Raw genomic sequence first — 137437 nt, 5'->3', positions numbered from 1 at the left:
GCAAAAGTGCTCTTTGTTCATCTATAGGCTTTGGGTCAAATCTTCATCATGATTCCTAAACACAATTTAAAAATTGAGCTCATCCTAAAAAGAAGCTTGTTGGACTGGTGTTTTAGAAGCAGCACTGACTGGTTTTGTGCCTCATTGCCCTTTAGGGTGAATTACAGTCCATGCTCTCTGAGTTTTACTGCTGGGTTTCTTCAAATATTTAGAAAAATGTGGGGAGGAGGGGTGGGGCTCATGTTCTGCATCCATCCTAAAGTGAAAATGATGAGGAGGGAAAGGTGCAACTAAAAATATAATTAAAGGAGAGGGGAAAATGGGCATCAGCAGGCATAAGAGAAAATCATAGCCCTTTCTCAACTGGAATTACAGCCACCAGCACGAACTTCTGCCTGTGAACACGTTCACCCAAGCTGTGCTGGCTCACAGCTGAGCTCTGGGGGCAAACAAAGCACAGACACACCTGCAGAGTCTGCCAAAAGCCACTCCAGACACTGGCTATGGCCCAGAGACAGCACCACAAGGTGATAGGAATAATTGTGCCTGGTAATAGCACTTGATGCCACAGCCTGCAGCAAATCCTCAGCCCCTAAAACCCCCAGGTACCTGGTGCTCTGAGAGGAGAGAAACTGTTTGCTGTTTCCTTGTTTGATTGTTTTTTTCAGGAGTTTTTCCCTGGCTTTTAACTGTTTGAAAGCTCCTGTAGCTGCAGAGAGCTGTGAGGAGTTTCCTTATATCATCCCCATGCTTCAGAATAAGCTGTGGATGTCTCACAGGGGTTTCAGCGGGCATTGACCAGGGGAAAACACAATCCAGAGCCCTCCCAAACGCAAACTGCTCTGGATGGAGGAGAAGGGGGATGGAGCCGTGTCTCTCGCTGCTGGTTGCACTGGGAGCCAGCAGGTTGTGCTCATGAACAAGAAATCCACGGCTCTGCCTCCGGGATGCTCCGCAGTAAAAGCAAAGCTAATGGGAAATAATAATTCCTCTTTCTGCAGGGTTTTTCTCCAGCTCTTTATTGCAGCCTGCCTACATGTTTTAACAGCCCATAAAGCCACAAGGGTCTGGCACTTATTAAACTCTGTTATTAAAAAATAGAATTGTTGGTGATTTCTTATTAGAAAGCCAATATTTCTTCAGTATTTCTTCAGCTGACTTTGATGCACTCAGAGAAGTTTTCTGCTTTTTGCTGTCTTACTCTTTGGTTTTTTAAAGGTCTGCTGGCTCCCAGGGGACAACACCTTTCAGTATCTCTCATTTGTACCTGCACAAAATAGAGATATAGAGCTCCAGAAGGAAATTCCTTCTTCAGCTGAATTTTGTGTGTAGGACCTACTGTGGCCAGAACTGCTGCTCCCCTAATGTAGGAGTTCTGCTATTTAAACTTATTTAAAAATACAAAGGTTAAGTTCTCTTCCAATCTGTACCTACATAAGCCAGCACCAAACTCATTTAAATTAGAAAATAGAAACAAGTTTCTGCTATCATCTCACATGCAGTGTTGCCTTAATCCATTCTTCCAATTTTAGTAGTATTTCTAACAAAATGTGGACATTTCTTACATCTGAGTTACCACTATGTTTGTGACAGCAGAAAGACTGACAGTTTTTTCCAAAATCTGATAGGGAATCCCTCCAGCATCCATCCTTCTTGGAGCTGGAATTGAGCATTAAGCCTCTTTCTTGTTCCCCTTTCTAGGCACAAAGCCTTTCCTTGTTAAAGACAGCACTTCAGTCATAACCTGAATTCCATAAGTGCAGTAGATTGTTTCTTGCTAGTCTTCTTGCAGCAGTGACTCAGAAATCTCTGTGTTATAACAGCTTAAACCAAGGACTTTGGTGCTCCCAGAGGCACAAGAACCAGGTGAAGGCTCAGGAGCCAAGTGCAGCTCTCCAAAACCAGCATAAACCTATTCCTGGTGTTCAGGTCTCCAGTGAAACCTGGGATGCTCTGTCAGTAGGAAGGGACTCCTCTGGGGCTGGGCTGAAAGGCAGGGGTGATACAGAATTATGGGGGTAGCACATCCAATTTAAATTGGGTATTCACAGTAAAAAAGCTGAGCTGGCCCAGATAAAGAAGTTCAAATGTTTCTTGAAAAAAGGAATAAATCAGACATAAAATATAAGCATGCTGTAACTGAATTAGTGAAGATCAGAAAAATCAAACGAGTCCATCAAGAGCTCTGTGTGCCAGTGCCACTGCTCTGTCTGTGCACTGCCCTGTGCTTCCCACAGCCCTGAGCTGCCAGGACCTGGCGCCACCCCACCCACGGGCACCCCCTGAGTGTGACGTGCTCAGCCTGAACCACAGCCTGCATCTTGTTCAGGCACAGGGCTGTGGTTCAGAAACATATTGTTATCTAAGTCAATCCTCCCAGCCAACCAATTCCAGCAACCCTCTTTGAAAACACCACCCACGTTCTGTAAAAATTCAGATTTGAGATGCAGCCCACAGAGATTAATGAGGGTTTGAATTTATGCCTCAAGAGCTTCCAATGGTTTGGTTTTTCTGCTATACCATTATAATCTTCCTATACCTGAATGTTGCTGACATACTTCCAGAAAGGGCTTGATTTCACAGCTGATAAAAATTGCATTCAGGAAAATTAAATAAATAAAGCAGTTGCTATTAGTCAGGTTGTGTTTCAGCACAAGGTCTGGTGATGCAAATTAGTGTGCAGTGGCCAAACTGAGTTTCAGGTGTTTTTTTTCTCAGTTGAAGCTCTGCCATGTGCAGGTGGGCCCATGAAAGGGCCCCTCCACTGCCCTGGCACTGGGGGCACTTTCCAGCAGCCCCCAGAACGTGATGGGGGTGTTCCCTGGGGAGAGCTTTTCACTCGAGGTTTGAGGAACAGCAGAAGCCAAAAAGACCCTACAGAGTTCCTCACTCAGTGACAATTCCAGCAGAGCCAGTGACAATTCCTCCCCACTTAGGCAGAGATGCTGCTGGAAGCCATCCTGCTGGGTGCACACATCAAAAGCAATCGAGCACAGCTCTGCACCTACAGGCACTGCAGCACAAACACTAAACAAGGTGTTAGCCTGGGCACACAGCTGGAAAATGCCTCTGTGAATGTGGAGTTCACTCTGTTGTGCTACAGCAGACACAGGCAGCCCTAGCAGAGCACCAGAGTTCTGCCCTTCTGTGTGAGTGTTGCTTTTCAGATTTCATTTTTATCAAGTTTGAATTGGACACCCTGGGGAAAAGGAGGGGCAAGAATCCCAGTGCTGGCTGAAAAGCCAAATAACATTGTTCACACAGACTATCAGAAAATGTCTCTATCCTGTCCACCTCACCCAGAAAAGACAAAGAGAACATTTACTTTTTCTTAGCACTCATACATATTTCTGAGTGATCCAGGAACCTATAAAGCTGTAGGAAAGAAAAAACATTCTTCCTCTCTACACATTACATGTGAGACACTCTGAAGCAGCTCTCAGGACTGTCCCACAGGCCAAGCCCAGAATGACAGTGGGGACCACCACTCTGTCACTGTGACATTCCTGCTCCTGCATCCGTTTGAGCCTCACTGTGCACAATCCAGCACAACTGTACACATTTCATGGTTAATGTACTCAAAATAAGCATTACTCAGACTGATGACTAGGTCTTCCCTTACAGCCATCTGGATGGTTTATTTTAGAAAGTGATTTGGAAAACAGTGCTTTATTCATAATTATTCCGAGGGCTCCGTTAGAACACAGGGGCGGTGGGGATCCAGCTCCTGCCTGTGTCTTGCTTTTCTCTCCCTGGCCTCCAGCTTCACATCCCCCTCAGTATTTCCCACAGTTCTGAAGGAGGAAGATCACATTTATCACTAACCACAACACCCTCTTATCATCAGACTTTGAACTGCAACCCCATGCAGGTCCCAGAGGTGACCCACCATAAACTCACTGACCCAGAGCCACCACACACCTCTAGCACTGGTCCCCTTGCACTGGGCTGCAGCCACGTGACAGAGCTGCACTTCACAGAAATGCAAATTAAAGTGCAAACTGCTCACTCAGGCCCTTGCTGGCATTGCTGCCTTTCAGTGTGTGTCACTTGCTGCACTGGAGCCATGATGGGCTGTGGCAGGTCCAGGATGCCACCAACACAGGTCACAGGGGCTGATGCCACCCTGCCATGCAGAAAGGGAGAGGCACTTCAAATCTAGGAGGGGTCCTTGTGTATCTCATCCAAGCCTCGTGGTGCCTGAATTATTTATTGTGCATTTGTTGCATTATTTATGGAGTCCCTTCTGCCCATACATGCAAGGAACATGAGCCAGTGGCTCTGCCACAGATTTCATACCCAGTCCTAACTCCAGCAGTTCCTCCCCATTCTCCTCCAAAGGACAGATTACCATGCTGTTTTCAAGGTAAATATGTTTTCCCTTGGGTGCAGAGTTCTCCTTGGGTGAAAAGATCCCAACCAGCCTCTGGAGAGGCAGGATCTTGCTCAGCAGCTGTGCCAGAATGAGCTGAAATTATCCCAAAAGATCACAGAAAGAGCCTTTCTATAAATGTGGTTCTGGTCACTGTGAATAAGGAACCATCTTTCTACCCCCAGGTATTCCATGCCCTGGAGAGCACTGCTGACTCTCCTGCTGAGGTTTCCTCTTCCAGGATCCATCACAGCCACGGAGCATTTCCCATGTTTGAACCTCTGGAGGTGTCAGGGACTGGCATGGAGCTCTGTCAGGGGAGGTTTAGGCTGGGTATCCTCACCCAGGGGGTGGCTGGGCCCTGGAACAGGCTGGGCAGGGGCCACAGCACCAAGCCTGGCAGAGCTCTGAGTGCCTGCACAGCCCTCCTGGGGACAGGTGAGGTCTTTGGGGTTGTCCTGTGCAGGGCAGGACTGGACTCAGTGATCCTTGTGGCTCCCTCCCAGCTGAGGATATTCTGTCATTCCATGACTGGCTTTGCTTTCCCACATCAGGGCAAAGCTTCTGTCTGCTATTTCACCAGAGAATTGCCTTTTCAGAGAACGTTTCCATCTGTAATTACTGCACAATGGGACAAAGTGAGGGTGCTTTGATCACGTATTCATGATATCTCCCCTGCTTTGAAGATAACTCTGCAGAGTGACAGCAGCTGCTTTAATCTCCCAGGTGGTGCCAATAAATGCAGGAACCAGTAGTTAAACACAAAGCTAGCCGTGTTCTCATATTCCTCCAATAGCTAATAATAGAACAAAACTGAAATATAGCAATGATCCCACAGCTGCAAGCACCTATCAAACCAAGACAAGACATGTAAAGGATGGCTGTTAGCACCCTCCAAGCCAGTGAATCTTCAAATGCTGTCCCATCTGCAGAAAGGATGGCAGATTTCATTTGTTTCTCCAATACCTCTCAGAGCAGAAAAAAAGGAAGGATATTTTCAAAGGGTATCAAAAATCATCACTGTCTGGACCAGGATGGAACCTCTTAAACTGTCAGGTTTCACAGCAGAGTCTGCATGACACTTGTGCAGGTCTTTCATAATCCTGCCCTGTCAGAAGGTTATAGAGCTGCTTGTGGTTTGATCTCGAAAGTAATTGCTAGTTGGGAGAAATAAGCAAGACCAATCATTATATTTCACAAAGAACAGAACAGAGAAATAACAAGACAGAGGATAGATTTGGCTTGTTGAAACAGATGGATATTCCCTCAACTGCATTTCAAGAGCAGGAGGATGCACCAGTCTCTTTCCCACTATGGATTTTTAATAAAAGAAGCAGAAGCAAACAAGGGGAGTTGATACCATGAGGCTGCAAAGGCAGCTGCAGTCCCAGGAGAGGCAATTTTGCCTACAGTCCGTGCTGTGTGGTCTCCAGGGATGTATTATTTGCTGGCATTAATTGGCACAGAAAATCAATACAGCCATGTGCATAAACTGCAGTCATTGCCTGAGTCTTTCTTCCCTTCCCCTGCACTCCCAGAGATGTGCTGTGTATTGACAAATTGCTCCTTGGGATGCTGTGTGCTAGCTCCACAGTTCCTCCAGTAAACTCATTTCTCTCTGGTCCCCTCTGGTGCAGAGGCTCATGAAAGCAGTTGTGATTGCTGGATCTCTGCCTTTGGCTACACCTGTGATTAATGGCATTCCCCAAGTCTTACAGATCTGGGATTTTGAGAATATGGTGGGAGAAAATTTGAATTTGTCAGGCCCCAGGAGTCTAAAGTGTTTTGTGTCAAATCTTTCCTGTGTGGCATTAGATTATCCCCATTTACACATTATTTTATCCAGACTTTGCATTTCAAATAGCAATTCTTCAGGGGTGCCTTGAATCCATTTTTTGTTAAAGATGAAGAAACACACTCTGGTTTTTTTGCTGCTCTTTCCCTTGAGACTCCATCCATTTTTGGCTGTACTCTCTTGCATACTCTTCTCTTATTCAAACATGAATAGTTTACTCTGTACTCTTTTATTTCTACTCAACTTTTCACTCTCTTATTATTGGTTTTTGCATTTCTTTGGTGCTGGTGTGACATCCCAGAGAGGACAGGATGGATGCCACGTCATCCCAACAGAGTTGTCCACTCTTGCTGAACCTCTGGGACCGAGAATCATTCCTTGCCCTTTACTGGAGATCTGCTAAAGGCTGAAATGGCAACAAATAAATAAATCAATCCAAACTGAGATTATACTGTACATGTTTAAGGGGGAGTGAAGCTGGCTGCTGGTTTTCCCTTTCAGTGGCTTTATCTCCAGACCAGTATCAAAGAGATTTCCTTGACAGCAGCCCAGCAAATAGGAACCTATAGTTCAGATAAATTATATAAACAGGGAAAGAATACAATAATTCCATGGATTGCATTTACACAGGAATGAGAGCAGTAACAGGGGTGTAGCCAGAATGGAGCAACTCAACAAGCAAGAGTTTGTAAGTGTCCTGAGGAAAGGATTTTCTATTCAAAACCTGTTTTTCCAGAATTATCAGCTGGTCTAGCAAAAGGCTCTGCCTCTCCCTAAGGTTTGTTGTCAGTAGTAGATGACATTTGATGCCAGGTTGAGTGTTAGTGCTCAACTCTCCCTGTGTAGAAGGATGCCCCTGTTGGTGTCTCCACAGAGATGGGCCAGAGGAGGAACACGTAAGGCTGAGAGAATTGGGATTGTTCAGTGTGAAGAAGGACTCTGGGGTGGCCTTTTTGTGGCCTTTGAGTCTCTGAAAGTGCTACAAGAAATCTGGAGAGAGGCTGCTCACAAGGGTTTGTAGTGCTAGGACAAGGGGGAATGGCTTCAAACTGAAGGAGAGCAGGTTTAGATTGGATATCACGAGGAAATTCTTCCCTGTGAGGGTGGGGAGGCCTTGGCACAACCTGCCCAGAGGAGCTGTGGCTGCCCCATCCCTGGAAGTGTTCATGGCCAGGTTGGATGGGGCTTAGATCAAACTGAGATAGTGGAAGGTGTCCCTGCCCATGGCAGAGGGCTGGAATGAGACATCTTTAAAGTCCCTTCCAACCCAAACCACTCTGATTCCATGTCCAGTCCTGATTCTTTGACACTACAAAACAAGGACAAAATTAATCCATCTTTGTGGTGCTTTCCAAACAGGAATTGCTCATATGTCTGAGGGTTTAAATTATTCTGTCAGACATTGCTGCTGGCATGAACTGTTGGCATGGAGACTGATGTGAAATTTAATACAACATAAATAAAATATTAATGACATGGGAGAAATCAGTAGTGATTTAAAGAGATACTGAGCTGCCAACCAAGCTATGGTTTGGAGTTCATCATATGAACAACAGGGACAACAGTGATTAAAGCTACAAAGTGCAGTGAGGAGCAGCCTCATTCTGCCAAAGTCTTCTGACCATAAAAGCATTCAGAAAGGTCTAATTTGGCAGAGGGATGAAATGAAGAACTTCCTTTAAATTATTTTTTTTCTTTTTCCCCAACAGAAATCAATGGAAGGTCCCTGCATCAGAAGCAACAAGGCCAGGCAGGGCTGAGTGCACCAAGCACATCACAGCACTCACTGAGGACAGAAAACTCTTGCCTCAGTCTTGGGTTGCCTTTGCAAGAAGACAAATACCCAGAGGAGAGGAGAAAGGATATTGCTAGAGTGCAGTGCCCAGAGCAAAGAAGCATTGCTGATTATATTAGCACGGGTATAGTCTGAGAGATTAAGGCTAAAATCCCTGGTTTAATAATAAAATTGTTCCAATAGGTTCAGCTGATTCTGATACCAACCCAGAGGTGCAAAGGTTGAGTTAGTGTTTACTGGAGACAGTTTGAAAAATGTATCCTGCTCTCCAGTACCCTGAGCATCCCTTTCCCAGTACAATTGGTGGATTTAGTGCTGCATTGACAGCTTGAGAACTCTTTTTCTTCTGCAAAGCTACTTCATTGAAAAACTCCCAACAATCCCCCATTCTGAATACTCACACTAAGTCATATTTGTAGTCACATGCTTCCAAAACATGCAAAGGTAATGAGCACTGAGTATAACCTAGAGCATGATGGAAAACACTAAATGAAATCAGATACTTAGATGAGATTTTACAGGCTCAGGTAACTGAAAAGCTCTTGGTAAACTTCAGACAGAGCCAGCAGAGAGGCAGGAATGATCAGAACAGGTCCTGAGCTGGTGCAACCAACACAGAGCTCAGAGTCAGACCAACTTTATAGAAATAGCTGGTCTCTGTGGACATGGAGGCAGAATTTCATCCCAAAAAAGCCCCATATTTATTATTTATTAATGTCTAAATGAATGGGAAGTAAGTCCTCTCTGCTCATGTCTTTTCTTTTTATGAGGCTCTGGTATCCACATCCCTCAGTCTAGATCCTTTTACTGGTTGTATATAAACAATATTAAAAAATAAACAATTTTTCTGAAGCCTGATAATTTTCCATTTATATAAATCATAAAATTTTCTCTGTGTGCTTTGGAAGAGAAAGGCTGAGTGGTTTGGGAGTAATATAAGTATATCTGGGCTAAATATCTGAGAGAGAGCTGGAGATGAAAGGCTCCCAGATACCATGTATTAGTCATAATTTAAAAGCCCTGTCTCCAGGAGATAAAATTGTCCCAAGTAACTACTATAAATGCTCATTTTCTAATACAGAACTTACAGCACTTCTTACTGAATGCTCTGTACATCACAGAGCACCATCACAAAGAGCTACAGGAGGACATTTTGTTGGGTGACAATGGAGACCAGAGCATAATCACTGGGGATTTGTGCTCTGTCATTAACTTACTATTCAACATGAACCAGAGAAAACAAGAGACACACATCCTCCAGAGCCACAGGGCAACAAATTCAAGGGTCCTTTTCTGTTTGCAGGTGCAGATCAGTCAACTGGGCATTTGCACATGTGCAAAAATTGCCACAGTGCCTCTTGTACAAATGGGTATAATTGCATCTGAAATATTTTAGGCATGATCTCGTTTTAGGAAGCTTACACAGGCACAAGGATTAGTGGGAATAGTCACTGAGACAATACACACGGCACAAAATCAGTTCACATCTCCATCAATTATTCAGCGAATGAGAGCTGATGTTAGGGCTGGTCCGTGGCTGCATCAGTTTATTGCACACTATCTAGAGAGCTGCATGAGGTGCTTATTGACTCATGGGGATGTGGGGAAATGCAGGAGAATGGTGTGGAAGTGCTCATTAAAGTGTTTAGCACATGCACCTATTGTGCTTGTTTTCCTTCTATTGTCTCTTGGGCAAGCCAGGAGGATGGGCCGTCTCCCAGAGAGGATGTCTGAAGTCAACATCAAAAATATTTTCCTGGGAAGTGGATACTGACTTATAAACAAAAGTACTCCTGGGCAGAGGCCAAGTGTCCTCACTGCCTGGTTAAAGTCACCTCTGCACCTTCCATGGTCCCTCTGAATTGTCCCACAGAGGATAAACCTCCAGTCTTACCTGGGAGAGGCATCTGCAGAGGCTGTGCCTCCCCCAGTGACCCTGAATATCTGTACCTGCTGCACAGAACTCCCCTCTATGGGCTCTGTGTTCTGTTGGAATCCCTGCCTCTTTCCTGCTCCAAGGTCAGGGTGAATAAAACTCAGGAGATGTTGTTTTTGAAGTCTCACTCTGAAATTTATTATCCTTATCTATTACAAACTCACGAGATGTCAGCTCTGTCTAAAAAGTCAAGAAAGTGAGCTAAAATTGTGTCTACTCAAGGTTATTTGAAACTGTCTTTATTCACTTAGTTAGACTTAGACTGAAACTGTCTTTATTCAGCAATAACTACCCTGCAACTCTCATGTCATTTTAGGAGAAAAAGGGAAAACCAGGAAGCCTTATTCAGTCACTTACAGAAAAATGTTTTCTTTCTGTGGGTGCCCATGACTCCTATAGCCTGACAGTGCTTCTAAAAACAGGCCCTGGTCTCCTGGTGTCCTGCATTCTCCTCTTTTCTACATCCCCACCATCTCCCTTCTCCCCATGCCCCTCCCTTGTCCACACTTTCGAGCAGTTCCTTGCACTGAGAGCTCCTACCTGCACACCCACAACTGGGATCTCAATGTTTATCCCTCTCAGCTCAGTCCTTTTGGTGGTGTTATCATATTACCATGTGGCATTACATTTTCATTGCTGTGACCTCAGATGTTCCTTTAGCCCCAGTGAAGTGCTAACAAAATCATTTACGAAAGTACTTGCAATCAGGTAAATAATTATAAACACATTTATAGTAGCTCACCTAGAAGCAGAGCATTAGGCTGCTCAGGAAAAGCTCATTTCCAGGCAAATAGGTTTCAGCATTAGTTCCTTCTCAGTGTGGAAGGTGAGGGTGATTAGAGATGGATACCTGGGAGGAACCATCCTAGCTGTGCTCCCAGCCTGGGTGAAGGTGTGGGCAGCCAGCAGGGAGGGCAGCACCTCCACTGCTGACCTTGGGAGCTCCTACAGCCACGGGATGTGTTTTTCTGGATCGGGGGCTCACAGGAGTGTGTATTCCTGGCTGCCATCTGCTGTACTGGGCAGATCATCAACAGCATCCATCAGAGGGGCTGTTGATAAAAATCAGCAATAAGGCACAGGATTGGCACTGGAAGAGAAAACCAGCAAATATTCAGTTTTAAACAGCAGCAAGGCCAGAGTACATGAGAGGTGCAATTTTTCTTATTTTTTTAACATCATGCAAAAGCAAGATCTTTCAGCAACCCTACCAGAAAGTATTCCCTAAGCTGCCTGCTGAGCAAACCTCAGAGACCCAGGAAACCCACAGGAGTCAGCTGCCACTGCTTCCCAAACAGCAGAGGTGCTGCTCTCTTCAGGCATTCACCACAGTGCTGTTTAAAAGACGACTAAAACACCTTAAAAGCTTCCATGTTATGCCAGATTTCTCTAGAGGAGACTTGCCAGGAGGAATTTAAGAAGTTATGTGAGTGCCCTCCTTCCACCCAACCCCAGGGCTGTTTGCTGTTAGCTGGAGCTGCAGACACTGCCTGCACACCTTCCCCCATCCCACCCCTTCCATCCTAGCTCAGCTCGCAGGGTTTGGTCACTAATTGTACCAATGAAGGTTGTTAAAATAAGCCAGCTGATTTTGTGCAGAAATCGTAGCCTTTATGTAATTTTTGTCAACTTTGGCTGTGACAGTGGCTGTTATCAGCTGAGGAGTTGTGAGCATCAAGTGGAGACGTTTTCTGCAGCTGCTTCAGCAAGATCACAGGCGACCTCCTGGTGCCATTTAAATGCTTCTTTCATTGAACATTCAAAAGCTGAAGGGCTCAGACACATTCTTTGCCCCTCATTTCATCACAGCTGACCCAATAACACACAAAGGGAGCTGATTTGCCTTTGGAATGCCAGATTTTGCAACCATGGCAATAGTAAATGTGTTTCCCTTCCCCCTTCTCAGGGAAGCCAGCTGAAGTACAAAAGCCCCAGAAGAAGGGGAAAGTTTGCCTGCTCAGTGAATCTGGAGTGAGCAGGCAGTGCCAGCCGGGAGGGACTCGTCCAAAGTGCCCGATACAAATCCTCTGCAAGGGACTGACAGCTTGCAACACTCATACATGTTAATCTACTTAGCTGAATTTGCTATAAGCTTGGCCCAGGTTTTCAGGTTTGCTATAAGCCACCAAACAACCCTGTGATTAGTTTTAGTCATCCCAGTACAGCTTTCTGAGTCAGAAGAATTTAGTGTTTCTATGGCAGAAAATGATAATTTCCAATTGGACAAAGCTTGTGTACAAGGAAGTTCAGAACCTCAATGTAATTTTCACCTTGTGCATTCTCTAATTTCATGGGTTTGTTTTCTTCAATGAGAAAATACTGATACTTCAACAAATGCTGTAGCACAGCAGAACAAAATATTCACAGCTTTAATGAAACATGCTCATGTACCCTGTGGCTCACTTTGGATGCTCATCTCACTGGTGATTCCTGCCCTAATCTTGTCACACGCTGTTTCTCCGGGTGATTGCAGCCTATTTTCCAAAGGAAATGAAAAAGCCTCCTTGAGACGTGCAACAAAATCCCTGCAGTGAAATAGGAAAAAAACTTCCCCGGCTGCTTTGTGGCTGCTCTCCAGCCTTTCCTGTAGCTGGGCTGGTCGCTCTGTGAACGAGAGCTGCCCTTTGCTGAAGCTGCTCCTGCTGTGCAGTGTCCCAGCCTCTCTGTCCTGGGTTACACTGTAAGATGTTTTCCCCAAGTTTTTATTCTATCCACATCTTCAGGAGCTGTGGGAACCAGGTGGGGCAGTGTTTCCCTCGCCCCCTCCATCTGGAATATCTCCTGTTAATGAGTCATCAAGGCCTTGCCCTGACTCACAGGTAACTCCCTCTGGGAGCTCTCTCTGTTTAATGGCAATCCAGGACCCCCTGCAGGACTCATGGAATGAGATCAGTCCATTGTGGGATGCTCTGCCCAGGGGTAGGAGCCAGGCATTCCCACCTGGATATAATCTGGGATTTGGGGCAGCACAGGGGCCCTTACCCACTGGATTCCCAGAGGACAAGAGCTACCAGACCTTTCTACAGGATCACTGCTTCAACAAGACTGCTTCATCTGGACCGCTACCACCACCCTGACTAAAAGGGTGTCAGGCTGTGTTCTGACTCTGTCAGTGGCCTTTTGTACTATTGCTTTTACTTTATTTTATTTTAATTTTTTCCTCTCCCATTAAATTGTATTTCTGACTTGGAGACCCTCTCTGGTTTTGCTTTCAACCAGCACGCTCCACCCCAGCCCCTCTGTGGTGTTTCCTCTCCTGATGGATGCAGGAGGCAGAGGGGCAGATCTGGGGAGGCAGAGCAGGGCTGGGCTCCCTCCCCAGCTCACTGAGTGAAGGAGCAGCCCAGCTCCAGCCCCATCCCAGCCTGTCCGTGCTGAGCCAGCACCTGGGACAGGGGGAGGTGAAGGCTGTGGCTCCTCCCATGCTGTGCTAGTCACCGTGGCAGAGAGCATTTCCATCCCCCTGTGCCTGCCGGGGACAGCTGCAGGGACACGCTGGCAGCATCCTGGTGTGCTGAACGAGAACTGCCCCACGAGTGCTTCCCCACGTGGCCTCTCCCCTTTGCTGTCCATGGTGTCAGTCTGTCCTGGCTGCCTGGGAGGATCAAGACAAAGGGCAGGGCACAGGGATCGGCCATGCTCGGCTCTGCTCCATCCCTGGCTGACAGAATGCTCTGTTTCACAACAGGTTTTATTGCAGGCTTGCAGAGGATGCCTGGCTCTTTCCCAGGTGAATGTAGGAATTGTGCTCTCCCATCTCTCCCACTGATGGTAACCTTCTCTCCTGTGCCAGCCCCTTCCTCTCCATACAGACCCCAAACTTCCCAAACCCACAAACTCAATTTAATAATGAGGTGTTTAAATGCACCAACACAGTCTTACATGTAGAAGCAGCTGTTGCTAATAGAAACAGATGCTCCATTTCTATAGAGGCAGTTTACTCAGAAATTGATGCAAACATGGGGCCTCATCCTGCACGGTGCTGCTGCTCAAGGAGAGCAGAGAACCACGGAGGAGGTGCTGAGCATCTTTTCATAAACACCTTCTTGAAAGCAGGCAGTGTCTGCAGCAGTTTGGAAAGCAGATATTGATTTCCCTATGGTGTGAAATAGTGAACAGGAGGAAGGAAAACATTCCCCCATCAACAGGACATCTGAGCAAATGCTCTGAAAGTAGTCTCTCATTTAGAACACATAAGCAATGCCACATCTCTGATCTCACATTTGATATTGTGGTGACTCTTTGCTACTGTTGCCCATCAGCTTCAACACCAAAAACTAGAAACCCCATGGAAGTTAAATACTTTTAAGGAATTTATCTATCAAATGACACGAGAGCCACACGGCTCAGGCTGTGTCTATACTCACCTGGGAATCTCAAGGCATCCATCCCTGAGGGCTTTTGTGTAGCAGTGCAAAATGATGGAAACTTGCTCAGTTGTGACATGGATGCACACACAGCAGGGGATTCCCTGGGCTCAAATGTCCCAGGGGGTTGAGGAATGAGAGTGAGCAGGTGGAAGCTGAAAGCCATGAAATATCCTGTCATTCTGGGGTTGTGGGTCCTTGAAATCTGCACCTGGCTACAGCATCTCCAATCTTGCATCCACCTGAGCATCCCAAGCCCTTCACTCTCTCAGGACACCTTGTGCCCAGCTCCAGGCATAGGCAGCTATCCAGACTGTGCCTGAGTCATGCAATGCACCATCCCACACCCATCCCATCAAATAGAGCATCCTCCTCTGGGTTACCTCAACTGTCCAGAGGTGGCCAAGGCCAAGCCTGAACTTCCCATTGCCCTCCTTGCCTGTCTCTCCCAGCCAACAGGCACAAAGTTTCCAGGAGCCTGAGACACCTTCAGAAAAACCCCCAAGACATGGAATCCTTGATGAGGAGATGTTGTTCTCACTGCTCTCCAGTACTATACCTGCTTCTTTCCCTCCCATCATGGTCTAAGACACACATCCAGGTAAGCTCTCAACAGCTGTTCTCTATTCCTATTTAATTTTGAAGGCTTCTGTTCCTACTTACAAGCACTTAGATGGTGAAAAGTCCTCACAATTTTCTGGTCATACCAGATCAACTGAAAAAACAATTGTTCTTTGCCTACAGACCTTGCACTCTCTACATATGGTCTACTCTTGATTATTGATATAATAAAATATATTATAAAGTATTATAGTATAAAATCCAAAATTACAATAACAGCATTTAACATGGTTTCAGTGGTAGATTCACCTCTGATTTCTATAGGTGTAGCATCAAGCCATAAGAAAAAGTCTGATTTTAGAGTTGGGTTTTGTTTGTTTGTTTGTTTGTTTGTTGGGTTGGGTTTTGGTTTTTTGTCTACAGAGATGATGTGAAGCTCTATTAAATTTTCCCCATTCTGCCCTCAAATCTGCCTTATGCCTCTCATAAAAGAGCAGCTCTTTATTCTGCTGGGAGCTAAACAGAGAGCAGAAACTATGGCTGAGTGCAGGCTTGTCTCTCCTGTAGCCACAGGAGAGGACACAAGGTCCCTGCAGGACCACAGCAGCCACCACAAAAGCTCATTTGCTCAGTGAAGGAAGCCTCTGAGGGATGAGGGTTTGGAGCACTCCCCTGACAGGCCCTGCACACACAGATGCTTTATGAATATGTTTTATGAAGGTGCCAGGGATTTCTACTCCACTCCCAGCAGAAATGTGCTTACCTGTTACCTGCTGCCAGACAACCACAGCAGAACACTGGCACCACATGCTGCAGCTGGCCCTGGGCTCTCTGTGTGCTCAGGATGGAGATGGTGTTGGTCAGGCAGGAGTCTCCAAGCTCTTCCTGCATCTGGCTGCCTCCTGTGTGAGCTGGCAGGAGACCCAGGAGAAGATCTGACCTGTAAAATCTCCACCTGCTGTCCCTCTGGGTGAGGGGACATGTCCACCCACCCCAGGCAGGCACAGGGGGCCATGGGATGCCTGAGCACAACCAGAGGACCTCCAGGGTCCTCTCATCCACCTGCACCTCAGAGAGCAGCAACCACACCAACATCATGCCTGGAAAATGCTTCCCCAGCCCGTCCCTAGAGACCCCAGGGACAATGTCTCCAAACCCACCTCCCCAGCCTCACATCTGTGCTGTCACCCCCACCAGTCACTCAGCCATCTTCTGCCACCCTCCCTCCCAATCAATCACATTTTGTCTGTCTTCTTTGGTTTTGTTCTGCTTCTTTTTCTGTTCCCTCCCTGCCTGTTCTTTCTCTAATTTCTGACATTGATTTCAACACCTTTTGTTCCTCCTCATCCTTGTCTGCCTTTCCCAGATCCTCTTCATGCCTGTCTCAAGCACAGTCCGGGCTGTGCAAGGTAATCAGCTTTGAAAACCTTTCCAAACTGTATTTTCCCTTCTTGGAAAGAATCTTAAAACCAAATAATAGATGTTTATTTTAATTAATAATAGGCCACAGCCTAGTATTAAAATCACCTTCTGCTGACAGAATGCACTTAACTGACTCTTGATTTGCTCAGTCAATGGGGCTGCTGGATTCTTTCATTAATTCCAGCCGAGAAAAGTGTCCCACAGCAGACTTGGCTCTGCACATAAACAGCACTGTAATTACTGAGCACATCTGTAGTTAAGGTTAAGAAATTCTGCTGCTGCAACCTGTGATTTTCCAGGCTTCTAACTAAGCAATGATGGGACCTGCTGAACCAAAATTTGTGCACGTTGCTCCTCCGTGAGTGTCTCATTGCAGCAGTGCTCCAGAGAGGCAGGAGTGCACTTTTAACCTAAATAAACTGATAATTGAGAACCCTTCCTGACATTCACGTTAGTCTTCCCATTAGATAACTGCAGTGAATCAGGGAGCCCAAGCCCTCAGTCCTGTGAGTCCTGTGCAGTCACATCTCTGAGACTGAAAGATGTCCTTCCCTGATGTCTGGGTGGACAGAATGTCTCTGTCAGGGTCTGTCTCAGACTTCTTCCATGGACAAAAATCAATTATGACCCAACTGAATTGGCTTTGACTCTCTAGGGCTGGACAACTCACTTGTTTAACCTCTGCAAGCATCTTCTCTTAGTACCAGTACTTCATAGAACTGCAGAAGCACAGAGTGGTTTGGGTAGGAAAGAACCTCAAAGATCATCTTGTTCCAATCCCTGCATGGGCAGGGACACCTTCCACATCCCAGGCTGCTCCAAGTCCCATCCAACCTGGCCTTGGACACTTCCAGGGATGGGGCAGCCACAGCTTCTCTGGGCACCCTGTGCCAGGCTGTCACCATCTTCACAAGCAAGAATTTCTTCCTAATACTATTCCCTTTCTGTTTGAAGTCACTCCCCCCTGTCCTATGGCTACATGACCTTAAAATAGCCTTGGTTTCCCTATGAAGGTTTTTTGACTGTTTGGAAGGGGACATTTTGAGGTAAATATAAAAATAATATTCTACACTGAGAATTGAGTAAATACTGTTAATGCCAGCATACTGTTTCTCCCTCTGCCTGGATAAACACACTAATGTAAGTTCCCAGTGGTGGGCAGGTATCTGGAGTGCCTCACTTTTCCCATCCCCTGTCACATTCCCACTGGTGACCTTTGTCATGCCACGTGCATCTCCACATCCTCTGAGCAGTGGGCAGGCTTCTGGTTGAGGTGCTGAGCAATTGCTGCTGCCCATTCCTGTGTTCCTGTGGAAATCTCCATCCAGCCCTTCGTGCTTGTCTCTGAGGGGAACCAGGATTCATTGCCTGAGTCTGATCTGAGAGGAGACACAGCCCTGAGCTGGGAAACGCAGACAGACTTGCTTCACTGCAAGGCACCGTGGGCTGCAGCTGCCAAAATCCCCCGGGGGAGATGGGGGAGATGGGGGAGATGGGGGAGATGGGGAGATGGGGGAGATGGGGGAGATGACTGCCCAGATTTACCCTCAAGCCTGGCAGAGCTGGGGCCTGGGGAGGTGCTGTGTGAGCCCCTGTGATGGGGCCAAGCCCTGGGGCAGCCAGAGCTGGGACCAGCCCAGGAAATGAGCAGGGTTCTGCCACCAAACCTGCCCTGTGCCACCAAACCTGCCCCGTGTCACCAAACCTGTCCCGTGTCACCAAATCTGCCCCGTGCCACCCCAGGTGTCACCCTGGCTGAAACCCCTCCAGTGACCCCCCTCCAAACTGTTTTTCTAGACGGTGTTTGTAATACATCCACTTGTAAAACAGGCAGTGCTGCTTTGGGCAGGAATTGCTGCAAGCTCACATCACGCTGCAGCAGACCTGCTCCCAGGCAGAAAAGTTTCTAACCTGTCTAGAAAGTGTTGAAGACAGACTTAAACAAATATCCTTCCCCCATGCCAAGTTTGTTTAAATTACACACTTTTTACATCCCGATTTAATGGTAATATTTCTCCTTTTTTAAGACAAAAAGCCTGGATCTGAGACATCATTGCTGACACATCCCTAGTGAAGCTACAAAAGAACAAATCTCTGTAATAGAAAAATTATTTTAAAATTTAGGCAGGTTTTTCACAATGAGTTGCTCTCAAAATCAAGTACCAAATTTCTATTAAAAAATAAACCTTAAACCAAACGCCAGTCAGGTCCCAGCCACTTGCTGGGGAAACCATCACTCTCAAGAATCAACAGAGAAAAGCCTGCAGCCACTCTGCCACACTGCCCCAAAGAAGGAGGAGGGTTTCCAAGGCTGTGTTTGCAGCTTGCCTTTCCCCAGCCAGGCACCAGGTAACGTTTGGGAGCCAGGAACTGTCAGGCTGAAGCCCCTGCTGCTGACAGGCTCTGGGAAAAGGTCAGAGCCTTGTTCATGAAGCCACAGCCAGCACCAGCACCCACAGAACTCGAGTGACAGTGCTGGGAAGCAGCAGCCACTGCTGCCCATGCCACTGGAGCTGTCAGCAGCAGCCCTGGAGTTTAACTCCCCCATGCCCCAGTGAAGAGAAGCAGAATAAATCAGGGAGTCAGGGTGGGAAGTCATCTGTCCATGTTTCTTCTGTTCCACATCAAACCAAACCACATGTGAGGCTCTCTAGGAAAAGGTTCAGACAGGGATCACAGCCTGAAGCCACTGAGCTTTCACCCTGCCCTGGAAACTGGGACACACACAGGGCTCTGCCTTCCCCTCCCCACACTGCTGTCTCTGGTGTCTGATTTCAGTCCCTTCTTGCCCATGGCTTGTCAGGAAGAAAGCACCTCCTCCTTCCTTGTGAGCCCGAGGAAATCCTCTTAGAAGCAAACGCTGTGATGACACATTCCTGAGGATGGCACACACTGTCCCACAGGGACAGTGCCACATGTCACCTTGCAGCAGGTACAGCTGTGGTGGCTGTCCCTGTCTCTGAGGGACCTGTGCAGATCTTGGCTGGATCAAGCCTCCCTCCATGAATTATCTTTCTCCTGATAAACATATCTATATACACAGATATATACGTGTATATATATAAATACATATATACATAGATTCATACATTATACAAAAATACAGACATACTGTATTAAATAACTGATAGCATTGGACATGAGGATGGGTTACTGAATACCTGGAATAATAAAGAAGGCAACAACTATTTTTTTTTCCCTACGGGAGAAGGGTATTTAACAAAATTACAATTGAAACATTATTTATAGGGTAACCTTATCACCAAAGCCTCTTGCAGTGGAAATAAATTAGGGCTCATCCATCAAGAGCAAATGCTGCTGTTCCAGTCTGCTCTGGTGCAGTTTCAAAGCAGACTAAGTAATGCCCCAGCATTTCACCCAGCACCTGGAGCTGATCCCATCTCGGCTCCCTGGTTAATCACCCTTCCTGCACCAGCACTCCAGATGAAGTCAGCACCACATTAAGGTAATCTGGAGCTGCCTGATTCAGATAATCAAAGTCACATCCCCAGGGCTTGTCTCCACTGAGAAATCTATATGAAACAGCCAGGATGTGAATTAACAGGATGTGAATTATCAGTGTCACAAGTGTTTGCCTTAAGTCCTCCTTCTCCTCACCAAAATTAACATCTCCCTGTTCAGCCTAACCCAGCTACCACAGAGAACTGGGCTCAGTGACCTGAAGGTAATTTCAGAGTGGAGGGAATGTGTGGTGATGGAAATTATTGTAAAAAAATTGCAGCTCTGCAGCATCAGCTCTGCTGCTCCTTCAGACGTTCCAGGTGGGTCTTTGGACATCTTTCACTTTGGAGGTGGCAGAGTTATCTTCTTCACTTCCTACCCTTCTCTTATTTTAATAAGGAGTCATGTTTTACTTTTCCCTATTTTCAAGTCCTTCAAAGTTCCAGACTTCTCCAATATTTGCAGCAAATAACCTCTGCTGCTATGAAATGTTATTTCATCGTTGTTAAGTGTCATTTGTCATAGAGGAATGACACTTCTGATTTCTTAAAATGTTCCCCGTGTGAGAGACCTTGATCTCCCCCTAATTAGCAATTTCCTTTCTGATATTCAGAAATAAAGGACATATTACACTCTGAAATTTCAGGATTAACTGGAGGTCACACCCAGCATGGCTCTAAACCTCTTGAATCATGGAAGAGGTGAGAAGACCGTAGACATTTTTGAATCATTTTTGTCAGAGAAAGATGATTTTATAGACTTTTAAAATAGAGCACAAGACCTTGGAAATTATTTCTGTTTGAGAAAATGACAGGGAAAAGCAAAGCAGCAAACCCAAGTGCCCCAGAGCTGATGGCTCATCCCCAGAGCAGCGTGCACGGTGTCCTTCAGCTGACAGCACTTTCATTAGCAGCCAGGCACGCTGCACTGGCTCCAAGGTGCCCAAAATACACCAGACTGACAGCCCTGCACTCGCTCTATTGGGCCTGTTAGGGAAAGGAGCAGCGAATCAATTAGCAGACAGGCTAATTAAGTTGTGTGCAACTGTGTGGACAAACATCCCAAAGCGACCCTCAGCCAGCATCCCATCACCCTGAGGCTGCAGGAGCTTTAAGGGAGAAGTCAGAGACAAACAAGGACAAATTTGGACAAATTGTGTGAGATGCTGCTCCATTGTGCAGATAGATCCATTAAATCCAGTCTATCCCACAGAGGAGGGATTGCTGTGGGGCAGCTCTACCCATGGCCTGCTGCCAGGACACAAATTCCCTCCCCACCCCATCTTCACTTTTTTTGCAAAGTTCCTCTCATCCTCACATTTTTCAAGGGTCTTCCCTGGTGTGAAAAACCTATTTAGACTTGGGGGAAAGAGTTTTCTAGTTGAATCCTATCAATAAATCTCCTTTTACAGGCAGCAAATTACTGTCCAGCATAAAAAATATGAAAACCCAGGAGGAAACAGAAGGTAGGAAATCCAGGAAAATAACCACCCACTTGGCCAGACTGAAAACAGCAGATTGCTTTGCAAGCTTATCCAGACCATGTGCAAGTACCAAGATTTTTCCCTTTTAACTGTAAAGTAATCAATACCTACCCACTTGTGAACTTCAGTGAAAATAATGAACTGGCACATATTTATAGCAAAAGTCACGGCACATTAGGTATTCCTAAGGACTTATGTAAGCGTCACTTTCTTTAATACAGCTTTAGAGAAAATGCTTTAAGAAGCTTTATCAGCATAAAACATATTTTGAATTTAATGGAAATTAGTAATTGGCATGGCAAAGTCAAAGCCATCTGAGTGGGATGACTTAACCTTGTTGGACAGTATTTTTCATTAACTATAATGGTTAATCTGCCAGTTGAGAGAGGAAAATTCTCTTCTATTGTCAAATGCTGTGGAACAAAGAAGGAAATTTCTGCAGCTGAGGGGGGACTTCTGGAAATAAATGGAATATGGTAAGTTCTATGGAATAAAGGTGCATTCTTCAAAATAAATCCAATTAATCCTAAATTGAGGAAACTGAGTCACAGCAATATCCCTGTGACTAAGGGAAGCACTGGGGTTTAGTCTGGCCTCAGCCTGGGCAGGTATTTTCCTCTGACCAGGCAGAGGGTGCTCTGTGAATTTCCCATTGAAGTCCTCTGCTCTGAAATATTTGCACCTTTTTCACACCCATTCAGAGGTCGATTCCAAAATACATTTGATATGCAAATGGAAGAGCCTAAGGCTTGGATTTCCTTTCAGCAGTTGGTAGCAGAGTCCAGGAGAGCCTAGTCCTGTGTTGTTACACATTCCTGAATTTGTTCATTTAAATATATGAATTAAACATACATTTACATGTGGAGAAACCTGACAAAGCTTTGTGGAGTTTAATTCATGCCCTGAAATTTGTTGAACTTTGTCTCTTTCCCTGCCATTCTTGCAAAGAACACTCAACCCCATTTATCCCAGCAGATGAATTTAGAAGAAAGCCCCTCTCCCTTGGGTCTCAGGATAATTTTGTCATTTGGGGTAGTTAAGGACACCTCAGGCTTGGGATGCATCCTTCTGTAGCTACAAACCATCTGCTGCCAATCATTCCTCCACAAATTCACTTCCCTGCTATCATCAAATATATCCCCATTAACTGGAAATGATGCTCCTTGCAAAACAACAATAGAAACAAACAAATTTTCCTTAAAACAAACATCATACCCTCAAACTCCCTCCTACCAAAGACAAGACAAGTCTTATTTATCCTAAATTCAGCCAGCCTGTGGGTACTGCTGGGCTGGGCTTGGCTGACTTCAGCCTCCTCCTGGCCCATCCCTCTCGCTGACTCCTGTAGCTCCCTTGGACTGCAGTGGTGTTGTAAACCCCCCCTGGAACTGTTTAAAAAGAGATCGTGTTGGATGACAAGACTTTGCCTGAAGTCTTCTCTTCTCTGGCACTTATCACTTGCTGATATTTTAGATTCTTCATTTAGAAGCAGCAAGCATATCAAAGCAAGGGTGGTTACCAAGGATTGTCGGGTTCCAAATGAAAGCCCAAATCCCACAGGAGTTAGAACAGTGGAGATTTGTAGCCTACTAAAATCTAAGATCTAATGAAATCTCCAGCATCCCTATGCCACTAAAATGAATCACTTTCCTTCAACAAAATGAAACTTCCATACCTCCAAGGTTTTCTTGCAGTGCACTCAGCTAACTTGAAGTTCTACTTTACATATATATAATTTGCTTTTATTATAAAACTCTGAGAAACATATTGCCCACCTTTCACTGTCTTCCAGAACCTCCAGCACTGAACTGATAGTGCAACCTTTCACTGAAATAGTCTTTACACTCCACCATGAACTCCTTGGGGCAAGAAATGATTTTTTGCCCTCTTTTTGTGTGTTATGCCTGACACAGCAGGGGCCAGATTCACATTAAGCAGCACATAATAGGATCTAAAGCATAATGAGTGCTAACAAGCAGAGTGGTAAATGATGTCATTTAGTGGATACTATCCCCGTGGTTCCCTGTTGGCAGGTTTTTTATTGAACAGGCTTTTCTTCACAGTTTCTTACTGATCTAAAAGTCTGTCTCTATCACTATGCCTGTCTGGGTCTCTAATGTTTTCCTGCTGCAGCTCCTCTTTTCCTGTCCCTCTTTCTCAGCCTGCTTCAGGGAGCTGGAGACTCTTTTCCTGTGTATCCTTTTCTCTTTCTTTTCCTTTCTTTTAATTTCTTTTCCTTTCTTTTCCAGTTTCACCTTCCAGCTTGGTAAGCAATATGGACAGTGAAGTGCTTCTGCAGGCCACAGTGGGACTGCCACCACAGAGAGGCAGATTTGCCCCTAAAGCAGAGATGGTCCTCACAATCACACACTCCAGAACACGCAGCAAGAGCTAGTACAAGGCTGCTTGGAAGATTTCTATTAATCACCTTGCCCTCATCCCATCTGCCACCCCTTTGCTTTGGTCTGGCTCACCCAGCTCCCAGTTTTGTAGCACTCAGTGCAGAAGAGCAAATTGAATCCAATCTCTCAGCACAACCTGCAGCATCTGCTCTTCCACACTGGGCTCCCAGCACAGGCTGCTCCGCCCCAGCCTCACCTCTCTTGTTTGTACCACAGCTCCCATTAGACTAAATGAAGAATACATTAATTAATTTGTTCCTAACTTGGAAGTTTCACACCCATTGTTAGAAATAACCAAAATATTATTTTGTATCTGTTCTGTGTGGAAACACCTTTTGACTATGTCTTCTCATTGCTTGCAGGGCAGCAAAGGAAGGAGCCCCAGCTCACCCTGGGAGCTCATCTCTGCAGGTCAGAAGCAAGAGAGAGATGCAGGTGAATAAATGGAGGGATGGGAAAGCAAAACAGGAGAAGATAGAAAATTCCATGGCTTATACCAAGTGTTCCTTTGAATAGCACTTATATGAGTGTGGTTTTCACGAGTAACATTTTTTAAAAGCTAGTGAAATTTAAACAGAAGTAAATAATCAGAGCAGTGTTTTTACCTCCATCAGTCTTAGCTGGTTTTTATAACGGAATTTCTCAACAGTTCATTAGTTTTAAAGAAGATGCTTTTAAAATCATAACCATGATGTTTGATTTATCACAGATACTGAGGCCAGGGTGTTTTCTGGCACAAGAGTCAGTGCAGGAGGAGGCAGCACTGGAGCCAGGCAGTTCCAAGCAGTGTCTGATGGAGAGGGTGAAGCCCCACCAGCCCCAAGCTGCCCTTTGGTACCACAGCCAGCTCTTTCCTGAGTCTGTTCTTGTGTTTCCCCTGAGGAACACCTTGTCCTGCATGGCCTCTCTCTGCATTGGCCATTCATGGATTTCAGCAGGCAGTGGTGCACAGCAGATCTCTAAACGAGACATGATTGTGCTTTTTGTACCAAAATCAGCCCAGTGAAATGATGAGCCTGGGTAAACTAATGGAAAACCTATTATCCACCAGCCCAGTTCCACTTCTGCTCTCTTTTGGAGGATGGTACCTCAGGCATTCACTCATTTGACATTCATTACATTTTCTGGAGCTCAGCTGCATTGGCCCTAGCCTTCATTTCTTTTCTTCACAGTGCAAATCATTTTGATGCCTGCATAGGTCTGATACAAAGCAGCCATTTCTTCCTGCCCTGCTCAGCCTGGTCCTTCTGCTGGAGATAATTCTTGTGCCTACTGTTCTCATCCACCCCTGGAAAGGGGGAGGGCTGGGCTGTGTTTAATAAAAAATGTCTTACTCTGTTTACTGACCAAAGAGTTGTTCGACAGATGCTCCATTCTTTGCCATGCTTAAATTATTCCCCAAGCAAACAATACAAACTGCACACTTCATCTTAGCCAGCACAAAAGTAAACAGAACACACAAAATATATGGTTCTGGTTTAAGTTCCCATATAAAGAACACTGATTTCTACTTCGCTTAAATATTTTCTGCGTAATGTTTGCTCGGTAATTTTTTCTTTTACTGGCTACAACAAATTAAATGTCAAAACCTGTTTATTTTATGAATTTTTAAGACTAATAGTGAGCCTGTTATTTCAGCTTAAATAATGTTGTTGATGAGATACCTCTTGATGGATTGTATAAATAAAGCCAGACGCAGAGATTACAAAAAAACAAGAGCTAGTTTTTTCCCCATATTTCTTTTTCCCCATATTCCCCATAGTTTACCAAAGAGGCAAGTGAATACAGAGAACAGTTCTATTTTCCCTAAAACTTCTCAGGTGTTTGGGTCTCTTGTAGAGGTGAGAAAAGGCACTACCTGCAAGGTCACTGCAGATCTGCTTTGCTGCTCTGGGGTCCTCCCTACCACATCCCACCGTGGCCCTTTATCCTGGGCTCACTCTGGGCTCCCCAGGGCTGCCACATAGCTTGGAATAAGATCCTGGCTGAAGTTTCCAGATGCACTTAGCATAAATATTTCCCACTAATTAAACAATTTGCTCACGAGCTGTAAATGGATTAAGCCTGGCAAAGACCTTTTGTATCTCTAAAGCCACCTTGTGTTAATTCACAAGCAAATTATACCAATTTATTTCACACAAGAAGGCAGAGGGAGCAAGAATCAATTTAGAAACACCCTGGCACTGCCAGCAGCTTACTATAATTTTCACTGCAAAAGCAGATGTTGGGCTGTTGCTTCCTTGAAGCTAAAACCCCAAGCATGTGTAACACAGGTTTCCAAAGCCCCAGAGCTGCCAGCAGCTCCTGCCAATTGCCATGTGCTTGGAGCCCACCTGGGATGAATTTTTGTATTAAGACTTCTGTAACAGGGTCAGGGACAAGCTCCTGCCTTGCTTTCACCACTGACAGACATAAAATTGTCAGCAGCAAGGAGTGGAGGGGTTGACAGGGCCCAGTGTGTGTTGAGTCACATGCTGCAGCAGGGCTTCCCCCGGGGACATGTCAATACTGGCTTTTGGATCTGTCTCACCATGTCACTTCCCACCAAATATATATATAAAGGAAGTCAAACAAAAGAATAAAACATCAGGGAAATAATGGCTCTGATTCATGGGGGTGTTTCTCCAGATTTAGGCAATTCCACCCAAAACTCTGCTGCAGAAATGCAGAAAAACTGAATGCAGAGCAATTTCTGTGAGAAGTGATGCAGGAGCAGTGCTGAAGCCCTTGAGGGACACAAAGGATGCAGGTGGAAAGACAAGGAAGGAGATAGCCTCAGTTTATCAGTCAGTAATGCAATTGAGATTAACAAAATGGGGAAGGCCTGGGGGTAAAGAAATAATGTTCAGGCTGTGTCTGAGCTCTGCTGTTCCCTCTGGGATCAAGGGGCAGCCACAGAGGTCGTGGAGGGGTGCTGGGTTCTCAGCAAGGTGGTGATGGGGAGGGATGGTTGAACAGGAGAAGAGATGGAAGGATCAAAAATGCAGCTCCTCAGATAACTGGGGTGTTTCTCTGGCTCTTGGTGAGGGTGGACCAGTGACAGACCCCTTGTTTTATGCTTTTGGTCAGGATGAAAGGGCATTTTTGGACACTGAAGGGGCAGGAGGGGTGGCACTGACACCTCCCAAGGAAGACAGACACAACACAGAACAACTGTTTCTCACACCAAAGAATTGTTAGACTCCATCACATTATTGTACCAGTGGGTATTCCCAAAGCAAGGGGAGAAATCTTGGTGTGATTTCTCTCCACAGCCAGGGCAGTGCTGGTCCTGACTTGGCAGCAGGGGTGAGAGCTGGGCACAGAGGTGTTTCTTCTGCTTGCCCAAGGCTCCTTGGCAAATCCCACCTCTGCAAAGCTTGGAGGGCTGGATCCTGACACTCCCAGGGACAATCTGCCCAAGGGGCCACTCTCCAAATGAGGGGTAGGCCAGAGAAGTGATAAAGAACACAATCATAGAATGGTTTGGGCTGGAAGGGATCTTACAGATCATCCTGTTCCAACCCCCTGCTCAGGCAGGGACACCTCCCACCAGACCAATTTCACCAGAAATGGTAACAAAACTGATGGGACCAATGCAAAATAACTCCATTTAAACAACTCTTTTACCAACGTTTATTCCTTATGCAGCAGCAATGCTGAGAGGGAGGGAACAGCTCTTGGAGCTTCCTCTCACTAAGAAATTCCCAACTCAAGAGAAAAGACCTGTAACTGAGACAAAGAGGTTTTACTTCAGCTCTTTTTGTATCCATGTAGGTTGCTGAGTCTTTTCTCAGTGAGTTACAATAGATCACTCAGCTCAGGAACTCTTTACAGTCTTCTGGAATTAGTTCCAATAACAAGTGATGGAAATATTCCATTCAGGCAAAGGATTAGAAGATACACACACTTGGTATGAAAATTACCAGCTTATAAGAACGAAATTATTATTTCCTCTCCACCCTGCCTCCAAATCTGCAGCCAGTAGTGGGCTCAACCAGCTGAAATTAAGGGCTGTTTCACATTTTATGGGAGCTGAAGGAGTCACCCACTCTGCCCCATCATCTCTTGGGGATCAGATGCTGAGAAGATCTCACAGCACCTGTAGAGGCTGGGATCCCTGCAGGGGATGGGTCCAGCCCTTGGGAAGGAGCTGAGATCCAACATCCCCTGTGAGAGCAGAGCTCTGCTGTGCCTGCCCCAACCCCACACACAGCTCATGGCCTGAGGAAACAGCAATGGCTCTGTTGTGTTTCTCTGCTGCTGTGAGGGGAAGAGAGGAATGAGAGCTGAGCCCCCTCTCGTTCTGTGCATTGCTCATGTCAAAAGCACTGCCATGAACCTGCTCTCCTCTGAGGGGCTGGGCTGGGTGGGTGCAGTGCCAAACACTGCCTCAGGGTTATCATCCAGGGAAGCTGCACATTCAGGGCTGGTTCACTGGCACTCAGAGCTGGAAAACATTTTAAAAATGCACTGAATAGAAATATAGATCAGCAGAAGAAAGACATCATAAAATTACTCTTCAAATATCCCTGTCAACAGACCCAGTATCACAAATGCTTTTACAGCGTGTTTGCTTGAGAAAGAGACTGTGAAAGGCATTATTCTGTGAATATTGATATATTTTCTTCTGCAGGATGATACATCACAGACCCATCAATGCAGGCCCTACAGTTAGAGCAACCCAGATTATCTTGAGTATCAAAATGTACAATCATGCATGGCCTGCAAAGGCAAAAAGATCATTTGGCATTGAGTAACTACAACCTCATTATCATTTTAACTTAATTATTATTTTTACTGCAAAGCTTTTCCCAGTGTCAGACCCACAATCATCTCTGTGTAAGAGGTTTATAGTCCTCTTCCTGTAAATCAAACTTGGAACAAACAAAATCTTGTGAAATTTTGCTGACCCCCTGCTGTTGCCTTGGCATTAGCCTGCCCCAGCCAAATCCCTGTGTGTCCTCTTGGACGAACTGTTCAAATCCTTCCACCAAAATCACACACCAAACTTGCAGACCCCTTGTTTTTCACTATTCCATTAGAGAGTAGGAACAGTTAAGACTTATATAAAGAGTGACCCCAAAACATGAGAAACTTGTAACCTCTGCACAGATCATCCTTGAACTTGAAAAAGGGCTCAGTTAGTTGGCTAACAGAAATATTTACCCAGCTAGAGGGAAAATACTCAGCCACAGATTTTTATCTAACAGTGTCTCTAGTGACAGCTTAACATGGAATTTGTACTCAAAGGGGTAATTTAACTTCAACAAGCTTTTCCTACAAAGAACACTGAAAATTGCACTTTCTCTGGTCGATAGATGCTTCCATTGTTTCTGGTATAATGTTCTCTCAGCATATAAAAGATTACTCATATTTTGTTACTCATATTATTTACAGACATAGGTCTCAATACACACACAGGTATTGTGTGTACCACTGAGGTGTTGGAAAGAAAAACTGCTGAGATTTCCACCTCTCCAAGAGAGAGAGGTTTGAACCAGTTCCCAGATGTCACATGACAGTTAAAATAGAACTATACTCATGTTTTTATTCAAATAACTACTCTAAAATTACAAAAGATAAGTACTACCTTTCAGCATGAATAAACTTGAATACATGCTAAAAATAATCCCACATTAACTCCTGCAGTCACTGCTTTCTGGAAGGTGTAAATGGATAGAATTTGCTATTAGATTTTTTTATATAACCATATGTCAAAAAATCCAATAAAATGAAAATTGCACATCTGAAAAGTGAATCTGCAGCATTTTGAGAGGTAGTGTCAATTACTTTTTTTAAACAGCAACTAAAATCTTTTATCTAAGGTGAAGATTTTTGATGCAAATAATTTTTTTACTTTTGTGGCATAAAAATTTTAGACAATGGACAAAGAGGTTTGAAACAGCCTAGAGATTAAGGTACAATTCTCTCTTCCTCAATTATAACTGTTTGTATTTAAGAATGTGAGTAGCCCTGATGAAATCAATGAACTCCACTGCAGAGAAAGGGACATCTCAAAATGAGGAGGGCAATCAGTGTCTGAGCCACTCCAGTGGCAGACTGTGGTTCCAGCTATAAACCAGAATCCTCTACTTTTTTTAATTTTTGCACATCACAGCAGATTTTTACCTCAGCCAACTGGTAAGAACAGCACAGAACATCAAGTTTTGGCTCTGCTGCCATGGAAGATCCTGAGGCTCCTGCAAGTTCAGAGTAGTTGTTTAGTGTTTGTCACTTATTTCTTACAAAGTTCTCTCAGCAGCTGTCTGGGAGTTTCTTGGGGAAGGGCAGTGCTGGGCAGTGTGTGTTGCTCATAACTCAGAGGACAATTTTCATCCTTGATTCAGGCATTGCTTGCAGAAAGCACAGCTGCTGATCTCCACCAGGAGAATGTCTGGAACTGTGGATAATAAAAGATGTATTAACCCAAGTACACAGATTACAAGATACAGCACAAAGAGCTTCTTCTATATGCAAGGGAGCAAATCCAAGTAAAGCAATACCATAAGTAAGCAAAATACAATATGAAATAAATTTGTAAGTACTAAGCAAAGAGTTTGAGAACTACTGCAAATGGCAACTTCTGAGCATTTAAAATTTGGAAGATTATGCCTTACTGGAAATTTTCAAGACTCATCATTTGGGCTGTAGTGTCAAACACAGGATCTCTAAATACCTTGGCCTTCACTCTGCCTCTTCTGTACACATCTTAATTACAAAGACACATGTTTTCAAAAATTATGGTATATATTATTATAAAACAGTTCTTCTTCCCAACAGTATAGTGATATCCAAATTTCAAGCTGATAAATGTGCAGTGAGACTCCTTAATGTTACTCAGAGTTCCAGTGTCAGGGAGGAAATTACAGACTGGACCAGTTCCCAGAGAGTTTGTAAATTCATTTGGGGTCCCTAAACACTGTGCATGTGAGCTGCTTTTCCAATATGTTACCAGGCTTGACAACACTGAATCATTTTGGGGAAAGAAATTCCTTGAAGAAATCCCAGGACTGGATAGCCTTTCCAACACAGAGTCTTTCCCTCAAGTGTCCAACCCAACATCCATAATTGGCAGGACAGACTGAATTTTTCATTACTGAGATCTATTCAGCACTTCACAGTTCCCCCTGCTCTAAGTTGGTTCTGCTCTGATGATTTCACCCTCTGGAAGTATAAATGCCTGCCTCATTTGGACATCAAATACCACGCTCTGGGGGTGGGAGGGTTTGAAAAGTCCACAGCTTACCCCTCTGTCTTCTGACACACATCAGAAATTTTCCCTGCTCCAACTGGAGCAGAGAAATCCCAGCACAGGCTTTATTTCACAACCAGTTGCTGCAGTCATACATTTGTAAATCGTTCTCAGCTGTGGATATTTGTGATTCATGATCTCTTCTTTTATCAATAAACATTCTTCAAAAGCTCTGTAACAAACTTGAATTCAACAAGCAAATTTTAGGGTTTTTTTAAGATCCAAACAATATGAATGTACAGTTAAGAATCTTTGTCTTTGCAATCAGTCATTTGCCATCATTTTCCTTCTCTCTACTTTCAAGTTTTAGCAGAACTGTGAGATATTATGTCTTACATAATACAGACTGGATAATTACCAAATGTCCCATATGTTGTGGGTCATTCCCACAGCTGTTAAAGCTTACACTCTTGCCTCCTGTTTCTCCATGAGCAGGCATCCTACCAAGTTTTGATGCACACAATAGACTGGGTAGAGAAAAAAATATCCTTTCCATTAACAGAAAAGGAAAAGGAAAATAAAAATTTGAACTACCAGAGCAAAACATTTTAATTAGGCTGATAAATAAATCAGTCCAAAAAAGTATCAGAATCTTTCATGAGATGGCAAAATTTATCCAGCTGTGAATTTGAGAGGTGGATGCTGAGGGGAACCTGGAATCTGGAGCAGAGACAGGAAATGATACAAACAGCTGGACGAGAAGAGGGGTTATTTTATTTACAAGAGACAAGATAAGCAGCATGGCCCTGATACAGGGATTCCCAAGGAAATCCACAGTGCAGGGCTGTCAGTGACTGACACTTGGGACCTGGAGGTGCAGAATTCCTGAGGCTCCTGCAGCCTGGTGTTGGGGGGAAGGCAATGAGAGCATTCTGTGAGCAAAGTAGGTCATGGCTCAGCGGGAGAGGCGCGTTGTCACGTCAGGCTATGGAGATGCACAGCTTCCACAAGGGTTTCATTTTTCCAGCAGTTGTTTTGTTTAACCAAGTGTAATCTGTATTTTAAGGCAAACAAGATGGTGGCAACTTTTGGGTCACCTCATTCTCTCACAAGGGCTTTGTGAAAGGGGAAAGTGATTGCTCTGCCTCACCAGAAATGATGGTGATTTGAGTAAGTCAGCTCAATTGTCAGAACAATATTCTGCAAATGAGTGGAAAAAAAATTGTATCAGAGAACAAAGGATGAGTCACACAGAATTACTCAATAAGAAACAGCAAGTCAACTTTCCTAAGATTTGGGTGATGTGGGTATCTGCTGAAATTGTGCTTCACTGCAGCATCAGTCAGGATGGAAACAAGACACACAGCAGTGAAAATACAGCATCATTCTGTAAGTGGAAAATTTCAGGTGACAAAAGCCAAAGCAAAACTCAGCCACACTGTATTTCGGACATAAACTTTGCAAAGTGAGACCAGAAATCTCCCAAAGAATCTGAGGAGCAGTGATGTTTTCCCCTCTATCCCATCAGGAACAAGAGACTGATGACAGGAATGACTGAGGCTGGATTTTGACACTTGAGCATACATAGAGTAGGTGTAGAGAAGATTACAGTTATGCACACAGATGGAAGAAGTAGATCACTGGAGAACAGAAGTGTGACAGTATTAAGACAGATAAAGTAATTTATTTTATAGGAAACGATTATACAGTTGAGAATCGTGGGGTGCTTTCTTTTCCATCAGAGTGAAAAGGAAAGAATACCTGATTTTATTCCACATGATCCACAAGAGGTGTCATGTGCCTCTGATGGAGTCAGAGACATCAAATGGTTTAGAGAGTGGGTGAACATTTGGATTTCTACCTGATTGACAATGTGCAAGTCAGGGAATTGGCCCAGCATCAATGAATATCTCATTAATTTTGGCATTAAATACTGTCAACACTGAGGGAAGAAAGTCATGTAACAGGTTCAGAATCAAGACGTTGCCCTATATTTGAAGAATCAGCATTGAAATTAATATAATTTTACTAATTTCCTGTCCCAGGCTTTGCCCTGTGGAAGCTGGAACAATTCTCATGTTTAAGAATGGGGCATTTTTTAAACCAGTGTTTCTCAGTGTCCATTTAATCTTGTGACCAAACATAAAAAAATCCCCAATTTCTGGTGGCAGTCACCCACTGGGAGTTACCTTGATGTCAGCAAGAACTTCCACCCAAATCTGGCAAAATATGGTCTTCTGCTCAGAATTACAGGATTTTGTGTTGCTTTGCAGCAGTGACACCATGCACAGATCAGAAAATAATCTGCATTCAGGTGCTAATACTCCTGTCTTCTGCCCAGGTAAGGTGTGCACAAAGCAGGGCTGATTCCGAGCAGCAGAATGGTTTGTATTTTGTGTTCTGGCACGCTGAGGCCAAATTCTCTCTCATAGACAACCCAGGAGCTCTACAGAAGTTAAAATATGAAATCTGAAATTCTGCTTGAACAGGATGGAAGAAAATGAGCCTTTAAGGAGGAGAAGCAATTCGAGGCAGCTCAAAGTCATTTCAGAAATTAATTGACTTCGAAATAATTGGCAATGCTATCTAGGTACCAGGTAGGCAATGATTTATTTTATAAAGTAAGAGTTCTAAGGGATGTTGAAATTGGAGAGCAGAATACTTGTATAAAATATATGGGGTTTCCTGCTAGTTTTCCATAATATCTGTAAAACACATACAGACAGTACAAAGGCATCAGAGCCTTTCAAAGCCTTTTGTGGATTCTTCCTCTGCACATTAGAGAGGGAGATACAAAGAGTTGAGCAAATCATCAAAAGAAATATATGTGCCTAAATTCTCTTTGTTTGAGTAGACTACATATTTTCTGAGGCTCTGAGTCCAGAGACACCAGATGGTTGTTTTTTCTCAGATATTTAGGCACCTACACATGCAAATAGATGCCCAGCAGTATTTTCAACATGTCCAAACACTTCATTCTCCAAATAACCATTAAAAATATTGATGCAACATTTTCATTCTATGATTTTTTTTCTAAATTATCAAAGGAAAAAAATACTTCTGTAGAAATTTGTAACCGAAGAGATGAGCACGCCCAGGCTACAGAGTGGGGACCACACAGATCTGGGATATTTCTGTCAAATGCAAATCTGGACAGTGGGAAGTGATGGCAGCAGCTCTAGGAACAACCTGGCACTGAAGGAGTTAAAAACTGCAGTCAAAGAGAGATTAAAAACCACAGCCAAATTTAGTTGTGTTGTGACCATGCAGTCAAACATCTCTGTCCTTTCCTACCTTCCAGGATTACCCAAAACTCAATGGTGACACAAAAATACACTTGGGAGGGGTGATTTAAAGAAGTCCAGATGATATTGACCCTACAAAAACTCAGCAAAGAGTCCTGAACCCCAAAAAGAGAAGATGGAAGCAGCTCACAGAGGAGAAGATGAGAAGTATAAACACTAAACAAAAATACCAAATTTACTGCTCCTTTTCTAGGAACACGGATCTTGTGCAGCTGAATGCCAGCAGAGCTCTCTGCAAACCAAACAGCCTGTGCTGGGTTCTGCTGAAGAGGAATAGGGCATTACTTCTGCTCTTAAGAAGAATATATATTAAGAATATATGATGTTTTGTGCTAGAGATACTTTTTTTAGATTCCTGATACTTCAGCAAATTAGTTTATAGCAAAATACAAAGGAAAATGGTCTTGGGGAACAATTAGGGAGTTTTAAAAATGCAACAAAAAGTTACAGGGAAAAATCTTTTTGCTATACTTGATAGTTTTGTCTCAAAGGGAATGAACAAAGCTTTATGACTTTGATCTTCTAAAGAATGAGGTTCTTAACTTCATTAGTCATTTTGCTTCGGTTTCAGTATGGATGACACAAGAGAGAAACCCCCAGCCTTTTAAAAGGGGCAATCCTCCTACATTTGTCACAGCTGCCCTACTGAAGTTCTGTTCAAGAGATCAGTTAAAGAGATTTTGTGGCAGAAAATCTATTATAATTAATGAGCATTAATAATTAATGACTGGCCTGATGTAGCCTTTGAGAAGGATCACAGCTTTTTTCCTTATGATCTCAATGCAACAATTTCACTTCATGATCACAACCTTTCTCTCTACTGAAAAACTTAGCAGTAAGTTAAATGATAGCAGGAGTTAGGTAATTCCACTATTAACCAAAGTTAAAAGCTCTTTAGTTTGCTCAGAGTCTGTACTAACTGTTCTGATTATAAAGCATGAATTTTAATAACAATACTGTACTCAACTCCTCACCTGCACAGGATTAGAACTAATTAAAACACAACAGGAATGTATCTGCTTCTACCTAGACAAGGAACATGACTGAGCAACAACATCTTCCATCACCTCAAAAGAACCATCTCTCGTTAACACTGCTTTCCTCTGCAAAATGAAAAATTGGGGGAAGTTTTTCATTTACTGATGGGGGAAATTGGTTGCAAATATTTCTATTTGCTTTATATTTCATGCAGCTTTATGAGCACCATTACAGGTGAGAAAAAGAAAATATTGTTTCCTAACTGATAGCAGAGCCTGAGTTTTTCAAATTTATTTCCATGAAATGAGGGCAATGAAATTAAAACCAATTTTCTTGCACCGTGAAGGAGCAGATGCTCTAGAAGCAATAAGATTTTAGGTTATTAAAGCAACCCCTGTCACACTGATAGATTTTATTTCTAGATTTTTTTTTTTTTAATTTTATTTTATTTATTGGACAAGCACAAGCTGCAGACCAGCTTGGCCAAGGGCATTTCCCAGCTCGGGAAATGATGACTTCTGAGGCTGGTGGATGAGCGTGGCCCTGGCATGGAGCATCTCTCAAGGCTTCCCAAAGCTCAGGCTGCTCCAGCACGCTCGCTGCCATCCCCTCTGACAGCGTGGGCAGGCACCTTGCCTTGATTACTGCTAATTACAGGCTCAGGAGGGAGAGCCAGAGGCACGGAGCTGTCACAGCCGGGGAGAGGGCGCAGAGGGCTCACAGGGATGAGCTGTGCCAAGAAGAAGGGTGGGTTCCCTCCTGCAGGCATTGCTGGCAGTGCTTCCCTCTCACAGAGCTCCTTTTCCTCCTCTCCTGCCTGCTGGGCTTCCCTCTCTTCTGGCTCTCACAGAAGAAGGAGAGGCTGCTCCAAGGTTTGTGGAGAGACTCAGAAATCTGCATCACCGGGAAAATTTCATCTGATTCAAGGCTGGGTCTGCTCAGGCAGGGGCAATGCCTTGTCACTTCTATAATAAAATGTATCTGAAATAGGAAGTGCTGACAATATGTATCAAATCCTTCCCTGGGATTCAGACTCCACCACAGAACAAGGAATAAACAGACAGAAACCCGATGTACAGCTCCAAGAGCCTTTTGTCTCCTTTTTGGAGAATATCTTCAGTGAACAGCACAAATCTTTCAGATCAGCCCTTCTGTAGGAATGGAAATGGTGAATTTACCTATTCCCTGTACATCTGCAGGTGTTTTTAGAGAGGAGAAAAAGAGGGAAGGGGTTGCTTTTCTCAATCAAGAATTTAATAAAAAGAAATTGAAACAAAGTTTTTGTTCTGCCATCCTACAGACAATTTACTTTGGTTTGGGACACAAACAAGATTTCAGCACATGGAAAGACTGCTTGTCTCTGCTGACCATCCCCTGCCATGGGCAGGCTCTGTTTTCACAGGTGCTCTCTCTGTTTTAGAGGAAGTTTCTATCATAACACCAAAGAGACCTCGGAGTTAAAAACAAGCAGTGTGATTTCTTCAGTCAGACTCTTCTGAATGACAAATTAGAAATCACCAAACTGTTTTTCTTTATCAAGCAGCACACAACCAATTAAACTCCCCAATCCCTGGCCTGCTGGGGAACGATGTGTTCAATTTTCCTTTAATTTTTTCACAGTCATAGATAGAAATATGTCTGAAAGCAGTAGGCAGCCACACTGAGAGACTGATACTCCAGTGGGATGATGGTTTAACTTTCCAGAGAATGTCAATACCTTGTTTCAGCTTCATCACCCCCAGGGTTCAGCTTCATCTTCCACCCTCTTTTAGATGTTCTTTAGTCTTTTTTTTTTTTTTTTTTTTTTTTTTTTAATGTTTTAACCACATCAGAGCACCTTGCCACCTTTATTGATTAATCCCTGGATCCCTGCAGAGTAAGGAAGTATTACTAAGTCTGTTTTTCAAACTAAGAAGGAGTTTGAAAACTAAAATATTGCAAAATAGGCATCTTGTTGCACAGAAGATGACCAGAGATATCCAGGCTTGGCATGCATGCAGGGAGGCAGGAACACCCCTGGTCTGTAAAAAATCCTTCCATCTGTATGTCTAGGATCACCCCAGTTTAATAACTCACCTTATTACTTGGTGTTGACTCCCCTCAGAATTTACAATTAATATCAACCCTAAGAAAAACAGAGCAAAAATCAATACCCAGAGAGGAAGAGGGACCCCATCCCCTCAGGCTGATCCCTGCTGCCTGACAGACACAGCCACAGCTGCCCACCACTGACAGAGCCTGCCCAGGGCTTGGGAAGAGAGGAGGAAACGTTCCTGACCCCAGACTGGTGAGTTGTACCATCAAGAGGCCATAAATAAAGAGAGATTCTGGTAATTACAACCCTGTGATGATCTGTGAAGCTTCACAAACAATCCTTGGCTCATCCCAAATACCTGATACTGGCAAAATTAGTGTAGGGAGGAGGGTGATACCAGAGGATTTCTACCTGAGAGTTCAGCACTTTTTCAAGAGATGCTGAGACCCCCAGCCACTCCTGATCTGAATTCCCTACAGTGAAGTTAACATTACAGTTAAATAGGAAGTTTTGCAGCATTCCAGTGGAACAGGCAGGAGCAGGGTCACACACACAGGTGGGATGTGTTTTGTACAGCAGCCTGCTTCTAATCCTTTTGAGAAGAGACATGAATAGGAGAGAGATGAGAAGCACAATTTTCCACAGCTTGCTCAAATCTCCTTCTGATCCCCAGAGTATCTGTTCAGGCTGGGACTGACACTGCCTTTTATCCATGTTGCAAGTTGGTGAGAGACTGCTAACACCAGAAGCAAACCGTGTTCAAAAGTGAAACCTTGTAGTGAGTTGTAACCCTTCATCCCTTCTTTTCTTGGCTAAAATTCAGCCCCCAGTGAGTGGGGTTAAACGCTGGGAATACAGCCCCAGTGAACAGCACACAGCCTTGTTACTGCACCCCCTGTGCTTGGATGTGCCTCCCTGTCCAGGAGAGCCCCAGGCTGGGGCAGGAGCAGCCCCGGGAGTGTCCTTGTGCTGTCGTGGTCCTGAGGCAGCACATGCAGGCAGCCAGAGCAGCACTGCTGTGTCCATCTGAGCACGGAGCTGCCACCCTGACCCTGGTGAAGCTTTTCTGCTGCCAGAGCTGTTCTCTGCAGGGCCCAGCACAGCATCCATGGCCCCCTTTGTTCCAGCTCAGCTGACAAACCAGCGCTGTTCCACTCGAGATCAGTTCAAGTGTAAAGGAGACACCAAAGACAACCTTCCTCTACAATTAAACCTTTTGCTTTTCCTTCCAGAGCACCCTTCTGCTCGTGTTCTACGTGTGTGGAAGCTGCATCCCCAGGAGTGTCACTGGATGCCCACCCACATCTCCTGGCTGTATGAAACTCTCAAGCTCTGCTTTGCCTCTGAACGCACCGAGAAGGTGACTGCACAGAGGAGATTACAATTTTTGTCAGGACCCAGGGAATCCATGCATGACCACACACAACCTTTCACCAAGGGTGAAGCTTTTCACCCTGCAGAGCCCCCTGGAAGCTGCGTGGAGCTCCTGCAGTGCTGGACCAGTGAAGGCAGGGCAGGGGGCTGGGATGCTCCCACCACTCCAGCGACAGCCAGAGTCCTTTCCCTACCTCCACTGGAGCAGGGGCAAAGCTTACAGGGATGGCAGGGGGTGTGTGGTGCTCACTGCCCACCCAGGGCCTGGATGAACCACAAGGCTCCTCCCAGCCTGGAGAAGAACAAAGGATCTGTATGCAGCACTGACCAAATGCACACAGGCTCCCTTTTATAGAATCACAGAATGGTTTGGGTTAGAAGCCACCTTAAGATCACCCAGTTCCAGCCCCACTGCCTCAGACTTCTCTGGAAACTTCCTAAATGCTCCTCCTTTAGCTGGTGCAAACGTGTCCTGAGAAACCTAAAGGAAGAAGTTAATTTGAAATAACACACACAAGCTCTTCTGAAACAAAACATTTTCAAGGCTTCTCTGCACTTAAGCCAATTTCTTTAGGCATCCTGCCCCATATTTAAGAACCAAAGGCAAGATGTCCTCATTAGGTGTTTAGTGCTATGTTTTATGACCCTGCACTTGAAAATATGTTCCTAAATATCTGAATCTCAGGCACCTGGAAATAAGTATTTGCCTTTAGAGTGAACAGAAAAGGAAATAATCCTTGTATATTATTTTTATTTTCTGTCCTTTATGTGGTTTTAAGTTGCTTTTATGCAGCACTGGAAAGTTACAGCCTGTGATTTGTTGCATTCTGGTCTGCTAATAGAAACATCCCCCTGACTGCTGCTCACTCTGCAGAGCAGAAGGATCATAACACAGATTGTAAATGGTTGCATTACAGAGAAAGATAATGTTTCTTTCCACTTTCATTTCCCTGGGTTGGTATTTATCGTGGCAGGGGTTGCGTAAGCACATGAGAGAGAGATCATGCATTATTTACCAGGCTGGAGCTGGGGAGAGGCTCCAGCCTCCCAGAGTGTGGATGAACGCCCAGCAAATCCCACCTGCTAAGATCTGTGCTGTGCTTGGTGGGAGCTCCCCTGGAGGGTTGTTAAAGCAAAAGGGATTTTGTCCTGCCAGCCTGGAGAGCAGCAGTGGATGGGACTGAGGGTCACAGGCTCTGTTCTCCCTCCTGCCAGCTCTGGACAGTTTATGCCATTATTTATTTCACACCTTGGACCAGAACTGCCACACAGTCACCACAACCATCAACCAATTCCTTAAGTTCTGCTGGGTCTCCAACACATCTGAACAAAATTTCTTGCTCTTGGATGTAGCTGAGGCAGACAAACCCAGAGATGGGGGGGCACAGGAGGAGGCAGAAGCATTTCCAGCCCCAGGATTGTCCCCACCAGGGCCAGTGATGCTGACCCAGTTTCTAAATGGGACAGGAAGTTGCAACATTCCAAGGTTTATTATCATTAAACTCTAGCCAGTGTCAGAGGCTCTGTGTTTGTCCTTGCAGTGCTACTGCCAGTGCACATAAAAACTAACAAAATAAGCCATTAAATGCTGGCAGCCTCGGGAAAGAATTAAAAAAATCTGAAAAACCAAGAAACAGATCCAGTGAAACTACTAAATAAGGAATCAGTTAATGAGGAAAAATTACAAGGAGCTGAGGACTTTAAATGCTCTTCCAAATTAAGGAGAACAAAGGGAAAGGATCAACTCTTATTTTTGCAATTAAGGTGTTATTTATGGTAATTTAGCTGTTTTAAGATTAAGCCTGGATACAGTGTCACAGAAAATATATCTGATGTATTGCAAGGCTTCTCATCATCTTCTGTATGAGCACCAGCCAAAAAGCAGGAGGAGTTCTGAACTCCCTGTGTGCTCACAAAGCGCCTGTAAAACACCCCAAGGATTTATCCCCACAGCTGCACTGTGACCACTGGGAACAATCCTCAGCCCCAGCCCTGGAGCTGGACCACAGCACCCCCGAGGCAGGGATCTCCCAAAAATGGGAGAGAGCATCTTGGAGGAGCAAAAGGGAAGAAATGAAGATTCTGGTTGTGCATGCATGCCTGTGAAGAGGGGCGCAAAGAGGATGCTCAGAGGGGCTCCCTGTGTGTGCAGAGCCCCTGGCAGAGCCCTTTCCTCTGCACCACACCTCTGTGCAGGGAGGAAATGCATCAGTGACCATAACATCCCTATGCACCTTTGGAGTATCTCCCCCTATTACAGAGCTGGTAACACTGGCAGAGAACCTGTGTGTAAAACATTAAGGCTGTGCACACTATTAGTAGGATTCAGCCCCAGAAGCCTTCTTGTTTTTCCTATATGTTAACAAAAACAATAAAGGAAGTAAATAAAAAAGGATATAAAGCTTTGTTAAACTCAAAAACGGTTCAGAGAGGAGAGAGCTGGAGATGGGATGGTGCTGGGAAGATTCAGCCTCGCCGTGCTGCTGCTCACAGACTGCCCTCTTTGAAGCAGACATGAAAGGAGACATTGCAACACGACTCTTGCAAACTCAGTGGCTCTGGTGATTTTCCCAGCCCCGTCTCTCGGTGTCTTTGAACCCGCAGAGCAAACAGGTGTGACTCCAGTGGCTCCACGGGCTCCAGGAGGAGCTGGGGGCAGCAGGAAAAGTCCCCACCACCACCCTGGAGGGCAGCACGAGGCAGTCAGAGCACTTGGGCTGAAAAAGGGGGGAAAGAGAGAGAGAGAGGAACAAAAATCAAGAAAACCTTCCACAGAGGAAGATCTCCTCCTGGATGAAAGGGTCCCCAGGGCTCGTAAGTAAACACACAAGTAATGGCTTTTCTGAGGATGGGTGCAGGAGGATGTGAACAAGAATGTGGCAGAGTTGTGTCAGCTTTCTACCACCCCAGCAAAGCTGCTGGAGGCACAAGAGGTTTAACTGGAGCACCTGGAGCTTGGCAGGACATAAGGGACATGCTGACCAGGGCCTCAGAGGGTGTTGATTTGATTTTATTCAAATCCAGCTGACCAGAAGATTTCTCTTCTCTTCATTCACTCTGTCTCAGCAGAAACATTTATTATGCTAAGTGAAATGTTTAACCACTGGCACTGTTGGCTGCAACAGCTCATCATAAGCAGCTTTGGCATTTGCTGGGATCAGCACCCTGGGGCTGGAGATGGTGCTCTCCTCTGCCCAGTTACTCTTCCTGGCTCCTCTTGCCTCCAGCTCTGTCCCCTGCCCGTTTTTCAAGTTGCAAGGCGTTAAAATAAAAGTATTAACAGCGCTTATCTGATGCATGGGAGATTGTGAAAGCAAGCTGGCAAGCAGCCAGGAGCTAATAGCAGCATAAAGCAATTTGCTGAAAAAATAAAAAAGAATTAACATGCTAATTGTCAGGCTGGAGAGGGTGCTGGGGATCACAGAGAAGTAAAAAGAAGAAAAAAAAAAAAAAGAAAAAAAGAAAAGATATTGATTGCTCTAGATTTAAACAATAAAGGACTGAGGAAGAAAGAAAGGTTTTGAGGCAATTTTCTTCTTTTTTGTCCCATTCTCTGCTACCCTCCCCCAGCTCAAAACCTCCAGCCGGAGCCTCAGGCACTCACGGGAATTTCTCCGAAGATCTCTCCCTGTTTTTCCTCTTTGGCGCGGTGTCAGTGCCAGGCGGGCGGCGGGGCTGTGGCAGCTCCGCGCAGCTCTGCCCTTCCCGCGGGGCCACAGAGCCCGCACAGCCCCGGCCCGGCTCAGCCCAGCGCAGGAGGAGGCTCCCAAAAACTGCCCCGAGCCCCTTCCAGGGAAGCTTTTTTGGTGTTTCTTTCTCGAACAAAGGGACATTGCTCTTTTTTAATTTTTTTTTTTTTAATTTATTTTTCTCAGACCGATGAAAGGAGTGCCAGGAAATCTCAAGCAGAAAGCTCAGCGTTTTAACACCGGCTCCAGAGAGCGCCGGTAAGTGGGATTAAAAAAGTCAACTAATGCTTCCCCGGGATTTCAGCAGCGCGGAGCCTCCCGAGGCAGAGAGCCGCGACGGCAAACCCGGCACGATCTCCAGGCAGCGCCTGCCTCTCCACGCGGATGCCTTTAACCCCGGCTTTGTGCGCATCCCACTTCTGAAAGCCAGCTGGAAACCCACGGTGCCCCTCCTTGACGGACACTGAGCGCTGCCAGCCCGAGCCGCGGCCGCTCCCTGCCCGGGGCCAGCGCTGGAGGAGCTTTTCCTCAGCCCGTGCAGGTGGAGCGGTGGCACGGGGCTACCGGCACATCCCCGGGGCTCCCGGCACTTCTCGGGGCTCCCGGAGCATCCCGAGAGCTCCCGGCGCATCCCCAGAGCTCCCGGCACATCCCCAGAGCTCCCGGCACATCCCGGAGCTCCCGGCACATCCCCAGAGCTCCCGGCACATCCCCGGAGCTCCCGGCACATCCCGGAGCTCCCGGCACATCCCCGGAGCTCCCGGCACATCCCCGGAGCTCCCGGCACATCCCAGAGCTCCCGGCACATCCCCGGAGCTCCCGGCGCATCCCCGGAGCTCCCGGCACATCCCCGGAGCTCCCGGCGCATCCCCAGAGCTCCCGGCACATCCCCGGAGCTCCCGGCACATCCCCGGAGCTCCCGGCACATCCCAGAGCTCCCGGCACATCCCCGGAGCTCCCGGCACATCCCCGGAGCTCCCGGCGCATCCCCGGAGCTCCCGGCGCATCCCGGCCGAGCAGCAGATGAGCCAGCGCATCTCCCCCAGCGAGGCGTGCTGGGGTAACAAGGGCCAGGACACGAGGTACCTGTATCACTTTTGACTAATATTTGTGGATAAATGCTGTAAATATGAGCCAAGAAGATTTAAAAGAAAGTCATTGAGCCATGCGAGTGAATTAATTTGTTTTAGACAACATGCGGCCGGGTTGCAGCCTTTTACAAGCAGGAACGTTATTTCTTTCCTATGCCAAAGACTGACTGCATTTGCCCTCCTGTTTTTACTTCTGCTGTGGGGGAAATTTAAGCAAGAACATGTATAGTGAATTGCTCAATTCAACCAGTGCCACTGAAGCTCACCTAATGATTCAGACCAACACGCCCTACCTGAGCAGCACCCCGAGACCCGTGAGCTCCTCCGCTCTCTACATGTCGACAGCCAGGGTGTTAAAAGAAGGGGAAATAAATAAGCCAGACCTGGTGACTTACATCATTCTGTTTTTCTTTCTGTTCTTGACTGTGACATTCATTGTGTTCTTCATAAACTGCCAGCTGAAAAACTCTTTTTTTGCTACTCTTCCTTACGACAGATCGCTCAGGGAGGCGAGGAACCCGTGGAGGACACAAGCTGTCTGACACTTCTCATTCCAGCAGGAGCAGGCACCACAAACCCCGTGCAATAAGGAGTTAGTGCCATGTGCCAGTGCATGGATGTGACCCCCTTTAGAGTCATGGGCAGGAGGAGATTGCTGAAAATTATGCTGTATGCCAACTTGAGTAGCTGTAAATAAAAAGCTCTGTTCTGAACTGAAGAGAATGCTTTAGCACATTTATACAGTTTCTGCAAAAAATTGCCCCATGATTCCAGATTAAGCTCTGTGTGTATGCAAATGTCATCATCCACTCATTGAGTGTCCAGGATAATTGTATTAACAACAATCTCTGATTCAGGCATCTGGTGGAGCTTGTTCCCCCATGCTTATAAAACCAAGCATCAAATGTAAAAAAACCCAGTGTATTTACCTAGCAGCTCCACACTGAGATGAGTTTACTTTCCAGACCTGTTCCTCCCAACTGCTGCGGGAACTGCATGGTGATGCCGTGGGAGGCCTGCCAGGCAGGAGGAGAAAATGAAAAATGTTTATTTAGGCTTTTGATTGTCATTCTCTTAAGGGTGTTTTTGATGTTTGAATGCGTCATCGATCAAGTCTTAAGTTACTACTTATGTGAAACACTTATTACCTACTGAATTTATTTTCAACTTTCATAGCTGCAAAGGAAATTATTTGCCACAGCATGAAACCAAAATAATCAGGATGGGGAGAAGTGGGGAAAGGAAATGAATATATTTAATATTATGCAAACTAGTGAAAAGGGTGAGCAGAGTGCTCCAAGTTTGCCACACAAAGTGGGTAAGTTCTGAAAGCCATAAAAAACAGCTTTATAGGAGCAGTTTCTTTACTGTACAGTATCCCCACTCTCTGCTCTTCATCTAAACCTAGCCCAATTAGAAGCATGAATTATCAATATGGCAACAGCTTGATTCAACACTGGTCACTGGTAACCCCCATCATTTCAAATTACTGACTATCTGATTTTGTTCTAAAATTAAAACAAAAAACCCTTCTGCTTAACACTGGTAGCTGACAAGCTATTTTGTAGATGCTGATTTCTTGTAAATTTGCAGTTACAGCACAATGCCAGATCAAGCTGCATGAAAGAGTGTCCATAATTCCCACAAAAAGTGGGCAAAAGGCTTTCTTTCTTTCTTTCTTTCTTAATCAACTAGCTCAACATACAGGAGAATTGCAGCTATCCAGAAACACAGTCCTAAATCCTATTTTTGCTGCAGTTTTGGGTATTGGATCATCTGAAATGGGGTTCAAAGTGGTGTCAGATGCTGCTCCTAACCTTGTTCTTGACCTGCAGAGTACACCAGAGCAGCTGTGTGTATATATGTGTACATAACTTATTCCATCCAAATGAGGAGATTTTACAATGCCATTACACACGCAGGCTTGCACTCGAGAACACAGACAAAATGTGTATATATGGAAGTCTGTTTGCAAGCTTTTTCTTTTTTTTACCCAAAAATTGCACAGTTCATAACACTTCCATGTCATTGTCTTTGTTACCATGTTTTATTTTGCTCAAATAAGCTGAACTACTACATAACAGATTTCAATATTTTATTCCTTGATATGTGGCCAATATTTCCTCTGAACCAAATTTAACTGGTGTAATTTCAAGTAGTTACTCTAATGCAGAAAGCAACAATAAATGCAAGTGTACTTCTCTCAGCCCTTTTTGAATAAATCAAGTTTTATCAAACCAGGCATCTTATTTATTTTTAAGTAATGACAGCTTGTTTTCAGCTACCAGCCATGAGTTTGGTCTAGAATTTCTGCTGGCAAAAGCCTCGGAACCTGACAGAGCACACGTTGTAGCTTTGCTCTCTTTATTTAAACACTTGAGCATAGCTCCAGAATAATCTTTTTCCTCCACAGCCTGGATGGAGTAATACTAGAGAAGAACCTGTCATGCTGAGAGTGTTAACTGATTTTCTGGGAATGCTTTTATCCATGCCCTCTGTTGCCCTCATCAATATCCGAGATTTCTATTGCAGAAGAAAGTTCTATTAGTGATATTCAGAATTGTAGAATCCCTGGACAGTTGGGGTTGGAAAGGACCTTAAAGATCATCCAGTACCAACACCCCTGCCATGGGCAGGGTCCTTTTCCAATGCCAGGCGCTCCAAGCCCCTTCCAATCTGGCTTTGAGCACTTTCAAAGGTGAGGCACCACCACAATTTTAGCTGAAGTACAAAACCTATGTGTAGAAAACATTGTTTCACCAGGCTCAGAATTCAAGCTGACCAAAAAATCCACTTCCCAACCACAAGCACACCAGGGAGGGATTGACAGGCATTGCTTCACTTGCTGGAACTGTTTTATTAAATGTATGACGTGTGTGGGGTCCCACCTGGATTCTCCAACCCTTTCCCTCACCCTCTGCCAGTCACAATCCTGCCCCTGACACAAACACCATTCCCTGCACCTTTAACCAAATCCCACTTTCTCAAAGTGCCTTTTAAAAGCCTCTGAACACAGCCCTGCAGCAGCCTCCCCCTCCTGATGGCTTTCCCTCCAGGCAGCCTGGAAGTCAATGCACTGCAGCACGAAGGATGAGTGGAACACCAGGAATCCGGGGCACGAGGCTGTGAGGAGCACAGTGATCCTCATTCAGAGAAATTCTTAATTATTGGCTTTGCTTTCTAAAGATGAGCAGCTCCTGTAACACTTCGAGGAGCATCTGTACTCTTCACATCCATGGCTAAGGGCTCTGCTGAATCAGGAGCAGCGAACTGTTGAAGAAGGTTCTAACTCTCCCCCTGGGTCAGAGCAACTTTTCACTTCCACCTGAAAGCAGTGAGATGCTCTGAAGCCAATGTCACCCTTTCAATGGATTATTATCATTGTGACATTTCATTCTGTTGGCTTCACCCTCTTAGTTGTGGATGGTTCTGAATGCAGCTGTGCCCATGCGGAGTTCGCAGGGAGAAGCCACCAGCTCCATCCTCCTCTGAGAGCATCCCACAACTGGGAGCTTGCCCATCCCGTTGCTCTGCCTGAACACTGCGTTTGTTGACATTTTGGGGACCCATCTTTCTTCTCACATTTCCTGAAATAATGAAATAATTTAAGTCTCTGCTTCTGAGAGCACAGCAGCTTTTACGTCACCAAAAAGCTACAGAAAAGTACTTAAAAAATGATAGGATCACCTTTGTGTGAGGAGGAATACGGACATGGAGAGACATCAGAAGCAAGTTACACGTGATAAATTAACCCTTGCAAACAAATACTCGAGACAGAGTTACAGATAAAGGAAATCAGAAGAATCTGTGGGGTTTTTGTTTTGTTTATTGAAATATGAGCAGCAGTATGCAAAAAATATCTTTAAAAACATAACATAGCAAAACCTAGTAATCTTAAAATTAACAAAATAAAAAGATGTTTAGAGTTAAATGAAAAAAACCTCATTGCTAGAACTGTGTTTCCTACAATGTAAACAAAAGCATAAAGGTTATGCTTGCAACAAACACAGAAGCAGGTTTATGGAGCAGCACAAGAAAGCAACATTATGTTGTAATCTGATGGTTTGGTCTATTGATTTGAATTCAGAATGGGAAACCCTCCTCAACAGAAACTTCACAACTACAGAAGAAACTTAGTGAGGTGTTTGTGATTTGAAGCAAAACATTTAGAAAATGGTTTGGTTTCATTTTTGGTTTTTGTTTGTTTGCTTGCTTTTCCAGAAACCATCACCAGCAACACTTGGAGTAAGAAAAACAATATCCTGAAAAAGTTATTATTTCAGACTAGTGAGGAAGCCTGACACATTTTAATGTCCTCTACAGTTATACTGCAAGAATCCAAGTCAATCTTACACCCAAGAATCAACTTTCACACTGTAACACTGTGGGGGAAAAAAAATCATAATTTCATGCAAAACTAAAAGAATTCCAACATTTTAAACAATTCCATCCTGAATGGTAACACCTGGGCTGTTTCATCACTCTTTAGCCTGCTGGGCTGTTCTGTCAGGTTTGTCTTTCACCAGTCAGTTGTGCTAGGTGGTTTTATTTTGGTCCTGTAGATTCTATAAGCGAGTGTCAGCCCTTTATGGACAACTACTTCATGCCTAATGCATTTATTGAGTGTGATACAAGGCACTGCCTGACTGCCAGCAAGGCCCAGGTGTCCAAGGAGCAGCAGCCAAGCTGCTGTGTGACCCCAGGGACTGTAAAAGCACTCCCAGGAAAGCCCAGGTCTGCTCCAGCTCTCTGCTGGTAGTGCCAAAGCTGCCAGTCAGGGCTGGGGTTGGTGCAAAGCAGAAAGAGGAAAACACACTACAAAAACCAAATCAGTTTTTACTGAGGAGTAACATTCAGTCTAAGCTGGGCTACACTGGAAAGGCTCCATCTGCCACTACCACACCACTGGCTGAGCCAATTTCCCCGTCCCTCTATCTAGACCAAGGCGTGATTTCTGCACAATGTGCTGTACCAGGAGCAGCACTCCCTGCTCTTGCTACACTTTGCACATCCTTGGCACCAAGCAACTTTCCATCCAATCCATTCACCCATATCTGAGTTTTGTATCAGCAGCAAAGACGAACAAAACAGGATTAGCAACACCATGAACCAGTAGCTCACAAAATCTGCTAACCAGAAAGCTTCTAAAAAGCCCTACTAGGAAGCAACAGAGAAGTAGAATGCAGACAAATCTGACGGGGTTTGCTCCTGCAAGCCTGCCCTGCCAAAACCAGCAGACACAAGGATATCCCAGCACTGCAGCTATTACAGTTCCAGAATATGTACACAAGCAGAAAAATGCCAGAACACTTCAGTACTTAATGACAGCATCAGAAGTGGGTTAACTGGGTATTATTGCAGAAATTATGGTTCAGTGCATGGGTAGCCAATGTAACCACAATACCAGCACTAAGCACCAGCTCTGGCTCACAACACCCACTGCAGCACCCGTCCTTGAGTCATCCAGATGGCCACATATAAGCATACAAGTGAACAGAGATGAAGCCAGGTGCAAAACATTTTGGATAAAGAAAAAATCTTGTACCTACAACTGCAATCTTTCCTTAATTCAATGTGCCATGTTCTTTATTACATAAGCTAGTCAAGAAATATAATATTCTGTAGTGTCAAATATACATATTCAGCAGCTTGACAAATGTCAGGCCTCAAGAAGAAAATAGAAGCTGGATCCTGTGGCCAACTGACTTGGCATCTTATTCAATCAAAAGAACTGTCTGTGGGTTGCAGCTCCAAGGAATGAAAGGGAAGAAACCAAAGCTAAGTGGTAAATGATGTTACTCCCCTTCTCCTGAAGATGCACTCATCTGTTTTCAAACATACTTGAGAAACTGTTTAAAAAAGCAAAACAAAACACAAAAAACTAAAACAGCAATACAGAAATTCCTGTACAAGAGAACATTAGGGTTCTGCAGAAGTGTTACAGTTTATTCCTTTAAGGCAATTTATAAAAAACATTTTAATGACACGTAAACAATTTTAATCCTTTAAGATCATTTGTTACTTAGGTACCATATGATGCATCATTTCCATATTTGAGGAGAAACTGTCATTCAACAGAAGACACAAGAACTTGTTTAAAAAATCATTTTCTCAGGATTGCAGTAATTAACCGCAACACATCTTTTAATACATATTTGCATATTAGTTTTCAGCCTCTCCCTCAAACACTGAACCCTTTTCTGATAAGGTGTTCAGGAAAGAGAAAAAAGCAAGGTGAGGTTAAAAAATACAATAGGGTCTTTCTGCATGCAAAATTTTGTATATAGTTCACTTCTAAATCTCTTAACATGTTTCTTTCCATTTCTTTTTTATGATATAAAGGAGGGAAATATGCATATGTTATGTAACTGATTTTAGTGTTTAGTATAGTGTTTAAATTCTCTAGCCAAGTTTGCCAAATGCAAACATCATGAAGCTCAACAGAGCCACGTCCTACACCTGGGTCCCAGCAATCCCAGGCACACCTACAGGCTGGGCAGAGAAGTGCCTGAGAGCAGCCCTGCAGAGAAAGACCTGGGGGGGACCAGCTCACCTGAGCTGGTGAAAAGCTCCCCATGAACTGGCACTGAGCACTCACAGCCCAGAAAGCCAACAGAGTCCTGGGCTGCATCCCCAGAACGGGGGCAGCAGGGCCAGGGAGGAATTGCCCCCTCTGCTCTGCTCTTGTTTGACCCCAGTGCTGAGCACAGCTCGGGGCTCTGCAGTGTCAGAAGGACATGGAACTTCAGGAGCAAGCCCAGAGGTTACAGTGCTGTAAGAGGACTGGAGCACATCCCCTGCAAAGAGAGGCTGAAAAGTTGGGGCTGTTCAGCCTGGAGAAGGAAGATTAAGTGGAGACCTCATGGGAACTTTCCAGTATCTGAAGGGGCTACAGGGAAGCTGGAGGACGACTCTTTGTCTGGAACTGTAGTGATAGGACAAGGAGTAACAGGTCCAAATTGAAGGAAGCCAAATTCAGCTTAGACACACAGAGGAAATTCCTTACCGTGAGGCTGGTAAAGCACTGGCACAGGTTGCCCAGAGAGGCTGTGGATGCCCCAACCCTGGCAGTGCTCAAAGCCAGGTTGGAGAAGGCCTGGAGCAACCTGGTCTGGTGGGAGGTGTCCCTGCCCATAGAAGGGGGGGATTGGGACTGGGAGATCTTTAAGGTCCCTTCCAACCCTTAACGTTCTGTGATTCTTTAGATGTGAGAGAGAAATTCCATCATCATATTAACACAGTCCTTCAATCCCATAAAGATGCCAACCACAGTTACAAGTCTTCTGATTGAACCCCTGCCATCAGGGACAGGATCAAGAGCACTGTTTCATGCAGGCTGCGAAGAAGTGATTACTTTTGGTCATTACCAACAGGTTTGAATTAAATTACATGATCTGGAAGTAAAAGCTTCTGCATTCACTTACTCATTTGCTAAGCCACTCACAGTCCTCAAAGAGACTCAAACTCATACTTGAAAGTGAATTAAATACAGTGTAATCACTAATACTGCATGATGTCTATTGCGAGACTAAAAAGGCCTAACACAGATCAATTCCAGACAGGTAAAATAAACAGCTAGAACACCAAAAAGAAAACAAAACACTTATTCCTTCCAAAAAGTAGTAAGCATTGCCATTTACAAATAGTAGTGTTTATGTTAAAATAGAGAAAGGTACCTAAAAAGAAATAGCCTTGGCAACCAAATCCAAACGGCATGAGTGTAAATCAAAGCAAAACAAGAATCACTACTCCAGAAACGTGTAGGATGTTTACCTTGGATCAATTACTATTTTAAATGGTGGTTAAAAGAGATATTACAAAACCAAAGTGGGAAAAGGCTAAGAACTGCTATTCTGCATTAATATACAATGTGTTTATGACAGCATTTTCCAATAGAAAATACAAGTGTTTTTACAGCACTCCAATATTTGTAAAAAGTATATTTCCTGTGTACACTTAAAAAAAAAATCACATTGTTCAATCTGAGGCAAATTAGCCATAATAAAGTCTAATTTTGCTTATGACAGATGTCAACCTTAAGATATTAAAACACTGTGCTAAAAATATAGCTTGCAAGCTGGAGCTGCACATGTTCAAACAGTTTCATAAACATTAAAAAATCCCAAATTATGGTATGTATTTATTTTCTGAAGTCAGTCTTCATTAATCCTTGTCCCTACAGGACAAAAAGGTTTTCCAGTTAAGACATTTGTCTGTTTAAGTTTTAAGGGGAAGAAGGGGAAAAGTGTTCTGAATTTTTCAATAGACTATTTTTTCCCTTAGGGCTCAACTGTCACTTAAGCATCAAAAGAACAATTTGAAATGTAAAACTGATTAGCTATACACAATGGAATTGGTCACAAAGGGATCTAAAAAAAAAAAAAAGTTAAATCATAAGATCCATTCTCCATACAGCTCACAGTATCCACTGGAAGTTTCTCTAGAGTTAGAGTAAGTTCTCTAAAAATAAGGCTGAAGATGGGATTTCAGCACTATGAAACAGATGAGATGGGATTAAGAGGAGAACCCATTTGTGTAAGTACTTTATCCAGCCACTGGAGGGGTCCATGAAGATGAATTTCTATCCAGCACGGGGTGCTCGTGACATCCTGCCGGTGATACTCAGCTCCCCAGCCCTAGAAAATGAACAAAGTGGTGCTGATCAATTTGAGGACATGCTTGTCTTTTAAAAGAACTACTAACAAGAGCAGGAAATCATTATCTCAAGATATGTATCTGAAGGTAATTCAGTCTAGTAACACTGATGTAAAGGAACAAACCCAAGGCTGGGAAGGAGCAGGAGGGAAGCTGCACCTGGAAGCTTGAATCAAGTCATGCGTGTACAGGCTGCTGTGGAGCCCCTGCTGACCTGAGGAGGATTGCTGGTCACGGCCACATCTCTCTGCTCTTTGAACCTCCTGCTCCCCTCTCCTCCACACTCTCAAACTGAGCAATATTTGTCATAACTGACACAACTAATGAGACATCTTTTGGACAAGATGCAAACAAAATGCCTGGAAAGCCCAAGTTTGGGCTCCACACTAAACCTGAGAAAGACAATATCCTGGTTAAACAACGCTCACAAAACACTCCTGGGAGAATAACAGCACAGCTTGACTTCAGAAACTCAAATCATGTCTTTTTTCCATCACCAGGGACTGTTTTAAACTAATAACCAGTTTGAAGAAGCTGAAAATTTTCTTCAATAATTATGCTCCTTTCTCTACTCACATTCTTTTAGTGGACTTGTTATTCACTTTACTCCTTCAAATTCAGAGCATGAACTTAAATCTCCTTTAACAAAATTACTGCAAACATAATGAATAAATTCCTGTCCTGAATACTGAAGTAACTGAATACACAGCCAACATTCAATACAGCAATCTGTGCTTTTCCTTCCTTGCACTGATTTCCTTCTCCCTAATTAATCACTTTAAATATACTTATCATTGAAAGGAACCACATCAGGCCAGAAAAGCTTTGCTACAGTGCTAATGGAATTACTACTAAATACCCAAACCCACAATGAACTTAAACAGCCTCAGGATAACTCACCTTTACAAAACTCATGCGAATGGTGCACATTTTGGTGAGCTCATATACTGCTTCAAATCCATGGTTGACAGACTGAGCTAAAAGCTGAGCAAACTCCTGATTGTTAAAAATTTTCAGACTGCATCCACTGGGAATCTTGCAAACAGTTGTTGGATGAAAGCCATGGTGGTAGTTGCAGTTCCTGCTCTGTACAAAGATGCTGCTATCGCTTAAACACTCAGCATAGACTTCTCCACCAACATAGTAGAGATGAACTCCTTAAAAACAAAGATAAGAACATTTCAAATTACTTTGTTGTCTCCGATTTCGGTAGTTATCGTAAATTCTACTTTAGTGGGAAAAAAAGTAAATTTCTGCCTGAGGAGGTTTTCAGAAAAGCTTTTGCTTGCACTATAATGCACTGTCTCATTTCAGCACAGCAGGCTCATGATACATCAGCCACTAGATGTCCTTCTCCAATCAATTACAGAAGAGAATGAGAAAATTACTGCCACATTTCAACTGCTATTTCAAGCTATTTTTCTAGAGAATTTATGTGGATTTTAAAACTCCAGTTTTGTACACCTGGCAACTTCTGCCTATGCCAAGTAGAATAGAAATAGGTGTGTCCTGGGAGAAGGGTTGGTGATGGACATGAATGACAAGGTATATCCACAGTCTGCTCTGATTTTCAGTACATTTTATCAAGCTAAGGACAGGTAAGTCCAACTAGTTGCTCCACTTAATTACCATCAGGCTTTACAAACCTTAACATCAACAAAGCCCTTGGATTTATCACAACTGTCTGCGTTCAGCTGTGCATGTTTTGAAGTCTATACAACATTATTACTGACTAAAAATTAATATACAAAAGCTGCCCATCCCTTCAGCACCCAAACTCAGGTGCTCACTGCTGCTTCACTGAGACACCTGCACCCCTTTCCCTATCCCAGTTTATACATGGTTGGGATATAGCTCTGTTTAAGTCTTCCCTGCAATACCCTGGGAATCCACTATGGACTGTCCTGTGGTGAGCCACAGGAGGCTGCAGCAAGTCAGCAGATGCAAGTTAATCTTTCAGACAGCAGCAACTGCTGTGAACATTGCTAGACCCACTTGGGACTAAGGTAGGATGGAGGTTACAGAGGAACTGTTGGCTTCAACAACTACAAGCAGCTGTCAGAGAATCTGGGGTGGGCAAGAAGGCATTTTCACAACACAACTCTGTTTATTTAAAAAGACAGTGACCACCACTTGCTAGCTACAGTAAAAAACCTTAGCATGTAGGATTGGGTCATTCTAAGGAGGCAAAACCTCAAAACCTTTCAAGCAAAAGGCATAAATAAACAGTATTTTATCCCTAAACAACCTTAATTGTAGGCAGAACAGTTACCATAAAGCAAAGTGTAAGTTCAATAATTACAATTAGAGATGCAGACTTTTAAAGCTCATTACTATTCTACAGCATGATGATGGGTTCTGATTGCACTTCTGACCTTAGGCAGATGCACAAGATTTCTCTGCCAATACCATCAAAAGGGGTGAGCCAAAACAAAAGAGCCTGACAAACCACCCACGCTCCACAAATCACTTGTTCCCCTTGGTAATATTACTTAGAAATTTTTTTGGACACCTGCATTGCAGAGCCAAGTTTCCAACAGATACATATAAAACCTCTGGTCAGCAAATTATCTGTAAAATTTTGTCATATTTATAGTAGTTTCTCATTGAAAGAATGTTATGGGACAGGGTGAATTTTCATCAATCAAAACTCAAGATCAACTTTACCAAATGCTCTTAGGTGGAAAAAAAGCTTCAAACATGTGCAAGAGAAACCGGGTTCTCTTCTCAGGACTGAGTTAATCACAAAAAAAAAATTCCAAAAAAGTGTTCTACAATTTAAGATAATCCAGGCACATTCCATCAAAGATGAAAACTGTGCATCTCTATGTACTATCAGCCAAAACAGCACAGGAAAACTAGAAGATCTTGCAAAACCTGCTGTCTCCAGGAATCCCTCCCACACACATCCACGCCCCATGGATTCACTCAGACAAATAAGCCCTTGCAGTTTTGCATTAGCACTTCAAAGTCCTGCTGCCAACTCACCGAGATATTTGAACGTACTGTAGACAGCAGGTAATACCTTACAACAACAAAACAAAACAAAAAAATCCCTGACATACTGTAAAGGTATATGGAGAATTTGATTTAAGAAGTAGATATAATGTAGAATGGCATATCCTGTAATGTTTCTTGCTGCTGAAACACAGACCACTACACATCATTTACCCTAACAAGCAAGCCCCAATGGCAATCTAGTTTGGTAAGGAAGGGGTAATATTTAGTCTTTTTAATTAGTGACAAAGAAAAATGCATGCAATTCCTGACTAATTAGAATCCAACCATGCCTAACTTAAGTTGTTTTCTGGTACTGCAGAGATAGATAATGTATCACATCTCAGATTACCTCCAGCATTCTCATCTGAGAAAAACCACCCCTGCAGTATAAAGAAGCTGAAATAAAACCAGGGACTTGGTTTCTTATTCATGAGTAAGACAACTCAGTTTTACCTTTGCCAATGTGCCGCCGAGTGTTCTCGATCGTTGAGTTGCGATTAACGTTGGAGAGCAAACCTAAGCAGAACCTGTTCTTGTTATTGGAGGGATCTGTAAACCCATCTACTAAGACACTTGTGGAAGATGCATGGAAAGCCTCCCCAACACGGTTATTTAACTCATAATACACAATGGAACACCAGTGTTTGGGCTCCTCATAGGCAACGGGCTGAACATCTGAAAAGCAAATGGAAGTCACAGTTTACGTAAGCTACAACTGTCAAGCAGACCTTCCAAAACACCAACAGCTACGTAAAATCTTAATGAACAATTATGATGGGCAAGAAGTGTCCTGATTATAATCTCATTGTTTTTGACCTTCATGCATTTTAGCTGGCCTGTTGATTTTAAGATTATTTTCCAATTTTAAGCTCGATATTGAACAAAAACAACCTTACACACACACACACACACACACAAGACTATGTGATAGCAGGTAAAACATAACTCTTCTGCCCACTTCTAAAAAATCTGTTATAACTAGGGACTCAATTTTCAGAGCCTTTGTGCAAATGTTATTCCAGCAACAGACAATGGTAGCAGAAAAGAAATGAAAGGAGTTCAACTCACTGTAAGCCACATTATGCACCTGAGGCTTTAAAAGGAAAAGATGAAAATAAAAATAAGCAAGGCAAGTTTTATGCTCTATTATGTCTCTTTCAGCCCCAGTTTGCCTAGGAGGACTGTTCCTACCTACCAGCAAGATTTACTGGTCCATTTGAAGTTATTCATTCAGTTTGGTCATGAGTTCCAAGAAGCCAAACTATGTAATTTTACACCAGACTATACAACTTACCTCTGGTAGATATATTTGGCATGATTTGAGGGATCATTGTATTGCTTGTGTCCATGGACTGTGAATTATCCTGCCCCATTTGCTCATCAGGGGGCATATATGCAGGAGGTGGAGTATCAGCTACAAACATGAAAAAAATAAGAATAAACTTCAACAATTTAGAGTATTTATACATTCTACAGCTGTAAACACACCAAAATATTCCTGAACAAGATGTTAAAAAATCTGGCCTCATTTTCAAAGAAATCTGAACACAGCCAGCTGTCCTTACAGTAAACTCCTTCAATAGCTGAAATTTTATCTATGGGACCAATAACAAGATTGGAAATTTGAAAACATTAAGAGATGCACTTTTTTCTTTCTGCATTTTTTTTTCTTTATTACCTGCACTCCTGCATTTGGGCAAGATGACTGCTTCTCCCTTTTTGTGAAACAAACATGAGCTTTCTTGCCTACCCTCCTCTCAGTGTTCAAAAATAAAGCACTATGTTATACTATTTGCTTAGTATAACAAAGGCCTAGAACAGTTTGGGGTTTTTTGGTGTTCCTGCAGGCTGAGTTCATTACAAAAGTGTGGATCTGTTTTCTTCCATCAGCACAGCACTGAGTGTGGAAACACCCACTATGGCCCACAGATGATCCCAGTACTCGGCCAACACAGACACCCCTGACTGGGACACTTCTGGGGACTGAGCAATCAGACAGAACAAAGATTAGGCCACTGAGCTAGCGGAAAAATAAACTCTTTACTCCATTAAATTCCTGGTTTTACAAACCACACCAATAATCAGACAGAATCACTAATACTTGACTTTCCTTTGTCCCTATCAATTGTTTCTTCTGTATTTCCCAATTCAGTTAAACAGAAACAGTTTAATTCAATCTGTTCCCCCCAAAAAATGTTACTTTTGTCCAGTTAAACACCATATTTTAAGTGTTTTTATTCAGTGAAAGACATCAGTAAACTTCCTGTTCAGCATCCTGCATTTGCTTTCTTTTCATTGCTAAATATTCTTCTAAAGTATAGATTAGTTATTCTATAGTGAAGCTGTGCAAAATAGCTTACCAATATTACATCCATGACAAAAAACAGTTGGAAAAATACAACTGTAACAATTAATCCTGACCAGTGACAAAACTAGGAAGAAAATCCCACAAATGCAAAAGAAAAAGCCATTTATGGCAAATATCAGGAATTCCTGAGGTCACAGTCCCAAGAAGGTGTGACATTTCAATGATTTTTGTTAGCCTGCCACTCAGGCTGTACTCACCCGGCAGCTGGAAGGGGCTGGAGGGCCCGGAGCTGGCTGGGGAGCTCGGGTAAGTGCTGCTGGCTGGAGAAGGGGGGTAGGGGCTGTTGGGTGAGATGGAGAAGGGAGTGCTGTTGGGCTGCTGGAAGGAGTCCGGGAAGGTGGCGTTGTGAGGCATGTGGGGCTCGTTGTGGCTCAGGTTCCTGAACTGAACCAGCAGACTGTGCTGCGGGTTGAATTCGCTATGTCTAGGCACTAACACTGGAGGTAGAACTGCAAGAAACAAACAAAACCCAGAGATGTTTAGATTAAAACCTGAGATGTAAGAGATACAAATAATGTGTTGTTCTGCTCATCGTGGTAATTTCAACTCGAGCTGGGGTGGAAAGAGGAGCAGGGGATGAATCTGGCATGACTTTACCCCATCCTCTTTCCTTTATTTTTTTACATCATGCTTGATGGAAGATTCAAACTTTACTCTTGCAAGAAAACACACATATTTCACACAACTCAAAGATAAATTTTTCTTTAAAAAAATAATAAACCAAACTAAGATTCACATCTGCATACATTAGCAAATCAGAGAAAATGGAAATACAGTCTCTGTTGCTACAGTCATACTATATAGTTACATATTGTCCTTTCCACTGAGGAGAAACAAAATCTGTACTGCCAGACATTTTAACTTCAGGACTGGTGGACTCTGGAATTCCAGTGCTGCAGCAGTGCACTTGACCACTACAGTCAAGTAGAGTTACAACCACTTTGGGGAGCAAGGGAAGCAACTTCTCACCACACTGTCCAGAGCAACATTCTTCATCTCTCCCACAGCAATCCCAATCCTCCTCACCTTTCCCACGGCAGCTCCTTACCTGACACACATCTGACACATACCTTCCTACATGATCACATTTCTTGGTTCTATTCATCTCTGCTGTCTCCTAACATGTGGGGAATTCCAAGTCATGTGGGGAACTCTACCACCCTAGAATTCTATTAATTTTATTTTTCCTCTCCTCAGTTCATGTCACACATCGGTTAAACAGCGAGCCTCTGAAAGGCAGCCACCAACTTCCTTGCAAGGACTGAGATTTTGAAACAAGTTTCTCAAAGAAACTGAACCTGAAAAAACACATCACTGCTTTCTATTTTACAACAAAGGAGAACTTTGCTACTAGCTTCAAGGGCAGCAGGCTTAAGAGGTCTGTGGGAAAACTGTCATTTATCCCAAAGAAAACAGCTAGGACAAAATGGACCACAAACCTCCCTAAAGCCCCACCAGTAACGTAAACTTTGAACATTCCTCTCCCAAACTGCCCCTTTTAATTTGCTGCACAGTACCAGAGGAGGAGGAAGATGGAGTGAATAATTAAATGGTTATTAAAGATTCCGTTCAGCTTTTACCTGGGCTCTCCACCCTCTTGTAGTGGTATGGATTGATGCAGACTTCCTTTTGTTTGGATCCAAAAGGAAATTCACAAATATCCAATGGCTTCAGCTCATGGTGGCTCTGCAGATCCGGCCAGCGCCACACACGACAGTAAATCACGTGGGGAAGGCCTTTCCTGTGAGAGACCTGCAGCCGTCCATCCAAGGAGCGGGGGATAGTAACGCACTTGCTGGGCTGCCCTGGACTGCTCAAGGCTTTCTCCAGCTCTTCCATAGCACCCTTTTTCTTTTTCAGCTTTTTTACCAAAGCATCAACAGCTTTTTCTGCCCATTTTTCCTCTTCATCTCCTTGTTTCCAGCCCAACAGACGCTTTACAGCTGGGCTAGTAAAGGAGAACAAACTGGCCATTGACGTCATTTGACACAAGTCTTCAAAAAGTTTGTTGGGTTTTGTCTGTTGGGGTTTTTTTTGTTTATTTAGTTGTTTTTTTCCAAATAAATGTCAGTGGATACCCAAAGCAGTTCTTGCAACTGATGAGCTGTATTATTTCCTGGAGGATGACAAATGAACATAGAGATGTCAGTGATGAAGTCTTCACACCAAAAACGATGACCGATTCCTCCAATTTAGTACTAGTAAAAAGATAATTTAACAAGGAATTAGTAAACAAGTAAGGGTTGCAGTAAAACAGAAAGGCAGATATAAAAAGAATTCCTGTTTCAACCCTAGCATTAACACCTGATTTTGTTTCAAAACAGAATCCCAGAAGTCCTATGATCACACTTCAAAAAAGTCATCTGTCCCCAAAGCTTGCACTACTGATTAGTGGGACAAGGGACCATCAAGGGATGACAGGGACAGCACAGTTTCTGTCAATATTCCTTAAATTGATTACTTTTTCTCAGCAGATAGGCTTGAGGGATATGGTTTAAAACTAACAATATAACCCTGTTACAGTGCTGCATTAGAAGACTAAAGTTGCTATGAAGAAAGAGGCAGGGTGGAAGCACCAGTCCCAAGGCCAATACTGCACGGAAATAACTCAACTTCTCAAATGGATCTTTATTTCCAAAAACAGAAAAAATCCTAAAGCATCTGCTTTTTCTTGAGCTCTAATTAGTTAACCCATGTTTCTGACAGCATTAAAAGAAATTAGGAAGAAACTGTAGACGAAAAAAGCAAAGCACAGTTAAAAGGAAAACCCAGTAAAAAACACAAATCAAACCTTCTCCAGCTACCCAGAGAGGTGGTCAACCTTTTTTTAGCTGTAGCTAATTTTATGCTGCACTTCCTTATATCTTTTAAGAAGAGTATTTGAAGAGCTGGATATTTTTAGCCTTGGCAATAAAAAATTGTTTTCTTCTCCCCAGAAAAAAGAAGGGGAGAAAAGACATGGAGGAGTAAGCACTAGAAATGTGACCTTTACTACAAAGTGCCTCCAAAGGAGAGAAGCAGAACAACTGGCTCATGAATGGTGTTTTACCACTCACCAGCCCTAATGCAAATCCTCCCCCCAGCAATTTAGGGAGTACCGATGACAAGAGGAAATGATGTGCTGTGGCAACGAACTGATAAGAACTTGTAAAATCCCTTGTGAATACTAAATAAGCAAGTATAGACAATGAGCAGCTGGCAAAAAGCAAGAGCAGAGCTAAGAGAAAGGATGTCAATAACAAAAGATGCTTCCTCTCCTGCTACAGAGACTGCCAAACAACATTGTCTCTCCACTTTTGATAAACCACGGTGAATTAGAACACCTACCTAGCCCGAAACCAAATCTGCACATAAGAGAAAAGGGGGGGAGCAAAATGTTAAATATCTCTGTGCTGGTTCTTTTAGATTGAAACCTTTAATCAAGAAGATCTTCTTTTCCTCCCATCTTTGATAAACTATGTCATCTGATAAGGCTTTTTAAGTGTCTGGGCACATTTACAGGCTCACTCAGGCACTTGGATAGATCCTTTCATAGAGCAGAACCCTGCACTAAGAACCATCAGCCAAAGCTACAGCAAACATCCCCAGGCAAGGCATTTATGTCCTGCGTGAAACCATCCTGTATTTTTGTTATGGACTTAGAGGGTGAGGAAAGCAGGGAACAAACCCAAGGACACTTGGTGTTCCTTTACTGGAAAAACTCCATTTATTTCATGCAGTAGCTTAATCCCATTGGTACTTCTTTGATTATTCACCTTTGTTTCAGTAATATGGCAAAAAAAATTGGGAAAGCAAAACAAACTGAAAAGCTGTTTGAAGGTCTTTCTTCCTAGAGCTCTCTTAAAAAAACAAAATGGAAAAAAGAAATTAAGAGAAGTCTCCCACTGCTTCAGTAACTTCCTAGAAGACGGTATTGAGAAAAAAAATAAAGGAAAAAACTTTATTTACCTATCACCTGTTTTGTTCAGAAATATCACCATGTCTGCACTTTCAGAGTAATTTAGTTCCCCCAGACTGTTACACATCAGAACCTTTGCACCCTTCAAAGTAACAGGAAATATATAAAGGGAGATGAACTTGGCCAGGAACTCAGACTGATTTTTTTCTTTTACTGAGGATAAAAGTTTACTGTTTGAAAAAGTAAAAGCTGTTTATAGTTGCAACTAACTTACTTTCAAGCCTTGCATACATTCAATAGCTGCAAGATGAGCAACTGCTCACACCCCTAGAAAAGGAAATGAACCCACCTAGAATCTCAGACCAGAAGACAATTAAAATGTTCTATTTTTGCTTTCAGCTATGCTTTCAAAGAACCTTAAGCATCATCAAGGCAGAAGATACACTAGAAATTCCTCTAGTTAAGTTGAGCTCAAAGGAGATCTTAACAAACATCCCCTGATCTATTCCATTACAGGATAATGGGAAAAAACATCTAGGATTCTATGCCATGACCACATAAAAATTTATTTTGTTTTTTAGTATTTTGAATATAATACATCAACTAGGAAAGACATTTTATTGGTTTTATATAATTTCAACATCACTTATCCACAAGTATGCTCATGGAATAAACAAGCTCACTAAAAGGAAAGGAAGTTGGAACAGTTCTCCTAAGATGATATTTTGCAGTAACTAGTATTTGTAGGGCAAGTGTCAAGGGAATTATGATAAATGACTGTCCTACAAACTATCATTTTAGAAACAATCTGCTTGCAGTAAGTAACACAATTAACTCTAAAAACTTCACATTTGTCTGAGGGCCCATCAACAAAAGCAAAGCCTGGTAAAACAAGCACTTCAGAAGCATCAGAACAGATTTTATCAAAACTGCTTCAACTTATTCAAAAAAAGTTTCCACATACATCTTTGTAAATCTGAAAAATGAGACTGCTGAAGTTTAAAACCTTAATACCATTCACTGTAACTCCATTCTGGCCACTTATGAGGCCTTCAAGACTTCAGCAGAAGTGTATTTGAACCTGTTCAAGAAAACCAAGGGAAAGAAAGAAAATGCAACAAAATACTAATAGGCTTTGAGAAGTACAAAATGACACCGAATTTATCCCATTGCACACCTTCCAAAAGTTCATTCTGGAAGGCAAAACACTGAAGGTTTACAGCTTTTGCCTTTTCTTAAGAAAACAAGGCAGAATTAAAAAGCTTCATGAATCATGAGCTGCTTCATGAGCTATTTAAGGCCACAAAGCAGCAGGTTCAGGTATTTATGTAGAAACCAAACATTTCCATGTAGAAACTGCAATTCATGTAGGGTTTTTAGATTTCTGAATGTGTGGCATAAACCACATTTAGAACATTTACTTCCATTTGCTGTAATTTCAGCATCTAATTTGTGAAAGGTTTTTAAGCAATTCTGACATCTGCCAGGAACAGCTTCTCCAGATCATCTGTACTTACAATCAATTTCTTCTGAGGCTTAAAAGCACAAGTTATGAGCTGCGATTGCAGTACCACAGAGCATCACTGAGCTCTGAATACAGAAACAAATGCTTTAAAGAGTCACATTTTCATTCAGTGGTGCACAAATTACTCGTATTGCTGCACCTCTAGACACAGCTGGCAACAACTTTCATGGGGAGAAAAGCTTACTTAAATTTCTTTAAGCAGCAGAAGGTCTATTATGCATTACCTTCTTTTATTAAATAACTTTTCAGCTGAGCTACGAGAGAACATCAACTGAAAACCACACTATTAAAAAAAACCCAGTTACAAACACTCTTTAAGGAGTGAGTGTAATGAATTACATGGAGTAGCATGAGGGGGCTTTTAAAGGGCAAGTATAAAAGGAAGTAATTGCTGTATCAAAATTAGACTTTGGGGCATGCATTATTTATACTTTTAAAGTTCTTGTTAATGACTACAGCAAATGGAAGAAAACTAGTTAGGTGAACAGGTCCATTGTTTGAACCCCCTCCTTAATACTTCAGCCAGCCAGCCAGATATAAACAAAGTTGGCCAACAGAACTTATATTTCATTTATGCAGATGGGAGAACACCACCTTCCATCTGCCATCAACATATACTGAGCAACTTGACTTCCTTTTAGCAGTTCTTGTGAAATTTTCTTAGCTTACTACATTGGCAAGTTCAGCAGGCTCATTTGATGCCATACCAAGGAATCTCTTTCTGGCTAAAAGGACCAGAGCAAGAGTCACTGCAGAACAGAAATCTAACATTACATATGGTGTACCTATTTTCATTAGATGCATTTTGTATGTAATGTGTTCTCTCACTGATTCCAAACTATTTCCCACCTGCAAAATCTAGGTTTGAAGTACCATTAACCAAGCAAACCATCATCCCAAGCAGCAGGGCAATGAATGATGCTTTCACAAGCACAAGAATAAAATGGGTAAAATCATTTGAAAATGGGTAAAACCAACAGCCTTCATCCCTTCCTACTGCCAGTACTAAGCCTGTGTTCAAATGTACAAGGACTATTCTCTTCCCACTAATTTACTTGTTTGCAAATTCAGGGAGCCTCCTGTAGCATCATACCCCATCTGAAACAAGGAACTTCACTGCTGATGATTAGAAGCTGTTTTGAGACTCCACTCCATACAATAAACAAAGCACCACTTATAACCAGCAGCACAACTGGGAGTTCATTAGAGCTGCTGCAGCTCTGCAGTTAAAGCTGTTCTGCAGTCAGCTCTTGTGCTTAACTTTATTGCCTTTCAAACTCAGAAATGCTCAGGTATTTTGACTCCATATACACATTAACATACATATTCACACAGAAAGCTCAGAAACTCTACTGCAGTATATTACAGTGTGCTATGCTATATATATAGATCAATACTTTCTTTAAAACTACAACCTCACACATCAATTTCACCAGGTTTTATTAAAATCCTTCTTTCCTTATAAATTTCCTGAAGGAACTGTGCAGGATTGTGCTTGGGTTTTATTATCATTTTCCCAAGTCTACAGCTTACATTGCAGCCCTGCACACAGTCCCATGCAATGGCACATATTAAAGCTTTTTCTTGAGAACAATCACAGGGGAAATGTTTCATAACTCCACAGTTTCTCCATACACATCAAGTATAGAACAAATCCTTGATCACTGTGGTTAAAAAAACTGTTCAATACACTTGAAGGGCCTGCATCCTTCAAACCACTGCCACAGCCTCTCCACCAAAGATTTTTCTTCAATTACCCTATGCAAAATCTCAGCCACAATGAATACCACCAATGAAAATGACTTCTTTTCCTCCTTCTCCTCTCAAATTTAAGTAAAAGATGAAGGAGATGTTATAAATTATATCAAAAAGGAACTCATGGTATTTTCATCAGAACTGGGCTTGCAGTACAAATGTAAATCCAGCTGACCAAAACATATGGTAAGTGCTTTTACCCTAGCACTGGATTTCTTGCTTCAAACATGCCTTGTAAGGCAATATAATCTAACTGATAATATATGTAAACAAGAACAGAAAAGAACTGTCTGGTGTCTTCAAAACTTTTACTAAGCACGACTGCCCTCCAAACAGAAAAATCTACTGACAATTGCTGACAGGGCTTTCTCACAGAATACTTTTGCTTTTAATTTCCACATCTGTACACCATCTAACAGCTTAAAAAACACTGAAGCATTTAGCTCTGTCAGCTGAGTATTTAACCAGCACTCTCTTACAGGAACCCTAACAAACTCTGAGGCCAAGCACAAGCAGCAAGTAATATCATGTACATGGGAGATATACCTCAGATAGCAAAGTGATGCTCTGCTTCTTTCTAAAGTTTTCTCAAAAACTACTGTCAAAAATAATACCAGTGATAATAATTTATACCACAAAAGAGGTCCAGGCAAAGAGATCACTACAAGAGCTCCACTGCACCTCTAAAGCATCCTCAATTTCATCTGATGTCAATAAAAGCTCAGAAAAATTATCATCAAAGAACAGTTTTGAATTTGTTATGCACCATGGCAAATCTTGAGTTTAACTCTCATACAGGGGAAGGGAGAGGGAGGGAGAAAATACCAAAACTTGCCATGCCTAAAAAGTACTATCTATTTCTTAAAGCATCCATATTTACAACAAAAAAAATCCAATGCTCCCATGGCCCTGGTCTCTGCAGCTGCTCTAATTACTGAGCAATTCGCTTTTGTAGAAATTCTCAAAACTATACATTCCATCTCAGAACCACGACCTGTCTCCCTTAACTGTTTTGTCAGAACTGTACATTTTCTCACACTCCTGTTTCAGCTAACTGGCACTTTCCAGCAGAAGCATTATGCTGGAAAATGCCACCATCAACAGTGGACAGCCCTGAAACTGCCTCCTATTTTTAAGGTTATTTAAGATCTACTCTAACCAAAGCTGATAACTACAACTTAGAACCCATTTCTTAATTAAAATTCCAGGGAAAAGCACTGCTACATTTCACTAAACATGAAAACAAAGGCCTGTGCCTCCATTGGTAGGTTGGTGGACATGGACAAGCAAGTGGGTGATTAGGAATGACCTCAGTACTACACTTGGAGACAAAAATGGGAAAATAAAGGGCATCTTGTACTTTTCACAAACCCTAAAGTATGCAAAAAAATTAACAAGCTGGACAAAGCCTTCTAAAAATTTAGATGTTCATGTGCAAGACCTTCATTAAAGACAAAGATTCTAAATACTTTTGAGTTGGCAACAAAAAGTATAACCTGGAAATTGAGATACACAAAAAGCTTTAAAAGAAGAAGAAAAATAAAGATGTATATGTGTGTGTGTATACACTTCCACTCCAACTGAATTGCATTAAGTCTGTGACAAGTTTACAAAAGCACCAGGATTGGAGGGAACACTGACAATAGTAATTCAGCAAGTTTTTTTTTTTTTCCCCTTGCACAGAATGAATGAATGGCGAAGTATTCTAAATTTGTCAGTTTGTGACATGCACTGACCCAGAATTCAGAGACACTACTTCATAGCTGGTGTATCAGTGGCAGGGCTGTGACAAAGATCCTCTGTCAGGGATGACAGTGCTGGCAGGCTCGGCCTTGGTGGGAGGTCAGCAGGGATACAGACTTGGCAGGCAGCGTCCTGCACCTTGCCAACCCACGCTGGTCAAGCGCGCTCCAGTGCCAGCCAAACTTTTCTACGTGGTCACAGGAGCACGGCTAAAAAGGCCTCCAGAAAACAGTGCAGGAGCTGGCACTGTGACTAATGATAACGGCAAAAGCGTTAAATTACTGCTCAACTTGCTTTTAATGAGCTGTTTATCGTTAGCCGGGAAGATATCTCAAGTGCGCTCAGCTCACACAAGAACAAATCTCGTTCTGAACACCAGCTTACCTGTTATTAAAAAAAAAATCAATAAGATCTTTAAAGAAACATTAACTGATTAAAATAAAATTCATTTCACCAAATTTAACAGAGACATTTGAAGAAACTTGTACCTTAATTAAAAAAAAAACAAACATGAATATAACCAACAAGGCCTTCACTGGAAGGAAGGGAAGACACGGACTTGCACAGAATTGCCACAGGAGTATTTCTGCAGGTATGTAATTCAGCCAAGAGCAATAGAGTTCCTAGCATTTTCCTTAAACTATAAACTATTTTCTTTTTCTATAAAGAAAATAGAGAGGACAGTTTTCTGCAATTAGAAGTGTCCTCCAAAGCATTAAAGATCACAACATAATTTGCAAAGAACATTCAAATAAATCCAAAAAGTTCCTTAATCGAGCATGAGCACTCCACCTTGGGAGACATTTTTTTCCAGCTCAAATAATATTCTGTGATCATTAAAACTCTGCACAGATCACCCACCCAGGTGCAAGATTAAAAATCTGAGTTCCTAACAAGTACAAAATAGTACAGGGTCAACAATTCCAGTTCCATCAGAGGTTAAAACTACAAACCTAAAAAAAAACCCCCCAAAACCCACCCACCACAGCTGAACACAGCAGCATACCATGTTGTATTCAAAGATCTTTAGTCATCAAGAGGAAGAAATGCAGAGGAAGCCTCTCTTCCTTCTCTTCCATTTCTCAGCCCCATCATGACTGTCCCCCTGGGCTTCCACTAGGAAAGCCCTCTTCAGAAAAAGAGAAAATTCCTATCTCAAGTGTACATCCTCCACATTTGAAAGGAAAAGAAAAGTTTGAAAAATATAGGTATCCCAGTAAGCACGTGGTTTCTTGGGATTTTATTTTACAGAAATAAATGGCATCAGGCACTTAGCAGCAATTTCAAGGCCAAGTGAACAAAATTTTAATATCAGAGGTAAGAGTAAACCACTATCAAACGGTAGGGATTAAGACATTAAATCCAACACAGACAGGGCACTCTCAAAAGTTACAACACGCTAATTATGAAACATCTTCAATTAAGTTATTTGCTGCTTCTATTAACTTCCACTACCACTAGCTGCCAACTTCATACAGCATTACAGGTTTTGATGAGCACAGGCACATGACTGCAAGTGTTTGCACTTTTTTCTTTACTCCAGTCAAACTGTGATTCCTCAGAACACCAGGGGGATATTCAGTGCAGAACTTCTGTAACAGACACACTCAATGAACTATGCTCATTTCAGTATTCAGCATTTTAAAGCCACCCATGGAAGGCTAATTATCTAAAATTAACGAAGGAATGAAAACCAGCAAGAGATTTCATCTAAAACCATCATATACTGACAATCTAATTTCCCATGACAGACAAAACTTTGCTGATGCAAATTCTGACAGTTATTCCTTGGAGGTTTTGCTAAAGCAGCGAGACCAAGTGATTCACTGCACGGAATTTTTAAATCCCTACCTATTCTACCAAAAGACTCAAGAACTATTACTGAACCTATTCAATAATACATTCAACACTACTGCTGAATCAGTTCCTCCCTATCATTTTCCTGCAAAATATCACTCAATTACCTTAAGGTCACACAAGAAACCCCACAACTGGAACAGAGCACAGATCACTTGATTTCCAGTCTTGTGCTTTTAACCGCAAGACCATATTTCCTCTATTAAATTTACAACCCGCAGAAGGCAAAAATTGCCATTCTAAATCACCGAAGCTGTGCATCTGTTGTCCGGCAGCTGTCAGGGCTGGGGGCACGCGAGAAAGGCCAAGGTGGACAAGCGTGAAGTGTGTGTTTGTGAGAGCAGAGTGTGTGTGTGTGTGTGTGTGTGTGTGTGTGTGTGTGAGCCCTCACATCGCCTCCCGCCTCTTCACGCTCGTCTGCAAATGTGTTTGTTACTCTCCCCTCGCTCGGTCAGGCCTGACTCCAGCTAAGAGAGTTCTCGTCTTAAAAAAAAAAACAAAAACAAAAAAGCCGAAAAAACCCAAACAACAAAAACTAAGAGACAAGCCCCTCGAGTCTCTGCTGAGCACTGCGATGTTCGCTCCTGTACCGGCACCACGCGTGTCCGAGCGGCCCCGCGGGCGGCCCCGCGCTCCCCTCTCCCTCCCGGGGCTGCTCCTTCCCCCACAGGCCGCTCCCCGACCCCTCCCGCCCCGCCGGGACCCCCACGTCACCGCGGGCCCGCTCCAGGCCTCGGGCCCGTCTCCCCCACCGCCGCCCGGAACCCGACCCGCAGCGCCGCGACCCCGCGGCCCGCAACCCCCGAGCCGCCATCCCGCCGCCCCGACCCGACCCACCCGGCGCGGAGCGGGCGGCCTCCCCGGGGCGGGTGTCCGTGAGGGGCCGGCTGGGCCGCGGCCGCCGCTGCTGCTGCAGCGAAACTTTGCCGGGGAGGCGGCGGGACGGGAGCGGCGGCGGCGGGGCCGGCGGGGCCAGCGCCGGGACCCGGATGTGCGCGAGGGGCGGGGCCGCGCGCGCGCCACGGCGGCGGCGGGAGGAAGCGGGAAAAGGGCCGGGCCCGGCCGTGTGGGCAAGGGGCCCTGTGGGGAATCGGCCCCGCGCCGTGAAAGGGAGCGAAATAAGCGCAAATAATAAATCAGTAAATGAGTGTGCGGGGTTCGGTGGCCGGAAAGTAACGTAGCACGTACCGGAGGAATAGAAAAGGCCGCGAAGGTGCCGCGGCGATGGCGGGCGCTGCTGGGGCCGAGGCCGGCGCGCTCCCTCAGTGCCGTGTGCTGCTGCCGTGCAGCGGCGGGCACCGGCCCGGGGCACCGCGGCTGTGCTCAGTCACAGCCCCACTTGGGTTAGAAAAGACCCGGAGATCACTGAGCCCAACCTACAACCAACCGTGTAAACCAGAGTATAGCACTGAGGAACACGCTCAGTCTTAAACACTTCTAGAACACTGGCTCTGCCGCCTCCCTGGGCAGCCCCTCCAAATGTCCGAGCACCGTTTCTGGGAAGAAATTCCTCCTGATGCCCAACCTGAACCTCTCCTGGTGCAGTTTAAGACCATGTCCTCTTGTTTTGTCACTTAGTGCCCAGGAGCAGAGCCCGATTCCTACCTGGCTACAACCTCCTTTCACAGTTGTGCAGAGTAGGATGGCCCCCCTGGGCCTCATCTCTGGGGGGTGTTAGCCACCATGTGTTGGGGCATTTGAAGTCCTTCAGGGGCTGCATCTCTGAGTAAGTTACTAAAATACCCAGTAAAGCTTCAAGAGAATGTGTCAGCGTTGTTAGGAATGACTCTAGAAAGGATTGCACAGATAAAGATTTTCCTACTGCGTATAAAGGCACTAAAGGACAAACTCTCCCTGTCCTCATTGTGTGATGTGGAAGTGAGCACTGTTGCCTCAAAGCTGCTTTTGGACTGCACAGAAGAAAACTTCCGAGATATTGGGTCAAAAACATGTCCAGCGTGCCACAGCAATGTCTGACCTTGGTTAAGCATACTGCAGGCACAAGTGTTTCTTGTCATTTTTAACTGAGTGAATTATTAGATATGAGGATATATTAAAGAAGAATTGGATTCCGTGCCATGATTGGATGAAAGTTTTCATTTTTAAAATTTCTCTCAATACAGAACTGACTTTTGGAACTCCAAGCACCTCGATTTCCACTAAAGCTAAAAAAAGTGCTTTCTTCCACTGAAATCAGTTATAAAAATCAGTTGTCCATGCAGGAGCCTCTCATGTCAGGGAAGGACTGGCCAGGTCTTGTTTGCCTTACAGGAGATGAGGTGCTGTAGACCAAGGCATGCAAGGCTGACCCACACTCCACACTGCTCCTCAGGACCAGGTGGAACCACTCACCACAAACTATTGTTGAAATCTGAATTCCAATGACTTTGAAAATTTTAACTTTATATGGGCAACAGGAACTTCCACAATTAGAGGAAAGTATTTCACACTTCAGCTCACAAAGTGATTTTAAGAGGAAACTTTTCCTACAGGACAATTACTTCATAACCCAAATGCTGCTTTCCTCTGAGGAGAGTGATCATGGCCAGCTTCAAGACACTTCTGAACTAAGCTAAACCCTAGTCTGATAACTACAGAAATTCCTACAGAAGGGTTTCTTCCTCTGGTCAAAAAAAAAAAAAATTGTGTAGGAACAGATATATGGGGCAAACCCATCATTTGTACATAAATTTTTGTCTCTGTTGTAGAACATATAAGTCCAGTTAGAAATCTGGCATGCCAATTTTATCTCGTATGCCAACTGAATCTTGCTATTGGATTCCTTCTGGAAAAAAAACCAGAAGCATGCAAATGTAGTGAAAAGTGATTCTATATATATATAAAAATACATATATAATTAAGCTAAAAAGAAGCCCCATGAAACTATATTTTATTTGTGTAACCTAAAGGTAAAACTTCTACCAAAAAGAAAAAAAAAAGTAAAATTGATAGACATAGGGAAAAATGCCAAATGAGCTAAGCTGAAATTTCAATTTCAAATATATTTAAGCTTTAAAGAAAATTTATTCTGATTCAAAACTACATGGCTCTTGATCATTTTGGACGTAAACAGAAGTTCTTAAGAAGTCAATTAATAGCCCCACAGGATATCTCTACTAAAGTTCATGGCAGCAGTGGAGGAGCAAGGCTTTGGTGTAATTTAGTCCCAGAACAGAGCTAACCTTTGGAGACTCCTCTGTATCTCTGCACCAGCAATTGTTCTGCATTGGCCAGGCAGTCCAAAATACGGGACAAAAAAAACACCCAACAATAACTGTTGGCCTTTTTCCAAATCTTTTGTGTAACTTAATTAATAAACCAAGTAACAAACAACAAATTGGCAGCAGGCATTTTAGGTGTTGTTCATGTGCCAACCATCATGTCTCTAGAAAACAAAATGTTCTCCTCTGTTGAGGAGTTACAAAACAGTTGTATGCTGCTGGGTGAATCTACATCACAGAGCTCCGAGGCACTTCCTGCTGCCGAGGTTTCAGAGTTCTGTGATGAGGAAAGCTGAAGGTGTGCATACAAGAGTATGGGAAGACAAGGAAAACTCTAAGATTTCCAAGATTAGGTTTTCCTAAAAATTTTTGATTTAAAACTACAGGCAATTGAGGCATGTCTGCCTGCGGCACACCCTCCTCAGAAAATAGTGATTTTTAATCACAATGCAGAGGCTATTTTGGAGTGTGCTAGCAGGGAATATGATAATCGGGCTGAAAAGTAGGTTTCCTTTTTTTTTTCCCATGCCATTTTGTCATAGACTAATGTTGAATGGGCAAACCTCAAATGTCTGAAGTCAAATTATCTCTTTGTAGTCAATGAGCCTGATAAAATACAAAATAAATGACATTGGCTATCTGATGATTCAGATGTATGCCCTTAAGGCCTCAGGAAAATTAACACCACTTTCACCATTGCCTATTCATACATGGTCTCCATCATTTGGATCTCTAGGGCCACATTCCAGTGGGTCCACCCTAATAGCATACCAAGTTCAACAGAAGGACAACACGGAGATTCAAAGCACCCTGAACACATTTTCCAGAAATCATGTGATTTCCCAAATTCCTGAATTTCACAACTCATGGAACCACCGATCCTTTTTTATCACTGTCAAACCCAGATTTTCCAGCACACATACATGCAGCTGTGTTAACCCAAGGAAAAACAATTAGCTAACCTCCCCCTTACCTGATTGTTTTAATTACTAAATTATGTTAGATTCTGCAGAGACAACTGCACATGTTTATAGTTTGGGGCCTGCCTTGTAAAGGCAGATGAAGTACAAGTACCTTTCTGACTCCTTTATGCACAGGCTAATGGCAATGAGGGTGGGAAAACACCTTCCCATAAAACTGAGTTACTGTAGGTGTTTATGTCAGAGTGAGAGATAACCTCAAAGTCTGATCAAAGTACAAAACAGCCAACAGAAAACCACCTACAGCTATCAGGCCTTCAATGGTTTAAAAGTGTGAAGTTTAAGAACTATCTTAAATTCCATTATTTTCATTTTACTCTCCAGATTTTGAATACAATTCCTATATTTCTTAATGAATTTTTTATTTGGTTAGAAGTGAATTAGTATGAAAATCATAGCTTGTTTGAATTATAAGGAAATAGTCTTGAAAAACAGCTGCTTTATTACAAAACTTTGGCCTTCCTGTAACTTCTTAAATGGCTGTATTGTTCAATTTCATTCTCTATCAACTTTCTAAATTGCTGGGGGAAGAAGGTGGAATGTTATATAAAAAAGAAAAATAAATTTATGTAAACAGTCGCCATGTCTCTACCCACATTAAGCATTTGCAAAGCCACTTTATGTTAAAAAAATCTTGTAGTGTGAAAGATGGCTTGAATATTTAAACCAAATCTAGCTTAAAAACAGAATTGAGGGAAATGGATAGGATAGCTCAAGAAAGTTCCATTCTCACAGCTGTCAGCTGAAAAGAAATGGGGGAAGGGGGAAGTGCTGAGAAAGGAATTTATTTTTTTTTTTTTTGGCAGTGAAGAGAGGAACATGCCATCCCTGTTTGAAAAGTTTCAGGGTGGGAAAGGCTAAGGAGGGGCTAGCATACTATACATACCTTTATGTATATTTTTGAGGCAGAAAAACAGTGTTGTGTTTAAGCAGAGTTCAGCCAGTGGAGAGGGAGGCGACATTCACTCTGGCCATTTGGTTCTCTTAAATAAGCCCACAATTGACAGCAGGCTGAGAACAGGCACAGGAGGTGCTAAGAGGCTGCCTCCCAAGAAGACAATACAAATGCTGTGTACCTTGTATCACATATGTAAGAAAATGGAAATAGCCTTTAGTGTCTGGAGGAAAGATACTAAAGTGTTTATCTCCAAGGCCCTCAGAGGTGTAGGCTCCTGCGAAGTTACACTCACTGGCTCACAGCCCTTGAATCCCCAGAGCTAATTCTCAAATTAAGTACCCTGTTATTGTTAGAGCCACGCTTCTGGGTACGTCTGTGTGATAACTCACACAGAGAAAGGGAGAGAAGAATTAGTCTTGTTTCCTGAAGCTACAGATAGAAGACATTAACATGAAATTGTAGACCAAGGGAGAGAGGGAAGGGAAGCCTGAAGTATTCTTCCCAGCAAGTTTAAAGCTGCAAACTTTTCTTCCTACACTGGAAGAAAAAATGGGCTGAGACATACAGCTAAACAATGCCATGGAACATCTATGGGGATGATAGAAACAAAGATACAATTATGTAAAAGTTTTGTAAGTTCAGCTTCACACCATAAAATAAAATTGTGAATATATTGGGAATAGTATATCCAGTTCAACAGACCTGAGAGTCACTTAGGATGCAAAATTGAACATATAATTCAAGAAAAAGAAGTCTGAGAAACATATTAAAAAGGCAAAATCCTAAGAAAGGAAAAAGGACACTGAAGGAAGAGTAAGATGTGTATGAAGGAATGAATAAGAGCATTTGCTTGAGAACTGTCACAAAGTCTACATCAGAGTGGGAACCATCCATTGACATCTGTGGACAGAGTTCAGTCAGGGCAGAGTATTCCTGAATCAAATCTTCTTCTTGGGATGGGGTGAAAACCTTCCCAGAGAAATGGAAAAAATGTCCCAGCTGATGAACACAATATAGTGCTTTTAGAGAAAAATGTTAAAGATAGTTTTAAACAGCTTGATTCCTTTGAATATTCCTCTGGTGTTATTTTTCTGGACCATTCCCAGCTTGCCCTCACCATCACATCAGCAGTACAGAAACATGCAGTGCTCTCACTCTTCTTAATCAGTGATTTTCAACTATTCCCAGAATATGACCTCGCATTACAAGAACACTTTCTGGAGTCTGACACCCACTACTAAGCTCAGAAAAGAGTTGGCCCTTGCCTGCTCAAAGCTGTCAGCAACAACCAAACCACTTTTCTTATTCACAACGGAGAAGCTGGACCATGGAATTGGGACAGAATATGTAGTACAGAAAAGAACGAATCTGACATCACAGTGAACTCCTTGCACGTACCATAACCCTGTGATCACTATGAGCTTTTGTCTTTGATGAAAACTGGGCTTCAAATTAGCCATGAATGAAATTGTGTCTTCCTTTCCTAAAGGTTTACACCCTTCCCTCCATTTGTTTTACATCCCATACCATTAGCCATACATGGAGATTTCTGGGTGCATTCTTCAATGTTATCTCCTGCATGGTTCCAGTTTTTCTTAGGGTTTTTCAGTGCCCAGCCCAAGCACTGCTTGCCAAGCATGGTCCCTCTTGGTGGTCCCTGGCATTTGGGTGGGACACGTGCTCACTCCAGGACAGTGAGGAGATCAGACATGCAGCCTCACACTCAATCATCTGCTGACACAGTCATGAGCTGTGTCATCTATTCCTTGCAGCAATAGAAGGAACCAGCATCCACAATAACTGAGCACTGAAAACTTGCATTTGTGGCTCCATGGCCAAAACCACAGGAGAACTATTTTTAGCACAACAGAGCTCTAAATAGTGGAAGCACTGAAAATTTAGCTCACATCATGGGCCAAATTCTTCTCCTGGTTACACCCACTCTATGGAGAGGCTGGAGTATAGTAAACAGAGACACTCTGAAACAGAAATTAATTTTTTTTAGAAGTGGAGTCTTGATTATGAGCAAAATAAGTATTTTAAACTTTAAATGAAGAAGGGTATGCATCCTCCAGCACTTCCTCTGAAAATAAATGAAAGGAGAAAGGAACAGTTTGAAACAGAAGCTCTCTGTTACAGTAACTCTGTCTGTTATGATAAAGGTAATTCTTCCCACTGTATATGTGTGAACCATACCCAGAGCTGACATCTATCTCTCCATTCATTACACAGCCACTCTGGCCTAGACCAGTGAAAAGAACACTGACTTTATCTGTATCTGGAGAGAAAGCGACACAGATGAATGTAACCTATGAGTAACAAATCAGGTTTTAATAGCTAGACCTACACTTAATTACTCACAAGCCAACTTTCTAACAGCCGTTTTATCACCTCAGGATTTCCCAACACAAACCAATTAGTGATGGCAGAGCAGAGCACTCAGGCTTTTTCCCAGGTACAAACTGACAGGACCTGACTTTCTCCTTCTGGGTGTAATTCCAACGGAGTCACCAAGTTACAGGGTGCTGAACCTCTGTAACTTGCATTTAAATTTTGTGGCACACTCAGGGACACAATTTCTTTTTGCCAGCCTCATGACCAAATAGTTGGGTTTAATAATTTCCTCTGCCATATCAAGATCTGCATATACAAACATAATAATGTCTATTGTAAATTAAAGTGCTTTTGGGCATGGTATAGTACAGGTTTTGGACAGAGTGTTGCAAGCTATTTGCTTTCTCTTACCAAAATTTACACTGGGTTTTTTTTGTTTGTGTTTATTTGTTTAGGAGAAGAGCGAACTGGACCATCTTCTAAACCCAAAAGATTTTGGAAAAGCCAGTAAGATGAGAAAATCATAAAACAGCAATATAGTAATGATAATGTTATTTCTCCCTCACTGTCTTATTGTTGATGAGTCTTCTTGAACTCTTTAAGCACTGCCCTATGACATATGTTTTAAAAGGAAGTACAGGAAGGAAAATCAAAAAGCAAACAACACATTTTCAGTTTGGTTACATTTTTTTCTAATCTGAAACAAATTAGTATTGTTGTTGTCTAAATACCTTCATGTGTAACACTGTAAAGGGCAAAAAATAAATTCATAAATGCTCCAGCTGCTTAGCTGGGCCCCATGTAAGGCACTGCCACTAAAATAGTTCACAACTGTAATTATGATTCGCCACATCTTGGGAATGATATTTAGGATTCTCGAGGTGCTTTTAGATAATTTTTAGACTGCCTAGAAGTTCAGCTGTCACAAAGTCAGTTTTATTTTGTAACAGATTTTATCCTTTGGAATGTTAAGTTTGGAGTGAGCAGAAGATATGGAAAAATACATGCAATATAGTTTGCTTACCCGACTGAAATTTAACTCCTAAAACAAAGCTGAAACATTTTTTCCCCTTAATGTTCATATTCCAGCCTGAGCTTGTCCACAGCTATTTAGATTTGGAAGTGGGGGCGATGGGGGAGGCAGGAGAAAAATCTCTCCCCTCCTGCACTATTCCGACTCCATTAGTGAAGTCAGCGAGAATTCCTGCTCTCTCTCCAGTAATTAAATAAGTATTTAACATCGCGGGATGTAATTGGAATCCCGAAAGTTAACAATAGCCTGTGCTATCGGTGTCGCTATCTCAGGGGTTCTGTTTTCACAGGGGTATATTTAGATCTCGGCCACATCGCCCACTTGCATTACGAAAAGTACAACCCCCTCTCTTAAAAAAAAAAAAAAAAAAAAAGAAAGGAAAAAAAAAAGAAAAGAAAAGGAAAAAAAAGGCCAACAAAAAACCCCCAAGAAAAACCAAGAAGCTCGGTAAAATCTGGAAACTTGTATGAAGTGACGCCATCTCCGCGGATCTCCTTCCCTGCTGCACCACGTACTTCAAAGCCTAACAAATGCAGTGGCCGGCAGGCTCGCGTGAAAAAAAACCAAACAAAAAACCCAACAAAAAAAAAAGCAGTAAGGAATGAACACGGCATTACCTTCCAGCACTTACTGCAGCTCCATTTTCTCACCCTGTACTTTGTCCCTCTCCCCTCCGAGGGATCGCGGTTCCCGTGTCCCGGGGGAGGAGCCCTGCCGGGGGTCCCGGCCGGGAGCGCGGACGGGGCGGTGACAGCCCCGAGCTGCCGGCGGGGAATCCGCATCCCCGCTCGGGAAACTTTCTGTAAAACTCGTGTGTCGGGTCTATTTGTGCTCCCTTCTTTCATGCTGTAATATCGCCCTTCGCTCCGATGCAACGCAGCCATCTTTTGTGCTGTGCCTCTCCTACAGTCCCTGGGTTTTGCCGGTGTAAATCCTGGCTTTGCCAGGGCACGCTGATCCCTTTCGGTGATTAATTTATCTAGTTTGCAAAACGGGAATTACAACCACGCTGTATTGATTCTTTGCATTAAGTTTCTCTGCACGAAAAGAATAGGCACAATCTGACTTTTTAATGGATATAAATGTGTATATGCATGTATAATACATATAAATACATATATATACATATTTAAGGTATTCACATGCTATGTCTACGCTCACATCAACACACATCTTAAAATTAGGAAGTTTAATTAGGATAATGGTGCTTTTCATGTAAAAATTACAAAGTATGAATGATCTTTATACCAAGCCTATGTTTGCATTTTACTGCTCTGTATGTATAACCAAGATGGTAGAAATGGAGAGTAACATTTATAAATGAGAATGCAGGTCTGCAAAAGATGGCTCTCTGTGTATCTACTGAGCTAAACACAATAAAAACTGATTGGTCTTGTTGACAACAGAGCTCACAGAGGTTCCAAAGTCCAGTTAACAGGAACAGTTTAACAGCTGCACCCCCTAGAAGAACCACATAAAACAGAAAATAAAATTCATGCAATTAGATGCTTGCAGAATCAAAATATTTATTATTAAAATAATGAAATTAAGATGATTATGGCTAATCATTAACCCTTGCTCTTCATGAATATGACTAGAGCTGTGCATGAATGACCAGCTCAACCCTCTCAGACCCCAGTTTGGGAGAAGCTTTGTGTCTCCCTCACACTGCAAGCCTGAGTTCCCATGCCAGAACATCAACGTTCTGACAGGATTTGAGCCAGCAGTGGAAAGAAAGGTTAAGACCCTCTGTGAGGTGTTGGCTTGTCAAAGGAAAGCCAGACTTTGCAGATTACTGTTGGTTTTCTTTGAAGGATTCAGCCAGAGTGTGAGGAAGATAATATTCTTCTTGATGTATTCAACCTGGATTTCTAAAAGGCTCTTGGAAACATCTCCCACTTGCCTTAGGGAAGATTGTCTACCAGGGAAGAGGAGGTAATGGTCTCCTAAAAGGTAGCTCGAAAGAAAGGCAGCAAAGAGTGGGCATTTCCTTTTCACAGCAAAGGAAAGTGCCCATTGCAGGGAAAGTGCCCACTGGTGCTGCTCAGTGTCACTGGGTGAGCTGGAAAAGGCACTTAGATGAGCTGTGGATAACAAAGTCATGTACGAAAGTGAAGCTGAGGACTTGGTGTGAAGGATGAGTTTCCCGTGCTGAGTGGGAAATAAAAGGTAGATGGAATCCAGTCTAGATATAAATGTAAAGTAGCACACATGGGGGTGAAGTAACATCCAAGATTGCATGATCTATCATATTATCACATATTAGCTATGTCTTCTAATAGTTCAGTGCAGGTGTTGGATGAATTTTTGATCACCAGGGAGTGCACTGAACATCAGGAATTGCTACAAAAACAATAGCAAACAAAGCAAAGATCGATTCCATGCTGGGAATTCCTGGAGCACCTGCATCACAGATTCCAGACAGAGGGCCAGTTCTCCATCTCAAGGAAGGAACATCTGATAGAGGTACAGACAAGGTCGAAAGGAGTGATGTGAAGATCAGATGGGTCCCATGCAGAGCATGACTATTTATTCTCTTCCATCTGGAAAAGAAACAGCTGAAAAGGGATATTAAAGACTTCTGCACAAAGACCAAATTGAAAAGGTGAAAGAAAAGCCTTTGCCTTCAAGTTCTGGAGGAAGAAAGCTTCGCTGCAGGCTTTTGAGTACAAAAAGGTAGTTCTTCACTCAAGGTACAATAACGAGTTCAAATTTCTGCCACCAAACATTGTGGATACTAGAAGTTTACATGAATTCAAAAATCAAAACTGGTGAAAGAGCTAATTCACAAAAGAAAAACCCATTAAAAGTCAATAAATACAAGACACTGGTCTCTGGCTCTGGAAATCCCGTGGGTGAGTATTCCATGCCATCACTGTTTTCCCAGCACTTGCATTCTTCCTCTGGGCATCCCTGTTGTGGCTGCTGGACAAGAGACTGAGCTAGACAGGCCTTTGATCCTGCCTGCAAGGGTCATCCTCATGTTCATGCTGGCAGAACTGTTTTTCACTCTGGAGCTCATCTCTCACTGCAATCATATTTTATTGTCTATAATATCACAAATTCTGGTCTGCATTTTTCTAATTGTATGATACCCCAATTCTCCACCGTTCTACAAATATTTTACATCTACATAAATTACACATATAAAGATATCTATTAATAGGAATAAAAGTCTTCTATTCAAAAATTGTTTTCCTTTATATATCACTCTGGCTTTCTCAATAGGCTCAGAAGCAAAGATTCCAAAACATTGGTAATGAGTTTACACTCTGAATTTTGAGTTTACAACTCAAAAATGCATCAATTATTCTAATCTACATTAAGAAACTATTATTAAGAATTCCACATTAAAGATAATTTAAATAGAAACCTCAAATTAGTGAAGCTTCAGCATGGTAGAGCATGACAATGTGAGCTCATGGCCCAGTGCAGATACTGAGTGAGCAAACCCTGTTGCATCTTTTTATCCTCGTTTTTGAATCACTGTTGTACAATAATGAAAGTTATGTTTTGAAACAGGCATCTGGTCTCTTCCAGTGATACCAAGGCTGTGTTATAATGGGAAACTTCCTTTCATGCCAAACAAGAAAAAAAAAAACAACTTTTTTGCATTTTCTGTGAAGAGAAAATGGTAGCAGGCAGAACAATCATTTGGCATTTGAAAAGTTTTGTTTGATGGGAAAAAAAAATCCTTTTGAAACAGTAGTGCCAGTGAGGAACATCTAATGGAAAAGCAGCTTCCAAAACTTGAGTTTGACATTGATGAAATGGGATTGCAGCTGAACTTCTCCTTTTGTCCATTCTCCTCCGCTAAATTAGCAGTAAAATAGAATGTATTTCATGAGGTACTTTAACAAATTTATGTAGACCAGTGGAAGAGATGTAGGCCAGAGATTCTTTGGTTCAGCTCAAAAGGATGACAACATACTTGAGGAATATTTGGTTATTACACTTTCTAAGAGGAAAGCCTTTGCATTGCTGTTAGAAATTTGAAGAAAATTAGGTTCAGCTACAAAATGCCACATGTCCAAAATCACTCAGATATATCCGTGGCAATTTCAGGGCTCAAGCTTTTAATTCAATCCCCACTTTTGATTCCAAAGGCTGCTTCTGTGCAGGGGATCTTGGGTGTATAAACACAGAGCAGTTGTAGTTGCTCTGCAGCTCCCACTACCCCTACTAACCCCGACAGTTTGGGGTTTTGTAGAGCAGGGAGGTTTTTCCATTCTAGATTGCCAAAGTGCTCTTTCTGAGAAAGCCACACAATTCAACTTGAAATAAGCTCTTTCCTGCCTTTCTTATACATAACTCATCACACCCAGATTTTAATATATGTGTTCTTGTTTCAAACCTACTCTTCTAATTTATTGTATGAATGATGTCTTAATTTCATGTTGTTGAACAGATTTCTTGGAAAAAATCAGGTTTTAGTGCCAGGTATTATTAGTAGGATAGTTGGAACTGCTGATAGAAGGCTATAAACTTCAGTTTTAGGAAAATACTGATTAGTGCTTACATTTAAGCATAAGAATAATCTCCCATTTATTCAGTGAAGTATTTATGGCTGTGCTTTACTTTAAGCACATGTTTAAATTCAATTAACTTCATTTTAATAATGGACTTAAGTGCTTTGCTCTCTCAGGATAATAAGACCATTGGCATTTCATTTAGCTGGCTGAGCTTGTTTTTAAGTAAATTTTGTACTCTCAAGCACAAACTGACAAACATGCAAATATGAGTTACCTTTTTGCCTGAAGACCGAAAATGATAAACCAAGTAGTTTTCCAGTCCATGAGGGGAAACACCTAGGCAAGGAATAGATTTTCATTTCCCTGATACTATCGTATTAATTGTCTGGAAGTGAAACACTGCCTTGCAAGGAGACTTTGTGCCATCTTTGATCTCCTTCTGTACTTGAGCAAGGAGAGACATAGGTGTTGTTTTCCATTGAAATGAAAAACATTTGTTTGCTTGTTTTCTAGACAAAAGCAAATGTCTTTGAGACATTGTGGGCCATAGCTCCACTTGATATAAATTGGCACGTCTCTTTCATTCCAGGGGAATTACACTAATTTTACACCTCAGAGTACATCTCGGAGATTTCCACGTCATGTTTGAACTTGAATAGAGAGATTCTGTATCATGAGGTGAGATCATAATATGCAAGTGTTTCACAGACATAAAACTTCGAGGTCTGGGAATGCTTGACAGTAGCTAGTAAATACAGTATGGTCTAGTCATTAAGTGGGACCAATTGTTTATAAGCAGAATAAACCAGTTGGTAGGCAGAGCCAAAAAGCAGTTTTCATTGCCATGGCACTCCTAATTAACAGCTTTTCCCCACTGAAGCAATAAAATGAAAAAATATGGTTTTATTAAATCTTATGTGGCTCAAAAGGAGGCCTTTCAAATGTTATTAACACTTGATCTGTTCACCAGAGAAGTAATCATTTTAAAAACAAGTAAAAGAATAATTGAAAAATTTGAGCATAAACCAGCTTACAGAACTGGCAAAGCTATTTTTGATGCAAATTGTGAACTGGCCTAAAACAATGCCAATTTTACCACCATTCAATGTTAAAGGAAATAAATTGTGTTATGTTGTCATAGTTACTTCAATTAATGTAAAACGAAAGACTTTCAGTATTTTCTAACTCAGTTAGTATTTATGGAACCAGGCCAAAAGCAAGCCCAGCAAAATTGGAATTTCTGGTTTTCGTACAATTACTTCTATGAATAATATCAGCAAAAAAGTTAGTATGAAAAAATACCTTGAAGTTCCATTTCTATATTGTGGACATTACTGCAATTACTTTCACACACAGGAAAACGTATTCCTGGCTGAAGAACAACAATACCGAACGGGTATTGGGAGAACATCAGACAGGAAACTTGGTGCCCTCAAAACCAAGAGTTTTGAGTGATTCACAGCCAGTTTAGAGCAGCTCACCTCTGCAAGAGCTGGCAGGTGGCTGTGGGCACAACCAGCAGCTGAGCTGCCACACACACTTGAGCATATCCATGATGTACCCCAGTGAGATGTCCCAGCCCAGAGAGGTGGCAGGAGAGTGGGCTTGCCCTCCTCCAGGCCAGTATTGGTGCAGGAGGTTCATATGCATGAGAATGGAGTGAGACTTCGAGAAGTTTGCATGAGCACTTAGGGGTTTTCTCTCAAATTACACATATTGGTGCTGCTGGTGGCTCAAAAATTTACAGACAGCGTAATGCTAAGTAGGATGGCTTCCTCACATCCTGCCCTTCATCTGACTGATAAACATATTTTTCTAAGTTGAAGAAGTACTGGGTTTGGTTTGAAGAGGTCCCTCAGGCTGACTGCTCCCCATTGCCTGCCTTTTGTCCTTTCCACTTACTTTCACAGCCTTTGCATAATCTGTGTATAAGCCCTGAAAATATTGTTTGGTCCTTTCTTCTAAAAGGTAGCAAAGTCTGAGGACGGAATGATTCCAGGCTGTTCAAATTCCTGACATGGAAAGCCCCGGGTTAATCAAAAGTAATCCTGTTATTTCCACCAGTTTTACAACACTGTAACCATCACTTCCCATTGGGTAGTTTTGAAGCTGCATCAATGCAAAGGGAGAACAAAGTTAAAGCATCCCATCTTCTGACTACAGAAAGGCTTTGGAATCTCCATAAAACTTCACTTCCTTGTTGTAAATGATAATAATTCAGGACAATTCTTCATAGGTTCTTTGCATTTAGACATCAAATGACACATAAGGTTTCAGAAGCTGTGCTGCGAATCAGAGGAAAAGAAAGCAGTAAAAGTTAATAACTTCTTTGCAGCAAATCATAATTTACAGCTGGTTCACCATTAATGTGTACCTGAGCAACCACTCTGAGTTCATAAAGTTCAGTGGATTCAGTAAATGTAAATGAACTGTTGTATATTAAAGACCAAGGCATATGTGTTTTTTATGCAGGGAAAAGCTTCACTGTTTCTTTCTGAATAGGGCCTGATTAACAACAGCAGAATTCAGCTCTATGTTAATGCACCATTTAGTGCCCCAATTTTACACACTGCACTGCTGCATCTGTGCCCATTTCATGTTCTTAGCTAAGTTAAAAGCCAGATAGAATAGATTGAAAAAGTGCATTACAAGTATCTCACACATAGTATTGCTCGTAAGCTGAATGGCTTTTTTTGAAATGAAGAAATGGCCTCCTTTCCTGACTGGAGGCCTTTTCTAAATCTGAATCTGGCTTTTAAAATTCTTTATGGCAGCAGAGAGCAAAACCCCATAATCTTTGTTGATGCTGTACTCACAGATTGTCCTCCTTGCACGGGGCACAAAGAGCTGCCTGGCCAATGCGTGGTTCTGCGGGAATCATCCATTTTTATCACTTTCAGTTATTGTTTCTTTCCCTTGCCACAAATATTTCCCACAGTGCCACTGTTTTCCCTTGGCCTCCTTACTCATCCAAACTAATAGTTAGGGGCACACTGGGCATTTTGTTATGCTTTTTTTCTTATGTTCTGGTAAGCATGAAAACACTCAGTGGGGATTCCATTATGTTTTAGCACTTGTGTTGAAGGGTGAAATAACTTCACAGCCTGTCAGAAGAGTGATGCATCATGAATAGTTTCTTCCTTTATTCTACATATTTTTATTTAGACATTCCTAGCCATGTTTTGTAACAAGCTGCTTTCACTGTACTAGACTGTCCAGAGGAGGAGGATCTATTTTAACTTTCAAATGACCATGAAAAATTGGAGAGAAGCAATAAACAAGAATATCTCTGTGTTAAGTTATCAAACTTTTTGCAGGGATCTGAGGCTGGAGATCCAAATGTTTGCAAAGAATTTTTTACCTATGTTCAAGGTTTTGCTACCCTTGTTTTCAAAAATTTTCATTGTTTTCACCTGGGTGTTGATTTCTTCTCAAACTGTGACAATTTTATGTCTTTTATAATTTCTTTGAAGGCTGAATGTGTCAGTTTAGATGGAGAGAACAATGGGCAAACCAGTGTCAAAACCCCATTGGGTACCATTTTACTGAAAATCTTCAATTTTTGTCACAAAATTCTGTTTCCAGCACAAGAAAATGTCAGCTTCAACATTTTTACTCCGTTGCAAGGATTCCATCTCATTACCACATCCAGCTAAATAACTTAACCAAGCCTTGTATTAATGGACATCTCTGATGAGTGAAATACCCAAACCTCCTTTGAGGATATCAAATGTGTGAAGGTCGTTTAGCCTCAGTGGGTGGCCCTGCCTGGAAGGGACTGTGACTGTGACTGTGACTGTGAGAATGGATCATCAGGGAGAAGAGGAAAGGGCATTTTCCTCCTCTCAGAGCTTTCCACAGTGCGGTTCAAGCCTGAAGTTACTGAGTGTTTCTGACTCTACCTCGCCTCTTTAAAACAAGTACATCAACAACAGAAGGGTTTTGTATAAGCACAAGCTGAAGTCAAGTCAGAAAAAGTTTGCAAGGTCTTCTCCATCTGATAGTTTCCTTCTGGCTTACCCAGCTCCATTTTGCTTTTGCTTTTGGAAATTCTCAGGGGTTGGCCAAAGCCACCAACACTGATGGTGCATCAAACCAGGATGGCACACAATCAGCACTGCAGCCTTCATTGTCTTGCCTTATGCACTGACCTGTGCTTGCTGTTAACATTGCTTAATTAAGCCACAACATTATGTGTTCCTCCAGGTGTTCACCTTTTAAAACAGTCTAGATATAAATTAATGAATGCTAAGTTGAAAACCTAAGAGCAATATCTTCACTATACTTGAGTCTGGAACATCTGCTGTCACTTTGCCCTAAACCCCACTGATGGTGAGCGTGACACATGCTGCCCAGAGGCAGGCCGAGGCTTAGGTCATGACTCAGAGTGCTGCTCATCTTCCTTCCTTTGGGTTTCCTTCCTCCCTGTGTCCAGGAAGTGGGTCCTGCTCCAGCTTTCTGCCTGGAACAAAGCGTGGCCCCACGGTGGCATCTCGAGCTAACCTCTGGCAAAGGAAAGGAGTTCACTGCACACACAACCCCATCAGTTCCTGTGACATCCAGGGGAGGGACAGGGCTGCCCTGCTGAGACTGCTCACTTTGGTGCTACCCCTGGTGTTAGTGTCAGGAGCATCAAGAGCATGGGGCTTGTACAGGGATGTGCTTAGCAAATCCAGACGTGGCCAGGTTTGAGCACTCTGTGTGAGTACATTCATTTCACTTGGCATCCACAGGCCCAGGATGCCGGTAGCCAGCAGCTGTGGAAAGCAGGGTGATGGCATGCAGAGACTGCAGACTGTGCTGGCTGTGCCTTGCCCAAAGTCACAGGGACATTGTGATGGACCTCCAGAAATCAGTGGCTTCATATCAACCCCCACGCTGAAACCAGAGCTCTGCTTCCCTGCAGATGCACAACAGTCTGGCTGGGGTAGTGGACCCCAAGGTACCTACATGCAATGACAAGCTTCCCATCTCATCTTCTGCTCCTGAAGTAAAAAACAAAGGAGGAGGAGTGGTTTTTAAATCATTCCATTACTCTTTGGAAAAGATGGCAGTGAACTGGACTTAGGCATCCTGCACAGAAACAGAAGACTGAGAATCCTCTTCCTAAATCTCTGTAGTTCTGTGCTGATTTACAAGTCCTAAAGACAAAGTTCATTAACAATATTCCCCTTATGACCTGAACTGGGAAAATTCTTTTGCACCCTTGGCTAGGAATTTAACCTAAGGATGGTAACACGATATTATCCCATTGATGCAGTAGGAAAAGATTCAGAACTGATTAAAATAGATGGCTGTGTGAATTCAGTGGCACAGATGTGCAAGCTAAAGGGTAGCACCAAAATAATACCAGAAAGCTTTAGAAAAGCAGTGAAACATTTTGGATCTGTCCTCAAGCTGCATTGCCATTGATTTACTATAATGGGAAGAGCTGAAAGGAAGCTTTACCCTCAAAACCCAAAGGAAGCAATAACGAGGTCCCTAAAATATAATGGCAAATTTGCATAAAATAAGGACAAATTTGGGGGAAGTTCTTCACCATGTAACCAAGCTGCTCTTTTAAGTAGTCCACTTAGTGGCTAAGGTTTGCAAAAGCTAGTCACTAAATTTAGCAGCAGGAAGGTAAGAGGAACTTGGAGATTTTTTCAGTTCCACAGTGTTGTAACAAATCCCTTTTCTTTTTTTTCAGTTTTGTGAGAATTTTGAGAAAAATCTGTTTTCCACTTTTTCAAAATAAAATCAGCTTTTCTTTTCTTATCCATTTGTTATGGATGTAACTGTGAACAGCAGGATAAATTTGCTGGCTGCATGCAGTGTGTGCTTAAAGGACACAGACCAGACTTCAGGCTCCCTCCTGCCTCACAGACGTTTTATCAGTTGGAAGAAAATGAATAAAAACCCAGAACTGATTTGCATTTGCAAGCTCAATAAAAGAGAGGTAACGCAGAAAAAGTAATCACACCGGAATGCACAGAACATTAAAACCAGCAGCAAAAGATAGTGTACAGTCAAAACACAGGTGCTTCATCACCATATTTTCACTCAAGTACTCCTATCCTCAAAAAACCTGCTCAAAAATCTCTGGAAGAGGTGGTGGGAGGACTCTGGAGGATGAAGGAAACAGTCTGAGGAGAGCGTGGAGCTGGCACTGAAGGATCACAGGCAGCAAAAACCTTTTTGGGTTAAACTTCTTCACATTAGTACAAAACTGCCCAGTCACGGGCTGGGCTCTCTGCTGGGTGACCTGCTTTTATCTTGCCAGAAGAACAGACAGGACCTAATAAAGTAAATGGACCTTTAAGGTTTTCTTGTTTGTAAATTTTACAGTTAAGTCAACATCAGGTTGAGAAGCAGACTCTTGCTGAAGAAAGGGAGAGGAGAGGGCAGGGCTGGACACCACAGAGCTCAGCAGTGGCAGCTGCCGTAGCGAGTGGCATTCTTCCTGCTGAGTGTGCTGAAACTAAATCACAATGCAGCAGATGCTGTAAGCCTGGAAGTGTCTGTGTCGTGTTACTCTGGTCACACACTCCTCTTGTCAGGGGAAGAAAGGTACTGGACAACCAGAGCCAGTAAAGAGATGTCTCGCACACACTTTTATCATCTCTGGTCAGAAGAAGCAAGGAGAAGAACCATGTATGCCCATGTAAAGTATAACAATTGTGAACCAGGGGCCTGATCCACCATATATTGAAGTCCACTGAAAGGTTTCCATTGACGTCAGCAAGTGCTGGATGAGCCCCTGGAGCTTCACTGCACGCTCAGACATCAGGACTGATGTCAGCTGGGGCTTCACTGGGTGAATTTCACTGGCTCAGATGCCCAGCTTCCTCTCATGTCATGACAGATAAAAGGGCAGCCTGCAAGGACAGGGCTGCAGGTTTTTAGGCTGGTTCTACACAAGGACCAAGCTTCTGCATATTGTGCCGCAGCCTTGGGCTGTGCTAAATTAATGCCATCTGCTCCTGGCCTTTCTCCCCTGGCCTCCTCCCACCTCCTCCCTCAGGGGGCTTCTGACAGTAGAGAATAGCTGGAGTACAGTCACAAGCATCACGCCTCTTCCTGTCCCTAACACACCCTTTACACCCTTTGTTTCTCTCTAAGTGTCATGGGTGGAGTAGGATCCCAGCACGCTGGCTCCAAACCAGCTGGCAGCATCTGGCCAAGCTCAGCCCCATTTCTCCCAGCCCTGGAGGACCTGAAGCAGGCAGAGCCTCAGCTCTACAATCTCCAGGGGTTAATGAGGGTTTTTTTTCACCCAGGAGAGGAGTTCTTTCCCAGCTGAAAGCTTATGAACTTTCCAAATTCAGAGGAGAATTGCAAATACAGTGTGAAACCTTTCCTCATCCGAGGTTGAAACCTTTGCCAAGAGCCCTCTCAGGGCAAGGATCCCACCGCTAGTGTGAAAGTTCAAAAGGTAGGAGCCATTTCTCACTATCAGTGTTTGTGAAACCCAACCGAAAGGAAAGATCCTAATTACATTTGGCATTTCTAATAGTCAGTCTCCCGCTAAACAAATGACATCATTTGTGGCATTGGCAGTAAAAGAGCCCACTGTAAGGGACTGTAAACAACAGTCCGTCCAGCCTCATTCTACTCCAACAAAGGAAAGGGAAAGAGGGGGAATCTCGCTAAATCACTGTGATGTCTACTTTTTCTTTTTTTTCAAGGATTAGACATGTCCTGATACCTCTGCAAAATGGTTTTGAAACGGTGGATGGAGCACACCCAGAGACTGGGACTTCTGGCAGCCCCAGGGAAATCCCTGCACTCTGCAAAGTGAAGCAGCTCAGGCTGGGGCTTTCTGGGTCTGAGTTTTGTGGGTCTTAAAGATCTGTGAGGTTTGTTTGAACCTACCTCTGATCATGGAATGCTGTATTTGATATTTCCACGGGATGCATTTTCTAAAACAGTATTTATGTTCTCAGTTCCTCTTGGAAAAATGTGTTCTCCTTCCTCTTCACCTGCGGGGGTCACAGCTCAGCTTCCCTCTCTCTTCAGGGAGGAAGGGGTGGTTGTATGTTTGCCTAGAAGGAGCTCCCTCCAGAGAGGAGCTAATCAGCTCTTTCAGGGATGGACTGAAAGGATTTTGGTGTAGAAATGAATCAGCCTGGCCTGACCAAGGAAATACCATGATGTAGGAGCTGTGCGCCAAATAATAATTTAGGGAACAGACAAAAATCTCTCTATATAATACGTAAAACTGCTGAATTTCAGTCTCAGGTTGTGTATTTTCTGCTTTTTCTGTGCAGCAGACTGTCACAGGGCTGTGCTGGGAATCAGGACAACAGAGCTCAGTGACCCATGCTGCCAACACAGGAGGATTCTTCAGAGCTCTTCTTTCCTTGTAATGATCCTGCTTGACTCTGCTTAGTTTGTGATATTTGAGGGCATTGCAGCATGAGGTGGTAGGAACACAGCCCATTAATTGTAACAGGATGCGGGTAGGGGAGGTTGGATATCTACATGCCCGTAACTGTAACCTGCATCCAGCTATTTTCAGCCCTTCATGCAAATAAAAGCAACATTTGCATTCAGTTTGCCCTTAGTGCATAGATGTGATGGATGATAAATTAAAAGTACAGTGCAAGGACAATACTCATTTGTTCCACAGCAAAGAGATAGTTTATTTTTTTCCTTGCCAGGTTCTGTAGATGGATGTCTTTTGTCAGATTTCTTTTTAGGCAATTGCACTCACAACTGAAAAACAACTGTTCATTTGGAGTATTACCTTAATACTTCCCCACTACTCAGTATTTGAAACCTTCCTAGCTGCACTTCACATGGCTTCCTTATCCTAAGGAAATGGCTTCACTTTGGTCTTTTTTTTTCATTTGCAAAAGTATGGGATACATTCTTGATCCAAGCCTATGGGAAAATCCCCTCGGTTATGAAAGGGGATGTGTTCATAATGTTCCTTTCTCTTATTAATTTAGTTACAAGGCGCTCTCTGAATCCTGTTCAGGATCACCATGCAAACCCTTTCACGCTCGTTAGGCTGCATTCACAGGAGCACTCGCCTTGCCGAGTGTGAAAGAGGCCATTTATGCTTAATAATGATAATAACCAGCAGTTGGAGACTGGGAAAAGAAAGGGAAATAAAACCCTGCAGGACTTTACAGGAAAGGACATTTAGTGTTGCCAGGAGGGTGAGGAGGTCAGACATCTGGTGCTTAGTCTCACCCTGGATTACAGGCAGGAAGGCTTGGCCGCAGAGGTGGGGCTGGGCTGGCCACCGTGGCAAAGGGGTTGGTGGTCAATGGGACACGGGGGTGCCCCCATGTGCCCCCCATTTGCACCAGACCTCTTTTGTTTGGGGGTGCAGAGCACACAGTGAGCTCATTCTGCATAGCCAAACTCCTAACCATCAGCAAGGAGAAGTTAATGCCCTGGAAAAATTTAGGCGATTAAGTTGGCGTAAAGACTACCAAGGAAATATTTAGGGAATTGTTAGCCTTGAAAATGCCCAGGACACAGGATCACAGAGACCTGTGTGCCCTCACTGGGTGGTCCCAAAACTTTCTGGGCACAGAAGCCAGTGACAAACCATCCTCCCACTTGTAGGTCTTTCCATAAGGAGCCCCAGGCACTGCTGCTTCATTCTACTCCTGTAAGGAAGAAACATTGTGAGAGTGCTGCACCCCTGCAGAGTGCTCCTGAGGGGCAGTGGGACGGAGAACTCCCAGGGTCAGCTCTCATTTAGCCAAGGTCACTAAAATGAGAGTAAAGCCTAGAATAATGCTGAGCCCACAAGTTGTATCTTACTATCAAAGTGATACTGAGACATACAGTGATACAAAGTAATACAAATATCTTATTATGTTTTTCCTTTGGTGCTGCAATTTCGACCCCCCCCAACATTTCATTGTAAGTTATCTCAGACATTCACTGTGTTCAGTTTATGTTCATCTCCATCTATTTTTAACAGGAAATAAACTCAAATGCACATTGGAGCAAGACAGTATTTCTCTGGAGTATCATGAGACTGCTTGATCACATCTTTTCCTGGCACTTAGTCCATCAGTTTATGAATTATTTTGTTACACTGAGCACATAGTTGATAGTTTAATGGCTGGGAGTGATTGTTCTCAAAATATGGATGGAGCTGTCATGAAAATACATAGCTAGGGTTGCTAAGGCATGGCTAAATTAAAGGCATGCATTGAATTCTCTGTTGTTTTAGCTGTTCTTTCCTTGCCATGTTTGGAGAACATCCTATCTGGTGCACTCTTCCAGGACATCTCGCTGGATTCCCCACCAGGCTGTGACTAACCCAAGGCTTTGAGTCACCAATTTGCCATCCCTGGGCTCTGGCCAGCCCCGTGCAGCAATGGAGGGGCAGTGACTGGCCTCCTGCACTGCCTCTTTTGCAAAACCAGGAATTCCTTCCAGCCCCTTTGAACTGAATTCTGATCAGACTTGCACTTCAACCGAGCATTTGGCTCCATGATACACAGGGAGATTTTCAAGAGCACAGAAAAGTTCAAACAGTAAGAGCTGGTTTTCTAGAGTTTGATTTTTAAGGGTTTTTAAAGCAAAAAATAGGGTCCAAGGAGACTTTCAGAAACACATACTGAAAGTGTGACCCTGGCTTTGCCTCCCACAGGCCCATGCAGCAATTTGTTCAGAGAAGGGCACCACAGCAATTCCAATTAGAAACTCAGATAAAGAAGATTTTCACTGAGTGTCTCTGTACTTCTGATAGACCACAGCATTTCTGGCTTCTCTTGAGAGCTCAGCTGACACCAGCTACATCTCTGGTCATGTGTGACCTGTCACTGGGAACATTTTTCATGCAGCTTTTTTGACAGACATCATGTGCATGGGTGGGATGTGGGAAGCATAGTTACCCTAAAAGCTGCTCCCCATAACCAGCCCACTTCAATATTCTCAGTAGGTTTAGTCTGTGCCTCCCCATCTATGCACAGTGAAAAAGAATATGTACCAAATCCTTATTTTTGAGCAAATATATATGGGAAAAGAGCATTATTGGCAATGCAAGGTCTCAAATCCATACAGGTATTTGAAACATGAGGAAAGGGAAACCTTCAGGCTGAAACTCAAGGAGAAAAAAAAAACAACAAAAGCAACCAACAACAACAACAAAACCACAACCCAAAAGAAAATAAAAGGCCAGTCTATGAACATGTGGAAATAAAATTTTCAGGCTTGCTAAGTGAAACAGATTCCCTATATTTATCTCAGGACATCCTATTGCTCTGGACAAAGGAAATTCACAGCAATAAGAGCTAGCCAAGAAAATAGTTTATCATCAAATCCAGTGACATAGACTAGCAACTACTCATTGCAACTGCAGTCAACACCTTTTTTGTAAATCCAGCACACAAATATTCACTGCCTTGTATGTGATCTTCAGCCTGCAGTGAGGATGACCCCTAGTACATCCCAAGCACATGGAAAAAGGATCAAAACAAAAAGCACGTGATGGTTCTTAACAGAAATGACATTATCCGTGGAAGGGACAAACACACATGGCCTTCAGATTCGTGTCAACAATACCAGGGCTGCAGCAGGGCTGGGACTGGGAAAAGCAGATGCTGCTCAAAGTGGGATCTGCTTGGGGAGTTTAACATGCACAGCACACATCAGGAAATCAGAGCCCTTTCATAAGAGCAGAAGAGCTCATGGAAAGTGCATTTCCAGCAGGCAAAAATGAACCAAATGACAGAGCCAAGAGGCAGAATTCAGCACAGGAGCCCTAAGTTCACCTGGTCTGGTTGAGTTTGCCTGTATGTTCAGCTTCTTGGTAAGAAAGGAGCCAACTACAGAGTCAAGGCCTGGCTTAAGGTCAGGAGCTACTGAAAAATGTGGGAACAATTCTGCAGCATTTCCTCTTAGGGATGCTGTTATCCACAGCAAGGAGCAGAACATTTCAGCTGGTGCTCCTTCATGTAAAATTAAAAACTCACACAAAGAACAAGGGTCCCTGAGACACATGGGGAGGGGGAAAATTCCCCCCAAGCCACATGTTTTTGACTCCTCCAAAGACAAATTCAGTTTAACCCTCAAATCCAGAGCTGTTTATGCAAATGTAAGAAAACCTCTAGATTATGTGCCAAATCCATTGCTTTGGCTAGAGACTCAGATTAGCTTTGAGCCAGTGTAACAGATTAAGTGATTTACTGAAGTCACCTTCACAGTGCCTGCCATGATTTTATAAACCAAATACAAGATGCAAAGAATTTTAGAAGCATCCAAAGGCAATATTGGCCTCCTCTTACAGTACAAAGCTGTGCAGACTGAATGGAAGTTACCAGCATTGTTTCTGACAACTAAAACATCTTAATTCTTTTAGCATTAAAAGGAGTTTGCAAAAACATCTTCCTTCTTCCTCATTCAGATTAACAGATGTGGAAAATTTAATGTTTACAACTGAGTTAGAGCTAAGACACAGCTCAACCAGGAAAAAAAGGCAGATAAATCTCACTAGATAAACAGGCAAATATTGATGGTGTTTATGTTCATGGTGTTCATGAGTATCTCTGGAGGAATTATCCCCATGAATGGTCCTGGTGGAAGGCATCGAACTTCCTTTGTGTGTGCAGTTGGGAATTCATGGTTTTCTGTGCATACAGCTTACAGATGGGAGAGAAAGAAACCTCCACCCTCAGCTACAGCTGCCTGCAGGAATAGGAAAGGTCAGGTCACCACATTTCAGGTCCTTCATTCTTCTCCCACAGTGAAATCTTTGGGCTCTAAGGAGGTGCAAAGACTAAAGCTTTTCCTCGTCTGTCATTACCAGGCACAAGGAGGAGGTGCAGGCATCTGCATCCTCAGTGCTCACCACTGCAGCACTCCGTGGATCTCCTGTGGGATCTTGTGGGGCCACTGCTGTGCCTTGTGAGCGGGGTCAGGTGAACAGCAAAGCTGAGGCCAGAAGTGACCTGGGAAACAGCTGGGTCCTGTGCAGGGAGGTGGCCACAGCACCGGTGTTGCTGTTGGCTGCCCGCCCTGCCCGGGGCATCTGGAGGGCTGGGGCATCCAAAGGGCATGCAGGGAGTGCAGGGGCTGCAGCTGCCCAAGGTTTAGGATGTGAACGAGCCAGTCATGACAAAAGAAAAGCAGCTTGTGCCCTAAAGCTGTTCTTCCCCTTCCTTTGAAACAAAAAACCAACTTATTCCAAGACTGAAAAGATTATTAAGAGCACAGGGGTGACACCTTCTCTAAAAGGATTTTTTAAAAAATCCTGTGATTTTTCAGAGTGTTATCTTAGGGAGTGTTATCCCATGAGCATCACATGAGGCTAAAACTCCCCTCTGCACCAGGAGCGAAAACCCTGGCTCCCAGTGAGCCCAGCCCTGGCACTGGCACACCAGCTGCCAGCCAGGGAAACATGCAAAGCAGCCACTTGAAAAACAAAATTCCCCACTTTCTCGTGCATGTGGAATGAGCATGATTTATCTGGGAAGGAATTTGCCCTCAGTGTTGATCTCCTTAAAAGAGACTGTAACTAAAATAGCTACAGGCTTCTCGAAAATTAACCAGTTGTCATATGCAGTGGCCCTCCTATTATTTCCCCTCATGTTAACCCAAACTCTCACCCCAGTGTCCATGTCAGTGTGTCCTTAGCCCCTCTCCCCAGCAGAGATGGGTGTCCCTGCAGGGTGATTGCTCATTCCACAGAGGAGCTGGGGCAGCTGCAGCAGAGGAGCTGTTCCCAGCCTGCCTGGGCAGAGGGCTTCCCAACACTGGGAGAGTTATTTGGGAGGCGGGGAAGAAGCCAACTGACACAAATTGTTCACCCAGACAAACAGTCAGGATTGCAAGTATCAGGAAGCAGGATTAGAATCACAATTTGTTGGCACAGACTTTATTGGCTTAATATTGTTTGTGAAACCTAAAAATGAATTGATTGGGGGAAGGAGTGGAATCAACCACCCACCAAAAAAACCTCGCAAACAAAACAGTCTGTCCTTTGTAGGTTCGTATACAAACTCTCCCACACAGCCTGGGACCAAGTTTTGGATCAAGGCCTCAGCTTGGCTTTCATTTACTGGCCAAAAACAACGGAGTGGATTTCCAGGGGGGGCAGGGCTGGGCAATGCGAGGGAGGTTGTCATCTTGTGTTGGCTGGGCTGGTTCATGTTTTCCTGTCTGCATCCCAGCTGTAGCAGCCTTTGCAAGGAGGAGGGAGAGGAATCTGACTTTAAAAAGTCCTCATTCCTGATGAGTGCTCAGAGCTGGGTAGGATTTAACCCCTCACACCTACAACTGCCACCAAGAAGTGATATCAAATATGAAATGCCTGCGGTGGTGGGGCACACCTTGCCCAGGAGAGCTGCTAAGGGCAGTGAATGCCTGGGGAAGCTCCAACAATTAGGTGCTGTCCCCCACTGAGGCATCATCAGGATGTTTATTCCAGCACCACAAGGATGATGAGGTACCACCTGATGCAACAGCAGGTTTACCAATCTTTTAACTCCGGTCATTACTCACAAAAGTATTTGGTTCAGTCTTTTGTTTAGAAAAAAAAAAAATGAGGTTTTAATGACCCTTTAAAGACATCACTACAAGGACTGCCAGATTAACTTGCCAAAACAGCATTATTGAGCTCCTGGAAATTCATGGCAAGGAAAGGTGGCTTTAATGTACCTCATTTAACTCCTGTTTTTCAGAGGAGTCAGCAGGTGTGTTTCTGTAAAGCACTGTAGATGCTAATGGAGACAGCGGGCAGTCAACAGCCTGTGCCTGGCTAGAACTGGAGTTACACAGCTGGAAGGAAAAATACTCTTTTTCTCTTCTCCCCAGAGGTCTCCAGAGGCAAAAGGATTTTTTTAGTCTCTCAGGATGTAGGCTTTTTATTCCTCTCCACTGCTTCAGCCAGAGTTTATCCCCACCTCACTGTGTACTTCACACAGTTCAGATACCCCATTCCAGCAAACTTCCCTTGATGGACTAATGCCTAAATATAGAGGCACTTATTTATGTACTACTCTTGCAGTGTCAAAGTAAATACTAAGTGATTTTCTGGAACACAGCTTGAATATCTGCCCTAAACAGCTGATTATTGCTGTTGGAGCAAAGCAGCACAGCCTGGCTCAAGTGAACCAATGTCCACAGCAATAAAATCAGGTGTCTCAGGTGAGACAGGGCAGATCCGTGTTTGAGGCACGGAAATCCCTCACTGTCCTGCTCACTCACCTGGAGAACTGCTTTAACACCTCACCTGAATCACCCCCACGCTGTTTCTGTACTTGCCCCAGGCTGCTGCAGTTCCCATGACCCAGCACAGCCTCCCCATGTTCCTCCCTGCACACCCAGCTCCCCACGAGGTGCAGTCACTGCCAGCCCCACACTCAGGCAGCACTCAGTGCTCCACGCTGAATTCCTATTTCTTTGCAAGAAGAGACTGAAAGCTGCCTCTTGCCAAGAGAGTGAGCACTGACAGTGACTTGAGAGCCCACTGTTTTACCCCACAGGTAAAGGCTCTCAAATAATTGAAGGTTCACTGATCTGAAAGCGGGATGCTATAACACTGCTTATCCCGGCCTCAGGCAGAGTGGAACAGTTCTGGTCTTTGCTTCCAAAACTGCTCCACCTGATGGTGAATTGTTGTAAAACACATCCATAACCCTGGAAATGCCCTTTGCTCTAATCTTCCACCCCAAACACGGCTCCTGAGGCAGCCTCGCAGCAGGGTGACAATGCCCGCACCGAGCTACTCAAACACCTCTTAGCACAGAGGCTCAGATGCTCAGGAGAGGGATGGGATGGAAGTGCCAAGCACAGCTGCCGTGGAAGGGACCCTCCAGACCACCAGCTCCAGTCCAACATCCCCAGGGCAGCAGCCTGGCACCTGTGTGAGAGTTTAAAGTGAGGTGATGTGTACCCCTCCTCCCCAAGCCCGGCACTGCTCCCAGATGCAGCCTGGCCCCATCAGAGATGCTGGTGGTGAGTGTGCAGAGAGCAGTACCACCCCCAGACTTGCCAAAGGGACATCCTTTGCTCCTGGGAATATAGCAGCAAGGGAAGAAGGAGACAGGAGAGGAAGAGACAGATCTTTATTGCTTGGCTTTGTGCTCCCTGGGGAGAGCAGTGCTGGGGACCTCCCCCAGCTGGCCAGTGCTCACTCTCCCACTTGCTGCTGGTGCCAAGTGTGTGGCAGCGAAGATCAGGATTGCAAACAATTGCTACTGGGCTGGGAGCATCCCAACACGAGACAGGAGACAGTTGGAGGAGATAAAAAGGGAATTATTCTGCTGCTTCCCACAGAGGAACTCTAGATTGTGCTAATGAAAGATGAGGACACCTTCTGCAAGCAGAGCCGTTCAAAACAATTATGCTGTTTCCCTTGTTTCATTAGATTTTCCTGTGTTGCTCTGAAGAGCACAATCCTTCCTGATGTCCTGCATCTGCTTTGCTCCATATCCATGTTCCTTTTTCTCCGCTTATTTTTCTTCCCATGTAGGTATTTGTAGAGCAGTGCAGCCAGGAGCTGATGGGCACAAACTCCCCAGGCCCTCTGCCCTCAGTGCAGTGGGTTTCTGGAAACAATGTTGGATTGCTCCTGCTTACTAAATCAGTCCTGGTTTTTACAGCACCATTTAAACGACTTCCTCAGGAAATTTCACAGCCACACTGGCAGGCATTGATTTCAAGCAGAAAATATCCCAGCAGGAAACTTAAAAAGGAAAGATGTGCTGTAATTATATTTGTTCTGGGCTCGCAAGACAGAGGAAGACGAGATATAAACTAACACATGCACTGGAGCTATAAGGTGCAGTAATGCTGTCATTAATACAATCAAAGCACTCCAGAGCACAATTCAGAGCACTTTTCTTGCAAACAGAGTTTTGAAGCCAAAGTGCACAGCTTTCTATTTGGTCACACACGTGATCCCAGCAGCATCAATGCTAAATGGCACAGAGCATTTTGCCTCATCACTCCACAATCCAGTCAGGCAGACACAAACAGTTAAATAACCGTGACAATTTGGGTTCACCAAAAGAATGGACATGCAAGTCCAGCCTTTCAGTCAATTTCCAGAAACAATAAATGCTTTAGTGGAAGAAAACTGCACAATGAAAGGAGATAAGGACTCTGAGACGTATGAAATTATTTCACACTGTCACAACAACAGACATTAATTTTACACAGCTTTTCTAAAACTGCCTTTTTCTCAGCCAGTTTAGGGCCTGCACATACAGTCTGCCCTTTACTAACTGAGAATTTACCTGTGGTGCCTTTTTCTTCAATGCATACACAATTTACAAAGCACAGATGGGTTTTAGGGTGATACTAATTTTCAAGTGAAATTCCCAAATGGAGAAATGAGGGTTGGGGTAGGGGATGACTGGATTTACAACTCCTTTTGTTTCAGTTAAACTGATTTCAGGTCTGTTCTCTTAAATGAGAATCCCACTAATCAAAAGGTATATCCTACTCTGCTGTCCCAAAGCCAACCCCTCATGTTGGGCAACATGGACAGTCCAGAGCCAGACAGTATCACATAAAGGTTTAGAGAGGGATTAAACCTGTTAGACAAGATCACTGGGGATGAGATTGAAACCACAGACCTCATTGAACAGGCTGCAAGTGGGCACAGGAGCCACTGAACAAGAATATTTTCATTTTTAATGTCCTTGAACCTGCACTGGTGAAGATAGCTGCCCTGCAGAGCCAGCCCTTCTCCAAAGCAGCAAAACTTCACTCAAGGGATGAATACAGTGAGGATTTTGCAGAGGTTTAGCCATACTATTGAAAAAAAAATTAAATCACTATACAATTCTTGTATCTGAAAATTTGTCAAATAGAAACTTGATTTTTTTTTCTTAACCTGATTTTGAAGTAACATTGTCATTTGTATTTTGAAGTAACGTTGTCATTTGTATTTGTGACATGTAAATATCACATTTACTTATAACAGGGGAAAACACACTAATTATTTTCCATTTCTGCTCAGAAACGATTTACCTTTCGTAGTTTTCAGGGGTAAAAAACATCTTATTACTGGTACAAACAGGAAATTGAGGCATAACTTTATAACAATGTTTTACAGATCTGCTTTGTGGGCAGGGCATTCCTGGAGACACTCCCGGCTCTGCCGGTGACTTGTTCCACTTTCCTCACTGCGGAGCTGAAGAAGAAATCCAGTTTTGGTTTCCAGGCTGGGGTCTGGGTTGCGGCACAGCTATTTATACCCGCTGGAACAATGGGTGACCTTGGCCCGGCACCCGCGCTGCCCGTGCCTGCATTGTCCGCGGCGCTCCCTGCCCTCCCGAGCCTGCCGAGCCCTCGCACCGGGTGGGGACATCACAGAAACCACAAACAAAGCCGGGCGAGCCTCGGCGCTCAAGGCTCCACCGCAAGGCGGGGAGAGGTGATTTCTGCCTCCACGGCAAACAGGGATAAACTTCCCTGCTGACCTCTGTCGGGGATTGTTTCTGTGCTACCAACAGCTGCTTCTTCCAGTGCAAGCAAACCTCTCCCCGGTGGGTTTCTTCCTTTCTTCCTGGCAAACAGGCCGGGTGTCCCGGTTTTCCTCCGGGCTGTTTGTGACCTGCAGATGGAGCGGTGCGGGCGAACCCCGCTGCCCGCACCCTGCGGGGCCGTGCCCTGCTCCTGTGCTGCAGGGCAGGGGACGCTGCCAGCCCCCACCGCCCTCGGACAGAGCCCGGCACAGTCCCACAACCTCCCAGGGATATTCCAGGAGGGTGGCAGGGCTCCTGGGCACATCCCCGGCGCGCCCGTGAAAGCAGAGCCGCGATGCCAAGGGCAGCGAGCGGGTCAAGGACCCGGGAAGGGAAAGGGAAGGGAAGGGAAGGGAAGGGAAGGGAAGGGAAGGGAAGGGAAGGGAAGGGAAGGGAAGGGAAGGGAAGGGAAGGGAAGGGAAGGGAAGGGAAGGGAAGGGAAGGGAAGGGAAGGGAAGGGAAGGGAAGGGAAGGGAAGGGAAGGGAAGGGAAGGGAAGGGAAGGGAAGGGAAGGGAAGGGAAGGGAAGGGAAGGGAAGGGAAGGGAAGGGAAAGGGAAGGGAAAGGGAAGGGAAAGGGAAGGGAAGGGAAAGGGAAGGGAAAGGGAAGGGAAAGGGAAGGGAAAGGGAAGGGAAAGGGAAGGGAAAGGGAAGGGAAAGGGAAGGGAAAGGGAAGGGAAAGGGAAGGGAAAGGGAAGGGAAAGGGAAGGGAAAGGGAAGGGAAAGGGAAGGGAAAGGGAAGGGAAAGGGAAGGGAAAGGGAAGGGAAAGGGAAGGGAAAGGGAAGGGAAAGGAAAGGGAAGGGAAAGGGAAGGGAAAGGGAAAGGGTATCAAGAATCCTTCCCGGAGCAGAGGTGAGGTCAGATGGACAAACCCGCCGTGTCCGGACCTGCCCGTGGGAGCCCGGGGCCGCAGAGGGATGGCTGCAGCTCCGGGCTGGCTGTGCGGAGGAGATCCCCACCAGAGGGACCTCTTGCTCAGGGCTGGGAGCGCGGGGCTCCGGCCATCCCAGAGCCGGGAATGTCGGGCTCCGGCCATCCCAGAGCAGCTCCGGCCATCCCAGAGCAGCTCCGGCCATCCCAGAGCCGGGAATGTCGGGCTCCGGCCATCCCAAAGCCGGGCTCCGGCCATCACAGAGCCGGGAAATTTTTTTCCCTCTAGCATGAATCTAAGTATAGTTAAGCTCCCACAACAACTGGATTAGAGGTTAGATTGCCTCCCCAAATCCGCAGGTGAGCTGCAAGAACAAGGAGAGGATACGGAGCTGCAGTTTGTGCCAGCACACACCTGCAGAAAACCCCGAGCAGCCTCACAAAGAGCACCCAGCAGGTCAGGTAACAGGGAAGGTGAGACCCAGTGGGTCAGGTAACAGGGAAGGTGAGACCCAGTGGGTCAGGTAACAGGGAAGGTGAGACCCAGTGGGTCAGGTAACAGGGAAGGGGTGACCCAGCGGGTCAGGTAACAGGGAAGGGGTGACCCAGCGGGTCAGGTAACAGGGAAGGGGTGACCCAGCAGCACCCACAGCAGGCACTGCCTCCCCTTGCCCCACATCCCGGGTCAGCAGAGGCAGCCTCAGAGCAGGAAGGCAGGGATGGGCTTTAACTGCTGACGATATTTCCAGAGAGGTTCAGGGGCGAGCAAACACACACAAACATTTATGAGTACAAGGCTGGGATTAGGCCCAGTTTCCAGATGGCTTCCTTGGAAGGGCTCTGGGATTGCTGCTCTGTCGCAGCATGTGTGGTGCTACCAGGAATGCTACTTTAAAACCTTTCTCTGGAAATGCTCAAAGTACAGAGGTTTCCTTCCAGACCCACATTCCCAGCACCACCTGGAGCCTCCATCCAAGCTGCCTCTCCCAATCACATCGCTAAATTTTACAGAATTTGGCTTAAAAAGCCTCTTCTGCCTCACATCATCACCAAAGGCAGTTTCAAATTTCATTTGTGCTGTTAAAATATCCACCAGTTGTTGGGAGTCTTTTGCTCACATCTGATGGCACCACAGTTCAAACATGCTCTGAATGTACCACGAATCAGATCTAGATTTTTAAATATAAAGATAATTTGGCTGTGGAACAATTTTCAGTTCTGATAGGAAGGATAGTTCTAAATGGCACCTCAAAAAAGTGTTAATCACCCATATGCACGATTCCACCTGTTTAATAATAAACTGTTTAATAGTGAGATGGCAAAACTCCAATCTCAAAATTGCCCCCAGCCTTTGCAAACATCTTGTGATTTCTTGCCTGAATGATAAGGTCCAAAATGAGCAGCCTTTCCATGAGTGAGAAATAATGACTGCAAGCAAGAATCACCAGGGCCCTGCATTATGCACAGATTAATTCTTGTGTTGATGTTAAGGGGGTTTCCTTTCCTGATATGACAATTTCCTTTAACTGCTGACCTTGGAAGGGAGCCATGTGCAGCTGGGCAGGGCTGCACTGTACATGGGGATGGTATTTTTGGAGTGAGGGGGCTGCTCCCAGCTCTCTTCTCCCCAAGTTTCATAGCGTGGTGTCAGGGGGAGTCATCCCACAAACTTCAGCAGAGAGATGCTCCAGCCACGCTCTGCTGCCTGGCAGAGGAGGCAAACCCCCAAGCCCTCCTTGGTTTGCTGCCCACACAGGGTGTCTCTGAGGGGGCTGCTGCTCTGTGAGCACACCAGCCCCATGCCAGCTGCTGGACATGCCACTAAAAAGCTCAGGTGCTGTTTAGTCTTAGTTTTCTCTTTTTTGGGCAGAGGGTGCCTCCTCATCAGTAGTGCCTGATGTCCTCAAAACACCCCATCCTTTCCTGGCCCTTTGGTAGTTTAAAACCTTTGTCCTAAAAAGGTCAATTTAAGTTAGATGTAAGGAATATTTTTACAGTGAGGGTGGTAAAACACTGGCACAGGTTCTCCAGACAGGTGGTGGATGCCCCATCCCTGAAACATTCAAGGTGAGATTGGAGGAGGCTCTGAGCAGTTTGGTCTAAAAGGTGTCCTGGGTCATTACAGGGATGCTGGACAAGATGACTTTTACAAGGTTCCTTCCAAGCCAAACCATTCTATGATTCTGTGATCCACCAGTTGTTGCCTGTTCCAGCCTTTTACCTTTCCTCCTTGGCACCCTCCAGTCCCTCTCCAGCCCCACAGCTTTCACTCGGTGGCACAGATGCTGTTCTGATGGGTGATTGAGCAACCTCTCCCTGCAGCCATCTCCAGGCAGCACCACACCAACATCTGCTTCAAACCCTGTTCCCTCAGTGCCCCAGATGTGATTTCAGCACTAAGTCATGTTTCATCAGTAGCTGAGGCAGGATGCTCTCAGAATAACGTGTCTGCCTCATCAGGCTGAGTGCTGCCCATTAGCACTCCGCAGGCTTGAAAGAAACAATTCAACAAAAACCAAAGAGCTACAAAAGGGAAAATGTTCCCTACGGCCAAGCTGAACTCCCACTGAATTCCCTGTAAGTGTTTCCACTGACTCCAGGGTGAATTCACTCCAGGGCCAGTTGCTATCCGGGAGGCAGCCTATAAATGGATGATATTTCTGTGTGAGTCATTCTATATGTACAGGCAAATTTAGCTCCTTTCTCCACTACGTCTTTTGTCTTGTCATTGCTGTTTATGTAAGGAGCTCTGTCCTTCTGTCACCTCAACACTTTAATGACCAGACACTTGGCATCACACACCAGCTGGTGACTGTAGGCTGCAGAACATGAAGCATCACCTCCCAACTTTCTGCTTGAACACGAATTTATTTCTTCGTAGAATTGTAGAATTGTTTTGGTTGGAAAATTTAAGTTAATCAAGTCTAACCCAACACTGCCAAGTTCACCACTAAACCACATCCCCAAATGCCACATATCTTTTAAAGCCCTGCAGGGATGACTGCACCACTGCCCTGGACAGGCTGTTCCAATGCTTGACAGCACTTTCAGTGAAGAATTTTTTTCCTAATATCCAATCTAATACTCTGCTAGCACAACTTGACACCATTTTCTCTCATTCTTCCACTTGTTACCTGGGAGAAGAGACCAACCCCCACCTGACTACAGCTTCCTTTCAGGGAGTTGTAGAGGGCAATAGGGTTCACCCTGATGTCATAATTTCCTTATGAGCATCACCTTCTGCAATAAAAATGTGTTCTCTCCATTCTGAGATTGCACATTGCCATGCAGAAGAAAAAGGGTTTCAAAAGACCACACTGGTTTGTAAAGGCATTTTGCTATTGCACCAAAACAAGTGCTTGCCCACACTTGGGGCTCAGGGAGCACTCTCAGGAGGAGTGGGGCTCCCTGGCATCTCAGCAGTGCTGTGGTTGCAGCAGGTGCCAGCCAGCTATTGCATCCTCCCTCACTGATAACTTTGTCTGACCAACAAGGTAAGAGCACGGAGTCTGGAAAAGGATGCCTGGAAATCATGCTGAGAAATGGCTTTCAATGTTGGAACACAGCACCCAGCCATTACCTGAAATCTGATGAGCAGCAAGGCAGCAGGGAAGGAGCTATACTCCCAGCTTTGTACATCCTGACACCAGAAATAAGCCAGTAAATTCTGTGGCTGCAAAGCTTCAAAATGTTTGAAAGAAATAAGCAGCCTTATCTGTTAAAAGGGTTCAGGCAAAGTGATACCAAGACAGCTCTTGAGGAACACCCAGAAAAACAATCAAACATGGGAAGTAAATCTTTGCTTCCTCAAACTACCACTCAAGTCAATTTAAAGGAATTTAGAAGCACTTGATGTGTTTTGAGAAGGGATTGCTGAAGAGACAGGCAGAGTGAAGTAATGCAGTAGAGAGAGAAGCCCTTGAAAAGTGATGAGACCTCCCTCAGATCATGTGTTTGAGGCAGAGGAAGAAACGAAAGCTGTTATTACTCGAAGGAAACATTTCCAGAGCCAAGAATTATCCAATTAAAATAAAGGCAGATAAATACAGGACGAGCCTGAGGACAAGCAACAACTTCATATTCCCAGATTGGCCCTCTATAAACAACATTTTGTGCCAGAAATTTGCCTTTCTGGAAAGACAAAGACAACCTCTACTTTGAGGGATTCTGCTGGGCAAACAATTTGTGCCCTGAAAATACGATCAGCTCATTTGCCAGCCTGTGTACTGCTGACCTGCACCTCAAGCACATCACTTCAAAGCCAAGGCTTTCACCAGCCTCATCCTTCCTTCCACGAGGACCCCTGGCCTCAAAGACTCACAGATTGCAGAATGGGATGTTGTCAGGGGATGACCAGTGACACCTCCAGAGAGTGTGACAGGATCACATTCAGAAAGCAGAAGAAATGAGAAAGCTCCATCTCCTTAGGGTGTTTTTCCTGCAGGAGCCAGGATAGATGTGCTTGGCTGGCTGCCTGGAACACATCCCCTGTCCATTTGGACCTGCCCAGACTTCACTGACTTCACTGCATTCCCGCATTACTTGGCTTAGAATCCTGGAATTGTTCAGGTTGGACAAGACCTCCAAGATCACCAAGCCCTAATTGCCCTCTGCCTGCAGAGCCGTGCCACGAAGTGCCACGTCCATTTGTTTCTTGAACACTTCTGGGGATGGTGACTCTGCCATTCCACTTAACATCATGATTGCCCAAGTGTAATCCTAGGAGGTGTTGAACTCCCACATTTTTCACAGGCTGCAGCCAGAGGCTCAATAGTAATGTCAGAGATGGTCAAAGTGACTTTTTTCAGTCTATGGAAACTGGGTGTGGAATGGCTGCCCCCTGTCACCCTCCTGGATCCCCTTCCCTACACACCTCAGTGCTTTTCTTCCACACCTCAGTTCTTGGTGTTACAAGTTAAATTGTCCTCACCTTGAAAGATGAGAGCTCAGATTTCTCTGAGGAACAAAACATGTTAAAATGTAAATATTAATGTAATATTACCTCCAAAAGAATAGTTGAATGACAGTTCACTCTTCCACCTTGAATGTAATTTTCAGCTTTGAAAAATTCCATTAAATTAAATTAAATTAATTTATAGCAACAAAACTAGAATCTAGATAGCTAGAGAGATTTCCTTTCATTTACAATTCTTCCGCTTTTTTAATTGCTTGGCTCAAAAGCAAGCAGAGCTTTTCTTATCAGTCTTACATGGTTATTGTTAATTTTCTTCTACAAACGAAACTCCAGACCTCTTCCTTGTAAAAGCATGCCAGAATTTACAGTGGCACCAAACTAAAGCAATAATTCCTACAGAAACTGAGCAGATTTCATTATTGTCAATGTGTTTTTCACATCATAGGAAAAGGTGGGACAATTCAAATGTCATATAAAAGGCAGAATCATTTTACTAGAGGAGAAGACTGGAGGATCCCAGTCCCTTGATATTTTAACAGTTCTAATTCCTCCCACAAGGCAGAGAACAGAAATATAGAAATACATAGAAACAAAATACTGAAACATGGTAAAATACTTTTAATTTCAGCAGAATTTTGACCAGCACAGGTATGCAGAAATAACCTTATTTTGCATCTCTTTCAGCTCTTACATAAGGTTTTGGCATCACTTTTAGCTGGACAGACTATTGCTGCATGGAGCAGATCTGCAAGGAGGTTTGTTAAACTGAGAAAGAAGCCAGATTTGTCTTTGAGAGACAAATCCATCCTGGAGGCCAGTGTCTAAATTCATCTTTAATTCTCTGTTCACCTTGTGCAGCCCCAGGAATGCCAAGAGTGCTGGGAGATTAGACATTTATCTTTACATCCTCTCAGCACCCCATTAATTTTATTTTTATTTTTGAGGAAGCCTCATTTGTCTCTCTCCCCTCACTTTGTCCTTCTATAATCTCCTGTTTGAAAGGTCAGGTTGTGCCCACAGACAGTTCCTCAGTCTGAGTGGAAGATTACAACAAAGGCATAGCAAATGTCAAGAGTCCCTCTTTCTTTAACCCTGAAACATGTTGGGATTTGGAGGATCTGCAGGACCCAGAGGTTATAGGAGAAGCCAAGTACACAGAGGAGAACACAGAAATAAGTCTTTTAGCATCACACAAGAACAGAGGCACTTCAAATCTGTGATGGCAGGACAGACAAGTTCAAGAACAGCCTTGAAAGCTAAGAGCCCATTGTTAAAAGGTGAAAGGGTCCAGAGGAGAAACAGAAGCCCAGAATAAACCCCCCAAAACCTGAGGAGCCTCATACCTTTGGGCTGTTTTCCACAAGAAGAGACAGAGAGAGTGATCCCCAGAGACCTACATCTGTCCACGTTGGAGCTCCATTTCTTCCCCACAGTTTATGTACATGGTGCTGCTGAACTGTGACAAAGGAAGGATTTAAAGGATTTAAAAGAATACTTTTTCCATTTTCTAGCCCACACCCAGGTTGTTCCACTTTTCAGTGGAGTAACAGAAAGTCCACTAAGTCCTGACACTGTTAAATAAATCGAAATGATCTTAATTACATGGCAACAGACACATATTTGTGCTGATGTTTAACAGATGATAAAGAAATTGAAACTTGAGATTTGTAGTTGATTTTTGAAGGATTTCATGATGAGACCATCAGTGCTGACTCCAGAACAGTTCAGTCCCAGAGAGACCAAGGCTCCAGGGTGCCTTAACATCACTACCAGTGGTTGGTAGAAATGTTAAATCAGGAGCCAGCTGGTGGGTGCATGGCCCATGCCTGTCTCTCCATCTGCATCAGCATTCCAGATTGCATAGTGGAATAACACAACCACACAGAGAGCCACAGTCTTTGAAAACCACAGGGCCCAGCCAAAGACCTGAGCTTTTTGGTTGCAATAGAAACAAAATATTTTGTGAATAAAATCAGAGTTGAATGCCTCCTTCAAGACCTTAGGGTCACACTTAGAAATTAATATGTTGACTACAACCAAGGAAAAAAAATGGCACATGGCAGAGCAATAGCCAGGAACCCTAGAGGGTTTGGTACCTAATGGCCCTATGGTTTTGGTTTTGACCATGAATTACTATTCAAGTAGTGTGCCATCTTTTTTTTTTCTTTTTTTCTTTTCTTTTCTAATTTTTTTTTTTTTTTTTAATTTAAAAATTAGCCACATCTGAAGGGAGGGAACTGAGACCTCTTGGGTTTAGGCTCAGTGAAATCACTCCTGATTCTACAGGGCAAAGCAAAGGCATTTCTACTTACTATGAAACATTGGTTAATAATTGGTTAAAGTGGATCACAATACAGTAGCATATCTAAAACCACTTTGTGGATGGTGAGTTGGCAGCAAAGGAAAACCCTGGACACAAAATATTGTAGACAGAATGAAAGCTTGAAACAGCAATAAATTTAAGGAAATGATTTCTGAAATCTCTAGGCTGTCTAGGTACACTCTGATTATATTAAAATTGCTGTGCTTTTTCCACAACTGAAATACTTGACACGCTTTCAGGAACCCTATGTAAATAGGCAAATAACTTGCTTCTATTTTCTTTAGCAAATCTGCCACTTTTCATGGGACTGGGCTGTGAGCATTGACACAGCAAGTTGTTCTCATTTTCAAAATGGAACAGAAAAGAGGAACAGGTAGTGTGAGAAAGCATCCCAGAAAAACAACACAAAAATGTGCAAAGCACTCTGACAAGCAATGTTCTGCAACAGCTGCCTCTCCTGCCCTGCTTCTGTAGGAGAAACTTCAATGTCTGGAAAGACCAGCCAGTGCACAGCAACAGGCATTTCCAATGAGAAATTCTAGTTTCTTTACCTGTCATTAAAATTTTCACTTTTGTGTGCAGCACCTTCCTGACCTCTTTTCCCAAGAGTTTCAAAAGAACTTTCATTCTCTTTCCCTTAGCTGCTTACCCTTTGCAGGAGGTGATTGCTTTGGAGAAACCAGCCAGAAGCTAATCCAAAAGGCTACAGTTTGGACGTGAATGCAAGAAGCTTTCAGTATGAAAAAGACATTTTCCATTAAAATTTAGATGTCAAGTGAGTAATTCAGCATGTGGAAGGCTACTGCTGGGAAGAGATGTTCGTGTGGTAGTTAATGAGCAAAGGTCGTCCAGGCCTTACAGCCTCTGGAACAGCCTGGCTGCTGGAGACAGACAAGAGGAGCTTGACTCAAAACCTTGTGGCCTCAGCCCAGCCCCTGCTCATGAGTCATTCTGATCTGGGAACGTTTCCCCAGCACAGCTGCCCTCAGATCTGAGGGCTGACATGCATGGCTGAAGTCTCTGGAGACACGGGGGAGTCAGACCCTGTTCCCGACACCCCCTTGCAAAACAGGGGCTTCAAATGCTCCAGGCTCCCCTTACAGACCCTGCCTGCTCAGGCAGTACAAGTGCTGAGAATGGACACATCTTCTGCATAAGTTTTTTCTCCTGAAACACACCCAGAGATGCAGAGCAGCAGATCAGCTTGAGGGACTCCACAGAGCCCCAGAGGAGCCACCTGGACATGCCTGTTTGTGGGCTCTTGAGGGAGAGGAATCCCAGACACCTTTACTAGAGCCAGGTCTTTGCACCAGCAACAGAAGAGAGGCTGAGGACCTGCTCCAAAGCAGCAAGAGACACCTGGAGACCAGCACGACCTGTTTTAAGAAAGTTTTGTAGCTACAGAGCAATTCTCAGATGCCCTTTGGCAGACCAAGGCCTATTCTACTCAGTGTGACTTAAATAGCTTTACCTTTATTCCCATGATTTAATGAATTCAGGAGCAGCAGGAAAAACTCCAAGTAGCTCCTATATTCATCCAAACTTTCCATTTGCTTCTGATATTCCTTCTCCCCCTTCTCCCTTGGCCTCCCAGGGCCAATAACATTTTCATGCCATAAGCTGGAAACAATTAAGGCAGAGACAACAGAAAAACATCCTTTACAGATTAGTTCACGTAAGTAATTGCATTAGCCTTTTCAGCAAACTCTGTTAAAGCCAAAAGGCTCCTGGCTTCAGTGGCTGCAGGAGGTTCCAATTATAGCCACCCTTGAACAAATAAAAGCACAGGCTTGCTGCAAGTGACAGTGATTCTGCTCCTACAGTAATGGTGTGACACAGTTAGGACATATCTGACTGCCAGAGACATGGATATCTATTCTCCAGAAACAAATTACTAGGACCAGAAGAATGTGGATGGAGTTTATAGTAAACATCATTACACTACAAATTTACACCAGTGGTAGGTTTTCTACATAAGGCTCATAAAATGCAAGGCATCTGCCTGTGCAAAATGTAGAGTGATGGAGAAAAAAAAAATCCTCATTAAAATCCAACAGATGAAACACAGAACAAATTCCAGAGTCTTTGCCAGATTGAGCTAGCAGCAACTGCAGCCACTGGAGAATAAACCTTTATAGATGTCTGCATCCCATCAGCACATGGTTACAGAAGGATGGGCAATCATTCCCAAATTGATCTTGTGCCATGCTTGGAAAGGCCACATTAATGTGAACATGCACTTTGTACATTAATAATAGAGTGGTGTTACAGTTCTGCATTATGTACTGAGGCTCATCGATTATGTGTCTGTTTTCTTGGAGTCTATTGGAGTGGAGAAGCAGATTGCCCAGGGAAGCTGTGGATGCCCCATCCCTGGAGGCATTCAAGGGCAGGTTGGACAGGGCTGTGAGCAACCTGCTGCAGTGGAAGATGCCCAGGGAACTTGCAACCAGGTGATCCTTCCAAAACAAACCACTCTGTGATTTGCTGGTCTACAGCAGGAGCCAAAGCACTTTTAGGGCTGAGCTGCAGCAGCATGGGGCTTGCACTAGGTGATCCTGAAAGGTCCCTTCCAACTCAAACCCTTCTGTGATCCTCCCAGCACCGTGGGAGTAGGGAGGAGCCAAACCAGGAGCTGTCTCACACCCTCACAAGGCAGGCTGGTGTCTGGGGCCATCACAGAAAGGGCTGTGAGCTGGTGCTGCACACTGCACATTTAAATTCTGGACATGGTTGAAAATAGCAAGGGAAACAGAAGGTTTCCAGAAAGGTGTGGGCTGAAGGAGATAACCCATCTGTGAATAGATCCCTGGTGGGTGATGCTTTTTTAGAACACTAATACAAGTCTTTGCTTTTGGATCAGTGTGTGGCACATACAAGTCACCAAAGGGCAGGACTGTAAGGGATAAGTCAGCCCAGCAAGACGTGTGTGCTCCAATCCACAGGGTGAACAAGGCCAGGATTGCTCAGAGGTGGGTGCCCAGGCTGCTGGTCACTGTGCTCTTGTCTCTGAGCCTGGCATGGTGCTACAGCCTGAGCTGTGTGTGGTTCCATGCATGTGAGCAGGTTCAACCACAGCTTCCAAAACAGCAGAGCCTCAGTCCTTCTAAAAGATCCAGTTTTAAGTGTCTAATGGAAATTTTGAAGTTATAATCATTGCTTTTGTGATGAAAAACTAGAAGCAGGCTATAAACAGGCAAGGTAAATCTTAATGCATGGGAGGATTTAATCAAGCTATTCCACTATTGCAGCCAGGAAAAGTCAAAACCTGCTTAAACCTGACAAGTTAATTCTCTACATTGTGGAGCCAATAACAGATGTGAACTTCCTCCTAAATACCCGGCAAGTTCTGTGTGCTCAAGGGATGCCTCATAGCAGGCCCATAGAGCACTGGGTGGCAGCTTAGGGTACATCCTCTCCTCCAAACTCCAGAACCCCCATGAGCTTTGTGAGGAGCCAGCTCCAGAACCACCAAACATTAGTTCACGGCACTGCCTGAGTCCTCCCAGAGCCTTGTATGATCTCCTGGATCTCTCAGGTGGGGAAAAGCACCAAGCTGCACCTGAGGGATGGGAAGAGTTTCCTCTTGCCTAAATCCAGCCCAAAAGACCAACCTCAGTTTCCCCAGTCCAAGCGTGAGCTATGCTGGGATTGTCTCTATCTATCTCTTACCAGAAGTCCCACACAGGTCAGAACAAGAAAGCTTTCATTGTGCCCAAGTTTTATATTCAGTGAATCAACAATTCCCAGCAAAGAAGGATTTCATTGGAAAGTTCCTAAACCAGATGTAATTTGCTCCTAAATGTAATAAAAATTCCAGACCAGGTCCTCAAGTGCTGCAGCTCCAGTGCCCGAGGCAAGGAGGAATGATGCCACCTCAGCAGTGACTTGGCACACAGTACTTTGGCCAGCTGTTTTCCTTTTGCTCTTCAGGGACTCCCCAGTTCACCTTAAATAACCCAATCTGCAGTGGGCAGCTGCAGTTAGGTCTGTAACTCGCTCCTTTTCCCCCAGCCCTGCTGTTCCAGCTGTTGTGGTGATCTCTGGCTCTGAGCTGTCTGTAATCCTGTGTTTGGCTGTGGCTGGTGCAGACCAGCGTGCTCATGATTCAGTGTCTGCCGTGGTCTGCAGTGAGTCAGCTTTGCCTTCCAGGACATGGCATCCTGCTCCTGTGTGGTGTTCTCCACAAAATCCCACAAAAGAGACTCTTGGCATTGCTCTGCTCCTGCCATTCCCTGTGAATCCCATGGAGCCCGGGAGGAGAAAGTCAGAATAGAACCTTTGTACTTATTTATGTTAGAATTACAAAAAAGGGGTAGGAAGCAGGTAGTGCCCATCCAAGCTAATGGGCACAGACTGAGGAGTAACTACAGCCCAAAGCCATAGAGCACCCTGTTCTGGGAAAAGTCCTTTCTAAACCAGGTTCTTATTTAGGACTTAGTGGTAGGTAGACAGAGTTTTCTCATCAATTATGCAGAAAATGGATTTAATTGCTGGCCTTTCCAAACTGGAATTGTAAATAGAGCTCCTTGTCACAGCCATGGCATCCAACCACGGCTCGGTTGTTTTGCATTGCATGTTTGGGGTGCTGCTGAGTCCCTGAGGCCACAGGAATACACTGCCCATGGGGAATCTAAACAGGAGTCACAGGACAGCATACAGGGAAGAGCTGAGGCTGTTCCAGCAGTGCTGATGCACAATGGCACAGAGCCAGCCTCAGGTCTGTGTTTCCTTGTTTTCATAGGCAACATCCACATCAAGGCCCTTGGGCAAAGCCATTGCCAAGGATTCTGAAAAGCCATACCTGGAGGGAAGGTGCGTGTGGAAGAGCAGCCAGATGAGTACCCCAGACTGACACTATCAGATCTGTAGGGGTGCATCAAAGAGCTCAGGGGCTTAAAACTTATCCGAGGCAGGGAAATGCCTTAACTGCTTTTCCAAGCCTCATTTGGTGACACTTGGGGCTCCTGGTTTCTTTGGGGTTCCTAATGCTTAACTCCCAGTTAACTGCTGCTTAATCCCTAGTTAAGTATTAACTAGGAATGAGACAAAACATTTCCCTTTGCTAAGAGATGCCCCTCCTGACTGCCTACACATCTGCAGAGGCTCAAAGCCACATTTCTTCTGCACTGTCTGGTTTGAATTAGACTTAGGAACTTGTTCCAAATGCCAAAACATGGAGAACTCGTGACTCATGCTCTGTCATGCCTATCCTGGCCTTGAGGAGCCTGGTCCCTCCTGTCAAGGAGGGAAAGGAAAACCCAGTGGTACTTTAAAAGGTATGGCAGGGTGTGCTGCAGATACAGGGAGCTGCTGGGGAATCTGTACATCACAAAATCTCAGCCAGGATTTGAGAACAGAAGCTAAGCCCCTGCTGCAGTGATTTAAGGGCTAAGATGGATACATTCCACAACAGGACAAACACTCTTCTGAGCAATTCCTGAGGGAAAAGTCACTCAGGCATGACAGACCATAGCTTGGCAAACCTGTGCACTGAGAAAGATGCAGCATTCAAGGGAGCTTGAGGATTGACTCTGTGGTGACAAAGAACTAGCAAGGTATCCTGTTAAAAAGCCTTGTGACTGAGAACATTTGTGGGGATAAGATCCAAAGGTCCCCGCTTTCCCAGCAGATGAAAAATTCCACTTTGTTTTCTACACAGTATCTGGAGTGACAGCATGAAAAATAATGGCAGGGGGATGTTTTCTGCCATGCACAGGGAAAGAACAGACAGGATTTCTGCCAGTACCACCTGTCTGCAAAGATGGAGACTGGGCCCTGCCTTTGGCCCCATGTGCATCCTCCCGGGGTGCTTGGGTACCAAGACCAAACCTAAAAGCTGAAAGGAAAGTGGGATTTTAGAGATGATACTCCTGCAGTTTTCCCATGTCATGAATTTCTGGATAGTCAGCTGGCAATGTAGCACACCACATTCCCAAGGAAGCTGGCAGGGACCAGTGTCTCTGACTGCTCAGCCAGGGACGCTCCCTTTCACCCCACACTGAGACCCCCCTTTATCTCAGTTTCACAGTAAACTCAACTACTCACAGGGCTGCCCACCTGGGTGCTTTATCTCCCACCCAGAATTAAAACAGATCCATTCAAGTAGAAAAGCTATGAATAAATTTGCTGCTAAACTCCACACTTTAAACAGCAATAAAGGCTTCCTGAGATTTTACTACTATTAGTTTCTAAATTTTACAAGAATTCTCAAAACTTCATTTTCTTGAACAATCTTTTTGCCTCTTAAGATGGATTCTGCTCATCAAAACCCACCCAGAGGGTGCAGTGCAATTCAATCTAAGCACTCTACAGCTCACCATGCACCATTGACCTGCTTCAAAGAAAATTAACTCACAAAGAGAAAGGGGATAAGGATTTGCTACCAACAGCCAGAAGTTAAAGCCAAACAAATTCTCAGCATCAGAGAGCTCTTCTCTTTCCACTCAGGTACTACAGTGAACAGAATTTAATTGAAAAAAAAGAGATGAAAAATATCTGTATATGGAGGTAATAGTGGGGATGGCAGCAGCTGAGTTATTTTGATAATGTGTTCTTCAAAAGACTCAAAGTTTTTGATCTGCACCTCATTTTGAAGATGCTTGAAGAATACAGTTTCAGATTTTATATGCACACAGAGGACATTTGCTTTATTCCATCTCTACTTCAATATAATTGACTAGGAAATGACATGAATCAGTTTCTAAAAGCCCAGTAATGCTTTTTGCCTGAAGTTGTGTTTAATGAATTCATGAATGGCAGAAGTTGTTTAAAACAGCTAATTCCACAAAGATTTATTGTTACATTTTTTCCATGTTTAGGGCTCAAAAATATTGTTTCAATACCAAGCACTGAATGAGCAGGAATAAAAAAGTCCTAGAAAAGAACTTGAAGGGGGGGGAAGGTGGTAGAGAGGAGCAAGTCCAAAACATGAGGTGCAAGATAAAACAGAGCTCCATTCCCTCAGGTGGCCACTGCCCCCACCAGCCTGATCCCTGGCCCATTGGTTTTAAGTTGTGTATTCTTTTTTTTTTCCCCCTGAAATTACGTTAACCATGTCTATGTTGAGATATAACCTAATTTTCTTCTTTAAAGCCACCTCCTATATCACTGTGCAGACACACTGCTTATATGCACATAGAAAATGGCCTGGCTGAAAGAACCAAGACTTCAAGAAATCATGAACTTCCCTCAGGATATGGAACACTGGAAGCCTGTTGCTATTTAGATTTTTTTTTTTTTAATACTGATCTTAGCTACAGTTTACTTTCCCCACTTAGAAACGTGGAAAAGTTTGTTCAGCTTAAAATTTCCTGTTTGGCATCAGCAGCTGCTGGCTATAATATTTATAAATATTTCAGCAGACATTTCTAGGGAAATCTGGTTCCAATTAAGCAGTGAGTGATGGGGCTGTGCAGTCCCTCACTCCCAGGCAGGATGGAGGTGACCCCTGGGAGGAGAGGGGCTGCTGGGTGAGCTGTGTGTGCTGCAAGGAGAGTGTTAGCAGCCAGCAGCCCCACTTCAGGGGGTCTGTTTTCAAACAGGAAAGTGAAATCACTTGCCTGAGGTATCCAAATATTGCAGCTCGGGAGGAACATTTGGTCAGCAGGCCTGGGACCACCTACCCTGAGCACTGCTCTCTGTGCCCCTCAGTGCCCTCAGACACCCCCGGGCTGGGCAGTGCAGAAACTTCTCCAAGCAAAGAAACCCTCCCAGCCTGTCAGCTCCTTAGATCCCAGTGTCTCATCCTCTCCCTGGATACACCAACCTCAGTTCCCCCCCGATTTTCATTAACATGAGCTAGAGATCAGCAAGAGTGAAGGGCAGAAGGAAAAGCCTAGATGAAGACAAGGCTTTGATTTCCCAGGCAGGTCTGTCCACAGCTTTCTGAAGCATTCACCTCTGCAGAACCAAAGGCAGGTTACTGCCCCTCAGGCAGCTACCCCTCACTTCAGAGCTTCCCAGGGCAAATTTCTTCTCATCTTTTTAAAATAGCCTCCAATATGACCTGATCTTGTCCCTAACAAAATAAAGCCTACAAACATCTCAACATCAGCTTGGACTCAGAAAGATTTCTGTGCAATTGATGGATTCATCATCCTGCATGGACACACCTTCAACCCTCAGTGCCCCATCGCTCTGTGCTGGGCAGAGGAGAGGGAGAAGGAGGCTTCCCAGGGAGCCAGCTCACTCTGAGGGGTCAGCAAACCCAATAAACAGTCAGGCAGTGGTGTTGCCTCAGAAAACACTAACCTGAAAGAACAGCTGCCCTTTTTCCTGCAAAGGTGCTGAGCAAGGGAGAGATTACTCAGAGGAGTGGCTGCTGGAGAGGACACATGTGCCAGTGAGTTGCCTTCCCCTCTGCTCTGGTTGTTGCCTCCCTGATGCTGCACATACTCTGTGTAAAGCCAGGGCACCCAGAGTCTCTCCTCTGTGCCCCAGTGACACCAGTCACACAGCCAGGGGCAGCTGGAGCCTCATGGCAAGCAGAGTGGCCAAGCCCAGGCAGTCAGATGTGAATGAGCCCCATTCCTGCCCTGTCTGCACTCCTGGGCATCTCCCAAATCTGCACCAGGAGCTCTGCAGCACAGGAAGTGGTCCAAGCCATCCTACTGTGGCTCATAGTTCAGTGCTGATCCTGCTCAGTGTCCCATCTTTTGGGTTCTTAACTCAAAGCCTCTGTAGCTTCAGAAAACTTTGGAGCACAGGTCATTTTGTTACAGTTTACCTATAGCTTATTTCAGAGTTAACACCAGCAGGAATGTAAGGTAGAGGCAGCCCAGAAGAAGAAAGTCCATAAAATAATTCTGCAGTAAAAAACTTCTGTGGGAGAAGTGACTTTAAGTTCCTCATTTGCTGGTTTTACGTAAAAAGAGGAAAAATATGCTGAGCAAATAAAAGGCAGAGTGGCAGAGCCTCACCCCCAGCCTGTTTCCGGCCCTACGCAAGAGCACCACCAACTCCTCAACGAGCAGCATTTCCTGAGCCTCAAGTGCTCGCAGATGGGGCTGTCCTGGAGCACTTTCTGCTGATGCTCCTCAGTTCCCCTTGCCTTGCGTGACTCCTCTGCAGCTTGGCTTTGTTTATTCCACTTTTTCCTGCCCTTTAGTTACGAGCCATGGAGAGGAACCAGCCACTTTTGTTGCTGTAACCCCGCCGGTGCCAGGCACGTCCGCGGGCAGTGCTGGGGTGTGGCACTGCCACATTGCAAAATCAGGTCCCTGCAGCTCCGAGGGCAGGCATCACAGCATGACATGATGGTTTGGGGTGGAAAGGACCTTAAAGATCATGTAGTTCCAAACCCCCTGGATGGGCAGGAGCACCTCCAGTAGGCCACGATGGATCTGCCATCGCCAGGGACAAGGCTGTCAGTATTTCTGTCTGGGAACTTTGTGTTCTGGGTGATAAGAAGGGTGATGGTCTGTTGCCTGGCTGTGAGGAGGACCAGGTTTAGCCAGGCTTGGTCCAGTCACACATCCTGAACTTTGAGATGCCAGCTCCAAGCTGGCAGCCACATCACCACATGAGCATTTGTGGTACCCAAACACATTGGTAGGGGAGCACACACTTGTGCTGGGCACAGCATTAGGATGTCTACAGCTTACAGCAAATGGATGTATCTTCAGGTCACTGTTATAAAACCAGCCTTAATTATAAATTCATGACTGCTGTCATGGTCATCATGATACTTGACCTTCCTTCAGAGCAGTCCTCTGGCTCTTCCCTTGAGGAGGTCGAAAACTTCCCAAGTGCTACATGCACAAAGATAGTATGGTAATACTAGGGGGTTATCTGAGATTTCTACCTAAAGGTTCCTGAGAAAGGTCATTTATCCCAATTGCAAACTTTGAAACAAAGGTAGAAAGCTGGAAGACTACCCAGCAACACTGGTAGAAATCCTGAAATCCAGGAACTTGTCCTCCTGCCTCTGCAAAATTTAACAAATGTCCCGAGAAAGCCTCCAGCTTCTGCACAATTATTTTCCAAACAGATCTTGATTCTTCTCCCAGAAGCAGCAATTAAAATAGAATGAGTTTTGCATTTGCCAGCTAATAGGGCTTGATGCACAAGCTGCATGTGAAAGAAATGTGTGACTTCCGAAGTCAGATGAAATCCCCTTGGAAATGCTGAACAGAGAAAGAGCAGACAGGTCAAAAGCCAGAGGCAGCCAAGCCCTCTGAAAAGCTGCAGAAATGCCAAGGGTGAGTGTGGCAGGACAGATGTGCATGGGTCAGCCCATGGCAATCCTGTAAAGAACTTTCCAGTATCGTGAATGGCATCATCCAGCAAACCAACCCTTCCTGTCACCTTCCTTTCCAGGAGGTGAAAACAAATCCTTAGGATATTCTCCCTTAGCAGGAGATGCCTCCACATGGCACAGTGCATGGCTCACCAGACACTGATACCCTCTGCTCCTGCACCAGCTGACTTCTCCTAGGAAAAGTGCTGAGCTTTTGCAAAGTGATCATAAAAACCTTACAAAACAGTAGGGGAAATCCATTGTTGGAAAGAAAGTCCCCCTAAATACTTTTCTTTGGAGAATTTACAAGTTTCTGAAAAACCTTTCAAATGTGTCTCCAAAAAGGACTCAAAAGAAAAACAAAACAATGCAAGAGTTGCCTGAGCCACAGCTGAATGCCTCTGACCCCAGCTGCTCCTTTGAGCCTGTCTTTCACCAGCACTACTATTACCACTGGTTTTTCTCTTTGCTCCTCCTGGGACAGCAGCTAACCTTCCAATAAATCACAAGTAGAAGCAAGAATTTCCCGCCAGCAGAAAAGCAGCAGTACAGTTTTCCAGGGAGGGCCTGTGGGTGGCTTCCCCCGTGGGGTCAGGCTCCTGCAGCACATCTGGCTGTGCTGCCTCGGCTTCCCTCAATTCCCTGCCTGGCCTTTGACACAGGGGAAGGCTTTTGCCTTTCCCCTGCTCCCACGCCGAGGCACAGGAGCTGCCCCTGCCCACCCTGCAGCCCTCCCAGCCTGGCTCCCCCACCAGCACTGGGGGAGGTCAGCTCCAAAGCCCCTGGTCAGCCAAGCACACAGAGCCCCTGGCACTGCAGGAACACGTGTTTTCCACTACAGCCCTGCATGTGAGATCTCCCTCAGGACAAAGCTCACTGCTGCTTTTCCTCTTGCCTTAAATATTTTTGCAGAAGGCTGCCAGATAGTAAAAGAATTTTCTAGGAGAAAAGCACCTCTTGTTCCTATCTCAAGATGTAAATGAGCAAAACCACAACATGAAGCTTCCCAAAACACAGCATTTTGCAGTCAACATTTGCTTTTCCAGCCCTTCAGAGGCACCACTTTCTGCTCACTGCTCCAACCCTGGAGAGCACTGGGGCTCTGCTGGCACAGGAGCGACCCACGAGCAGCAGCCCAGCCATGATGGCATCATTTTGGGACACAGAGCACACACTTAAAAGCTGTATTTTTCCTAAATGGATTTCTGCATGCATTTAATTACTTTGCTTAACTGGGACTGCTGCAAATGAAGGAATCATTATTCTGAAAAAATAAACAAGAGCGGCTGCACATCCCTGCAGATTTTCAATAGAAAAACACTCTTCACTCTTAAGGAGGGAAAAGCAAGGTTCTCCTCCAAAAGTCTCTTATCTGGCCTCAGTTTACTGTTTTTGCCCCAGTCCTGAAGGGAGTTCCCGTGGAGCACAGACGTGGTTCAAGGTCATGGTGAGGTTCAACCACGTGCTGGGTTTCATGTGGAAATACTCTGACAACACTGAGAAACCAAACCCACTGGTGCAATGTGGCTCTGTGTGAGCTCCCCAGAGCTGTTTGTCACTGAGGACTGATCCTGAGTGCTGCTCATCCCAGGGCAGCCCCAACCCTCACTCAGCAGTTTCTGAAAGGGCTTTGCTTCTGCCCTTCCCTGGGTGTTGTTACCTGGAGGCTCCTGCAGCTCTGGGATGGGACAGGTACCCAGGGGCTTCCAACCCCTCCTTCACACCCTTGGCTGGGACATCCCTCAGGTTCCCACACCCTGCTGGGCCCGTGGGAGCTCTCTGCCCTCGGCCAGCACTTCCCCAGGGAAGTTATGTTTTGCCTCAGCACCAGCAACTTCCTTCTTCCTTTCACTTCCACCTTTTATCATATTTAAAAAATATTAAAAGTATTTCTTTAGAAAATGACAGTTAAGTCTTTATTCCCATCATCTCAGCACTCGTTATTTCCCCATCTTTCAGCTGCTCTCCTCTTGCTTCATCCCTGGGCACCCCTTGAAGGCTGAAGCGTTAACATCTCGCTCCCCTTGGTGGAATGGTTGGCAGCACTCACCCTCACATCACTGGGCAAGGCACAGTGACAAATCCACGGGGAAAAATGTCCCCAGAGAGTCACTGAATCAAAGCAAGGGATGCAGTCCCTACTGATCAACTCAGGCAGCTCAGCCACTGATCAAATCCATCTGTGCACCCCTCCCTGAACACAGAGGGGTGAGATATCAGTTTGGAGCAGGGAAAGGGAGGGCATTAACTCTTAAGAGTTTCCACCCTGAGCTGTAATCTGGAGACACCACGATCCTGGGGAGCTGCCAAGCAGAGAGGCTGTGGTAAGGCATTGTGACAGCTTCCCAGGGTGTAGGATCCCAGGGAAATGGAAGAATAAACACAACAGGGAGAGCAGCCCTCCATCCACAGCACCCCACAGCAGCTCAGAGGATGGAGCAGGCAGCAGAAGGGAGGGAGGGAGCAGTGCCAAAGGACCAGGGAGAATGAGCAACAGGAGAGAGCAAAAAGGGAATTGGACTGAAAGGATAATGCACCTCTGTCTACTGGAGACTGCCAAGACTCATAAACCTGGTGACCCCCTAGGCAAGCCTAGCAAAGCCAGGCCATACAAAAAGCACAAAAGGAGACCATCACTCTGTCACCACACACCCTAATACCTGCCCAGGAACCATGGACTGAAAAGCCAGGGCTGTATTCCCAGGAAATGAAAACTTGTCTCAGCAGATGGGACTGCTCATGGTCATTAAGCTCATCAAAGTAGTTTCCCCTACTCCTGTCTATTCAAGTGGCTTCGTTTTACAACGAAACAATTAATTAGTCATAATGCCAGATGCCAAGAAGGTTTAAGCAAGGGGCAGTCACCTAGATGAGCAGACCTACTTTCCACCCTTCCAAGTTGTGAAGACTTTATCTTTTAATTATGAAACATCAAGGAAGGAAAAAAAAAAAGAAGGGAAGAAATAAACCCAAAAGAAACCCCACAGAGCAGATTTGACATGGCTTTCCCTCTTTCTCAGGGTTTGGAAGGAATAGTAATTCATTGACAGCAAGAAGCTGAGCCTCCCCCAGAATCCAATCCCCTGATACAACTATTCTGCCTTGGGCTGCTGGGATTAGGGGGCTGAAAGTGTTCCCCTTCCCCTCCTCGCCTTAAACACCAGGACTGTATCATGCCAGAAAAATAACAAAGAAAAATGAGCAGGGGGTGGGGGATAGTGGAGAAGAGAAATAAAAGAAGAGATAAAAGAAGAGCAGGATACTTTTCACATATTTGAGTTATGCAGAAGACCCTGAGCATGTGGGATTTCAGTTTGGGCTTTTAATAAAAGGAGAACTATCAGGGTATTTCTCTGCCAGAGCAACCACAACAATCTGAGTCTTTTGTGTTCTGCACTTGACGTCCTCTTTCTCTTTTTTCCCTCACACTCCTGGGTTTCACCAAGGTATTAACCACCAGGGAGTGAATCTAAATCCATGATGGAGAGTAAATGTTGTTTGTGGAATGTGGCACTGAGCTCCAGCTGCCAGCAAAGGCGGCTGAGCATCCAGCAGGAAGGATGTGCACGGCTGCCCTGTGCTCCTTAGGGAGTGACAGTGACTGCTCATGAAAGTACCAGCAAAAAATGATGCCAGGCCAGGATCAGAGAGGAGAAATGCTTTGCCATTCCACTCAAGTAACTATTAGACCTATTAATGTTGATCCAGCCTAATCTGATTTCCCTCCTTCCCAGTGCTCAGGTTCCCACCTGGTCAGGCAATCCAAACCAAACCAAAACCCAACCAAGCACTGTCATCGTTTTTCATATTTATATTTTTGATTTTATTTTTAATTTTTATTAAAAAACAACCATTATTAAAAATGAATCATTTACTGGAAGGCTTCAGCCAGGGAGAACTCTCATTTCAAATCTCATTAACAAAACGCAGCACAGTTATAACCCCATAGGCATAAAAAAAGACCCCAGTTAAAAAAAAAAAAAAGAGGGTACTTCAAACCATAGCTTATAACTATGCAATTTTCTCAATACCAATAGGGAGAATTTTGTTAAAAGCCTGCAATTCAGAATGTCATGGAAGACTTTTAAAATCCAAGGGAAGAAGGAAGGATGTGCTTATTAAAAAAATCAAAGGCCCTTGGATGTACTTGTCAAGCCCAAAACAGGGTATGTTTAAAATTAAAAGTTGGTGAATAATTTTATTAAAAAAAGAAACAAAACAAGAATGAAACAAAACAAACACCCCAAAACATTTCCTTGGTCTGGGAACTTTAAAGTCAAAACCAAATAAAAACGGTCTTAAAATATATACATATATATGGCTTTTCATTTTGCCTATCCGTTTCATTGCAAACAAAAATAAATTTAAGGGTGGTATTTGGTTTTAAAAAAAGGTTCTGTCCTTCTCTTCAGCTGTCAGCTGGAGTGGATGGGATGGAGGCACTGACTTGTGGCACTGACGATGGGCTCAGAGTCCCCCTGAGTTCTCCTTCATCCTCGCCAGTATCCGGGAGTACACGGGTGCTGCCAAGGAGAGGAGCAGGTTGGGTGGGGCAGGCACAAACCAGCCCCTGCCCCTCTCCTCCAGTCCTGCTACACCTTGCTTAGAGCAAGAGAGAGGAGAAACCTCTCTTTAAGGGATGGGGGGACACAATGGGATTTAGAAATGAGTGGAGAAGTTGTTTTACCTAATCGAGGATTCCTCTGAGAAACCTGCATGGAAAGAAAACACAGGGTTTGCATACATGCAGCAAATATCCAACAGCCATAAGAACAGTTTGTATGTCAATATATTTATCCTTAGTCTCCAAAAACTATGGATGAGTGACTCTTCATTATTGGAAGCTGATATATAGTAGTACTATGCCAAGGTTACATTCACAGTGTGCTGCAAACTGAAGCTTTGTGTTGCAAAATGTATTATTATTTCTTATATTACTAAATTATGCAAGAAGAGAGGATGGTTCATTCCATGAAACACATGCACTCCTTTCCTTGGAAGTCAGCATATGAATGTGACATGATCTTCCAATTATTATTACCAAAATGTCATTTTGGCAGTTTTACAGTGAGAGAGTTTTCCCTTTTACCTTGGATAATGCAGATGCCTGTTTGAAGATTTCTAATGCGGGATCTGCAGGCTCATCACCTCTTTCTTGTGGCCTTGAAGCTAAAGGTAGGACATTGAGAGCACTGAAATACTTGTCAGAGCATGCAGGCTGCTTCCTTCCACTCTTTTCTGCTGAAAATCCCACAACAGACTAATCTCTACTCACCAAACTGGAGCAATTGCCCCACGTCCCCAGCCCCTCCCAAAGCAGTTTTGATGTAACAAGGTTGCTCTGGACATTTCTCACCATGGACCTACCCTGTGGCTGTAAGACGGAATTCACAGCATAAATGACACCATTTGTGGCCATGATATCACTTTCAGCAACAGGCTCCTTGTTGACATGTATTACATGGTTTTTCTGTTCGGTAAAAGAAAAAAAAAGTAGATGAGACTCTTCCATCATTTCCATTGTTATTAAGAAACCCCCTCGCTTTGCATCCATTCATTTACTGGATGGCTGAAGGCATTTTCATTCCTCTTGCCAATCAAGGGGAATATAAAGACAAATTATGGCCTGAGCAGTTTGTCCTGGAATGGCTGGCAGGCTTTGGAGTTCCTCAGTGCAGCTGGCTGGGAATGCATCCCATGGCAGCAGAGCACATCAACAGCACCCTGCCAGGGCATGGCTGTGGAGATGGGATCAGGAGAGGGCAGGACTGGACATGAGAAGGGTCAGATCAATGCACCTGGAAACACAGACCCTTCCAACTTTGTCCTGTGTTTTCTTATACATAGAGTGGGCTGTGATTGCTTATTTTCTGAAATGATTTTTTCCTCAGTAGAGGATCCTACATTCCCTTAATGTAGTGTAGAGTTTGTGAAAGGAAATTATATGTCTAAATAAACTCTGCTGCGCTAGGGGAGCCCATGCAGAGATCGTTTTCATTACACAAAAAGATATGTTAGCTGAACAAGCTATTCATTTCATTTATTTATGTTTTTCCCCCCATGACTCAGGGTTAAATTTATGGCAGCCCCTGGAAATCATTTACAACTGGTCGTCTGGGGAGAAAGCTGAAGCAAACCACACTTCATTCTTCCAGCTTGTTGAATTGAGCAAGGGCAAAAGCCCCTCCAGCACAGCCCAGAAAACACTGGTGGGACTGTGCACACACTCAGGAGAGGTTCCCACACCATCCACATGAGCACAGACATGGTTCAGGGTCTGTGACATGGCCAGCCAAACACTGGACAGCCCTGCTGACCACAAAAACCCCTCTGAGGTGACTCACCATGCTGACTTCCAGTTTGTCTCCCTGCATGGATTTCAGCCTCACCAGGGCGTTGACGGCGCCGCTCACCAGGATCTCGTCGGCCACGTGGAACTTGAGGATGTTGGCAAGCTCCTTGGCATTACCTGGGGGAAGGAAACCTTTACATATGCAAACCAGCAGCAGCACTTGCCTCCCATATTTCACATGCTGGAATGGAATTACTTGGTAAACACCATAATTTCCGGAGATGCAAAGAACTAATGTAAGATTTTAAAAACCAACCAAAACCAAAAACCAGGCAGAAGGACCTGGTTAGGGCATTGAGGCCATTCCTGCCCAGGCAGGTCAGGTTCCCAAGTCCAGGAGGACACTCTCCCAATGTCCCACCTTGGTACCTACCAAGCCTGCCCTACACATGAATTCTCTCTTGGGTTTTCATCCCTCATTCTCTCACTGTGCCAAGTGAGAACCTGCTTCTCTTGCTGCTTTCACTTCCCAAGGAAGTCTGGGATGGGGTGGGGAAAGACCCATGTGAAATAAGGAAGCAGACAGGGCATTCTGGTGTTTGCAAATGTCACCAAGGCCAGTGTCCCTTGGCAACAATCCTCACAGCTGGGTAGGAGGGGGAAAAGTGCAGGAGAAGTGACACTAATGTCTCATGGACTGATGCCCTGATTCCAGCCCACTGAGTCTCTTCTCATACAGCTGTGCTTTGAAACAGATTTTAGGAAGATAAGGTGCTTTCCCCTGCACCATCTGTTTTCCAGAAGAGGTGTTGATGTGCACAGCCTGGGCCAGTAGCACTTCATCTTCTTCAGAGGACACAGGGCCACTGACAAGCCCCACAGACAGACAGGGTCATTGACAAGCCCTTCAGACAGCTAAGGTGCAAAGGTGGCCTCCACCCACAGAGCAGCTCCCTCAGAAAGGGGGACTTTTTCTTTCAGTGCTTTCAAAGGTTGTGTGCAAGTTTTTTCCATTATGGTTTTCCTAGGGTGGCCACAGTTCACTCTGCACACCCTCACCAGCACAATCCACTTCTTCGTCAGAGGCATAAGCTAAACATGTGTGTGAGAAAAGAGCATCTCAAGTGTCTGCATCTGGGAATCTTCATTCCTGCAGCCATTTACAATGGTTGCAAAACATTTCTGAAATATTTATATATTAATGGTAGGACTGGACTGATACTACTGGTTCCTAATCCCTGCACTTAAAAGGATAACCAGCAACCATGGGCAGATGCTTCCGAAATTATGATGTCAATGTTTGGCTGGGTTTTAATGACAAGAAGACATTACATTCAAATACCTGACATTGTTTCCAACCACAACCAATTTTCAACATGAACAAAATAAAAGATCATGCTGCTTATCCAGAAGGGAGTTATTAAACATTCCCATGATTTTTCCACACCCAGCCTACATGCCTTTGCTCTTCAGGATACTGGTCTTCATCTGAGCTAGAATGGGACATTGTTGGCTTCCTAGGATTAGACTGGACCTCCTGCTTTGCCCATGTACATGGAGAAGGAGACACAGCTCCAGCCTTTTATTACTTAAATTTTATGCAGTGTAACTTGAGGCTGTATGTGGATCATGTCTTCTCTTTGCAAAACTTCCTGCAGACACCCTGATCCTGTGTGGTCAAGAGTCACATTCTCACTTCTTTCATCCTGGAAAAAGGCAGAGGCCTCACTGGTTCTTTTAGAAATATCTGGGAGTTATCTCACTTACACCACCAGCACAGCCAAATTAAAAGTCACAGTGAGTTTCTGACACACACTACAAACATGTTTTCCAAGAACACAAGGCAGTATAAACCCCACTTGGGGAATTCAGTGCCACTCTGTGCAGCCTCAGCTTTCTGCTCATACAAATTCATTGGGTAGGAAGCTCATGTTCCAACAAACAGAGCCAAAGAATGAGATACAGCAGAGGACCTTGGCCATTCCTCCCAGCCTCCCAGCAGTCACACACAGCAGCTCATCACGCAGAGGTTCTGCAGATGCTCACCCAGCAGTTTGTTGAACTCCCCCTGGGGCATGCCTTGGAAAGCTTCGTTGGTGGGAGCGAACACCGTGAAGGTTCCCGGCCTGTTCAGGTTCTCTGTCAGACCTGCAGATTGGATTGCAGCCACCAGCGTGCTGCAAAGCAAACATGCATCAAATGCTTCCCTGCAAACCCCTTCCCTGCGTGCTGGGCTCAAGGGAGAGCTGGGGAGTTACAATTGTGAGACCCTGCTGGGGTCCAGCAAATCAAATAACCAAAATGCTGACTAGGGAGGAAATGAGCCTGTGAGGTCCAACCAGAACATCTGAGAAATGGCAAAGCAAGCTGGGAGTGCTCATTCCATGGGGACCAGACGGTATGGGGAGTCAGAGAGGTCTGGCTACAGTGGATCTGAGGGGCAAAGATGGATTCAGAGCCAGATTCTTATGGTATTAAGGGAGCCACTTACTCTTGGCTCACAGTTGGCTGAGGGTTATTTGAAGTTTCACTCCCTATGATTTAGAGAGACCACGGTTTTGGATGATCTTTCTAGGCTAAAATAACATATCCATTGTCATGACTACAGCCCATAATGAATAGAAACTGCTTTGGCAGCTCTCCTGCTCTAACTGGCACTTGGGAAGAGCAGAAAGGTCACCTGAAGCGATGGTCTGCCTTGAGAACATCCATCACAGAGCCCGTCGGGGGAGTCAGCATCTTGTCCACACTGAAGAGGGTCCCAAACCTTCCCCTCTTGTCATGGGCAGCAATGCAGGCATTTTCAATGCAAAGGTTCTGCAAACATAATGGCAAAAAAGAAGATTTCATTGGAATATGCTTCAGAAGAGAGATGCTGATACTTTCACAATGCTCATTTCCACTTTTCACACAGCAGTGTAGCATTAGAGCACTGAGCATGGCTGTGCCCCAGGGAGCACACACGGGAGGGACTCACATTGCGGTACACAAAAACTCTCAGCTCCTTGTCCCCCAGAGTCTGCAGTTTCTGCCCATGATACAGATATTTAGAGGAGAGCTGCTCTTTAACGATGTGGTTCAGAAGCAAATTTCTCATGTTGCTGTCAATAACAGGGAGTCCATCTGCAGCACAAAGTATGGAAAAAAACAGTGATTCACTTAAAATGGCTATTGAGACACTATAAACCATTCAAATACAGAGCATTACCCACATCAGTTTTAAATTGTAAACTTAGATGCCACTGCCTCGAGGAATTTGAGAGAGGATTTGCATCCTTGTGCACTGAAATTTGGCTGAAGTCTGTTTGAAGGAGATCTGTGGCCCAAACTGATGAAAAAAAAGGATTTAATCTTTGGTTTACCTTTGAACACATTATTCACTGGGGCAAGGAGGGTCACTTGCTCAGTGCCAGTTAGATGAGAACTGAGACCAGCTTGTCTGAAAAGGTCTGTAGACTTGGAAACTTCAGATTCTTGTGCCAACTCAAACACAGTCTTAGCTGAAAAGAAAAGCAACACATAGTAACCTTGCATTAAAGGTCATCCACTCATCACTATCCCCTATAAATCCAGGATTTCCTTGGCAAAATAGACAAAAGGAAAGCAACAGAAAGAAGGCTGCAGAGAGGCACCAGTACCTGAGTCTGGGATCAGCAGCTCATTAACAAAATGTACAACGCCGTTGGTTGCCAGGACATCCTTGTTGGCAATGATGGGCTTCCCGTTGAGGGTCAGCTCTTCCCCACTGCAGCCCACATCCAAAGTGGTTCCTTCCAGAGTCTCCATGGTCAGGCCAGCAATGATGGCCTCAGCACACATGGCTGACTTCAGGATGTGATGGTTCAGCAGGTCTGTGAGAGAGGAGAGTGTCTTAGTGAGCTGCAAAACCCAGCTATGAAAGTACTGCAGCTTCCAGGGGTCCTGTTCAATGGCCAGGGTGAACTCCATAAAATGCAGTTATTTTAAACTGAGCTGATTTTAATTCCACAGCCTGTGAAATAAAATGCCTAAAAAGAGTCCCTTTTTATACACTTCTGCCAACTTCAAGAGGCTTCATGTGGGTACTCAACTCACTTGTCAGGGGAAGTTTCATTGATTAGATATTACTTTTCTTGCATTTTGCTGAATCAATAGAAATCACCACTGCAGAAAGTACTAAAACAAAACACAGAAAAGGGACTGCTTCAGCTCCCTCATCCATATCTGGAGTCCACTCCTGCCATGTGTACACATCTACAACCAAAGGGAGCTGGGCTGCCCAGTTAAAAAAGATGGATTGTGTCACATCTGTTTACAGCAGCTGCTGCCAGAGGGTATGGAGGAGCTGTTGACTTGTGCTTGAGAAAAGATTTAGAACTGAAAAATACTCAGTAAAGAAGCATTTACCCCTCAGGGCTTCTGGGTCTCCCAGGATCCTGTTCAGTGTTTCTCGTGGGATCTTCTCAAAGGCTTCATTGGTGGGGGCCAGCAGTGTGTACTGGCCCTCGCTTTCCAGCAAGCTGCTGAGGTCAGATGCAGCCACAGCAGTCTTCAGGGAAAAACATATTCAGCCAGGATACAAAGGTCAGAAACTTTGTCCAAGGACACACTAAGGGCCAGACTTATTAAGGCTTTTATAATTTCAGAGGACTTACAAAAAAATCCTGAATAGCTTCATTCAGCACTTTGGTCCCCTTATAAATTTGACCCAGCCCCATGGTTCTCTGCTGTTTCAGAAATTTGAGTACAAGAGCCCTTTTTTTTTTGGCAAGACTGAGAGTTACTTCAAATACCCAGATATGCCTGGAAAGGCTCACAGTGCTTTCAGTGAATAATTCAGATCACAAACCACAGCTGGCTAAATGCAAACCCCCTGTGCATCTTCCTTAATTTGGCAAATATCCAGGCAAATAAATCAGGACACATCAAACTGGAACAGTTAATGTCTCCTAAGGCTAAGACTCCCCTACAAGAATGAGGAGACAGACTCAGTCTCTCTCTTTTCTGAGCAGCCACAGAAGGGTGACAATTATTGTCACAAACCCCTACTTGCACTGATAGCAAACACTTCTCTTCCTAAATCAACAGGAGCTACATTGGTACAAGGGTTTCATCAGCAGCTCCAGGGTCACAGCCCAAGACACTGGCAAAGCTCCTCAGGACCATTCACTGGGAGTGGGAGCATCTTTCAGAGACCTGGAGCAGCGTGTGCTGACTCACCCGGAGGGTCTCCAGGCTGTCCTCAGTCTCAATGATCTGCTGGATGGTGTTGGTGGTGGTGGCAATGACTTTGTCGATGACATGCACCACTCCGTTGGTGGCATGGTGGTCAGCCTTGAGCAGCCTGGCACAGTTCACAGTCACAATCTGCAGAGGGAAAGGCCCAGGGGGTGTTACATGCACGAAAACCAGAAGGTAAAGCAGCCTCTGCTGCTTTTATATTCCTATTTTGAATGCAGCGAGCACTTTATTGAATCAGCGAGAACAGAAATCTGATTTCCTTAAAAGACACACCAAAATTCAGAATGTACTATCAAGAATGTTTGAAACATTTCAGGTTTAAAGAGCTTTGAAAATCATCAGTGATTTTATCTACCCTCAAGACTAAGAAAATACGCCATAACTAATACTTGGGCAAGCAGAGTTGCACAGCAGTGCGGGCAACTGCCCTGCAACAGCATTGAGGAAACCATCTGCTTAAAAATATTCTTTTCAGACTCCTTTATAATGTAGCTTAAACCAATAGCTGTCAACCCAAGCATTACAGAGTCCTGGAGGGCCCAGGACAGTGCAGGAGCTGCAAGGCAGCTGAAAAGCAAACCTGCTGTGGGTAGGTTTAATAAGAGGAAGAATTTCTTTACTGCAGGTGACCATGCACTGGAACAAGTTGCCCTGAGAGGATGTAGGGTGTCCCTCACTGGAAATATCCAGAACCACGGGGACACAATCCTGTTCCACGTGCTCTGCCTGAGCAGGGAGGCTGGGCCAGGTGAGGCACTGTGGTCCCTCCCAGCCTCGCTGTGCCCCGTGCACGCCTCACCCCGTTGGGGTAGTGGTGGATCTGGATGGGCAGGTTCTGGTACATGGAGTTCAGCGTGGTGCCGTGCCTCAGGTCATCCGTCAGGACCCGCTTGTCCACCATGTGGTAGCGGAGGGCGTTGAGCAGCTCAATGTTAACGTTACTCACTAAGGAATCCAGGGTTTCCTGAAAATCAGAAAAATCAATGTTTCAGCACTGAGTGCAATTGGGCATCTGTTAGAGAGTAGCCAGGGTGATCCCAAGGTGGGGGTGTGGGCATGAATATTAAGTGATTCATTCAGCCTCATGCCATTTGTGTAAATTAAGAGCTCATCTTTCTCAAATCTTTATCTTTTACCTTACAAAAGCAGCCAAGAGCTCTGACACCCTGTCCTTGGCATACAAAGGGCTGATTGCAGCTCCAGGGTGGGATTATTGCATGGAAATGAGCAGGAAGGCAAAAGGGCCACTGACAAATACTAAAAGACTTTCCCAATAGCAGCATCCCTGCCCAAGGGGCTCTGCTGGGGCATTTGGGGCAGAGGCTTGGCAGTGGGGAGACCCATAAATATCCCCCCTCCCTGCCCTAGTAGATGTTCTTGTTCACGAGGATGCTGAACTGGGATGGGAGCACCAGCAGGACAGCAGTGACCACTTCAGGAGTGGAGATATCACAAGACATGGAAAGAGAAAATCAAAATGAATGTAAAGGAAATGTAAATCTAACTGAGCATGGGACACACTCATGTGGGAATTACTGAGTCTCCAGTTGGGACTGGCTATTTGCACAAATTAAGAACAACCAGAATGGTGATGTAAGGGTCAACAAGAAAACTGGTAAGGGGTGGGAAGCTTCTTGCTGCAAGTCTCAATTCAATCTCTAATGGTAACAGGCAGGGAAAACTGAATGAGGCGATTTCTACATCCACATCTTTCTGGTGATGGGACCCTTCAGAAGCAAAGCTCCAGAGCTGATGGACCACTGCAGCAATTACCATCCTGGAAATCCACAGTCCTTGCTCTATCAGTACTATGTGCATCCTGACAGACCCCTGCAGAGCTGGATCTGCATCAGGGAAAAACAGAGCAAGAGGAGAAAGCAGAGGAATTTTCTTACAGCAGACAAGGATGCCCAGGCCTCATTACTGGGAGCAAAAATTGTAAAACTTCCAGGTCCTTCAATTTCTGGCCTGAGGTTGGAGCGGTCGGAGTAGAGCTGTGTGGTGGAAGAGCCAACCACTCCCAGGGTTTCATAGATGTTGGAAAGTGGCAGAGCTGAAAGAAGAGAAGGTTAAGTTCCCAAAAACATCATTCCTCCTTCTGGCTGAATTAAAGCATAGCTGGTGAGAACACCTGGGGAAATGAAGCACATCAGGGGATTGGTGTCTGCTCAATAATTAGATAATAAATAATCATAGCCTGACAGACTCTCCTTCAATTACAGCAGTGCAATCCAGATCTAGTGTATTCTTGCAAGTTTGAATGGATTCATTCCGGATTCACACGAATGTGATTTAGGCAAGCAAAGATACTGATTGCTTTCAACCAGTCCTGCTTGTATTCAGGCTTTTGGGATTTGGTGTTGGACACTGCTGCTCTCAGTGTCCACTGACCATGTGCACCAGCCCATGTGGTTAACTTGGAGGCATCAGACTTTTGTGAAAGGAAGTGTTCTGAAAGCAAGAGCAGAAAATGGCTTTCTTCAATAAACCCAATTTATTCCCCCCCAATATCAACTGTATTTTCTCCTAAATAAAACTTTGCTAACCCCATGCTTGCCAAAATGTTCAAGGCCAGGTTGGACATGGACAGGCCTTGGAGTAACCTGGTCTAGTGGAAGTGGGTTGGAACCGGATGATCTTTAAGGTTCCTTCCAATCCAAAAAATTCCAAATAAAAATGAGAAAAGATTGGCAGAGCTGTCTATTACTCTATCATTCCTTTGCATTGAATTCCCAATACAGATAGATTAGTTGCTGGAATAAGAAGTTCCTTATGGCCTTCCCATGCTCGATTAAGTTCAGTTACATCCAAGGTTCTGAGCTGTCTGGAACATTTAGCATGCTTTGGAGCTGATCTGACCCTTGGCTGGTGCTCCACAGAGCCCATTTTGACTTGTTCATGGCAATATTGTGCATAAATTGCAAAAATGAAATCCACTTTGAGCAATTTTCTAACATTTCCCTTTACTAGGCAGCTGTATAATTTTAAGAAGCCTAAGAAATGTCAAACATATTTTTACCAGCTGGGCAGCCTTTTTCTCCAGGAACTTTTTCATATCCAGGACAGCACTCGTAACTGATTACTCTGGAATAAGAGATGGATACAGCAGATTAACCAACAGTGTCTCACAGCTTTTTCTCTATTTGCTACGGTTCGGGGTCCATCCAGATTTGGGGATGATTCCAAGCAGACTCTTCATTAGAAATACAGACTTCAACAAAAGACTAACCACACTTTTATCTCCTTCAGGGCTGCGTGTTGCCAATTTCTCTACAGAACAAAAGCAGACACGATTTCTTTTCAAAACCACACTTTCCAGGAGACTTTATACAAACAGTGGATGGAAACTGATTCCACAGTCCAACAGGACTGCCAGTGCTGGTTCATCTGGGCAGGTTTCCCATGGGATTTGGGGATCTCCTCGGCTGAGTGCTGCTGTCACATCTCATCACTGCTCAGGCAACACCCACAGCTCCACCGTGGCTGTTTGACCACACCAGTGAAGGGTTTCCCTCTCATCCCACCCTGATTTGTCCATCACCAGAAATTATTTGCTCACCTATGGTAAAACCCACAAGGCAGACGTGGAGGGAAAGGAGAACCCTGTTCTCAGATATTTACATTGGGAAAAGCCCTGCAAGGAGAAATATCACCAGTGGTGGGATGTGCATCCACAGGCAGCACCACAGCACAGCTGTGTCCATGTGAGCACCCTCAGAGCAGCACTTCCTTCTGACTGCAGCACTTTCCCTGGTAAAGGGGTCGGAGGCACCACCCCGGGCTGTCCTGCTGGTTTGCAGACCCTAAATAAGCAAGAGCTGCCTGAAAACTGCATCCATCATCTGAAGCTCAATGGGAAACAATCATCTGATTCTCAAAGGTTGGCCATTTGAGAGAGCATGGCTTGGTCTTATGAGGGAGAAGAAAAAAAAAAAGAAAAAAGGAAAGGAAAAAAATAATCCAGAAGTTACTTGTTTATTTTCCCAGGGGGTTACTTCACCCATTGCTCTATGCTTGGTGTGAAGGTAACAAGGCCACCTGATTGATGGGCTGAGAGAGCCAGAGAATGGGTACTCCTCCCAAGGACAAGCATTTCCTCTGCTCCCAGTTGTATTTGAGGCAAGTAGGATGCTGTATTGCTAAGGGTCAGCACACTCACTCACAGAGAGAGGAAAGTCCTCCAGCTTCAGATATTTGTCATAATTTAAAAACTGTTAACAAACAGTGGAAATGCCTGGGGTTTAATAGGGAATTATTCAGGGCAATTAAGAGCCAGAAAGTGAAACAAATACCTGCTTTTCTGTGACAGAAGCAAATAAATTCTATGTCACAGTTTCCTAAAAGAATTACAAAGCAAACCCAGACTGATTGTCTAGACATTATATATTCCATGTGGGAAAGAGTTTGCCTAAAGCAATCCCTTCCTTTGACTACTGGAGATCTTAACACCCTGCTGCTCCACTTTCCCAGACCCCCTGTCTCGTCTTCATTGGAAACATACACTTTCTTCCCCCACCACTTCCCTCCCCTACCTCCAATTTTTCTTTTTTTCACCCTAGAAACTAAATCCAGTCTAGACAGTTCCCTTGGTTCAGACCTGTAATCAAAGATGAAGAGCTGATTAAAGAGAAATCATTCCAAAGTGCTGATGAAGGCTTTAAAAGCCTTCCATATAGATCAACTGGAGATTAATGAGCTGCTCCAAAGGGGCAGGACGTGGATGCACACAGCCTGTGGCACACTGCCTCAGAGCTGCCCTGCACCCCTCAGGTGCCTGCCAGGACGGGAGGGCACTGGGAAGGGATGCAGACACCTGGTGAAGTGGAAGATGTCCCTGCCCATGGCAGGGGGATGGAACTGGATGTTGCTTCAAGTCCCTTCCCAGCCAAACCATTCTGAGATTCCATGACTGCACCTCCTGCTTTTCACTGGGTTTGTGGGCATCTCCAGCAGAAAGGGAAGCTCATGGCAGCAAGCACTGAGGCAGAAACAGGGCCAGCTCCACTTGGGCAGGGACTCCCTCGAGTTCCCTGTCTCACTCTCCCACTGCAGGTGCCCTCAGCATCCCCTGGTACGTGCCTGGCACATCCCCATCCCGGGCACTGCAAACTGCAGAGGACCAGGTGAGCACAGAGGTGCTCAGCCAAGGGCTGGCACCTACAAGGAGCCAGAGATGAGGGTTATAAAACACAGCCTCAGCTTCAGGCATTTGGCCTCCCATGGCTGGCGGACCAAGTGGAAACAAAAGACCACCCGGGCCACCCAAAGGCACCACGCTCAGGGGTGGCACCAGGGCATGTCCCCAACTGCTCCTGCAGCACCTGCAGCCCTGGGAGAGGAGCAGCAGAGCCGTGGCTGGAGGATGCTCTGCATCTCAGTACTGCTGTGCCCTGCACACCCATGAGGAGGGGAGGCTGCTCTTGGCACCTCCTGCTCCCGCTGGGTCAGAGCCACAGGCTGCTGCTCAGGGAGGAGCACTCCCCTGAGCCCCTCCAGCCACTGCTCCTCACTGGTGCTGCTGCACAGGAGCCTCTGGAACTGCCCCGTCCATCCCTGTTCCTGCTCTCTGCTCACGGCCTCAGCCCATCCAAGGGACACAGTGGATGTCAGTGATGTGGGCTGGATTAGCACTGCCCTCACACAAACAGCATTTGTCAGCCACTCTGCAATGCCTTGACCACAACTTCCTGACCTCCTCATTCAGTAATTTCAAGTCAAATCTATAGTTTTTTAGCATCTGGTTTTAAAACACTACTTCTTAAATGTCTATCTGTATCTTGCAGAAGCAAGTTCCTTTAGTTTAGGCTCTTATTAGTCATTGTTCCACTGCTGGTGCATTCTTAGGAGCTGAAATTAAATTTTAAGTGCATTTTTCAAGGTAATAAAAATAAGCTTAGGCATATATTAGTGAAAAAAGATCCATTTGTAATAATTTCCTGTAATAAAGCCCATATGTTTTGTTTTTGTAAAATAAGTGCCAGTATTTTTTTTCTAAACTGAGGAAAGTACATCACCCATGAAAAAAGGGAAGTTAATTTAAACGAGGGGGAGAAAAGAAATCTATTAATGGGTCATTCCTCAAAAAATAATCAAAATCAAAATTTATGAGTTGTCTTTTCATTCTCAAGACAAAACAGTGTGTGGGGATGTGTTCCATTCCAGAAATCCCCAGTTCTGGAAGAATGAGTTCAGTGCACAAGGGAAGGAGAAAAATATAAAACACACAGGCAAAATGATGAAAATATACTCTGAATAAACTCTTTCTTGGACTTGGGAATAACCAGCAGTGGAAAGTTACCTAATTACCAACACACTTTTGTCTCAGTGCTCCTTGAAATCAAAGCACTGTCAGACTTCTTGCCAACTATCTTATCTCATTTCATCAGCAGTGATAAAAACTCTGCATTAATCCTCTACCTAATTTCTCTGTATCTGTGTGAGCCAGTACTTCAGCAGAGAAAAACAAGTTAAAAAAAAAAAAAGGCAGATAAAGAGGTAGGAGTCGTCTTCTGATGCATGAGCTAAAATTTCCATCGTGCACAAACAGTCCCAGTGGAGCAACTCCACCCCTGTGGGCTGGAAAATGCCTCCCAAGCATCAAATCCACAAAGTCCCCAGAGTCTCCCCAGCGAGGTGGAACCTCTTTGTTTGTGCCAACAGCCCCGGAGGAGCTCAGCAGGGACCTGCAGCTCCCCAGGGCACTGAGCCCCCAGCCTGGAGCACTGACCCAAGGAGAGGCACGCAGAGCCAAGGCTGCAGACCCTGCACATCTGTGCTTCCAGGCTGCCTTTCCCTGCTGCTCCAGTCACCCTGAGCCTCCTGATGCAGGACGTGAGCATTCCACGAGTGAAGTTTTGCCACAGGCTTGCAGCAGCTTTTCTGCCTTCCTTGCTGAGGGATGAATTTCTCTGCTCTGAGCCAGCTCTGCAGGAGCTCAGCTTTGCTCCTCAGCAGTCCCTGCTCCCTCTCTGACCTCCCTCCCCACTACCTGTTTGAAACAGTGCTCAGAGCAGGAAAAAGAAAGAAACCAAAGCCCTCAAAACTCTCCTGGAGCCAGGCATTTTTACCTGCCACACACAAACAGCTTGTGGCACCACTGACCCTTTAAGCAAACAGAGAGGAAAACAGCCAGGTCAAATGTGAAGCAGATGAGATGGGTCAGGTGTCTCCTCCCCAGGACTGCAGCTCTCAGGTGGGAAAAACCTTTCATGAGGAGGAGAAAATGGCCATGCTTGTGCAGCTCCACCATCCCCCTGGGGCTGGTGGAGAGGATCCCCCTGCATGGAAGAGGACCATTCACACAGCTTTACACTGCTGACTACAGGTCCCAAGCAAAGGCTGGATCCACCCAGTTATGATGAATGTGCCAAATCCTGTTTTTTTTCTAGGATTTAGGGGTATTCTCAAAACCTCTCATGGACCAGCTCAGTCCAACAGGAGGGGTCAGTTTGGAGGTTTATGCTGAGCACCATCAGCTGTGCCCACCTGATCTCCTGGGCTTTGACACCCAAGCACGGCACAGCACCAGACTCCTGACACTGCAGTAAGAATTTGACTGCTACAGCATCATGTCCTTTATAGCCCAAAGGACTCCTGATTGCTTCCATATGCCAGGCACACCATGTCCAGTGGGAGCCATCACAAGCAAACATTTGTAATCAGAGCTGTCCCAGGGTCCCCCGGAAAATGTGAGTCAAGGCACGTGTCTTTTGTTCTGCAGCAGCACTGACAGAGGGGAAACACGGCCCAGGCTCAGGAATGACTGGGAGGAGAGAAGACAATAACACCCATTGAGGAGATGATGTAAAGCAAAGAATAGTGAGCAAATTCTGTGGATAATGGAAAGATTACCTCATAGGTTAACAGGCAGGTTAATGGTCTGTGTGCTTTTCTCTCAGTAATGCATCACTGGGTGAAACACTTGGGTAAAAGCAGAGAAAATGAGGTAGAAGAGATCAACCCATCTCCTCAAATGAAATAATGAAATACTGCCAGATGCTGGTTATTCCACCTCCTCCTCGAGATAAGTGGATGAGTTTGTCTGTGCCAAATACAGCTGCACACTTGGTTTACTTAAGGTTAGTTTCTCACTTGCTTCAGAGCTAAAGAAATCCATGGCTGGACTGCTTTGCCTTTCAGTGACCACAGCAGCAAAACTCTCCCACATCCA

General features: G+C 44.4%; 3 protein-coding genes across 6 annotated transcripts in view; 1 reads left to right on the top strand and 2 right to left on the bottom strand.

Moving 5' to 3' along the window:
* The first annotated feature begins 43293 nt into the window (after positions 1-43293).
* SMIM32 (small integral membrane protein 32) lies at positions 43294-44155 on the top strand. Its single transcript, XM_063413215.1, has one exon. It carries the CDS (start codon positions 43463-43465, stop codon positions 43781-43783), a length of 321 nt encoding a protein of 106 aa, XP_063269285.1. The 5' UTR covers positions 43294-43462; the 3' UTR covers positions 43784-44155.
* Positions 44156-47049: 2894 nt separating this feature from the next.
* On the bottom strand, positions 47050-77672 carry SMAD5 (SMAD family member 5). 4 transcript variants are annotated; one of them, XM_063413192.1, is made up of 7 exons: positions 77126-77672; positions 58845-59380; positions 57462-57713; positions 56191-56310; positions 55350-55571; positions 52797-53053; positions 47050-51877 (listed from the first exon to the last, which is right to left on the bottom strand). In XM_063413192.1, the coding sequence occupies exons 2-7, from the start codon at positions 59245-59247 to the stop codon at positions 51734-51736; spliced, it is 1398 nt and encodes a 465-aa protein (XP_063269262.1). In that variant the 5' UTR covers positions 59248-59380; positions 77126-77672; the 3' UTR covers positions 47050-51733. The 4 variants fall into 4 exon arrangements, with proteins under 4 accessions (XP_063269262.1, XP_063269261.1, XP_063269259.1 ...); XM_063413191.1 differs by having other exon boundaries at positions 58845-59462; positions 77126-77671; XM_063413189.1 differs by lacking the exon at positions 77126-77672 and adding an exon at positions 68880-69516 and having other exon boundaries at positions 58845-59462.
* A 43879-nt stretch (positions 77673-121551) lies between these two features.
* Positions 121552-137437, bottom strand: part of TGFBI (transforming growth factor beta induced) — a 21882-nt gene continuing 5996 nt past the window's right edge. Inside the window, exons 3-17 of the mRNA XM_063413519.1 lie at positions 132287-132351; positions 131163-131320; positions 130067-130231; positions 129247-129393; positions 128434-128575; positions 127686-127898; positions 127410-127547; positions 127025-127170; positions 126728-126864; positions 126094-126224; positions 124100-124224; positions 123123-123225; positions 122845-122924; positions 122443-122467; positions 121552-122278 (exon numbers count right to left, since the gene is read on the bottom strand). Of these exons, the coding sequence (XP_063269589.1) occupies positions 122223-122278; positions 122443-122467; positions 122845-122924; positions 123123-123225; positions 124100-124224; positions 126094-126224; positions 126728-126864; positions 127025-127170; positions 127410-127547; positions 127686-127898; positions 128434-128575; positions 129247-129393; positions 130067-130231; positions 131163-131320; positions 132287-132351 (1831 nt within the window). The 3' untranslated portion in view covers positions 121552-122222. The remainder of the gene's footprint in view (positions 122279-122442; positions 122468-122844; positions 122925-123122; positions 123226-124099; positions 124225-126093; positions 126225-126727; positions 126865-127024; positions 127171-127409; positions 127548-127685; positions 127899-128433; positions 128576-129246; positions 129394-130066; positions 130232-131162; positions 131321-132286; positions 132352-137437) is intronic.

Source organism: Prinia subflava, chromosome 16 (assembly GCF_021018805.1).
Source record: "Prinia subflava isolate CZ2003 ecotype Zambia chromosome 16, Cam_Psub_1.2, whole genome shotgun sequence".
NCBI lineage: Eukaryota > Metazoa > Chordata > Aves > Passeriformes > Cisticolidae > Prinia > Prinia subflava.
The sequence above is the reverse complement of the archived record's forward strand: the minus strand, read 5'-3'. Positions and strand labels throughout refer to the sequence as shown.

Coding starts and splice junctions, on each gene's coding strand:
- SMIM32 (XM_063413215.1), top strand. CDS start 43,463: ATGTATAGTGAATTGCTCAATTCAACCAGTGCCACTGAAGCTCACCTA.
- SMAD5 (XM_063413192.1), bottom strand. CDS start 59,247: ATGACGTCAATGGCCAGTTTGTTCTCCTTTACTAGCCCAGCTGTAAAG. Junction 56,311..57,461: donor CAGCCCCTTCCAGCTGCCGG/GTGAGTACAGCC, acceptor TCATGTTTGTAG/CTGATACTCCACCTCCTGCA. Junction 51,878..52,796: donor TTCGCATGAGTTTTGTAAAG/GTGAGTTATCCT, acceptor TTCATTTTCTAG/GGCTGGGGAGCTGAGTATCA.